The 128,772-nt window shown below is 46.8% G+C and overlaps 2 protein-coding genes and 2 long non-coding RNA genes across 5 annotated transcripts; all 4 read right to left on the bottom strand.

Moving 5' to 3' along the window:
- Positions 1-7,146: 7,146 nt before the first annotated feature.
- On the bottom strand, positions 7,147-87,388 carry LOC135570982 (uncharacterized). Of its 2 annotated transcripts, XR_010463615.1 has the most exons (5): positions 86,901-87,388; positions 28,071-28,100; positions 8,295-8,324; positions 7,731-8,063; positions 7,147-7,302 (listed from the first exon to the last, which is right to left on the bottom strand). It is a non-coding gene; the product is annotated as an uncharacterized LOC135570982 (long non-coding RNA). The 2 variants fall into 2 exon arrangements; XR_010463614.1 differs by lacking the exons at positions 28,071-28,100; positions 86,901-87,388 and adding an exon at positions 19,317-19,611.
- Positions 38,153-41,423, bottom strand: LOC135570981 (uncharacterized). Its single transcript, XR_010463613.1, has 2 exons — positions 40,654-41,423; positions 38,153-39,656 (listed from the first exon to the last, which is right to left on the bottom strand). It is a non-coding gene; the product is annotated as an uncharacterized LOC135570981 (long non-coding RNA).
- LOC135570980 (deleted in malignant brain tumors 1 protein-like) lies at positions 71,101-75,353 on the bottom strand. The gene is made up of 6 exons (XM_065016801.1): positions 75,045-75,353; positions 74,311-74,616; positions 73,907-74,185; positions 73,129-73,449; positions 72,937-73,025; positions 71,101-72,815 (listed from the first exon to the last, which is right to left on the bottom strand). The coding sequence occupies exons 1-6, from the start codon at positions 75,244-75,246 to the stop codon at positions 72,681-72,683; spliced, it is 1,332 nt and encodes a 443-aa protein (XP_064872873.1). The 5' UTR covers positions 75,247-75,353; the 3' UTR covers positions 71,101-72,680.
- Positions 87,389-112,607: 25,219 nt separating the features above from the next.
- LOC135570984 (scavenger receptor cysteine-rich type 1 protein M130-like) lies at positions 112,608-117,850 on the bottom strand. Its single transcript, XM_065016802.1, has 7 exons — positions 117,520-117,850; positions 117,311-117,393; positions 114,593-114,956; positions 114,191-114,466; positions 113,403-113,723; positions 113,211-113,299; positions 112,608-113,077 (listed from the first exon to the last, which is right to left on the bottom strand). The coding sequence occupies exons 1-7, from the start codon at positions 117,848-117,850 to the stop codon at positions 112,943-112,945; spliced, it is 1,599 nt and encodes a 532-aa protein (XP_064872874.1). The 3' UTR covers positions 112,608-112,942.
- Positions 117,851-128,772: the final 10,922 nt, after the last annotated feature.

Genomic DNA, 128,772 nt, shown 5'->3' with positions numbered 1-128,772 from the left:
GCAAAGCAGACTGACAAGTTAAACAGTCATCATGAGAGGTGCAGAGGAAGTTGTATGAATGAAGGAAATCAGTTGAATGTAATTATCGGACAGTTATCTGAAGAGGTCCATCAGCCAATACAATACCTATTTTGCCAATTGGCCGGGACCCTTTAACTGTCTACGCGGAGCCCTGCCGATCCATCACGACTGGTCTGCCGACGTACCAGTCCGAGGGGGCTTCAACAGACTCGTCCCCCCTTCTGCTCGCCCCGGCCCACTAGCTGTCTGAATCACAGGATCTACTGCTCTCCCCGGCCCACTAGCTGTCTGAATCACAGGATCTCCTGCTCTCCCCGGCCCACTAGCTGTCTGAATCACAGGATCTCCTGCTCTCCCCGGCCCACTAGCTGTCTGAACCACAGGATCTCCTGCTCGCCGAGCTCCTCACTGGTCCCTGTGATCACTCGGTTACGCCTCTCCCTAATGTCTATATGTCTTGTCCATGGTTAGTCCTGGTTACATGGCTGGTCCATGGTTACTGTCCTGGTTACATGGCTGGTCCATGGTTACTGTCCTGGTTACATGGCTGGTCCATGGTTACTGTCCTGGTTACATGGCTGGTCCATGGTTACTGTCCTGGTTACATGGCTGGTCCATGGTTACTGTCCTGGTTACATGGCTGGTCCATGGTTACTGTCCTGGTTACAAGGCTGGTCCATGGTTACTGTCCTGGTTACAAGGCTGGTCCATGGTTAGTCCTGGTTACATGGCTGGTCTATGGTTACTGTCCTGGTTACAAGGCTGGTCTATGGTTACTGTCCTGGTTACATGGCTGGTCCATGGTTACTGTCCTGGTTACATGGCTGGTCCATGGTTAGTGTCCTGGTTACAAGGCTGGTCCATGGTTACTGTCCTGGTTACATGGCTGGTCTATGGTTACTGTCCTGGTTACATGGCTGGTCCATGGTTACTGTCCTGGTTACATGGCTGGTCCATGGTTACTGTCCTGGTTACAAGGCTGGTCCATGGTTACTGTCCTGGTTACATGGCTGGTCCATGGTTACTGTCCTGGTTACAAGGCTGGTCCATGGTTACTATCCTTGTTACATGGCTGGTCCATGGTTACTGTCCTGGTTACATGGCTGGTCCATGGTTACTGTCCTGGTTACATGGCTGGTCCATGGTTACTGTCCTGGTTACAAGGCTGGTCCATGGTTACTGTCCTGGTTACAAGGCTGGTCCATGGTTACTGTCCTGGTTACAAGGCTGGTCCATGGTTACTGTCCTGGTTACAAGGATGGTCCAGGGTTAGTCCTGGTTACAAGGCTGGTCCATGGTTACTGTCCTGGTTACATGGCTGGTCCATGGTTACTGTCTGGTTACATGGCTGGTCCATGGTTACTGTCCTGGTTACATGGCTGGTCCATGGTTACTGTCCTGGTTACAAGGCTGGTCCATGGTTACTGTCCTGGTTACAAGGCTGGTCTATGGTTACTGTCCTGGTTACATGGCTGGTCCATGGTTACTGTCCTGGTTACAAGGCTGGTCCATGGTTAGTCCTGGTTACAAGGCTGGTCCATGGTTACTGTCCTGGTTACATGGCTGGTCTATGGTTACTGTCCTGGTTACTGTCCTGGTTACAAGGCTGGTCCACGGTTAGTCCTGGTTACAAGGCTGGTCCATGGTTACTGTCCTGGTTACAAGGCTGGTCCATGGTTACTGTCCTGGTTACAAGGCTGGTCCATGGTTACTGTCCTGGTTACAAGGCTGGTCCATGGTTACAATGGGGTCAAGGGTTACTGTCTGGTTACATGGCTGGTCCATGGTTACTGTCCTGGTTACATGGCTGGTCCATGACAAAACCTCTCTCATCGTCACTCAATGCCTAATTTTCCTCCACTGTTCTCACATCCTACCATACCCTTGTCTGTACATTATGCCTTGAATCTATTCTTCCGTGCCCAGAAACCTGGTCCTTTTACTCTCTGAAAGCACTAGACGACCAGTCCTTATACGCTTTAGCCGTACCCTACTCCTACTCCTCCTCTGTTCCTCTGGTGATGTAGAGGTTAATCCAGGCCCAGCAGTGCCTAGCTCCTCTCCCATTCCCCAGGCGCTCTCATCTCTTGACTTTTGTAACTGTAAAAGCCTTGGTTTCATGCATGTTAACATTAGAAGCCTCCTCCCTCAGTTTGTTTTATTCACAGCTTTAGCACACTCTGCCAACCCGGATGTTCTAGCGGTGTCTGAATCCTGGCTTAGAAAGACCACCAAAAACCCTGAAATTTCCATCCATCTATAACATTCTATCTATAACATTTTCCGACAAGATAGAACTGCCAAAGGAGGTGGAGTTGCAATCTACAGCAATCTCTGCTGCAGAGTTCTGTCTTACTATCCAGGTCCGTGCCCAAACAATTTGAGCTTCTACTTTTAAAAATCCACCATTCCAGAAACAAGTCTCTCACCGTTGACGCTTGTTACAGACCACCCTCTGCCCCCAGCTGTGCCCTGGACACCATATGTGAAATGATTGCCCCCATCTATCTTCAGAGCTCGTACTGCTAGGTGAACTAAACTAAATTGAGACATGCTTAACACCCCGGCCATCCTACAATCTAAGATAGATGCCCTCAATCTCACACAAATCATCAAGGAACCTACCAGGTACAACCCCAAATCCGTAAACACGGGCACCCTCATAGATATCATCCTAACCAACCTGCCCTCTAGATACACCTCTTCTGTCTTCAACCAAGATCTCAGCGATCACTGCCTCATTGCCTGCATCCGCAATGGATCTGCGACCAAACAACCACCCCTCATCACTGTCAAACGCTCCCTAAAACGCACGCTCCTCTGCGAGCAGGCCTTTCCAATCGACATGGCCCGGGTATCCTGGAATGACATTGACCTCATCCCGTCAGTAGAGGATGCCTGGTTATTCTTTAAAAGTGCTTTCCTCACCATCTTAAATAAGCATGCCCCGTTCAAAAAATGTAGAACCAGGAATAGATATAGTCCTTGGTTCTCTCCAGACCTGACTGCCCTTGACCAGCACAAAAACATCCTGTGGCATTCTGCATTAGCATCGAATAGCCCCCGTGATATGTAACTTTTAAGGGAAGTTAGGAACCAATAACAGGCAGTTAGGAAAGCAAAGGCTAGCTTTTTCAAACAGAAATTTGCATCCTGTACCACAAACTCAAAAACGTTCTGGGACACTGTAAAGTCCATGGAGAATAAGAGCACCTCCTACCTGCTGCCCACTGTACTAAGGCTAGGAAACACTCTCACATAGATACATGATCGATAATTGAACATTTCAATAAGATTTTTCTACGGCCGACCATGCTTTCCACCTGGCTACCCCTACCCTGGTCAACAGCCCTGCACCCCTCACAGCAACTTGCTCAAGCCTCCCCCATTTCTCCGTCATCCAAATCCAGATAGCTGATGTTCTGAAAGAGTTGCAAAACTGTACCCCTACAAATCAGCTGGGCTAGAAAATCTGTACCCCTACAAATCAGCTGGGCTAGAAAATCTGTACCCCTACAAATCAGCTGGGCTAGAAAATCTGTACCCCTACAAATCAGCTGGGCTAGAAAAGCTGTACCCCTACAAATCAGCTGGGCTAGAAAATCTGTACCCCTACAAATCAGCTGGGCTAGAAAATCTGTACCCCTACAAATCAGCTGGGCTGGAAAATCTGTACCCCTACAAATCAGCTGGGCTAGAAAATCTGTACCCCTACAAATCAGCTGGGCTAGAAAATCTGTACCCCTACAAATCAGCTGGGCTAGAAAATCTGTACCCCTACAAATCAGATGGGCTAGAAAATCTGTACCCCTACAAATCAGCTGGACTAGAAAATCTGTACCCCTACAAATCAGCTGGGCTGGAAAATCTGTACCCCTACAAATCAGCTGGGCTAGAAAATCTGTACCCCTACAAATCAGCTGGGCTAGAAAATCTGTACCCCTACAAATCAGCTGGGCTAGAAAATCTGGACACTAAAATGATCCGTTATTGTTGCAATCCTTTTACTTCTTATCATCTGAGATCCCCAAAGATTGAAAGCTGCCGCGGTCATCCCTCTCTTCAAATGGGGAGACACTCTAGACCCAAACTGTTACAGACCTATATTTATTCTACTCTGCCTTTCTAAGTTCTTCAAAAAGAACAGTCTGGTTTCCGGCGTGGTCAAAGACCTTCTCCGCTGTGCAGTCTGGTTTCCGGCGTGGTCAAAGACCTTCTCCGCTGTGCAGTCTGGTTTCCGGCGTGGTCAAAGACCTTCTCCGCTGTGCAGTCTGGATTCCGGCGTGGTCAAATACCTTCTCCGCTGTGCAGTCTGGTTTCCGGCGTGGTCAAAGACCTTCTCCGCTGTGCAGTCTGGTTTCCGGCGTAGTCAAAGACCTTCTCCGCTGTGCAGTCTGGTTTCCGGCGTAGTCAAAGACCTTCTCCGCTGTGCAGTCTGGTTTCCGGCTTGGTCAAAGACCTTCTCCGCTATGCAGTCTGGTTTCCGGCGTGGTCATAGACCTTCTCCGCTATGCAGTCTGGTTTCCGGCGTGGTCAAAGACCTTCTCCACTATGCAGTCTGGTTTCCGGCGTGGTCATAGACCTTCTCCGCTGTGCAGTCTGGTCAAAGGTGCACATCAGCCTCAAGGTCCTAAATTACATCATAACTGCCATCGACAAAAGACAATACTGTGCAGCCGTCTTCATCGACCTGACCAAGACTTTCGACTCTGTCAATCACCACATTCTTATCGGCAGACTCAACAGCCTTGGTTTCTCAAATGACTGCTTCGCCTGCTTCACCAACTACTTCTCAGACTGAGTTCAGTGTGTCAAATTGGAGGACCTGTTGTCCTGACCTCTGGCAGTCTTTATGGGGGTACCACTTATGGGGGTACCACTCTCAAGCCGACTCTCTTCTCTGCATACATCAATGATGTCGCTCTTGCTGCTGGTGATTCTCTGATCCACCTCTACGCAGACAACATCATTCTGTATACTTCTAGCCCTTCTTTGGACACTGTGTTAACTAACCTCCAGATGAGTTTAAATGCCATACAACTCTCCTTCCGTGGCCTCCAATTGCTCTTAATTGCAAGTAAAACTAAATGCTTGCTCTTCAACCGATCGGTCTGCACCTGCCCGCTCGTCCAGCATCAATACTCTGGACGGTTCTAACTTAGAATATGTGGACAACTACAAATACCTAGGTGTCTGGTTAGACTGTAAACTCTCCTTCCAGACTCACATTAAGCATCTCAAATCCAAAATAAATTCTAGAATCGGCTTCCTATTTCGCAACAAAGCATCCTTCACTCATGCTGCCAAACATACTCTTCTAAAACTGACTATCCTGCCGATCCTCGACTTCGGCGATGTCATTTAGAAAATAGCCTCCAACTATCTACTCAACAAATTGGAAGCAGTCTATCACAGTGCGATCCATTTTGTCACCAAAGCCCCATATACTACCCACTACTGCGACCTGTATGCTCTCGTTGGCTGGCCCTCGCTTCATATTCGTCGCCAAACCCACTGGCTCCAGGTCATCTATAAGTCGTTGCTAGGTAAAGCCCCGCCTTATCTCAGCTCACTGGTCACCATAGCAGCACCCACCCGTAGCACAAGCTCCAACAGGTATATTTCACTTGTCACCCCCAAAGCCACTTCCTCGTTTGGCCGCCTTTCCTTCCAGTTCTCTGCTGCCAATGACTGGAACGAAGTGCAAACATCCCTGAAGCTGGAGACTCATATCTCCTCACTAGCTTTAAGAACCAGCTGTCCGAGCAGCTCACAGATCCCTGCACCTGTACATAGCCCAACAGGAAACATCTATAATTTAGCCCATCTGTAAATATCCCATCCAACTTCCTCATCCCCATACTGTTATTTATTTATTTATTTGCTCCACCCCAGTATCTCGACACATCCGTCTTCTACACATCTATCACTCCAGTGTTTAATTAAAGTGTAATTACTTCACCACTACCGTCTATGTATTGCCTTACCTCCCTAATCTTACATCATTTGCACACACTAAATGTAGATTTTTTTCTATTGTGTTATTGACTGTATGTTTGTTTATTCCATGTGTAACTCTGTGTTGTTGTTTGTGTAGCTTTGCTTGATCTTGGCCAGGACGCAGTTGTAAATGAGAACTTGTTCTCAACTGGCCTACCTGGTTAAATAAAGGTGAAATAAGTAAATCATAAAAAAATTATATAAAATATCTTGATTTTTCCTGAGCAGATCACTGTGAGTCCAGGAAGGAGAAAAATACATTGACTAAAGCATGTGGAACTCAGCAGTGAGTTTTACAACCGAGGATAATTTTTACGTTTTACTTGTTTCTGCAGCCCGTTCTGTGAGCTTGTGTGGTCTACCACTTCATGGGTGAGCCGTTGTTGCTCCTAGACGTGCCACGTCGAAAGTCACTGAGATCTTCAGTAAGGCCATTCTACTGCCAATGTTTGTCTATGGAGATTGCATGACTGTGTGCTCAATTGTATACACCTGTCAGAAACAGGTGAGGCTGAAATAAACTAATCCACTGATGTCCACATACATTTGGCCATATAGTGTATCTTGTTATTACCTGAGCAGATCACTGTGAGTCCAGGATGGAGTTCATACGTTCTTCTACACTCCCTCAGTGAAGACTCAGACCCAGAACAGGAAAGTCTAAATGCTCTAGTGGTTATTATAGGTTGTACTGAAACAGTGGAGCCACAGCCCAGCTGTCTACACACTACTGCAGCTACATCCCTCTGGTCCCAGTCCTCAGCTCCCACAGTCCTCCACTCTCCCTGGTCGTACCACTCCACTCCACCAGCACAGCGACTGCCTCCTCCCACCAGCCTCACATCATCAGGCTCTGAGAAAAGAAAGAGAGAGACAGTAATCTTACTATTTTCTCACTAAAACACACCTATATTGTCTCTCATATTCTTCACTCTAGGTGAGAAACAATGTTGATTGAGTGACAAACTGTTTCTTACCTGAGCAGGTGAGTCCAACAGCATTACCAGGTAGGCAGGTGTTGTTTTCTCTGTCTGAGGTGTCACAGTCCAGGAGAAGGGACTCATTGCCTTTACACTGGAACTCTTTATCCCAGGTCTGACCCTCACCTTCTCCATAGAGCCCCCTGTAGAGCTGCAGGAGCCCCACAGCCAAGCTCCCCACAGACTACCTCTGCATCCTGCCGGTCAAAGTCAGCTTCACACACTGAGTCCCAGGACTGATTGGACTTCACCTCCACTCTCCCAGAGCAGAGACCAGCTCCACCCACAAGCCGCACAGACTCTGGAGAAAAAGAGTTGGTTGAACATTCAATCAGTTTTGTTGATGACACTGTCAAGGACTAAACACAAATATGTTGGATAAAAGATTGTAGTTTGCTATGTTTGATACTGTAAGAGGTAGAAATGAGTTCTTAGTCACTCAGGATCGGGTTGGGAATAATGCAGGCAGGAGACAGGAATAAGTTCACTTCACATTATAGAAAATAAACAGCTGGACATCCATCAGGCAGTTTCACTTCAGTACCATCTGAACTACAATGATCTGCCCATGAACATCTCCAATAAACCAATATGACAAACACAAATATAATGTTTAAATACATCTGACATCTCTCCCTCTATTTAAATGAAATAAAAACACATAAAACATGATACATGGTAATATTGTATAATGTATAAATAAATCTCTCAATATGACCAGTCTCTTACCTGAACAGGTCACATGATGATAATATCCACCATAACAGAAACCAGGTCCTCCTATGCCACACTGTCTAATAGAAGACTCATCTCCATAGCAACTACTATATAGTGTGACTCCTCTTCTTCCATCTTCAATCAGAGGTCCTCTAGATTCAGCTACAGGATTCCCACAGTCCAGCTCTCTACACACAACCTTGGTCTCTCTCATGTCCCACAACCACGTCTCTCTCATTATGCTCCACCAACTAGGACATATACCCAACCACTCTCCTCTGTAGAAGACTTCCACTGTCCCAGAACAGGAAGTGGTCCCATCCACCAGTCTGACTGAGTATTCAGCTGTAAACAGCAGAGAGGAAAACACAGTGGTGAGGACAGATGATGACAGTGATTCTGTTATTCTAACAGCAGTGATGCTTTGTGGTTGACAAGTATTAGTAGTTCCATAAAACACTACTTGTTATTGGGTTTTAGAATGGTTTGTATGGACACATTAATTTCTCCTTGTGGGATAATAAAGTTGACTAATATTGAACTGCTATAATCACTGTAGATTTATACTCTACCTACCTGGTGGACTGACGCTTTGAGCCTGGAGATCTGAGGAGGAAGAGAGAGACAGAGGAGAAAGAGAGAGACAGAGGAGAAAGAGAGAGACAGAGGAGAAAGAAAGAGACAGACAGAGGAGAAAGAGAGAGACAGAGACAGAGAGAAACAAAGGAGAAAGGGAGGAGTCAGTGGAAGAGAGAGACAGAGGTTAAATGAACATCAACATGACCTTTCATGATGTGATGAGGAAGACAGGCTTATCGTTGGTATGGTGCAACAAGACCCATGTGTACATACACTATATATACAAAAGTATGTGGACACCCCTTCAAATTAGTGGACTCTATTTCAGCCACACCCCTTCCTGACAGATGTATAAAATCAAGCACTCGGCCATGCAATCTCCATAGACAAACATTGACAGTAGAATTGAGTTAATGAACTCCCCCTCTCCTCTACTCTTCTCCCCTCTCTTCTCCTTTTCTCACCCTCTCCTCTTCACCCCCTCTCTCCTCCTCTTCAACCCCTCTCTCCTCCTCTTCAACCCCTCTCTTCTCCTCTTCTCCCCCTTCTCCCCCTCTCTTCTCCTCTCCTCCCCTCTCCTCTCCCCTCTCCTCTACTCTTCTCCCTTCTCTTCTCCCCCTCTCATCTTCACCACCTCTCTTCTGCCCTTCTCTCCCTCTGTTGTCCTCAACTCCCCCTCTACTCTTCTCCCCCTCTCTCCCTCTTCTCCGCAATTCTACCCCTCCCCTCTCTCTCTTCTTCTCCCGCTCTCCTCTTCCTCCCCTCCCCCTTTCCTCTTCTCCTCTCTTCGTCTCCCAGTCTCTTTTCTCCCCCTCTTCTCCTCTTCTGTCCCTCTCTATTCTCCTCTTCACCCCCTTTTCTCCTCCTCTCCTCTTCTTCTCTCTCCTCACCTCTTCACACTCTCTGTTCTCCTCTTCTCCCAATCTCTCTTCTCCTCTCCTCTCCTCCCCCTCTCCTCTTCTTCCCCTCCCCTCCACTCCCTACTTTTTCTCCCCCTTTCCTCTTCTCCCCTCTCTTCTCCTCTTCTCCCCATCTCTTCTTCTATTCTGCCTATCATCTACTCTTCTGCCCTTTTCTTCCCCCTCATCTCCCCCTCTCCTCTTCCCCTTCTCCTCTTCTGACCCTTTATTCTCCTCTTCTCCCCCTCTCTTCTCCTCTCCTCTCCTCCCCTCCCATTCTCCTCTTCTCCCCCTCTCCTCTCGTCTCCTCTTCTCCCCCTCGCTTCTCCTCTCCTCCCCTTCTCCTCTCCTCTACCCCCCCCACTTCTCCTCTCCTCCCCTTCTCCTCTTCTCCCCCTCGCTTCTCCTCTCCTCCCCTTCTCCTCTCCTCTACCCCCCCCACTTCTCCTCTCCTCCCCCTTCTCCTCTACTCCCCCTCTCTTCTCCTCTCCTCTACTCCCCCTCTCTTCTCCTCCCCCTCTCCTCTCGATTTAATTCTGTACTCCAACATCTGCCTGGTATTCAAGATAACACACAACATTGCAGCACCATATTTGTTTTCATCAACCTCAGACTTAAATATCAGTGTTCCAAGAACCTCCACCAGGGGAACTATAGACTCCTCAAATGGTCCACCACCTTCTCCCAAACTGCCTTCTCATACAAACCAATAAAGACATGGAATGGTCTCACCTCAACATGGATCTAGTCCAATCAGACGTGTCTCAACTCAACATGGATCTAGTACAATCAGACGTGCCTCACCTCAACATGGATCTAGTCCAATCAGACGTGTCTCACCTCAACATGGATCTAGTCCAATCAGATGTGTCTCACCTCAACATGGATCTAATCCAATCAGACGTGTCTCACCTCAACATGGATCTAGTCCAATCAGACGTGTCTCACCTCAACATGGATCTAGTCCAATCAGACGTGTCTCACCTCAACATGGATCTAGTCCAATCAGACGTGTCTCACCTCAACATGGATCTAATCCAATCAGACGTGTCTCACCTCAACATGGATCTAGTCCAATCAGATGTGTTCACACTGATACTGCCTGCTGCTACCTCCAGCCTCTCATATCCAGTGCGATAGAGTCAATGCAAAGGGCTTCTTCACAAAATTGGATCTCAGGAGCGCTTACAACCTGGTGCGTATCCGGGAGGGGGACGAGTGGAAGACGTCATTTAGTACCACCTCAGGGCACTATGAGTACCTTGTCATGCCGTACGGGTTGATGTCTTCCAGGCCTTTGTAGACGAGATTTTCCGGGACCTGCACGGGCAGGGTGTAGTGGTGTATATATCGACCACATTCTGATATACTCCGCTACACGCGCCAAGTGTGTGTCCCTGGTGCACAAGGTACTTGGTCGACTGTTGGAGCCTGACCTGTACGTCAAGGCTGAGAAATGTCTGTTCTTCCAACAGTCCGTCTCATTCTTAGGGTACCACATTTCCACTTCAGGGGTGGAGATGGAGAGTGACCGCATTTCCACTTCAGGGGAGGAGATGGAGAGTGACTGCATTTCCACTTCAGGGGTGGAGATGGAGAGAGACCGCATTTCCACTTCAGGGGTGGAGATGGAGAGTGACTGCATTTCCACTTCAGGGGTGGAGATGGAGAGTGACTGCATTTCCACTTCAGGGGTGGAGATTGAGAGTGACTACAGTTCAGCTGTGCGTAATTGGCCGACTCCCACCACGGTAAAGGAGGTGCAGCAGTTTCTATGGTTTGCCAACTACTACCAGAGGTTTATCCAGGGCTTTGGTCAGGTAGCCAACTACTACCGGAGGTTTATCCAGGGCTTTGGTCAGGTAGCCAACTACTACCGGAGGTTTATCCAGGGCTTTGGTCAGGTAGCCAACTACTACCGGAGGTTTATCCAGGGCTTTGGTCAGGTAGCCAACTACTACCGGAGGTTTATCCAGGGCTTTGGTCAGGTAGCCAACTACTACCGGAGGTTTATCCAGGGCTTTGGTCAGGTAGCCAACTACTACCGGAGGTTTATCCGGGGCTTTGGTCAGGTGGCGACTCCCATTACCTCACTGCTGAAGGGGGGGCCGGTGCGACTGCAGTGGACGGCTGAAGCGGACAGGGCTTTTGGTCACCTGAGGGCTCCGTTTACCTCGGCTCCCCTGCTGGCTCATCCGGATCTGGGATAGGAGCCGTGCTCCCTCAGCGCTCGGGTACGCCACTAAAGCTCCGCCCCTGTACTTTCTTTTCGAAGAAGCTCAGCCCGGCGGAGCGAAACTATGATGTGGGGGACCGGGAGCTGTTGGCTGTTGTCAAGGCTCTGAAGGCGTGGAGACATTGGCTTGAGAGGGCTAAACACCCTTTTCTCATCTGGACTGACCACCGCAATCTGGAGTACATCTGGGCAGCGAGGAGACGGAGCGGTCCATAGATCACTGATCATAGATCAGAGGAGCGGTCCATAGTTCACACGCCCGAACTTCTGACCTCTTGCCTGGTGGCACCGGTAGTGTGGGAGCTGGACGCGGACATCGAGGGGGCGTTACGTACAGAGCCCACAGTCCTTAGCCATTCCACAACGACTGTGGTCTCACCTGTCGGTGGACATCCTCACGGATCTTCCTCCCTCACGGTCCTGGTCGTTGTGGATCAGTTCTCTAAGTCCTGCCGTCTCCTTCCTTTTCCCAGTCTCCCTACGGCCCTACAGACTGAGGAGGCCCTGTTTACACACGTCTTCCGGCACTATGGGGTGCCAGAGGTTAAAGTGTCTGATCGAGGTCCCCAGTTCACGTCAAGGGTCTGGAGGGCGTTTATGGAACGTCTAGGGGGTCTCGGTCAGCCTTACCTCAGGTTTTCACCTCCGCCACTGGGTTTTCACCTCCGCCACCGCAGTGAGGCCCCGGTCTGGCTCTCGACCCGAAACCTGCCCCTCCGCCTGCCCTGCCGGAAGCTGGGCCCGCGGTTTGTGGGGCCATTCAAAGTCCTGAGGAGAGTGAACGAGGTTTGCTACAGGTTACATCTTCCTCCCGATTACCGTATTAACCCCTCGTTCCATGTGTCTCTCCTCAGGCCGGTGGTGGCTGGTCCACTCCAGGAGTCTGAGGTGCAGGTGATTCCTCCACCCCCTCTGGACATCGAGGGGAACCCGGCGTGTGCTGTTCGAGCCATAATGGACTCGAGGCATCGGGCGAAAGGCCTTCAGTACCTCGTGGAGTAGGAGGGGTACGGTCCGGAGGAGAGATGCTGGGTGCCGGTGGAGGATGTTTTGGACCCTTCGTTGCTGCGGGAGTTCCACCGTCTCCATCCGGATCGCCCTGCGCGTCAAGGGGGGGTACTGTTACAACTTCCACAGAAGTCGGTCCCGCTCCTTGTTCGGGCAGTGACGTCACCGGCCTTCTAGCCTTCGCCACCGGCCTTCTAGCCATCGCCGATCCTCTTTTCATTTTCCATTTGTTTTGTCTTTGTTTTACACGCCTGGTTCCAATGCCAAATGACATGTTCATTATTTAACCCTCTGTTTTCCCCATGGTTTTTGTGCTGGATTGTTTTATGTATGTTTGGTCTGTTACTGTGGGCTCGGTATTTACGACACGTTATTGCAATATTTGAGTAAAGTTACATGTGTTACTCATCTCTACTGTCCTGACTCCTCTGCACCAGCTACACCCAGAACATTACAATAGGACTGTGAACAAAGTAGCTGAATTGTCAAAGACTGAGGTCACCCAAAGAAAAGTAATTCAGAACTTTCTCTGGTAAAGAATTACAAATCTACCACTTTCATATAAACCCCTCGATACACAGCAGAACATCTACACTGAATCCTTCCACCAAACATCCTGATTTGTTTTAATGAACACTTTATACGACACTAAAATAACCTTCAACTACAGTATATATGAAGGGATTATTGTCATTGTTACATTATATAGGCTACAGGAATCTTCCGGGTTGGAGCGAGCGGTCCCATTCGCACTTCGGTCCGCAGGTAGTAGGTAGTATAACTTTTCATTACATTTCATTATAGTACAACGGTTTGATTTGTCTAATCTTAGCAATTTCTTCTTAGCTAGCTACATAGCCGTCTTTGTATCAAAGATAATTGCGTAATTATCGTATTTCGTCGTCCTAACGTAGTCTACACTGCTATCTGCCCAGCAGCTAGCCAGCTAGCCAGCTAGCAAACGTCCACTGTCTACCGAATAGCAGCACTGTAAAAACTATTACACTCAACTGAACGACTTGATTAGTGTAGTGTTAGCTAGCTACATAGTTGTCTTTGCTGTCTTCGTATCCAAGATAATTGTGTAGTTTAGAGTGTGTAGTCTTAGAGTGATTATCTTAATTTACCGAGGTTACCTAGCCAGCTATTTGTCGTCCTTAACGTAGGAGACACTGCTAGCTAGCCAACAGCTAGCCAACGTCTACCGAATAGAACTTCCTCACTCAACAACCCGGTCGCATTCCGCTACGCTCCACAGGTAGTATCACATTTTCATTTCATTTCATTACAGTACAACGGTTTGATTTGTTTGATCGTAGCTAGCTACATAGCTAGCTACATAGCCGTCTTTGTATCAAAGATAATTGTGTAGTCTAGAGCGATTTTCTAGGTTAGCTAGCCAGCTATTGTCGTTCTTTTAACACAACGTAACGTAATCAACACTGCTAGCTAGCCAGCTAGCCCCCGAATAGCAGCACTGTAGAAACTATCACACTCAACGGAACGACTTGATTAGTGTAGTGTCAACAACGCAGCCACTGCCAGCTAGCCTACAAAGTCAACAACGCAGCCACTGCCAGCTAGCCTACTTCAGCAGTACTGTATCATTTTAATCATTTTAGTCAATAAGATTCTTGCTACGTAAGCTTAACTTTCTGAACATTCGAGACGTGTAGTCCACTTGTCATTCCAATCTCCCTTGCATTAGCGTAGCCTCTTCTGTAGCCTGTCAACTATGTGTCTGTCTATCCCTGTTCTCTCCTCTCTGCACAGACCATACAAACGCTCCACACCGCGTGGCCGCGGCCACCCTAATCTGGTGGTCCCAGCGCGCACGACCCACGTGGAGTTCCAGGTCTCCGGTAGCCTCTGGAACTGCCGATCTGCGGCCAACAAGGCAGAGTTCATCTCAGCCTATGCCTCCCTCCAGTCCCTCGACTTCTTGGCACTGACGGAAACATGGATCACCACAGATAACACTGCTACTCCTACTGCTCTCTCTTCGTCCGCCCACGTGTTCTCGCACACCCCGAGAGCTTCTGGTCAGCGGGGTGGTGGCACCGGGATCCTCATCTCTCCCAAGTGGTCATTCTCTCTTTCTCCCCTTACCCATCTGTTTATCGCCTCCTTTGAATTCCATGCTGTCACAGTTACCAGCCCTTTCAAGCTTAACATCCTTATCATTTATCGCCCTCCAGGTTCCCTCGGAGAGTTCATCAATGAGCTTGATGCCTTGATAAGCTCCTTTCCTGAGGACGGCTCACCTCTCACAGTTCTGGGCGACTTTAACCTCCCCACGTCTACCTTTGACTCATTCCTCTCTGCCTCCTTCTTTCCACTCCTCTCCTCTTTTGACCTCACCCTCTCACCTTCCCCCCTACTCACAAGGCAGGCAATACGCTCGACCTCATCTTTACTAGATGCTGTTCTTCCACTAACCTCATTGCAACTCCCCTCCAAGTCTCCGACCACTACCTTGTATCCTTTTCCCTCTCGCTCTCATCCAACACTTCCCACACTGCCCCTACTCGGATGGTATCGCGCCGTCCCAACCTTCGCTCTCTCTCCCCGCTACTCTCTCCTCTTCCATCCTATCATCTCTTCCCTCTGCTCAAACCTTCTCCAACCTATCTCCTGATTCTGCCTCCTCAACCCTCCTCTCCTCCCTTTCTGCATCCTTTGACTCTCTATGTCCCCTATCCTCCAGGCCGGCTCGGTCCTCCCTCCCGCTCCGTGGCTCGACGACTCATTGCGAGCTCACAGAACAGGGCTCCGGGCAGCCGAGCGGAAATGGAGGAAAACTCGCCTCCCTGCGGACCTGGCATCCTTTCACTCCCTCCTCTCTACATTTTCCTTTTCTGTCTCTGCTGCTAAAGCCACTTTCTACCACTCTAAATTCCAAGCATCTGCCTCTAACCCTAGGAAGCTCTTTGCCACCTTCTCCTCCCTCCTGAATCCTCCTCCCCTCCCCCTCTCTGCAGATGACTTCGTCAACCATTTTGAAAAGAAGGTCGACGACATCCGATCCTCGTTTGCTAAGTCAAACGACACCGCTGGTTCTGCTCACACTGCCCTACCCTGTGCTCTGACCTCTTTCTCCCTCTCTCTCCAGATGAAATCTCGCGTCTTGTGACGGCCGGCCGCCCAACAACCTGCCCGCTTGACCCTATCCCCTCCTCTCTTCTCCAGACCATTTCCGGAGACCTTCTCCCTTACCTCACCTCGCTCATCATCTCATCCCTGACCGCTGGCTACGTCCCTTCCGTCTTCAAGAGAGCGAGAGTTGCACCCCTTCTGAAAAAACCTACACTCGATCCCTCCGATGTCAACAACTACAGACCAGTATCCCTTCTCTCTTTTCTCTCCAAAACTCTTGAACGTGCCGTCCTTGGCCAGCTCTCCCGCTATCTCTCTCAGAATGACCTTCTTGATCCAAATCAGTCAGGTTTCAAGACTAGTCATTCAACTGAGACTGCTCTTCTCTGTATCACGGAGGCGCTCCGCACTGCTAAGGCTAACTCTCTCTCCTCTGCTCTCATCCTTCTAGACCTATCGGCTGCCTTCGATACTGTGAACCATCAGATCCTCCTCTCCACCCTCTCCGAGTTGGGCATCTCCGGCGCGGCCCACGCTTGGATTGCGTCCTACCTGACAGGTTGCTCCTACCAGGTGGTGTGGCGAGAATCTGTCTCCTCACCACGCGCTCTCACCACTGGCGTCCCCCAGGGCTCTGTTCTAGGCCCTCTCCTATTCTCGCTATACACCAAGTCACTTGGCTCTGTCCTAACCTCACATGGTCTCTCCTATCATTGCTATGCAGACGACACACAATTAATCTTCTCCTTTCCCCCTTCTGATGACCAGGTGGCGAATCGCATCTCTGCATGTCTGGCAGACATATCAGTGTGGATGACGGATCACCACCTCAAGCTGAACCTCGGCAAGACGGAGCTGCTCTTCCTCCCGGGGAAGGACTGCCCGTTCCATGATCTCGCCATCACGGTTGACAACTCCATTGTGTCCTCCTCCCAGAGCGCTAAGAACCTTGACGTGATCCTGGACAACACCCTGTCGTTCTCAACTAACATCAAGGTGGTGGCCCGTTCCTGTAGGTTCATGCTCTACAACATCCGCAGAGTACGACCCTGCCTCACACAGGAAGCGGCGCAGGTCCTAATCCAGGCACTTGTCATCTCCCGTCTGGATTACTGCAACTCGCTGTTGGCTGGGCTCCCTGCCTGTGCCATTAAACCCCTACAACTCATCCAGAACGCCGCAGCCCGTCTGGTGTTCAACCTTCCCAAGTTCTCTCTCACGTCACCCCGCTCCTCCGCTCTCTCCACTGGCTTCCAGTTGAAGCTCGCATCCGCTACAAGACCATGGTGCTTGCCTACGGAGCTGTGAGGGGAACGGCACCTCAGTACCTCCAGGCTCTGATCAGGCCCTACACCCAAACAAGGGCACTGCGTTCATCCACCTCTGGCCTGCTCGCCTCCCTACCACTGAGGAAGTACAGTTCCCGCTCAGCCCAGTCAAAACTGTTCGCTGCTCTGGCCCCCCAATGGTGGAACAAACTCCGTCACGACGCCAGGACAGCGGAGTCAATCACCACCTTCCGGAGACACCTGAAACCCCACCTCTTTAAGGAATACCTAGGATAGGATAAAGTAATCCTTCTCACCCCCCTTAAAAGATTTAGATGCACTATTGTAAAGTGGCTGTTCCACTGGATGTCATAAGGTGAACGCACCAATTTGTAAGTCGCTCTGGATAAGAGCGTCTGCTAAATGACTTAAATGTAAATGTAAATGTAGGAAGTTATATTCTTCCATTGTAAATAACAGGTTCTCCCTCCATCTACAATCATCAGATCTGCTTGCAGATGAACAGAATGTCTTGGAAAGACAGACCTTTAGACCTCATAGTTCTGTCCAATATATTGTGGATTTTTTTCATATTTATTCTTTCCTTACAAGTTGGGATTTAAATTGATGGACACTCCATGATGTCTCAGTGAAAAATGTATTACAGAGTATCTAGCATTTCCATTACTATTTATCTAGCATACACACTCACACTCTTTCAAACATTATTATTTGGGAAAGTTATCAGGGGTAGTAACTAGCATAACTTATTTGACTATTTCTTTCACACACACCTCATTGGCTAGGTTAGCAAGCTAGCTAACTAGCCACATTTAGCACAAGCTCACGACTAAACTGACCTGGCGATCCTACTATCATGGACACTTGTCTCCAGGCAGCATGTTTGTGTTTATGTCCCTGTAGCTGTCAGCAGTTGTTTCAAAAAGACACGGTTTTGAGGAAACTGAGAAAATGATTCTCTCCTCCATGTGTCCAACCGCATACGACCACCTGCAAAAGGTACCTGCATCAGTATAGTTGCCTAGCTGTGTAAAAGGTACCTGCATCAGTATAGTTGCCTAGCTGTGTAAAAGGTACCTGCATCAGTATAGTTGCCTAGCTGTGTAAAAGGTACCTGCATCAGTATAGTTGCCTAGCTGTGTAAAAGGTACCTGCATCAGTATAGTTGCCTAGCTGTGTAAAAGGTACCTGCATCAGTATAGTTGCCTAGCTGTGTAAAAGGTACCTGCATCAGTATAGTTGCCTAGCTGTGTAAAAGGTACCTGCATCAGTATAGTTGCCTAGCTGTGTAAAATGTTACCTGCATCAGTATAGTGTGCCTAGCTGCACAAAATGTTATGCAGCTGTGAAATGCAGCTAAACCTAGGTGTGTAAATGGGATGTGTAGCAGTAAACCTAGGGTAGTTTGGGGCTGTAGAAATACAGCTAAACCTAGGGTATGGCTAAATGGGATGTGTATAAATACAGATAAACCTAGGGTATGGCTAAATGGGGTGTGTAGAAATACAGATAAACCTAGGGTATGGCTAAATGGGATGTGTAGAAATACAGATAAACCTAGGGTATGGCTAAATGGGATGTGTAGAAATACAGATAAACCTAGGGTATGGCTAAATGGGATGTGTAGAAATACAGATAAACCTAGGGTATGGCTAAATGGGATGTGTAGAAATACAGATAAACCTAGGGTATGACTAAATGGGATGTGTATAAATACAGATAAACCTAGGGTATGGCTAAATGGGATGTGTAGAAATACAGATAAACCTAGGGTATGGCTAAATGGGATGTGTAGAAATACAGATAAACCTAGGGTATGGCTAAATGGGATGTGTAGAAATACAGATAAACCTAGGGTATGGCTAAATGGGATGTCTAGAAAAACAGCTAAACTTAGGGTATGGCTAAATGGGATGTGTAGAAATACAGATAAACCTAGGGTATGGCTAAATGGTGTGTGTAGAAATACAGATAAACCTAGGGTATCGCTAAATGGGGTGTGTAGAAATACAGCTAAACCTAGGGTATGGCTAAATGGGGTGTGTAGAATCCCTCCACCAGTTGAAGCTAATTTACTATAAACTCGAAAGTAGTATTTGGAGAACAGCAAAAACTAACAGAAATGCCCCCAGACATTCACTATTTAACTGTACTAGAATGCTTAAAAGGTCGCAAAATGTTTTATATCGGTTATCGGTATGGTTTCTTTTTGGAAAGGAAAATATTGGATATCGGTATCGGCCATAAATGTACTATCGGTGCTTCCCTAATAATAAGGTTGGTAACAAGATGGAAAATCGTTGAGGAAATCTGTTGCAGCTCAAATCGACTACAACATCCACAATGCAATGCTCTCTGTGTGGGCTGGCTGGCTAGCTAAATGTATCTACACACAATAATACCAAAGACAATATCAGCATGTGAAGTAGCTAACTAGCTGTTAAATCACCTAAACAAACTGTACTATCAATTTAGGAGTCTCCAATCTCACCATGTTCAACCTGCAGATCGATGTGTCTCCCAGAGTGGAGTTTAAATCACAACGGCAGATATACTTTTGAGGAGATGGGAAACCTTGACGAACCTACGTCTTTGGCCCACGCGGTGCATTCTGGGCGACTCTGGGACAGGGATCGCTCTCCTTCACGGAGTGAATGGAGTCTACTGGGCACTAGCTCAAAAACCCAACAACGTTGACGATGTTACGTCATTGGCCCACGCGGTGCATTCTGGGCGACGTGAGATGTGAGATAATTAACTTGCTGTCTGTAGTATCGTATAGCTTTGGAATCGTGACAGAACGTACTTTTGATGAAAACAGAGTTTCTCGACATAAAGTACACTGACTTTGAGAAGGGATTACGTGATGATTGGTTTAGCAACCGCGTGACGCAGCATGACAACGTGAACGTGATTGGTCGACATTCTGCTGGGTGGGGTGTTATACACGCACGCAGATCTTTAGAAATGGGAGGATCATTTGAACATTGAAAAACGTTGCCGCCCCCCTGCTATAATCTACATGAATAATATGGAAATAATTACAGTCACGCAGGTCTTTAGAAATTGTAGGATCAATTGTAAATCGCTGCTCTGGCCCCCCAATGGTGGAACAAACTCCCTCACGACGCCAGGACAGCGGAGTCAATCACCACCTTCCGGAGACACCTGAAACCCCACCTCTTTAAGGAATACCTAGGATAGGATAAAGTAATCCTTCTCCCCCCCCCCCTTAAAAGACCTAGATGCACTATTGTAAAGTGGCTGTTCCACTGGATGTCATAAGGTGAAAGCACCAATTTGTAAGTCGCTCTGGATAAGAGCGTCTGCTAAATGACTTAAATGTAAATGTAAATGTAAAATGTCACTCATGAAAAACGTTGTTGACCCCCTGCTATAATGTATATGAAGTCACCCTTGTGGAGCGGTTCGTATAGTGGACTATGACAGTGTCATTGTCTCATGTTCTTCCCACCTACATTGTTGCTCTGCATTCAGAGATGTTCCTAATGATGTCTGCACCCAGATCATGTTGTATTTGCCTGTCTGCATTATTCTCCAGGGAAAGGAAACATTCTGTGAACACTGAAGCATTGCATCAACAAGGTGTCTCTGATAATATTGAAACATTGTATAAATGAACGATGCGGCTCGGAGAAACTGAAACATTTAGTATCAACGACAACTCTGATAATATTCACATTGCAACATAGTAGTCAACACGGAGGCAGCACGGGCCAGCTGGTCTGTCTGATATTATTGTGTTGAATACGCAGCATCTGGGTGCTCATTACATACTAAAAACAGCCCTACATCCACACTATAACTAAATCATTTAGTTGACCTTTTAATGACCTTATGCCAACAATATTGATCTGTTCATCTTTTAATTCAGAAAGATGGACAAGCAGCACTGATGGAGTGAGAGGTAGAAATGCATTATACCAGAGGTAGGTAGACTACAGGTAGGGATTAGGATGCAGACAGAGGTAGGTAGACTACAGGTAGGGATTAGGATGCAGACAGAGAAACACTGATGGAGTGAGAGGTGGAAATGCATTATACCAGAGGTAGGTAGACTACAGGTAGGGATTAGGATGCAGACAGAGCAACACTGATGGAGAGAGAGGTAGAAATGCATTATACCAGAGGTAGGTAGACTACAGGTAGGGATTAGGATGCAGACAGAGGTAGGTAGACTACAGGTAGGGATTAGGATGATCTCCACTACTCTCTCCTCTGTCCCCTCCCCTCTCTCTCCACTACTCTCTCCTCTGTCCCCTCCCCTCCTCTCTCTCTCCACTACTCTCTCCTCTGTCTCCTCCCCTCCCCTCTCTCTCCACTACTCTCTCCTCTGTCCCCTCCCCTCCAATCTCTCTCCACTACTCTCTCCTCTGTCTCCTCCCCTCCCCTCTCTCTCCACTACTCTCTCCTCTGTCCCCTCCCCTCCTCTCTCTCTCCACTACTCTCTCCTCTGTCTCCTCCCCTCCTCTCTCTCTCCACTACTCTCTCCTCTGTCCCCTCCCCTCCTCTCTCTCTCCACTACCCCCTCCTTTCTCTCTCTCGTTCTCTCTCTCTTCCTGACATATAGCATCAGGCCTGTGGAGTTTGACTCAGGTCACATCTATGACGTGACAAACTTTTAAGCAGATAAGATCAGTTAAACCCACATAACAACAGGAAACACTGACATTAGAAAAACTCCACAGGAAACTGCTGGCAGAGCAGCAAAGTTACACATATAGTGTGCTATAATATCACCTCTAACTTTCTACTGCTTGAGTTCACCTCTTATAAGGGTTTACTGGACAACTTGAATAAGGTCTGGATGTTTTATATTGAAAACAGTACAACAAAAGGAGTCTGTATTGAAAAGATGCCCACTTCCTGTTTTCAACAGCTGCTGGGTTGTTCCGTCCTGCCCTGGGGGTCTGCTGTCCTGTGGGTTGTCACTCTGGCCTTGACCTAATACACCTGAAACCAATAATGAATGTTTCACTAAGATCCTAAAGCTGAGTGGGGTTGTGTTGGGTTGGGGCTCTGCAGGGCAGTGGACACATAGGGACAGAACAGGGAGACCCAGATATACTGTGTGGATGTTAAAGAGCTCTACAGTTCTACTAGGTCATATGAGATGAATTATATGGAGGATGTAATGTAGAGTATATTGTGTGGATGTTAAACAGCTCTACAGGACTACTAGGCCATATGAGATGAATTGTGCTATTTCTGTGTTAATATATGTGCAGGTGTTTCCAAACCTTTCCCTTGGGATGAAAACAAACAAAAGGTAGGAATGAAATTGTGTTGGAGAGAGTTGAGTTATGTACCAGACTGGTGGGGGTCGGGGAGAGAGATTAGTTATGTAGTAGACTGGTGGGGGTCAGGGAGAGAGTTGAGTTATGTACTAGACTGGTGGGGGTCAGGGAGAGAGTTGAGTTATGTACTAGACTGGTAGGGGTCAGGGAGAGAGTTGAGTTATGTACTAGACTGGTGGGGGTCAGGGAGAGAGTTGAGTTATGTACTAGACTGGTGGGAGTCAGGGAGAGAGTTGAGTTATGTACTAGACTGGTAGGGGTCAGGGAGAGAGTTGAGTTATGTACTAGACTGGTGGGGGTCAGGGAGAGAGTTGAGTTATGTACTAGACTGGTGGGGGTCGGGGAGAGAGTTGAGTTATGTACTAGACTGGTTGGGGTCAGGGAGAGAGTTGAGTTATGTACTAGACTGGAGGGGGTCAGGGAGAGAGTTGAGTTATGTACTAGACTGGTGGGAGTCAGGGAGAGAGTTGAGTTATGTACTATACTGGAGGGGGTCAGGGAGAGAGTTGAGTTATGTACTAGACTGGTGGGAGACAGGGAGCGAGTTGAGTTATGTACTAGACTGGTGGGGGTCAGGGAGAGAGTTGAGTTATGTACTAGACTGGTGGGGTTCAGGGAGAGAGTTGAGTTATGCACTAGACTGGAGAGGGTCAGGGAGAGAGTTGAGTTATGTACTAGACTGGTGGGGACTGGGGAGAGTTGAGTTATGTACTATCTGCATAAACATTCTTAGAGTACAAAGAAAAAGGCCCAAATAATGTAGGACAGAATTAGACCAATATCCATCACTAATTAACATCCATCACTAATTAATACCATCACAAATTAATATCCATCACTAATTAACATCCATCACTAATTCATATCCATATGAATTATCCATGTGCATATCCATGTGCTGTTTCTGTGTTAATGTATGTGCAGGTGTTTCCAAACCTTTCCCTTGGGATGAAAACAAACAAGAGGTAGGAATGAAATGGTGTTGGAGAGAGTTGAGTTATGTACCAGACTGGTGGGGGTCAGGGAGAGAGTTGAGTTATGTACTAGACTGGTGGGGGTCAGGGAGAGAGTTTAGTTATGTACTAGACTGGTGGGGGTCAGGGAGAGAGTTGAGTTATGTACTAGACTGGAGAGGGTCAGGGAGAGAGTTGAGTTATGTACTAGACTGGAGAGGGTCAGGGAGAGAGTTGAGTTATATACTAGACTGGTGGGGGTCAGGGAGAGAGTTGAGTTATATACTAGACTGGAGAGGGTCAGGGAGAGAGTTGAGTTATGTACTAGACTGGTGGGGACTGGGGAGTGTTGAGTTATGTACTAGACTGGTGGGTACTGGAGAGAGTTGAGTTATGAACTAGACTGGTGGGAGACAGGGAGAGAGTTGAGTTATGTACTAGACTGGTGGGAGACAGGGAGAGAGTTGAGTTATGTACTAGACTGGTGGGAGACAGGGAGAGAGTTGAGTTATGTACTATACTGGAGGGGGTCAGGGAGAGAGTTGAGTTATGTACTAGACTGGTGGGAGACAGGGAGAGAGTTGAGTTATGTACTAGACTTATTGTGGTGAGGTAGAGAGTTGTGTTAGAAGTAGACTGTTGGGGGTTGGGGATAGAATGGAGTTGTGTACTAGACTAGTGGGGGACAGAGTGAGGTTTTAATTGTGTACTAGACTAGTGGGGAACAGAGTGAGGCTTTAGTTGTTTACTAGGCTAGTGGGTGACAGAGTGAGGTTTTAGTTGTGTACTAGTAATTTGGGGGTGTTAGAGAGGGTTGAGTTATGTACTAGACTGGTGGGGTTGGGGAGAGAGTTTAGTTATGTACTAGACTGGTGGGGGTCGGGGAGAGAGTTGAGTTATGTACTAGACTGGTGGGGGTCACTGAGAGTTTAGTTATGTACTAGACTGGTGGGGGTCGGGAGAGAGTTTAGTTATGTACTAGACTGGTGGGAACTGAAGAGAGTGGAGTTACGTACTAGACTGGTGGGGGTTGGGGAGAGAGTTGAGTTATGTACTAGACTGGTGGGGGTCGGGGAGAGAGTTGAGTTATGTACTAGACTGGAGGGGGTCAGGGAGAGAGTTGAGTTATGTACTAGACTTATTGTGGTTAGGTAGAGAGTTGTGTTATGAACTAGACTGTTGGGGGTTGGGGAGAGAATGGAGTTGTGTACTAGACTAGTGGGGGCCAGAGTGAGGTTTTAGTTGTGTACTAGACTAGTGGGGAACAGAGTGAGGTTTTAGTTGTTTACTAGGCTAGTGGGTGACAGAGTGAGGTTTTAGTTGTGTACTAGTAATTTGGGGGTGTTAGAGAGGGTTGAGTTATGTACTAGACTGGTGGGGGTTGGGGAGAGAGTTTAGTTATGTTGAGTTATGTACTAGACTGGTGGGGGTTGGGGAGAGAGTTGAGTTATGTAATAGACTGGTGGGGTTAGGGAGAGAGTTTAGTTATGTACTAGACTGGTGGGGACTGAAGAGAGTGGAGTTATGACCTAGACTTGTGGGGGCCCAGGGAGAGAGTTGAGTTATGACCTAGACTGGTGGGGGTCAGGGAGAGAGTTGAGTTATGTATTAGACTGGTGGGGGTCAGGGAGAGAGTTGAGTTATGTACTAGACTGGTGGGGGTCAGGGAGAGAGTTGAGTTATGTACTAGACTGGTGGGAGTCAGGGAGAGAGTTGAGTTATATACTAGACTGGTGGGGGTCAGGGAGCGAGTTGAGTTATGTATTAGACTGGTGGGAGTCAGGGAGAGTGTTGAGTTATGTACTAGACTGGTGGGGGTCAGGGAGAGAGTTGAGTTATGTAATAGACTGGTGGGATTCAGGGAGAGAGTTGAGTTATGTATTAGACTGGTGGGGGTCAGGGAGAGAGTTGAGTTATATACTAGACTGGTGGGGGTCAGGGAGAGAGTTGAGTTATGTACTAGACTGGTGGGGGTCAGGGAGAGAGTTGAGTTATGTACTAGACTGGTGGGGGTCAGGGAGAGAGTTGAGTTATATACTAGACTGGTGGGTGTCAGGGAGAGAGTTGAGTTATGTACTAGACTGGTGGGGGTCAGGGAGAGAGTTGAGTTATATACTAGACTGGTGGGGGTCAGGGAGAGAGTTGAGTTATGTACTAGACTGGTGGGGGTCAGGGAGAGAGTTGAGTTATGTACTAGACTGGTGGGGGTCAGGGAGAGAGTTGAGTTATGTATTAGACTGGTGGGGGTCAGGGAGAGAGTTGAGTTATGTATTAGACTGGTGGGGGTCAGGGAGAGAGTTGAGTTATGTATTAGACTGGTGGGAGTCAGGGAGAGAGTTGAGTTATGTATTAGACTGGTGGGGGTCAGGGAGAGAGTTGAGTTATGTACTAGACTGGTGGGGGTCAGGGAGAGAGTTGAGTTATGTACTAGACTGGTGGGGGTCGGGGAGAGAGTTGAGTTATGTACTAGACTGGTGGGGGTCAGGGAGAGAGTTGAGTTATGTACTAGACTGGTGGGGGTCAGGGAGAGAGTTGAGTTGTGTACTAGACTGGTGGGGGTCAGGGAGAGAGTTGAGTTATGTACTAGACTGGTGGGGGTCAGGGAGAGAGTTGAGTTGTGTACTAGACTGGTGGGGGTCAGGGAGAGAGTTGAGTTATGTATTAGACTGGTGGGGGTCAGGGAGAGAGTTGAGTTATGTACTAGACTGGTGGGAGTCAGGGAGAGAGTTGAGTTATGTACTAGACTGGTGGGGGTCAGGGAGAGAGTTGAGTTGTGTACTAGACTGGTGGGGGTCAGGGAGAGAGGACTGAATAGTGGAACATGCTGCTAGTCTGTATGACTTTAATCTCGTAAATTCTTTACTTCAATGACGTGAGATAAACTTCTCAGCTTCTTATCTTTGATCAGTGGTTGAACCAAGCTACCAACAGCAAACTCATCTGTTCTGAAAACCCCCACAGGAAACTGCTCACAGGGCAGCAACGTTTCATAGTGTCTGCTATAATATCACCTCTAACTTTCTACTGCCTGAGTTCACCTCTTATAAGGGTTTACTGGACAACTTGAATAAAGTCTGGATGTCTTATATTGAAAACAGTACAACAAAAGGAGTCTGTATTGAAAAGATGCCCACTTCCTGTTTTCAATAGCTGCTGGGTTGTTCAGTCCTGCCCTGGGGGTCTGCTGTCCTGTGTGTTGTCACTCTGGCCTTGACCTAATACACCTGAAACCAATAGTGAATGTGTCACTAAGATCCTAAAGCTGAGTGGGATGTGTTGGGTTGGGGTGGTGGAGGACGGGCCGACCCAGCTACACCTTACAGTATGTACAAAAGTATGTGGACACCCTTTCAAATTAGTGGATTTGGCTATTTCAGGCACACCCCTTCCTGACCTGTGACAAAAAAAATTGAGCACACTGCCATGCAATCTCCATAGACAAACAATGGCAGTACAATGGCCTTACTGAAGAACTCAGTGACAATCAACACGTCACCATCATAGTAAGCTACCTTTTCAACATGTCTGTTGGTCTAATTTCCACCCTGCTTTAGGAGGACGTCTAGGAGCAGCAGTGGCTTAGCCTCGAAGTGGTAGCTCACACAAGCTCACAGAACGGGACTGAGAGTGCTGAAGTTTGTCGCGTGTTGAAATCATCTGTCCTCGGTTGCAACACTCACTTCCGAATTCCAAACTTCCTCTGGAAGAAACTTCAGCACAAGAACTGTTCGTCTGGAGCTTCATGAAATGGGTTTCTACAGCAGAGCAGCAGCACACAAGCCTAAGATCACCATGTGCAATGCTGGAGTGGAAGCATTTTCTCTGGAGTAATAAATCACGTTTCCCCATCTGGCAGTCCGTACCACAAACCTGGGTTTGGCAGATGCCAGGAGAACGCTACCTGCCCCAAAACATAGCGCCAACTGTAAAGTTTGGTGGAGGAGGAATAATGGTCTGGGGTTGTTTTTAATGGATCGTGTTAGGCCCCTTAGTTTCATTGAAGGGAAATCTAATCGCTACAGCATACAATGACATTCTAGACTATTCTGTGCTTCCAACTTTGTGGCAACAGTTTGGGGAAGGCCCTTTCCTGTTTCAGCATGACAATGCCCCTGTACACAAAGCGAGGTCCATACAGAAATAGTTTGTTAAGATCGATGTGGAAGAACTTTACTGGCCTTCACAGAGCCCTGACCTAAACCCCATTGAATACCTTTAGGGATGAATTGAAATGCCGACTGCGAGCCAGGCCTAATCGCCCAACCTCACTAATGCTGTTGTGGCTGAATGGAAGCAAGTCCCTGCAGCAATGTTCCATCATCTAGTGGAAAGCCTTCCCAGAACAGTGGAGGCTGTTATAGCAGCAAAGGTGCACCAACTCCATATTAATGCCCATGATTTTGGAATGAGATGTTAGATGAGCAGGTGTCCACATACTTTTGGTCATGTAGTGTACATTCCCCTTCCATGCAAATGTGTAACTCTCTTTGCAGATGAGATTAAATCTAATTTAAAAAATATATTTATATAATTTTTTTAATCATTAATTTCAGAGGTCAGGGGTCAAGCTGAGCCGGACCAAGAGTGGACAAGGTTGCTGGTTATGATGACATCACTGGTGAGAAGTCAGTAAAGACAAGATATTCAGTTGGCTGCATGTTAGTCTGTCAGCCCTATCTCTGTTGACATCTCACTTTCTCTCCACGCCTTCTCTCTCTCTCTCTGTTCCTCTCTCTCTCTTCCTGACAGATAGCATCAGACCTGTTGCCTTGGTAACAGACCTCTATCATCTACACCCCCCCTTCTCCTACTCTAACATCAGACCAATATAATATATAATATGTCAAGTATAAGTAGTTCCATAAAACACTTCTTGTTATTGGTTTTTAGAATGGTTTGTATGGACACAGGACTTTCTTCATGTGGTATAATAAAGTTTACTAATATTGAACTGTAGATGTATACTCTACCTACCTGGTGGACTGACGCTTTGAGCCTGGAGGTCTGAGGAGAAAGAGAGAGACAGAGGAGAAATGGAGAGAGAGACAGAGAGATATAGGAGAAAGAGAGAGACAGAGGAGAAAGGGAGAGAGAGACAGAGAGATAGAGAGAAAGGGAGGAGTCAGAGGAAGAGAGAGGCAGAGGTTAAATCAACATAACATGACCTTTCATGATATGATGGGGATGAAAGTGGTATGGTGCAACAACACCCATGTGTAAACACATTCGCCATCTCTCCCCTACCCTCCTCTCTCCTCCACCCTCCTCTCTCCCTTACCCTCCTCTCTCCTCCACCCTCCTCTCTCCCCTACCATCTTCTCTCCTCCGCAAATCTCTCTATCCCCTCCCTGCCATCATCTCTACTCTACCCTTCTCTCTCCTATCCTCCACTCTCCCCTTCCCTCCTTTCTCCCCTCCCCTTCTCTCTACCCTACCCTCCTCTCTCCTCTACCCTTCTCTCATATCTACCCTCCTCTCTCACCTATCTTGCTCTATGCCCTCCTTTCCCATCACCCCTCCCTTTCTCTCTCCCCTCGCTTTCTCTCTCCCCAACCCTCCTCTCTCCCTACCCTCTCTCTCTCTCCTCCTCCTCAAATATCTCTCCCCACCCCTCCTCTCATCTCTCTCTCATTCTCTCTCTCTTCGTGACGTATAGTGTTGGACCTGTTGATCTTGACTTAGCTAATAGACCTCTAGCATCTACACCCCTCCCTTCTCCTACTCTAACATAACACCAATATAATATATAATACATAATATATACTCTCATTCATTTACATAGAGACAGATACAATCAATCATTAACACACTGAATATACAACAGTCAGATGCATGACACCATCACAACTTAACTGACATTAGTGCCTGTCCCCAGATGTACAGTTAGACTACAGTAAAGTACATTTACAGGTGATCACATCATTGTCCTGCTTTGAGACTCATTTTTACTGTCTGCTTCCATGTTATTTTACTAACCCTGCAAATTATAATATATCTTATAATATCAAATCATATCTGTCACAAGTGTATATCAAGATAACAAAATCTTACCTGTGCTCCACAACAGGGTCATCAGTATCAGTGCAGGTATCATGTCTGTCTCTAACTGGGGCTCCATGTCTCTAACTGGGGCTCCACAGTCTACTGTCATAAAGAGTGGACTGAAGAGTGGAAAATACTGCTAGGCTATATGACTTCTCTCTCATTACGTCCTAACGTCAATGATGTGAGATTAACTTCTTAGCAACTTATCTATGATCAGTGGTTGAACACACGACAGCAAACTGATATGTAAAAAAAAACTCCACAGGAAACTGCTGACAGAGCAGCAACGTTACACATAGTGTCCTATAATATCACCTCTAACTTTCTACTGCTTGAGTTCACCTCTTATAGAATATTGGCTTAATGTTCCAGCACCTAAATATAAACAGTACCAGCACCCAAAATGAGTACTGATGAGGTCTCATGTTAGAGCAGGAGAAGGGGGGATGTGGTGTAGAAGCTAGAGGTCTGTTACCCAAGTCAACTCAACAGGCCTGATGCTATATGTCAGGGTCAGGCTGGGCCAAGAGAGGAAAAGGTTACTGGTTATGATGACATCACTGGTGAGAAGTCAGTGATACAAATATATTCATTTGATTTAAATGTTTGTCTCTCTCTCTCTCCTCCCCTGTCTTCTTCTACCAACCCAGTCTGTTAGTAAGAACAATCTCTCTCTCCCTTCTCCCCTGTCTCCTCCTCAGGCTGTCAGTGAGTAAGAACTATCTCTCTCTCTCTCTCTCCTCCCCTGTCTCCTCCTCAGTCAGTCAGTGAGTAAGAACTGTCTCTCTCTCCTATCTCTCTCTCTCCCTCCTCCCCTGTCTCCTCCTCAGGCTGTCTGTTAGTAAGAACTATCTCTCTCTCCCTCCTCCCCTGTCTCCTCCTCAGTCTGTCAGTGAGTAAATCTCTCTCTCTCTCCCTCCTCCCCTGTCTCCTCCTCAGTCTGTCAGTGAGTAAGAACTATCTCTCTCTCCCTTCTCCCCTGTCTCCTCCTACCAACCCTCTCTCAGTAAGAACTATCTCTCTCTCCTATCTCTCTCTCTCTCCCTCCTCCCCTGTCTCCTCCTCAGGCTGTCAGTGAGTAAGAACTATCTCTCTCCTATCTCTCTCTCTCTCACTCCTCCCCCCTGTCACCTCCTCAGGCTGTCAGTGAGTAAGAACTATCTCTCTCTCCCTTCTCCCCTGTCTCCTCCTACCAACCCTCTCTCAGTAAGAACTATCTCTCTCCTATCTCTCTCTCTCTCTCTCCCTCCTCCCCTGTCTCCTCCTCAGTCTGTCAGTGAGTAAGAACTATCTCTCTCTCTCCCTCCTCCCCTGTCTCCTCCTCAGTCTGTCAGTGAGTAAGAACTACCTCTCTCCTATCTCTCTCTCTCTCCCTCCTCCCCTGTCTCCTCCTCAGTCTGTCAGTGAGTAAGAACTATCTCTCTCTCCTATCTCTCTCTTTCTCTCTCTCTCCCTCCTCCCCTGTCTCCTCCTCAGGCTGCCAGTGAGTAAGAACTATCTCTCTCCCCCAGCCTTGTGGTTGATTAAAAAAAATGTGCACACCTCCATGCAATCTCCATAGACAAACATTGTCAGTACAATGGCCTTACTGAGGAACTCAGTGACAATCAACACGTCACCATCAGTGTAAGCTACCTTTCCAACAAGTCTGTTGGTCTAATTTCCACCCTGCTTTAGCTGCCCCGGTCAACTGTAAGTGCTGTTATTGTGACGTGGAAACGTCTAGGAGCAGCAGTGGCTTAGCCTCAAAGTGGTAGCTCACACAAGCTCACAGAACGGGACCGCGAGTGCTGAAGTTCGTCGCGTGTAAAAATCATCTGTCCTCGGTTGCAACACTCACTTCCGAATTCCCAACTTCGTCTGGAAGAAACTTCAGCACAAGAACTGTTCGTCTGGAGCTTCATGAAATGGGTTTCCACAGCAGAGCAGCAGCACACAAGCCTAAGATCACCATGTGCAATGCCAAGCGTCTGCTGGAGTGGAAACACTTTCTCTGGAGTGATGAATCACGTTTCACCATCTGGCAGTCCGAACCAAAAACCTAGGTTTGGCAGATGCCAGGAGAACGCTACCTGCCCCAAAGCATAGTGCCAACTGTAAAGTTTGGTGGAGGAGGAATAATGGTCTGGGGTTGTTTTTAACGGATCGGGTTAGGCCCCTTAGTTTCATTGAAGGGAAATCTAATCGCTACAGCATACAATGACATTCTAGACCATTCTGTGCTTCCAACTTTGTGGCAACAGTTTGGGGAAGGCCCTTTCCTGTTTCAGCATGACAATGCCCCTGTGCACAAAGCGAGGTCCATACAGAAATAGTTTGTTGAGATCGATGTGGAAGAACTTTACTGGCCTTCACAGAGCCCTGACCTCAACCCCATTGAATACCTTTAGGGATGAACTGAAACGCCGACTGCGAGCCAGGCCTAATCGCCCAACCTCACTAATGCTGTTGTGGCTGAATGGAAGTATGTCCCCGCAGCAATGTTCCAACATCTAGTGGAAAACCTTCCCAGAAGAGTGGAGGCTGTTATAGCAGCAATGTTCCAACATCTAGTGGAAAGCCTTCCCAGAAGAGTGGAGGCTGTTATAGCAGCAATGTTCAAACATCTAGTGGAAAACCTTCCCAGAAGAGTGAAGGCTGTTATAGCAGCAATGTTCCAACATCTAGTGGAAAGCCTTCCCAGACGAGTGGAGGCTGTTATAGCAGCAATGTTCCAACATCTAGTGGAAAGTCTTCCCAGAAGACTGGAGGCTGTTATAGCAGCAAAGGGGGGACCAACTCCATATTAATACCTATGATTTTGGAATGAGATGTTAGATGAGCAGGTTAGATGAGCAGGTGTCCACACACTTTTGGTCATGTAGTGTACATTCCCCTTCCATGCAAATGTGTAACTCTCTTTGCAGATGAGATTAAATCTAATTGAAAAAAAATATATATATATATCATTTTTTAAATTATTAATTTCAGAGGTCAGGGTCAAGATGAGCCGGACCAAGAGTGGAAAAGGTTGCTGGTTATGATGACATCACTGGTGAGAAGTCAGTAAAGACAAGATATTCAGTTGACTGCGTGTTAGTCTGTCAGCCCTATCTCTGTTGACATCTCACTTTCTCTCCACGCCTTCTCTCTCTCTCTCTCTGTTCCTCTCTCTCTCTTCCTGACAGATAGCATCAGACTGGTTGCCTTGGTAACAGACCTCTATCATCTACACCCCCCTTCTCCTACTCTAACATCAGACCAATATAATATATAATATGTCAAGTATAAGTAGTTCCATAAAACACTACTTGTTATTGGGGTTTAGAATGGTTTGTATGGACACATGACTTTCTTCATGTGGTATAATAAAGGTGACAAATATTGAACTGCTATAATCACTGTAGATTTATACTCTACCTACCTGGTGGACTGACACTTTGAGCCTGGAGATCTGAGGAGAAAGAGAGAGACAGAGGAGAAAGGGAGAGAGAGAGAGAGAGAGAGAGAGAGAGAGAGAGAGAGAAAGGGAGGAGTCAGAGGAAGAGAGAGGCAGAGGTTATATCAACATAACATGACCTTTCATGATATGATGGGGATGACAGTGGTATGGTGCAACAACACCCATGTGTAAACACATTTGCCATCTCTCATCCACCCTCCTCTCTCCCCTACCCTCCTCTCTCCCCTACCCTCTTCTCTCCTCCGCAAATCTCTCTATCCCCTCCCTCCCATCATCTATACTCTACCCTTCTCTCTCCTATCCTCCACTCTCCCCTTCCTTCCCTCCTTTCTCCCCTCCCCTTCTCTCTACCCTACCCTATATCCCCTACCCTCCTCTCTCCTCTACCCTTCTCTCATATCTACCCTCCTCTCTCCTCTACCCTTCCCTCTTTTCTCCTTCTCAAATCTCTCTCCCCTTCCCTCCTTTCTCCCCTCCCCTTCTCTCTACCCTACCCTCTATCCCCTACCCTCCTCTCTCCTCTACCCTTGTCTCATATCTACCCTCCTCTCTCCTCTACCATTCCCTCTTTTCTCCTTCTCAAATCTCTCTCCCCTACCCTCCTCTCTCCCTACCCTCTCTCTCTCCTCCTCCTCAAATCTCTATCCCCAACCCTCCCCCTCCCTACCCTCTCTCTCTCCTCCTCCTCCTCCTCTTCAAATCTCGCTCCCCAACCCTCCTCTCTCCCTACCCTCCTCTCTCCCTACCCTCTCTCTCTCTCCCCAAACCTCCTCTCTCCCAACCCTCCTCCCTCTCCCTACCCTCTCTCTCTCCTCCTCCTCAAATCTCTATCCCCAACCCTCCTCTCTTCTCATCTCTCTCTCTCTCTCTCTCTCTCTCTCCCCTCCCTTTCTCTCTCCCCTCCCTTCCTCTCTCCCCAACCCTCCTCTCTCTCTCCCCTCCCTTTCTCTCTCCCTACCCTCTCTCTCTCTCCTCCTCCTCAAATCTCTCTCCCCACCCCTCCTCTCTTCTCATCTCTCTCTCTCTCTCATTCTCTCTCTCTTCGTGACGTATAGTGTTGGACCTGTTGATCTTGACTCAGCTCATAGACCTCTAGCATCTACACCCCTCCCTTCTCCTACTCTAACATAACACCAATCTAATATATAATACATAATATATACTCTCATTCATTTACATAGAGACAGATACAATCAATGATTGACACACTGAATATACAACAGTCAGATGCAGGACACCATCACAACTTAACTGACATTAGTGCCTGTCCCCAGATGGACAGTTAGACTACAGTAAAGTACATTTACAGGTGATCACATCATTGTCCTGCTTTGAGACACATTTTTACTGTCTGCTTCCAGTTGTATGTTATTTTACTAACCCTGCAAATTATAATATATCTTACAATATCAAATCATATCTCAGTAACTGTCACAAGTGTATATCACTATAACAGCATCCTACCTGTGCTCCACAACAGGGTCATCAGTACCACTGCAGGTATCATGTCTGTCTCTAACTGTGGCTCCACTGACATACACAAGTCACTGTCATGTAGAGAGGACTGAAGACTGGAACGTGCTGCTCAGCTATATGACTTCTATGTCATTAGTTCATTACGTCTTTGATGTGAGATAAACTTCTTAGCAACTTATCTTAGATCAGTGGTTGGACACACTACAGCAAACTGAAAACTTCCACAGGAAACTGCTGACAGAGCAGCAACATTTCACATAGTGTCCTATAATATCACCTCTAACTTTCTACTGCTTGAGTTCAACTCTTATAGAATATTGGCTTAATGTTCCAGCACCTAAATATAAACAGTACCAGCACCCAAAATGAGTACTGATGAGGTATCATGTTAGAGCAGGAGAAGGGGTGATGTGGTGTAGAAGCTAGAGGTCTGTTACCCAAGTCAACTCAACAGGCCTGATGCTATATGTCAGGGTCAGGCTGGACCAAGAGAGGAAAAGGTTACTGGTTATGATAACATCACTGGTGAGAAGTCAGTGACAAAAAAGATCAAGAGGAGACGAGAGAAGAGGAGAGGAGGGAGAAGAGGAGAGGAGAGGAGAAGAGAGGGGGAGAAGAGGAGAGGGAGAGGGGGAGAAGAGGAGAGGGAGAGGGGGAAGGGTATAGGGAGAGGTGAGAAGAGGAGAGGGAGAGGGGAGAAGAGGAGAGGAAGAGGGGGAGAAGAGGTGAGGGAGAGGGGAGAAGGGTATAGGGAGAGGTGAGAAGAGGAGAGGGAGAGGGGAGAAGAGGATAGGGAGAGGGGGAGAAGAGGGGAGGGAGAGGGGGAAGGGTATAGGGAGAGGTGTGAAGAGGAGAGGGAGAGGGGAGAAGAGGAGAGGGAGAGGGGGAGAAGAGGAGAGGGAGAGGTGAGAAGAGGAGAGGGAGAGGGAGAGAAGAGGAGAGGGAGAGGGGGAGAAGAGGAGAGGGAGAGGGGGAAGGGTATAGGGAGAGGTGAGAAGAGGAGAGGGAGAGGGGAGAAGAGGAGAGGTAGAGGGGGAGAAGAGGAGAGGGAGAGGGGGAAGGGTATAGGGAGAGGTGAGAAGAGGAGAGGGAGAGGGGAGAAGAGGAGAGGGAGAGGGGGAGAAGAGGAGAGGGAGAGGTGCGAAGAGGAGAGGGAGAGGGGAGAAGAGGAGAGGGAGAGGGGGAGAAGAGGAGAGGGAGAGGGGGAAGGGTATAGGGAGAGGTGAGAAGAGGAGAGGGAGAGGGGAGAAGAGGAGAGGGAGAGGGGAGAAGGGGAGAGGGAGAGGGGGAAGAGGAGAGGGAGAGGGGAGAAGGGTATAGGGAGAGGTGAGAAGATGAGAGGGAGAGGGGAGAAGGGGAGAGGGAGAGGGGGAAGAGGAGAGGGAGAGGGGGGAAGAGGAGAGGGAGAGGGGGGAGAAGAGGAGAGGGAGAGGGGGGAGAAGAGGAGAGGGAGAGGGGGGAGAAGGGGAGAGGAGGTACTGTTTGTCACACCGTTCCACTCAGAGGACTCAACCTTTTGTTATCAAGTGGGGTTTTCCACCATATTTAGTAAACCATAAATATCATCAGCTGATGTCTCAAAGTGCTGTACAGAAACCCAGCCTACAACCCCAAACAGCAAGCAATGCTAGTGGCCATAAGAGGAACTGTCCTGTCAGTGTGTTTTTACTGCTGGCTCAAAACAACACATGACCTGCATACAGGATATGATTCATGTGTGAGTACTAAAAGCATATGAATATAGTATATTATAGTATATTTATTATATATGTGGGTCTGATAAGTAAACACTCTTAATGTTTGCTGGTTTATCACTCAGAAGAACAATGTGTCAGGACATACGCCAGAGATGAGAAGCAGGTACGTGGAATCAACATTTAATCAGGAACAGACAAAGACAAGAACAGCGTCAGCACACGGGTACAAAACCACAAACCACAATTAATGCTGAAGCAGAGAACAGATGGGGGAACCAGACAGATGTAGGGAAGGTAATGACAGAGGTGACTGAGTCCAGGTCCAATAACCGTTGATGCGCGTGACGGGGGAGCAGGTGTGTGTAATGATGGTGCAGGATGGAGAGTAATGCTGTTGAGCCTGGGGCCTTCGGGCTCCAGAGAGGGGGGGGGGGAGCAGGTGTGTGTAATGATGGTGCAGGATGGAGAGTAATGCTGGGGAGCCTGGGGCCTTCGGGCTCCAGGGAGGGGAGGGGGCAGGTGTGTGTAATGATGGTGCAGGATGGAGAGTAATGCTGTTGAGCCTGGGGCCTTCGGGCTCCAGAGAGGGGGAGAACAGGTGTGTGTAATGATGGTGCAGGATGGAGAGTAATGCTGGGGAGCCTGGGGCCTTCGGGCTCCAGGGAGGGGGAGCAGGTGTGTGTAATGATGGTGCAGGATGGAGAGTAATGCTGGTGAGCCTGGGGCCTTCGGGCTCCAGGGGGGGTTGCAGGTGTGTGTAATGATGGTGAGCCTGGGGCCTTCGGGCTCCAGGGAGGGGGAGTGGGGGGAGCAGGTGTGTGTAATGATGGTGAGCCTGGGGCCTTTGGGCTCCAGGGGGAGGAGTGGGGGGAGCAGGTGTGTGTAATGATGGTGCAGGATGGAGAGTAATGCTGGTGAGCCTGGCGCCTTCGGGCTCCAGGGAGGGGGGAGCAGGTGTGTGTAATGATGGTGATCCTGGTGCCTTCGGGCTCCGGGGGGGGTGGAGTGGGGGGAACAGGTGTGTGTAATGATGGTGAGCCTGGCGCCTTCGGGCTCCAGGGAGGGAGGGAGTGGGGGGGGAGCAGGTGTGTGTAATAATGGTGAGCCTGGCGCCTTCGGGCTCCAGGGGGGGAACAGAAAGCATAGTGCCAACTGTAAAGTTTGGTGGAGGAGGAATAATGGTCTGGGGTTGTTTTTAATGGATCGTGTTAGGCCCCTTAGTTTCATTGAAGGGAAATCTAATCGCTACAGCATACAATGACATTCTAGACTATTCTGTGCTTCCAACTTTGTGGCAACAGTTTGGGGAAGGTCCTTCCCTGTTTCAGCATGACAATGCCCCTGTACACAAAGCGAGGTCCATACAGAAATAGTTTGTTGAGATCGATGTGGAAGAACTTTACTGGCCTTCACAGAGCCCTGACCTAAACCCCATTGAATACCTTTAGGGATGAATTGAAATGCCGACTGAGCCAGGCCTAATCACCCAACCTCACTAATGCTGTTGTGGCTGAATGGAAGCAATCCCTGCAGCAATGTTCCATCATCTAGTGGAAAGCCTTCCCAGAAGAGTGGAGGCTGTTATAGCAGTGATGTACCAACATCTAGTGGAAAGCCTTCCCAGAAGAGTGGAGGCTGTTATAGCAGTGATGCTGTCTGGTCCAGGAGAATATCACCTGTGATGCTGTCTGGTCCAGGAGAATATCACCTGTGATGCTGTCTGGTCCAGGAGAATATCGCCTGTGATGCTGTCTGGTCCAGGAGAATACCACCTGTGATGCTGTCTGGTCCAGGAGAATATCACCTGTGATGCTGTCTGGTCCAGGAGAATATCACCTGTGATGCTGTCTGGTCCAGGAGAATATCGCCTGTGATGCTGTCTGGTCCAGGAGAATATCACCTGAGATGCTGTCTGGTCCAGGAGAATATCACCTCTCACAATATTGGGACGGCAGGGTAGTGGTTAGAATGTTATGTAAGGATCAGACTGTATAGGCTATATTACATGTATATAGTGTATTATTGGGGCAGCAGGGTAGTGGTTAGAATGTTATGTAAGGATCAGACTGTATAGGCTATATTACATGTATTTAGTGTATTATTGGGGCAGCAGGGTAGCCTAGTGGTTAGAATGTTATGTAAGGATCAGACTGTATAGGCTATATTACATGTATTTAGTGTATTATTGGGGCAGCAGGGTAGTGGTTAGAATGTTATGTAAGGGTCAGACTATATAGGCTATATTACATGTATTTAGTGTACAGTGGGGCAAAAAAGTATTTAGTCAGCCACCAATTGTGCAAGTTCTCCCACTTAAAAAGATGAGAGAGGCCTGTAATTTTCATCATAGGTCCACTTCAACTATGACAGACAAAATGAGAAAAAAATCCAGAAAATCACATTGTAGGATTTTTAATGAATTTATTTGCAAATTATGGTGGAAAATAAGTATTAAGTATAAGTAATAAGTATCACTGGTTAACGGACAAATCAGGTTGTAGGTGCTGTTGAAACTAACACAACTAAAAAAACACATGGAAATGGGAGATATATTTTACCTCCCTGGTTAGAGGACAACCTGCAGAAGACAGTCAGCTACATTTTGGAGAGATGCATTTACATTTAGAGGTCGTTAAACAAAGGAACGCAACACTTATTTTTCATCACTCATCGATATCATGTTGAAATCAATTGCGTGAGAGTCTGGAGATGAGTTTGTCCCGTTAAAACTAACAGCTCAAACACCACATGGAATCTGGGAATAATGTGTACATCAATTGGTTAGAGGACAACTTGTAGAAAACATCTAGCATCATTTTGATTCAAGTGGGTCACCAATGCTGTAAGTGTAACACAGCTCTTTTTGTGTTAGTCACTTTCTGTTATATCATATAAATATCACTCTTTACATTCAGAGCCTGGATTTCCCCCCTGAGGCTAATATCCATATCATGCAGAAATCAATTGAACAGGGAGCAAACGTTTAGTGTTCAACATTGTGACATCATTAAAATACTCCTACTACAATGTTTAAACATTCTACATTGTGACATCATTAAAATACTCCTTCTACAATGTTAAAACAGTCTACATTGTGACATCATTAAAATATTCCTTCTACAATGTTAAAACATTCTACATTGTGACATCATTAAAATACTCCTTCTACAATGTTAAAACATTCTACATTGTGACATCATTAAAATACTCCTACTACAATGTTTAAACATTCTACATGGTGACATTAATTCATTGATATCATGAAACAACTCCTTCATTAATGTATTTTCTGATGTTTGATCAGAGATCTTTCATCAGAGTATCTCTTGTCACATTGATCACAGCTATGAGATTTATCTCCTGTGTGTGTTCTCTGGTGTATAATCAGATGACTAGATGAAGTAAAACTCTTCCCACATTGATCACAGCTATAAGATTTCTCTCCTGTGTGTGTTCTCTGGTGTGATACCAGGTTGCTTGACTGAGTAAAACTCTTCCCACATTGATAACAGCTGTAAGGTTTCTCTCCTGTGTGTGTTCTCTGGTGTGATACCAGGTTGCTTGACTGAGTAAAACTCTTCCCACATTGATCACAGCTGTAAGGTTTCTCTCCTGTGTGTGTTCTCTGGTGAGATAACAGGCTGCTTGACTGAGTAAAACTCTTCCCACATTGATCACAGCTATAAGGTTTCTCTCCAGTGTGAATTCTCATGTGTACTTTTAGTTAATTTAATCTTAAGTAACTCTTCCCACAGTCAGAGCAGCAGTGAGATTTCTTCCCTGTTGGTCTCCACTGGTGTTTCTTGAGGTGTTCTGATCGGGAGGGACTCTTCTCAGCCTCGTCAGCTTCATGATGTTGTTGAGGCTCCCCAGAGGATCCACGATAGTCACGTCTCTCTCCTGTGTGAACAACAAAGTCAGACAGATGGTTAAAGGCCCACAACAGCAGAAATCCACTGTAAAAGGTGATGCCAACAGTGTAGCCATGATGTTGTACAACAATTGATGTCTGTAATGAATATTACAATTATTTGACAATTGTCTTAAGACAGTCAAGTGAGCAACAATAGTCATATTTTGTCTTGTTTTCACATTAGTAGTAACATCAATGATTGTCGGCTAGAAATAAGTTATTACAGTTGCTGAACCCCTAAGCAGTGTGCCAGACAACCTTTGGTCACCAATATAGGCCCCTTTCTGTGTTTGCTAAAATAGGCGCTCGAGGGCAATGCACGCGGAATTTGGTTGCAGAAACTCCTCCATGCTAATGTGGAAACCGCTAGTCATACGAATAACATAGACCTACTGTAGGACCCATAACTTCATCTAACAACAACATAGACCTACTGTAGGACCCATAACGTCACCTAACAACAACATAGACCTACTGTAGGACCCATAACTTCACCTAACAACATAGACCTACTGTAGGACCCATAACGTCACCTAACAACTAATATCCATATCATGCAGAAATCAATTGAACAGGGAGCAAACGTTTAGTGTTCTACATTGTGACATCATTAAAATACTCCTACTACAATGTTTAAACATTCTACATTGTGACATCATTAAAATACTCCTTCTACAATGTTAAAACATTCTACATTGTGACATCATTAAAATACTCCTACAATGTGACAACATTCTACATTGTGACATCATTAAAATACTCCTTCTACAATGTTAAAACATTCTACATTGTGACATCATTAAAATACTCCTACTACAATGTTAAAACATTCTACATTGTGAGCTCATGAGGTTTGTGTTATATTCTTCAAGAATCAATGGCTATAAATAATATAAATGTAGCAATTACATATTTCCCCTTTAACACCACACATCAGTTCAACAACTGCAGAGTTTGTGCCTCTGTTTTTAAGACAGTACTTACTAGTGTTAATCACGGCCCGGTTTCTCAAAACCATCTTACGGCTGAGTTCACCGTCAGAACCATAGGATGCCTTAAGATGCGTTGGGGAAACCGGGCCCAGATATCCAGTTTCCTCTTCTTCGTCCTCCTCCTCCTTTTTCGATGTGACAGTCATCTCCCCTTCCCCCTCTTTCACTCCAAAACTGCATCCTCCTCTCTCTCCGCTTCCTCTTCTTTTACTGTAACATCCTCCTCCTCTTTCACTCCGAACGAGTCTTCCTTTTCTTTCACTGAAACGTCTTTCTCTTCTTCTTTCACGGTAACAGCCTCACCCTCTACTTGTTTTTGTATTGTAACATCCTTCTCTTCCTCCTCCTCTTTCAGGAGAGCTTCTTTCTCCGTCCAGAAGACCTCCTCTTCTTTAGCAGGAGGAGAGTAGCTTAGTGAACTCATGGTCGGAGATGTTCGCTAGCTAGCATTAGCAACTAGCCTAGTTCTAAGCTAATTTAGCAAACCAGCTAGCTGACAAACAACGTAAATATATAATTAAATGGGCCAACACGTACATACGACAGAAGTGTGGTTAATACACAGCGACTAATATACACCAAAACAGTGTAAAGAGAGTGAATGTTGTAGCTATGTTTGCTATAAAGCTACCGAGGTGTCTAACTGTTGTTGTTGAAGGAGCGTCCCGTCCACTAGATTATACGTCACACTGGCAGCGTCGCCTGAACGTAAAAGACGCACATCGCCATCTGCTGACTGGAGGGGCAACGCAGTTGAGGAACCAAAAGTTTATTTTTAATTTATTTCATTAAAGTTGATTATCATATTAAGTCGTTCAAAGAGAAGCATGTGTTGATTGATTCATTTATAATGAGTGACAATTTAAAACAAACGTTAGACCCACTACATATTTACATTGATCCATAGTTCTGACATGGATCATTTTGACCCCAGATGCATATCTTTTATCACAGCCAAAATGTGGTTCATTCAATTCATCCTATGTTTCATGACTTTGTCAATCAACTTGTTCTTAATACATCTAAATCATGGTTTAGTGTTTCTGTATCAATATGGACTTTTAACAAATTCAAATCCTTTGGAGTCATTTTGACACCAGCCAAAAGCACCTTTGATAAATAGGACATTTATTTCAAATTAAAATCACATTTTATTTGTCACATACACGTGTTTAGCAAATGTTATTGCAGGTGTAGCAAAATGCTTGTGTTTCTAGCTCCGACAGTGCAGTAATATCTAACAAGTAATATCTAATAATTTCACAACATATACCCAATACACACACATCTAAGTATTTGAAGACATGATCCATCCCACCAGAGGGTGGAGGGACACCTGTATCAGTGGTTTTGACCAGATAGACACCTGCAGACACACAGTATAGTGCCTCCCATGTTCTCTCCTAAGATTGGACTTTCTATACCACGTATCACCTGACTGTGTACAAAACTGCCAATGATAGAAACCTCTTCCAGTGGTATACAGTGTATTCATTAAGTATTCAGACCCCTTCACTTATTCCACATTTAGTTACGTTACAGCTTCATTCTAAAATTGAATATGTTTTTCCCCTCATCAACCTACACACAATACCCCATAATAACAAACCAATAACAGATTTGACATTTTTCCAAATGTATTTACTTAAGTATTCAGACCCTTTGCTATGAGACTCGAAAATGAGCTCAGACATCCTGATTCCATTGATCATCCTTGAGATGTTTCTACAACTTGATTGGAGTCCACCTGTGGTAAATTCAATTCATTAGACATGATTTAGAAAGGAACACACCTGTCTATATAAGGTCCCACAGTTCACAGTGCATGTCAGAGCAAAAACCAAGCCATGAGGTCAAAGGAATTGTCCGTAGAGCTCGAAGACAGGATTTTGGAGTGAATGAAGGAGAGATAACTGTCATATTGAAGGAGGAGGAGAGGGAAGAAGAGGAGGAGACAGAAGATCTGAGACAGGATTGTGTCGAGGCACAGATCTGTGGAAAGGTACCAAAAATGTCTGTAGCATTGACGTTCCCCATGAACACAATGGCCGCCATCATTCTTAAATGGAAGAAGTTTGGAACCACCAATACTCTTTCTAGAGCTGGCCACCCGGACAAACTGAGACATCGGGGGAGAAGGGCCTTGGCCAGGGAGGTGAATCAATGATTAAATTGTCAACATTTATTTCAATGGACAAATCTGTGAACTGTTCTGTGAAAGGTGTTGGCTAGAGATGACTTGCAGGAGCTTGCAGGGATTTGTAGTCTTGCATGTTGTCTACTTTGATGCTAATTAGCATTTTCAAATCTGAGAGTAAAGAGAGACAAATATATTGATAAAAGTATTTGTATTTATTATGGATCCCCATTAGTTCCTGCCAAGGCAGCAGCTACTCTTCCTGGGGTTTATTATAGATCCCCATTAGTTCCTGCCAAGGCAGCAGCTACTCTTCCTGGGGTTTATTATGGATCCACATTAGTTCCTGCCAAGGCAGCAGCTACTCTTCCTGGGGGTTTATTATGGATCCACATTAGTTCCTGCCAAGGCAGCAGCTACTCTTCCTGGGGTTTATTATGGATCCACATTAGTTCCTGCCAAGGCAGCAGCTACTCTTCCTGGGGGTTTATTATGGATCCCCATTAGTTCCTGCCAAGGCAGCAGCTACTCTTCCTGAGGTTTATTATAGATCCCCATTAGTTCCTGCCAAGGCAGCAGCTACTCTTCCTGGGGTTTATTATGGATCCCCATTAGTTCCTGCCAAGGCAGCAGCTACTCTTCCTGGGGTTTATTATGGATCCACATTAGTTCCTGCCAAGGCAGCAGCTACTCTTCCTGGGGTTTATTATGGATCCCCATTAGATCCTGCCAAGGCAGCAGCTACTCTTCCTGGGGTCCAGCTAAAATAAAGGCAGTTATACCATTTTAAAAACATGACAATAAATTCACAACACACTGTGTCCTCAGTCACCTTGTCCCAGAGAGGTTTACATGGTTATCAAAACATCACACCAGGGTGAGTCTAAACAAAACACAGCCCTGTGGGGAAAATGAATGGAACCATCTCCCTGTTTGACCTCTAGTTGTTATGGATATTATGACTCTACAGAGACACACAGTGGACGTGTCAAAATATGTTCCATTGATAAATCACACTTTATTTAACCTCAATGTCATCTTGTGTTTACATGGCATTGTAGATTCTAGCTGTATATAGGATGTATTCTGGATGTTTTCATTGTGTTTTCAACCCTTTCAGACAATGGATTAATCACAATTAAAAATAGTGCACTAACATTACACAAAGTGAACTCAAGTCTGACAGCCCAAACAAACACACACATTCTCAGTCAAAAACACAAGTCAGAACAGAGCCTCTCGATTCTCTCATGTGTTTTCAGGTTCTCTGACTGGGAAAATGTCTTTCCACAATGAGAGCAGTGGTATGTCTTCTCCTCCTGTGTATTTGTATGTATTCCTTCATGCTCTTTCAGGAACCTTAACCGGGTAAATCTCTCTCCACACTGGGAGCAGCGGTACATCTTCTTACCTGTGTGTGTCCTCTCATGCTTGTTCAGGTTTCCTACCTGGCCAAAACTCTATCCACAATGGGAACATTGGAAAAGCTTTTCCCCTGTGTGTCCCCTCTCATGCGTTTGCAGGCTCCCTAACTGGGTAAACGTCATTCCACATTGGGAACAGTGGTAAGGCTTCTCTCCAGTGTGTATTCTCTTATGTGTTCTCAGGCTCCTTAACTGGGTAAACGACATTCCACATTGGGAACAGTGGTAAGGCTTCTCTCCAGTGTGTATTCTCTTATGTGTTCTCAGGCTCCCTAACTGGGTAAACGACATTCCACATTGGGTACAGTGGTAAGGCTTCTCTCCAGTGTGTATTCTCTTATGTGTTCTCAGGCTCCCTAACTGAGTAAAACTCTTTCCAAACTGGGAGCAGTGATGTCGTCCTGCTGGTTTGGACGTCTCGGGTCTGGTTTCCCTGAAGGACTCTTCCTGCTGTCAGAAGGAGAGTCTGGTCTCTCTCCTGTCAAAGACAAACAGATGATTTAATTAAACAGAGACCTGAATGAAACCTCCACACGATAAAACTTCCTATGATGTATAATCTAGACTAGATCCCTCAATCAGCTGAAGTCAGTTTTCACAAGTGTTATTAAAGCCACTACAAAATGCAGGTCTCTGTGTGGTTCTTAGTCAGAGAGGCCTATAGAATGGTCTAGAACAGGGGTGTCAAAGTCAAATGGACGGAGGGCCAAATAAAAAAATCAGCTACAAGACGAGGGCCGGACTGTTCGAATGTTCATTGAAAAATTTTTAAATGACGCATATAGTCTAGTGAACCTAATTGAACCTACTGAAAACCTAACAAATATATTACAATATGATCAGATAAATAAAGCAATATTTTCTTATGGCTCTGTCAGTAATCTTTAATTTTCAACAGACACAAAAGACAAATTTCCTTTATATAAATATCCCCATAACATGAACATTAAATGAAAGAAACCGGTATTCAAGACACCATCAGTAGACTATATTTTCTATTTTAGCAAAAGTGGGCTAAATTTACTTCAAAGAAAAAACAATAATAGCAATTTTCTATCATCCACTCAACTGAAATATTTTTAAAATATAATTGGATTGAAATACAAAAAAATAAAGTGCAAAAATCTATTAATCAAAAACAACACTTTGTTTAAGGAGAAGTAACATGCAGTGAAAACAAATATTAAATTTTAACTTTTAAACTTGAACTGAGTAAAAACTCTAAATATGTGATTGCACAGTAATGTTCACTTGTTTGAGGTTGAGGGTGATACTTGGTGGTGTCCCATCTTTTCCACAAGTTCATCAATGTTCGGGGTAAGGCTCTGAGCTGAAGAAATCCTCAGAATTGAGTGGAGGTGTTCAGCAGTAAGTCGACTTCTGTGTGATGTTTTGTTCAGGTTCATCAAAGAAAACAGTTGTTCACACAGGTATGTGCTGCCAAACATAGACAACGTTTGAGCAGCCTGGATGCGCAGCTGGGGCATTGTGCCGGGAGGAAACGGGCGAACTCCGCAGCACCCACTGCCGCATATTTTGCCCTCAGTGCATCATTGCATTGGAGGTCAATCAACTCCATTTGGAGGTTTGGTGGTGAGCTTTCCACGTCAACAGCAAATGGGTTACCGAGCAGTTCCAACCTGCTTTTTGTGCTTCAAAGTCAGCAAATCGGCGTCGAAAGTCAGTGGCAAGCATACCTATTTTATCAGCCAACTGTGTGCTCGGGAACGCACTGGTAGAGAGCTTCTCTTTCATGGTCTGGCAGCTGGGAAAGTGGCTCAAATTTTCTTTCCGCATCTGCGTCTCCCACAGAGTCAGTTTGGTTTTAAATGCCTTCACTGTACTGTACATATCAGAGATGACACGATCCCGACCCTGCAGCTGCAAGTTTATTGCATTCAGATGACTCGTAATGTCACACAGAAAAGCCATTTCACACAGAAACATTTCGTCTCGGAGTTGTGTTGTGTCTTTCCCTTTGCTGTCCAAGAACAGACAAATCTCCTCACGAAGCTCGAAACATCTTTGAAGCACCTTTCCCTGGCTTAGCCATCGCACCTCTGTGTGATAAGGCAAATCACCATGCTCCGTTTCTAACTCCGTCAGAAATGCCTTGAACTGGCGGTGATTCAAACCTTTGGCTCTGATAAAGTTAACTGTGCGCGTGATGATGCTCATTACATGCTCCATTTTCAAGGCTTTACCGCACAACGCTTCCTGGTGTATGATACAATGATAAGCTGTCAGCTCACCTGTCGCGTTTTCCTCTTGCATCTTTTCCCGTATCTTCGCCACCAGTCCGCTCCTGTGTCCACACATCGCAGGTGCTCCGTCGGTTGTCAAACCCACGAGTTTTTCCCAAGGCAGCTCCATCTCATTTACACATCTTGACACCTCTTCATACAAATCATGCCCCGTAGTTGTGCCATGCATAGGACGTAAAGCCAAAAACTCCTCTGTCACGCTTAGGTTGGAGTCCACTCCGCGGATGAAAATTGACAACTGGGCAATGTCAGAAATGTCGGTGCTCTCATCCACAGCCAAGGAATATGCAATAAAATATTTTCCCTTTTTCACAAGCTGCTCTTTTAGATTGATGGACAACTGGTCTACTCTCTCGGCAATGGTGTTTCTGCTCAGACTCACATTTAAAAAGAGTTGCCTTTTTCTGGGCAAACTTCGTCACAAACTTTAATCATGCAGTTTTTGATGAAATCCCCCTCCGTAAATGGCCGGGCTGATTTAGCGATCTCTTCTGCCAAAATAAAACTGGCCTTGACAGCAGCCTGGCCTTGTGATTTGGCTTTTTTGAACAGAGCCTGTCGAGATTTGAGGCCTCGTTTTAATTCCTCTGCCTTTTGTAGCCTTTGTTCCATGTCCATATTCTTGTTTTTGTCCGCGTGTTTCGTTTCATAATGTCGTCTCAGATTATACTCTTTCAGTACCGCCACACTTTCTCCACACAGAAGACACACAGGTTTTCCAGCTACCTTCGTGAACATATACTCCGACTCCCACCTTGTTTGAAACCCCCGGTTCTCAGTATCCACCTTCCGTTTTGCCATTTTTGATGGGTATCTGAAAGTTAATTTTACTGTGATGCTGACGACTGCTGTGCCAATAAATATTGAAATGAAGCAGCCTACTGCTCGGTGCGTCACCTTTGCATTGTGGGAAATGTAGTATTGGTGCGTGTAAAAGATCTGCGGGCTGCCGGCTTGCTGCGGGCCGGTTCTAATAATAAATCAAGATCATCCCAGGGGCCGTAAAAAACCTTCTTGCGGGCCGGATGTGGCCCGCGGGCCTTGACTCTGACATATTTGTATGTATTCCTTCATGCTCTTTCAGGAACCTTAACCGGGTAAATCTCTCTCCACACTGGGAGCAGCGGTACATCTTCTTACCTGTGTGTGTCCTCTCATGCTTGTTCAGGTTTCCTACCTGGCCAAAACTCTATCCACAATGGGAACATTGGAAAAGCTTTTCCCCTGTGTGTCCCCTCTCATGTGTTTGCAGGCTCCCTAACTGGGTAAACGTCATTCCACATTGGGAACAGTGGTAAGGCTTCTCTCCAGTGTGTATTCTCTTATGTGTTCTCAGGCTCCCTAACTGGGTAAACGCCATTCCACATTGGGAACAGTGGTAAGGCTTCTCTCCAGTGTGTATTCTCTTATGTGTTCTCAGGCTCCCTAACTGGGTAAACGACATTCCACATTGGGTACAGTGGTAAGGCTTCTCTCCAGTGTGTATTCTCTTATGTGTTCTCAGGCTCCCTAACTGAGTAAAACTCTTTCCAAACTGGGAGCAGTGATGTCGTCCTGCTGGTTTGGACGTCTCGGGGTCTGGTTTCCCTGAAGGACTCTTCCTGCTGTCAGAAGGAGAGTCTGGTCTCTCTCCTGTCAAAGACAAACAGATGATTTAATTAAACAGAGACCTGAATGAAACCTCCACACGATAAAACTTCCTATGATGTATAATCTAGACTAGATCCCTCAATCAGCTGAAGTCAGTTTTCACAAGTGTTATTAAAGCCACTACAAAATGCAGGTCTCTGTGTGGTTCTTAGTCAGAGAGGCCTATAGAATGGTCTAGAATGTCATTGTATGTTGTAGCGTTTACACCAGTCCAGCCTACGCTTGACACTCTAGCAATGATAAAGTACCCTATGATAACGCGGAAATTAAATAAACGATTTGGTATCATTTTTATTATGGAAGATTGAATAGGTGTGCTTCAAACGGTTTGCTTGTAATGATTTGTAGCCATCGTCTCGACTACCTCTGCATGAGAGTCCATTCAACTCAGTTTCCCTACCTGAAAAAACACCATTCCGTAAAGTGTTTTCACGCACGCAAATTCAGGAAGAAACCGAAGAGCAGATGGCCTGACCGCGTTTTGCGGTTTTGCGACTGTCGGCTCACTTGACCGCAGTCAACGGTGGGCTGTAAATCGCCTCCAGTTTAGTACAGTGGAATTGCAGTATTGAATGAAGTCAAGTCCATTCCGTGAGACATTTAAGTTGTGATTTTGGGTGCAAATCCATTGTTAACGTTTTGTTGTTGGGCAGCTTCTTGATGGTATTCACATCTTACAGTGTAGCTTTATCAATTCCTACATTAAAAAACGGCATTTAAGCTCAGAACTAGAGTAGAATGCCGTTTTAAAACCACGTATCAGTTCAACAACTATTTTCAAGACAGGACTTACTGGTGTTACTCAGATCTTCTGTCTCCTCCTCTTCTTCCCTCTCCTCCTCCTTCAATATGACAGTTATCTCTCCTTCATTCACTCCGAAAAAAGTATAATCGTTTTCTTCCTCTTCTTTCTGTGTAACAGCCTCACCCTCTACTTCTTCGTTTACTGTGACATCCTCCTCTTCATTCTCCTCTTTCACGACAACGTTCAGCCAAATACCTTCTTTCTCCTTCCAGCAGACCTCTTTTTTAGCAGGAGGGCAGCAGCTTGCTGAGCTCATGGTCGGGGATGTTAGCCAGCTAACCTAGCTAGTTAGCGACTAGCCTAGTGATAGGCTCATTTATCAAACCAGGTACCGTTACCTGACTAAACGGAAATATGACATGAAATGGGGAAACTAGTTAAAAGACAGAATTATGTTCCAAATACAGAAGTAAATATAGACCGAAGCAGTCTGAACAGCTTGAACGTTTCCGCTAGGAAGCTACCGAGGTGGCTGACGAGATGTTGTTGAAGAAGCGTCCCGTCCACTACATTATACGTCACTCTGATAGCATCGCCTGAAAAACGCATATCGCCATCTGTTGACTGGAGTGGTTAACGCAGATAAATGTTTATTTTATTTCCAGACAAAAAGTGCATTTTTACATTTCTTTCATTAAATAATAATATAATAGTCAGACAACTGCAGATTTGTAATAAGTATGAATTTAAAACATACTTCCACATTCTACCAACCTAACAGATGTTTCTACTACAGTGAATATTAACCAATGAGGAGGGTCTTTCCACATTCTACCAACCCAACAGATGTTTCTACTGCAGTGAATATTAACCAATGAGGTGGGTCTTTCCACATTCTACCAACACAACAGATGTTTCTACTACAGTGAATATTAACCAATGAGGTGGGTCTTTCCACATTCTACCAACCCAACAAATGTTTATACTATGAACACTTTCAGGTTAATTGAAGTTAAATTCCCAAAAAGCCTAAACAGGTTTGGTCATTATCAGGTATTGGAGCGTTGAAAGATGATGCACAACAACGGTTTCTTCCACGAAACCACGACTTCAATAACCACCGCGGTCAAAATAACTGTCAAGTTATTCTCCATCGAAACGACTACCGCTACAATCGACCTGTTCGCAACACATGGGTGTTGGATCTAACCTCATTGATCTATCAGTAAGCTATGTTTACATGGGTATTGGATCTAACCTCATTGATCTGTCAGTAAGCTATGTTTACATGGGTATTGGATCTAACCTCATTGATCTGTCAGTAAGCTATGTTTACATGGGTATTGGGATCTAACCTCATTGATCTGTCAGTAAGCTATGTTTACATGGGTATTGGATCTAACCTCATTGATCTGTCAGTAAGCTATGTTTAGCTATGTTTACATGGGTATTGGATCTAACCTCATTGATCTGTCAGTAAGCTATGTTTACATGGGTATTGGATCTAACCTCATTGATATGTCAGTAAGCTATGTTTATATGGGTATTGGATCTAACCTCATTGATCTGTCAGTAAGCTATGTTTACATGGGTATTGGATCTAACCTCATTGATCTGTCAGTAAGCTATGTTTACATGGGTATTGGATCTAACCTCATTGATCTGCCAGTAAGCTATGTTTACATGGGTATTGGATCTAACCTCATTGATCTATCAGTAAGCTATGTTTACATGGGTATTGGGATCTGACCTCATTGATCTATCAGTAAGCTATGTTTACATGGGTATTGGGATCTAACCTCATTGATCTATCAGTAAGCTATGTTTACATGGGTATTGGATCTAACCTCATTGATCTATCAGTAAGCTATGTTTACATGGGTATTGGATCTAACCTCATTGATCTATCAGTAAGCTATGTTTAGCTATGTTTACATGGGTATTGGGATCTCAGCTATAGTATATTCCAGCATAGAGTTTGGAGTGTGACTGTTTGAGGTTGTGGACAGGTGTATTTTATACTGATAACAAGTTTAAACAGGTGCCATTAATATAGGTAACGAGTGGAGGACAGAGGAGCCTCTTAAAGCACAATTGGTGGAAGTTTTTTGCCCCACTGTATATATATATCATACACACACATTTTTGTAATAATGACAATTGCAACAATACTGAATGAACAATGAACACTTTTATTTTAACTTAATATTATACACAAATACACACACACACACACACACACACACACACACACACACACACACACACACACACACACACACACACACACACCTCTGAAGTGACAATGATACTGAAGTCTGCTTAGGAGACAAATACTCTCAACTGTTTGAATAAAAATAGAGTTTAAGTTACCTGTGATGAATGTTGAAAACAAAAACTATAATTTCTATATGCAGGAAATCCTATTTTAATAATGGACATGGTAAGAATTGACTACCAAAGTGCGAGTCATAATTCCCATGACACCTTCAAGCAAAATCTGAAAAGCGGTTCCTTCATTTATTCCATAGGATATTTTTAGATTCACTTAAAATAAGGTCTGTGTTGAGTGTAGGCTTACACCACCTTGCCAATTGTATAACTGTGTAGATATCCATAGGACAAGGTAACTCTGATCAATATTGGCTAAATATAAGCAAAGATCATTTATGAAAATATGTTGACAAACGTTACCTTATCCTAGTGAGATTTACACGGGTATCAAAACGCAGAGGCGGTTTAAGCCTGAACCCTAACCTGCACCCTAACCTGCACCCTAACCTGCACCTTAACCTGCACCCTAACCTACACCCTAACCTGCACCCTAACCTGCACCCTAACCTACACCCTAACCTGCACCCCAACCTGCACGAAACACAGACCTTATCTGAAGTAGATCAAGACATTCTCTATGGAAGACATGAACAGTAAAATAACGAAGGAATCCCTTTCAAATTCAGCCGCAAGTTATTACAGGAATTATAACGCGTCAACTATTTCTCTCTAAACCATATACCTTTGACTAATCCGGAAACTATCAACTCGAAAACAAGACGTTTGTTCCGTTCCGTATTTTATCTAACGGGTCCATGAGTCTAAATATTCCTGTTACATTGTACAACCTTCAATGTTATGTCATAATTACGTAAAATTCTGGCAAATTAGTTTGCAAAGAGCCAGGCAGCCCAAACTGTTGCATGTACCCTGACTCTGCGTGCAATGAACGCAAGAGAAATGACACAATTTCACCTGGTTAATATTGCCTGCTAACCTGGATTTCTTTTAGCTAAATATGCAGGTTTAAAAATATATACTTGTGTATTGATTTGAAGAAAGGCATTGATGTTTATGGTGAAGTAACATTGGAGCAATGACAGTCATTGATTGATTGTTTTTTGTAAGATAAGTGTAATGCAGCTAGAAACTTACGTAGTTTACTGCATTCGCGTAACAGACAGACTCCTCCTGGAGTGCAATGTAATCAGGTGGTTGGAGCGCTGGACTAGTTAACTGTAAGGTTGCAAGTTGGAACTCCCTCGCTGACAAGGTTAAAAATCTGTCATTCTGCGTTCCTAGGCCGTCATTGAAAATAAGAATGTGTTCTTAACTGACTTGCCTGGTTAAATAAATATTATATAAAGGCGGAAAGAAAATATAATAATAATAATAATAAAAAATGAAAATAAAAAATAATATATCAAATCATCGGCAAATTGGCGAGCAACCCCTTGTTTTGTCTGATCCGTTTCCAACCCCTTGTTTTGTCTGATCCGTTTCCAACCCCTTGTTTTGTCTGATCCGTTTCCAACCCCTTGTTTTGTCTGATCCGTTTCCAAAAAGTCACGTAGCATATATATTAGAGAAGGGTCTATCTGGGGGCCACGGCATGTAGTGATTTTCGTGTAGTTATGTTTTACTAAACACCTGGTATCACACATGCCCTGTTCCAGTGTAACTAGATCTCCAATTTGAGACCATTGTCGTAAACATTGAAGCTTTGTATCGATTTTTAAACACCCCCAGACAATTTATATAAACATGCCATGATTTGAACATACAGCAAAACAAGCCTGTTTTGGGGCTGCATAGATCCATAAATTGGACAGTCACAGTGATGTATCACAAATGCTCTGTTCCAGTGTGACAACCTATAATTTGAGAGCATTTTGGCAAAGTTTTGAGTTTTTTTCGATTTTTAAAACACCCCCAGACATTTACACCCTCTTCCCCAGAATTTCAAGGGCAAGCGAGAGCTCACCGGACGCCGCCGGAACCGCGATGCTTTCCAAGGCTTGGGCCCCTCTCTCGGGGCGAACCCATTCCAGGGCTTGGGCCCCTCTCTCGGGGCGAACCCATTCCAGGGCTTTGGCCCCTCTCTCGGGGCGAACCCATTCCAGGGCTTTGGCTCCTCTCTCGGGGCGAACCCATTCCAGGGCTTTGGCTCCTCTCTCGGGGCGAACCCATTCCAGGGCTTTGGCTCCTCTCTCGGGGCGAACCCATTCCAGGGCTTGGGCTCCTCTCTCGGGACGAACCCATCCCAGGGCTTTGGTTCCTCTCTCGGGGCGAACCCATTCCAGGGCTTGGGCCCCTCTCTCGGGGCGAACCCATTCCAGGGCTTGGGCCCCTCTCTCGGGGCGAACCCATTCCAGGGCTTGGGCCCCTCTCTCGGGGCGAACCCATTCCAGGGCTTGGGCCCCTCTCTCGGGGCGAACCCATTCCAGGGCTTGGGCCCCTCTCTCGGGGCGAACCCATTCCAGGGCTTGGGCCCCTCTCTCGGGGCGAACCCATTCCAGGGCGCCCATCTCCGCCACTCCGGATTTGGGGATCTGAACCCTTTCGATCGGCTCACATGCCACAGGCCCATATGCTCACATGCCACAGGCCCATATGCTCACATGCCACAGGCCCATATGCTCACATGCCACAGGCCCAAAGCCCATAGCCCATAGCCCTGCCCTGGTACTTTCATAGGCTTTCAGGGCTTTACACATGACATATTATGTCGTATATCAGGTATAACGAAAATGTACTTTATTTAGTCACATAACTACAGCTGTAAATACTACTGAATAAAGGCTTCTGCTATTGAATAAATTAAATGATTTATAACACCTGGAGGAACCTTAAATTGTCCCTGCATTTTTTGATCCCCTTCAGAACATTTATGAGAGTTTGAGATAGTGACCTTTGGAGAGAGTTTTTCCAAACTGCCAACCTTTTGTTTTCAAATGGAATTAATGCAAATACAACTTGTGAGAAAACCCCCACTCAGAGGTGTGATATTCCCTCCCTTCACCAAACAATTTGCCCTGAATAGAATATTTAAATGTGTAAAGGGGTTGGGCCGATCTGATTGTAAATATAAAGACCTATCCAGAGTCTGAACTCATTCACTACAGAACGTCATACTGCGAGACACTTAGAAGGAGCTGGAGTTGGATTATTGCCTTTTCCCCATATTCTGAAAACATTTCATTGAGAATTGACTTCCTTCTCCTTGGAGCAAGATGGCATCTGCAACTGCTACTGGTTCAAAGTAAGTTCTCTCTAAATGAAGGGAATAGCACACCTCTCAGTGGGGGTTTTATACTCTCATTTGGCTCTTTCTCTTAAATCAGACCATAAATGAATTGCTTTCTATCATGTTTCACAGAGGGTTAGAGGGTGAGAGTGTGCAGAATGTTTTTGAAATCACTTGGCAACTCTTTATTTCTGCGTCATGAGGGTTGAAAAATGATGGTCTGTGATTGTTAGCTGGCGTGCTGTCCTCAGATAATAGCATTGTTTGCTTTCACTGTAAAGCATTTTTGAAATCTGACATGCTGGCTGGATTCACAACAAGTGTCGCTTTAATTTGGTGTATTGAATGTGTGAATTTCATGAAGTTAAATTTTTACAGTAATTTATTTGAATTTGGCATTCTGCATTTTCACTGGATGTTGGCCAGGTGGGACGCGTCCCACATATCCCAGAGAGGGTTTAAGTAATAACTTCATTACATGTACTTATTGTGCATTCACTGTCTTACAGAAAACAAAGAAGGATCCCTATTGTGTGCAGAGTGTGCATGAAGAACCAGGAAAACATATCTATACATCTCCACAGAGTGTGCATGAAGAACCAGGAAAACATAATCTATACATCTCCACAGAGTGTGCATGAAGAACCAGGAAAACATATCTATACATCTCCACAGAGTGTGCATGAAGAACCAGGAAAACATATCTATACATCTCCACAGAGTGTGCATGAAGAACCAGGAAAACATATCTATACATCTCCACAGAGTGTGCATGAAGAACCAGGAAAACATATCTATACATCTCCACAGAGTGTGCATGAAGAACTAGAAAAACATCATCTATACATCTCCGCAGAATGTGCATGAAGAACCAGGAAAACATATCTATACATCTCCGCAGAGTGTGCATGAAGAACCAGGAAAACATATCTATACATCTCCACAGAGTGTGCATGAAGAACCAGGAAAACATATCTATACATCTCCACAGAGTGTGCATGAAGAACCAGGAAAACATATCTATACATCTCCACAGAGTGTGCATGAAGAACCAGGAAAACATAATCTATACATCTCCACAGAGTGTGCATGCAGAACCAGGAAAACATCATCTATACATCTCCACAGAAGTTAATCCTTGGTCAGATGAGAAATAAGCACTTCCTATAATCGAGTACACAGCTGGAAGTTTTGAGAGAGAGAAAATGGACCATTTCAAAACGTGCTGCTATTGAATACAGATTGCCCCGTGATCAATTTGATTGATTATTAACGTTTACTAATACCTAAAGTTGGATTACAAAAGTAGTTTGAAGTGTTTTGTCAAAGTTTATAGGCAACTTTTTTAATTTAAAAAAATGACGTTGCGTTTTGGAACGGTGCTTTTTCATGGATCAGACGGGCTTCATAAATGGACATTTTGGGTATACAATGACGGATTTAATCGAAAAAAAAGACCCAATTGTGATGTTTATGGGACATATAGGAGTGCCAACAAAGAAGCTCGTCAAAGGTAATGAATGTTTTATATTTTATTTCTGTGTTTTGTGTAGCGCCGGCTACGCTAATTATTCTGTTTACGTCCCCTTTGGGTATTTCGGGGGTTGCATGCTATCAGATAATAGCTTCTCATGCTTTCGCCGAAAAGCATTTTAAAAATCTGACATGTTGGCTAGATTCACAACGAGTGTAGCTTTAATTGAGTACCCTGCATGTGTGTTTTAATGAAAGTTTGAGTTGTATCGAGTACTATTAGTAGTCACTCTGAAATTTCCGCTGATGTTGATCCCTGTACAGGGACAGCAGCCGTAAGAAGTTTTTAACAAGTAGTACGTATAAGTATATAAGCAAACATGGATGTATTTTATTCATTCTAATCTGCATACCAGATATTTTCCAGACCATTGAACCAGTCATGTGACACCACACTGAGAAAGGGGATGCAAAGCAGTGGTTTATACCAAAAGCCCCTCTGGATTGTGATCTGCTGGCTGGATTTGGGAAATATCTCCGCGACGACAACAACATTCCCCATTTCAAACAGGAGGTATGTACAGAGATTTTACTTTCATTTAACTGTTTACATATATTAATGAGAATTAATAGATTTTAAAGTAGTTATTAACTATGTAATTAATATTATTTTCATGTTTCATGCCGAGAGAGACAGAGAGGATCTATTACATGAACTTGTGTTCATCTGTGATGGCTGAGAGGGATTTGGGTCACAGGTGCTGTTTTGAGGGGTTAACCTGTTAGTACTCTAGGGGCAGAATTTCATTTTTGGATAAAAAGACGTGCCCGTTTTAAGCGCAATATTTTGTCACGAAAAGATGCTCGAATATGCTTGGAATTGATAGTTTTGGAAAGAAGACAGTCTTACGTTTCCAGAACTGCAAAGATTTTCACTGTGAGTCCCTTAGAACAAATGCTTCGGGCAAAACCAAGATGTATGACCGACCAGGAAATGCACAGGATTTCTGAGGCTACGTTTTCCATGATCGCCTTATATGGCTGTGAATGCGACAGGAATGAACGGACTCTTTATCTTGTTTCCCCAAGGTCTCTGCAGCATTGTGACGTATTTGTAGGCATATCATTGGAAGATTGACCATAAGAGACTACAATTGCCAAGTGTTCCTCTTGGTGTCTGCGTGGCATTTGGTGCGCAAAACTCAGCTCCCAGTATTTTTCCATTCGAATCTCAGAACAAACCAGGCTACAAGGACGGTGCTTTCAATGGAGAGATATATGACAAACCACCTTCAGGATTGATTCAAACAACGTTTTCCATGTTTCAGTCGATATTATGGAGTTAATTCGGAAAAAGTTCGACATGTAGGTGACTGAATTTTCGGTTAGTTTCGGTAGCCAAATGCATAGTAACAAAAGGGAACGATGTGTCCTACACAAGAATCTTTCAGGAAAAACTGGACATCTGCTATGTAACTGAGAGTCTCCTCATTGAAACATCTGAAGTTCTTCAAAGGTAAATTATTTTATTTGATTCCTTGGCTGGTTTTTGTGAATATGTTGCGTGCTAAATGCTAACGCTAAATGCTAAGCTAGCTATCACCACTCTTACACAAATTATTGATTTTCTCTGGTTCTAAAGCATATTTTGAAAATCTGAGACGACAGGATTGTTAAGAAAAGGATAAGCTTGAGAGCAGGCATATTTATTTAATTTCATTTGCGATTTTTAGAAATCGCTAACGTTGCGTTATGGTAATGAGCTTGAGGCTGTAGTAACGATACCGCATGCGGGATGGGGCGGACTATGAGGCTAAAAAGGTCACATAGCTTGAGAGAGAGAGGATCTATTTCATAAAGTTATCACAGATGCACACTATGTAAAACACATTATATTAATAATTCCCTAAAAATTGGATGTCATTATCACATAACTGTTGCAATACAAAACTTTGAAACATTGTTAAATATTTGTTACTTTGGTTTTGAGTGAAATGTTATACATATTGAAAGAGAATGTGCAATATTACACAATTAAATAATAGATAATCTCACACACACAAACGTGGCTTCATCGTTGTTCACAGTTTATTATCGTAGTTTCTCACCATTTTTAATTATAGCTTATAGTCATAGTTTGAACATAGTTGGCCATAGTTTCCAATCATAGTTTCTAATCATAGTTTCCAATCATAGTTTCCAATCATAGTTTCTAATCATAGTTTCCAATCATAGTTTCTAATCATAGTTTCTAATCATAGTTTCTAATCATAGTTGATAAATGTACTTTCTAATTGTATTTTCTAGTCTGAGAAGTTTTGGTAGAATAATATAGTCAAATACAACCTAACAGGCCAGAAGCAATTGTTTGTCCCTGTAGTTTTGAATTTTTCCCTGTCAGAAAATTGTTGAGAGGCTAAGAGAGAATGACATTTGGCGGTGATCTTCCCAGGATGTCAACATTCCGTTATCTTCTGTTGGAGAGGGGAGGTTCCATTCAGGATGTCAACATTCCGTTATCTTCTGTTGGAGAGGGGAGGTTCCATTCAGGATGTCAACATTCCGTTATCTTCTGTTGGAGAGGGGAGGTTCCATTCAGGATGTCAACATTCCGTTATCTTCTGTTGGAGAGGGGAGGTTCCATTCAGGATGTCAACATTCCGTTATCTTCCGTTGGAGAGGGGAGGTTCCATTCAGGATGTCAACATTCCGTTATCTTCCGTTGGAGAGGGGAGGTTCCATTCAGGATGTCAACATTCCGTTATCTTCTGTTGGAGAGGGGAGGTTCCATTCAGGATGTCAACATTCCGTTATCTTCCGTTGGAGAGGGGAGGTTCCATTCAGGATGTCAACATTCCGTTATCTTCTGTTGGAGAGGGGTGGTTCCATTCAGGATGTCAACATTCCGTTATCTTCTGTTGGAGAGGGGTGGTTCCATTCAGTGAGCTGGAGCCTTTGATTGGCCCTGCCTCTGGGAGACTGTCAGATATGGTCAAAATATCTGTAAGATATACCTGTCAAATATTTTAGCTACATACTTCTATTTGGAGAGTTTTTTTTTTTACCATTCAGGGATCTACTATCAAACAGTCATGAAATCATAAATAAATGAATGTGTACACTACAGTATGTGAATTTGATGGACTTTCTAACTTTAAAGGGCCAAGGACCAAAGTACAAATGAAGTCCCTGCTCAGCCCTGGTCCTTTCATTCTGTAAATTCTGGTCCCTCTCTAGGTTTCTTCTTAGGTTTCTGGCCTTTCTAGGGAGTTTTTCCTAGCCACCGTGCTTCTACACCTGCATTGCTTGCTGTTTGGGGTTTTAGGCTGGGTTACTGCACAGCACTTTGAGATATCAGCTGATGTACGAAGGACTTTATAAATACATTTGATTTGAATCAATGCATTGTCTGTTGTCTTTTTTCATAGCCTGAGAGAGAGAGAGAGAGAGAGAGAGAGAGAGAGAGAGAGAGAGAGAGAGAGAGAGAGAGAGAGAAACAGAGAGAAACCCTACTACACTAACTGATACATGAAGATGTTTGGTACCAGAGGTAGATACTGTGAGAAACCCTACTACACTAACTGATACATGTAGATGTTTGGTACCAGAGGTAGATACTGCTTGGTGATGTACTTTAACTGGTGTGAGGTAGTCTGTCCAAGAGGGGAATCACACAGACTGATCTCAGTTAATTCATACTGTATGTTGTAGTCTGTCTAATAATTAAATCACACAAGACTGACAGCCTGTAATTTTATTAAAAGCATTCAGTTGATTACATGGCAGTTTAGAGAGCAACATCATAACACTAACCTACATCATAATCAATATCATAACATTTATAATCAATAACATCATTATCTCTATACTACTAACAACATAACACTAATCTACATCATAATCAATATCATAACGTTTATAATCAATAACATCATGAGAGGTAAACAACAACAAACCCCTTTATTAAAAAATGTTTCAAAAAACAAAGAATGAACAGATGATTATAATAATACCTGGACTAATAATGGAAACACTTCAAGATAAAGAATCTAAGAGACACTAAATAAGATAAAGAATCTAAGAGACACTAAATAAGATAAAGAATCTAAGAGACACTAAATAAGATAAAGAATCTAAGAGACACTAAATAAGATAAAGAATCTAAGAGACACTAAATAAGATAAAGAATCTAAGAGACACTAAATAAGACAAAGAATCTAAGAGACACTAAATAAGATAAAGAATCTAAGAGACACTAAATAAGACAAAGAATCTAAGAGACACTAAATAAGATAAAGATTCTAAGAGACACTAAATAAGATAAAGAATCTAAGAGACACTAAATAAGATAAAGAATCTAAGAGACACTAAATAAGATAAAGAATCTAAGAGACACTAAATAAGATAAAGAATCTAAGAGACACTAAATAAGATAAAGAATCTAAGAGACACTAAATAAGATAAAGAATCTAAGAGACACTAAATAAGATAAAGAATCTAAGAGACACTAAATAAGATAAAGAATCTAAGAGACACTAAATAAGACAAAAAAATAAAGATAAGAAGCAATACTGGAACATGAAACAGACGTAATTGAGCTACTCTCTTAAAATAATTAAAAGCCGATTGTTACCGAATTCCCATGTTCCCCCAAACCCCATGTTCCCCCAAAACCCATGTTCCCCCAAACCCCATGTTCCCCCAAGTTACCCAAAACCCCATGTTCCCCAAAACCACATGTTACCCAAAACCCCATGTTACCCAAAACCACATGTTACCCAAAACCACATGTTACCCCAAACCACATGTTACCCCAAACCCCATGGTGGTTGCAATCACTCCTTTTAGATTTCTTCCAAGGTTCTAGAAAGATAAACTAATTCTGAACTTGTTATTAAAATTAGAACCACTTCAGGTTTGTCACCACATTTAAACACCAGTAAACAACAGAACGTATGGTGCTAGAATGGAGAGGAGATCAGTAAACAACAGAATGTATGGTGCTAGAATGGAGAGGAGATCAGTAAACAACAGAACGTATGGTGCTAGAATGGAGAGGAGATCAGTAAACAACAGAACGTATGGTGCTAGAATGGAGAGGAGATCAGTAAACAACAGAATGTATGGTGCTAGAATGGAGAGGAGATCAGTAAACAACAGAACGTATGGTGCTAGAATGGAGAGGAGATCAGTAAACAACAGAACGTATGATGTTTGAATGGAGAGGAGATCAGTAAACAACAGAACGTATGGTGCTAGAATGGAGAGGAGATCAGTAAACAACAGAACGTATGGTGCTAGAATGGAGAGGAGATCAGTAAACAACAGAACGTATGGTGCTAGAATGGAGAGGAGGTCAATAAACAACAGAACGTGTGGTGCTAGAATGGAGAGGAGATCAGTAAACAACAGAACGTGTGGTGCTAGAATGGAGAGGAGATCAGTAAACAGCAGAACGTATGGTGCTAGAATGGAGAGGAGATCAGTAAACAACAGAACGTATGGTGCTAGAATGGAGAGGAGATCAGTAAACAACAGAACGTGTGGTGCTAGAATGGAGAGGAGATCAGTAAACAGCAGAACGTATGGTGCTAGAATGGAGAGGAGATCAGTAAACAACAGAACGTATGGTGCTAGAATGGAGAGGAGATCAGTAAACAACAGAATGTATGCTGCTAGAATGGAGAGGAGGTCAATAAACAACAGAACGTGTGGTGCTAGAATGGAGAGGAGATCAGTAAACAACAGAACGTATGGTGCTAGAATGGAGAGGAGATCAGTAAACAACAGAACGTGTGGTGCTAGAATGGAGAGGAGATCAGTAAACAACAGAACGTATGGTGCTAGAATGGAGAGGAGATCAGTAAACAACAGAACGTATGGTGCTAGAATGGAGAGGAGATCAGTAAACAACAGAACGTATGGTGCTAGAATGGAGAGGAGATCAGTAAACAACAGAACGTATGGTGCTAGAATGGAGAGGAGGTCAATAAACAACAGAACGTGTGGTGCTAGAATGGAGAGGAGATCAGTAAACAACAGAACGTGTGGTGCTAGAATGGAGAGGAGATCAGTAAACAACAGAACGTATGGTGCTAGAATGGAGAGGAGATCAGTAAACAACAGAACGTATGGTGCTAGAATGGAGAGGAGGTCAGTAAACAACAGAATGTATGGTGCTAGAATGGAGAGGAGATCAGTAAACAACAGAACGTATGGTGCTAGAATGGAGAGGAGATCAGTAAACAACAGAACGTATGGTGCTAGAATGGAGAGGAGGTCAGTAAACAACAGAATGTATGGTGCTAGAATGGAGAGGAGATCAGTAAACAACAGAACGTATGGTGCTAGAATGGAGAGGAGATCAGTAAACAACAGAACGTATGGTGCTAGAATGGAGAGGAGATCAGTAAACAACAAATGTATGGTGCTAGAATGGAGAGGAGATCAGTAAACAACAGAACGTATGGTGCTAGAATGGAGAGGAGATCAGTAAACAACAGAACGTATGGTGCTAGAATGGAGAGGAGATCAGTAAACAACAGAACGTATGGTGCTAGAATGGAGAGGAGATCAGTAAACAACATATTTCGATTCTCTTCACTAGACAGCACATTTGACTCATGTTGGTTCCATGTAGAACCCTCTGTTAAATGGAACCCCAAAGGGTTCTACCTGGAACTAAAAGGGTTCTTCAAAGGGTTCTCCTATGGGGACAGTGGAAGAATCCTTCTAGGTTCTAGATAGCACCTTTTATTTAAGAGTGTAAGCCTATATTCAAATCCCCGAGCTGACAAGGTAAACATCTGTTGTTCTGCCCCTGAACAAGGCAGTTAACCCACTGTTCCTAGACCGTCATTGAAAATGAGAATTTGTTCTTAACTGACTTGTTAAATAAAGGTTAAAACATAAATAAAACAACTAGACAGTTACAGTACATTTGACATTAAAGTCAAATCCTAATTGTATATGTACTTATCTATATAGACACACTTCCCAGATTTGATAGAAAAAAAACTTGCTACAAAGACTATTTTCCTGACTGTCTCTACTGATGGCCTCTAACAGCAGAATAAAATAAGTGGGATATTTAAACAGCACTGAAACAGAGTAGGTTGCTAGTTGACGATGTGTTGTAAATTGTTTCAATGCTGCCGTCTACAGATCTTCTAATGCATGGGTGTCAAACTCTGGCCCGTGGGCCAAATTTGGCCCGCGGGGTAATTATATTTGGCCCGCGAGACAATACCAAATTACTACTAGAGCTGGCCCGCCGGTATTATACAGCGCATTCACCACTAATACTACGAATCCCATAATGCTCTGCTGTTTTCGCGCGCCAATCAGGATAGGACCCAGAAACGCTCTCTCCTCTGTGACAGTAGTCATAGCAACATAGACGCTACAACTGTCAGTGAGCTAACCCTTCCCAAAAATGGCGAAAAGAAAGGCAGAAAACAGGAGCTTTCTGGACAAGTGGGAGGCAGAATATCTGTTTACATATGTAAAAGACAAACCTGTTTGTCTTGTTTGTGGAGTCAACGTGGCTGTAAGTAAGGAGTACAACATTAGACGACACTATGAAACGAAACACCATGACAAATACAAGGACCTGGACATGACTCAAAGGAGCCAGAAAGTAGAGGAGATGAAAAGAAGTTTGGTTTCACAACAGAATATGTTTAAAAAAGCCACATCACAAAGCGAGGCTGCTGTAAAGGCTAGTTATATAGTGGCAGCAGAGATCGCAAAATCAGCCCGGCCCTTTAATGAGGGAGAGTTCATGAAAAAGTGCATGATGAAGGTTTGTGACCTCGTATGCCCAGATAAAAAACAAGCATTTTCAAACGTGAGCCTGAGCAGGAACACAGTAGCTGATCGCACATGTGATCTTGCCACCAATCTGTATGACCAGCTGATGGAAAAGGGAAAAGATTTTGTTGCGTTCTCCTCGCTGTGGATGAGAGCTGCGACGCATCTGATACTGCTCAGCTGTCAGTCTTCATCCGTGGAGTGGACTCAAATCTGTGTGTTACGGAGGAGCTATTAGGATTCAAATCAATGCATGGCACAACCACAGGAAAGGAAATCTTTGAGGAGGTTTCCAAATGTGTAACTGAAATAAAGCTGCCGTGGGATAAACTCGTTGGATTAACGACAGATGGTGCGCCAGCGATGTGCGGTAAAAAGAGTGGACTGGTGGGCATGGTTCGGGAGAAGATGCGGGAAGAGAACTGTGCAGGTGAGCTAACTGTTTACCACTGCATCATACATCAGGAAGCACTGTGTGCCAAAGCCCTAAAGATGGAACATGTTATGACCACAGTAACACAGGTAGTTAACTTTATAAGAGCCAAAGGTCTAAATCACCGCCAGTTTAAATCTTTTCTGGAGGAGTGTGGTTCGGAATACGCAGACGTGCCGTATCACACAGAGGTGAGATGGCTAAGCAGAGGAAAAGTACTGAACAGATGTTTCGAGCTGCGTGAGGAAATATGTCAATTCCTGGAAACCAAAGGGAAGGATACAGCAGAGCTCTGGGAGCAAAAGTTCCTGTGTGAGCTGGCCTTTCTCTGTGACATCTCGAGCCATCTCGATGCGCTGAACCTGCAGCTTCAGGGGCGGGGGCGCATCATCACAGACATGTATGCTGCAGTGAGGGCCTTCAAAACTAAACTGTGCCTGTGGGAGAATCAGATGCTGCAAGGAAACCCTTGCCATTTTCCCTGCTGCCAATCCATAAAAGCGCAGATCTCTACCGCCGTGTTCCCATGCGCACAGTTTGCTGAAAAACTCAGTGTTCTCGCCGCTGAGTTTAGCCGGCGATTTGCCGACTTCGATGCCCAGAAATGCAAGTTTGAACTGCTTAGTAATCCCTTCGCAGTTGATGTGGAAAATGCACCAACCAACATCCAAATGGAGCTGATTGAACTCCAGTGCAACGACACGCTGAAGTCAAAGTATGATGCTGTGGGCTCCGCACAGTTTCCACGGTTCATCCCTGACACAATGCCTCAGCTCCGCACCCAAGCTGCTCAGATGCTCTCCATGTTCGGCAGCACTTATCTATGCGAGCAACTTTTCTCCTCGATGAAGATGACCAAAACAACTCACAGGAGACGTCTGACTGATGAACATCTTCGCTCGATACTGAGGATTTCTTCAGATCAGAGCTTGAGCCCAGACATTGATGAACTAGCATCCAAGAAGAGATGCCAGGTATCTGGCTTGGGCAGATCAGATTAGACCAGTGTGCAATAATTAACGTTTTCTTTATGCACTTTTTCTTGCTACAAGGCATGGGCTTGAATGGTTGATTGATTTATTATCATTTTATTTGTCAAATTATTAGCCAGTGGAAAAAGTTTATTTTGGTATTTAAATCAGAAGGCTGCAAATAGAAAAGAGGCATACAATTTTTATTTAAATTTTATTTATTTAATAAATGAATGCCATTGATGTGTTTTTTCATTTGAAATTCGATTTTGCATGTCTCCACTATTAAATTATATATTGTATGGTAATAAGCGATGCTTGTTCCATATTCAATGTTAAAGCAAAACTTGTTTGGGTCCATATTAAAAGGTTAATTTGTTCAATGTTGGCCCGTGACTTTGTTCAGGTTTTACATTTTGGCCCACTGGGTATTTGAGTTTGACACCCCTGTTCTAATGTATTGTAATACCACATGTACCAATACAGTAGAATAGACAGTGACACTGTGTAATGATACAATGACCCTCCATCCAATGTTCTGCTGCTGTTGTGCAACATTGTGACGCCACTGACATGTTTACAGGTTGCCATGCCGACGAAAGAGAAGGCGTTTTCATTCTGTAACAAGGCCTTCACTTCAGTCTGGATGGCTGGTTGACTGCAGACAGGTTACACAGTATCAGTGGAGGTGTTAGGCTGTTTCTGCTCTCCTCCCAACTACTAATGGAATTGTCCTGCCAATGCAACGTATGAAAATGTATCCAGTCACTACTGTAAGTCTCTCTGGATAAGAGCGTCTGCTAAATGACTCACATGTTCAATGTAATGTTCAGTTTGACAATATCAATGGAATAGACCAAAGCAGAGCCATGTATTTAGATATGAACAGATTTCTCGATTGAGGATCATGTCAGTTTTTAGCTACGTTATTAGCTGTTTTGCTCACCAAAGGCGTAACAAAGTGAAACTGTTGATGTCAAAGCCTCAGTTCCGGGAGAGTCGTGGGTGAAACCATTCACCTCAGGAAAAGGGGTGATATAAATAACGTTTCCTTTCATTATGTGTTACTGAATTCATTAAAATATTTGCTGCCATTGTAGTAATGTTGGTAATACGAGAGATCTTCGGACCTACCATTTTTGTATAATTTTCTTTGAAAGAACAACTAGTAGGTTTTGAGTGCTTCTCCCCTATTTGGGAAGTTGGTCTGCCCGCTCCTCAGTCTGACAGATATTCTGAGAGCAGGTTCGAGTCCTCTTCCTCTGTACATAAAAACTGTTTCAAACTGTATAACACAATAGTGCTTTTGGAAAACTGGTTCATATATCCTAAAGTCAATAGCGAATGTGGCTCTGTAGATATTTATTTAGCCGTTCATGAATTGAAGACCTACTTCAGCCAGTTAACCAAGTTGTTGCTGTCTTAGCTAGCCGTGTTAATGACGAGCTAACGAGCACCGTTGGTCTCTGCACTACAATGTCACGCTAGTTATTACCAGCAGGTGATTTACTAGCAGGGGACTTATTGAAATATTAAGTGAATGTTTATTTTCTTACTACCTTAAAAGGTTTATATAAAAGGGTTGTACTTGTGCTCTGTATTTATGGATTAATATCACTTCACATTGAGGGTTTGTATCAATAACGTTACTGTTGTTCCATCTAACAGATATCTTGTGTCCTACCTAACCATGTATCACTACTGTTGTTCCTATCTAACAGATATCTTGTGTCCTACCTAACCATGTGTCACTACTGTTGTTCCTATCTAACAGATCTCTTGTGTCCTACCTAACCATGTATCACTACTGTTGTTCCTATCTAACAGATCTCTTGTGTCCTACCTAACCATGTATCACTACTGTTGTTCCTATCTAACAGATATCTTGTGTCCTACCTAACCATGTGTCACTACTATTGTTCCTATCTAACAGATGTCTTGTGTCCTACCTAACCATGTATCACTACTGTTGTTCCTATCTAACAGATATCTTGTGTCCTACCTAACCATGTATCACTACTGTTGTTCCTATCTAACAGATATCTTGTGTCCTACCTAACCATGTGTCACTACTGTTGTTCCTATCTAACAGATATCTTGTGTCCTACCTAACCATGTATCACTACTGTTGTTCCTATCTAACAGATATCTTGTGTCCTACCTAACCATGTATCACTACTGTTGTTCCTATCTAACAGATATCTTGTGTCCTACCTAACCATGTATCACTACTGTTGTTCCTGTCTAACCATGTATCACTACTGTTGTTCCTATCTAACAGATGTCTTGTGTCCTACCTAACCATGTATCACTACTGTTGCTCCTATAACAGATATCTTGTGTCCTACCTAACCATGTATCACTACTGTTGCTCCTATAACAGATATCTTGTGTCCTACCTAACTATGTGTCACTACTGTTGTTCCTATCTAACAGATATCTTGTATCCTACCTAACCATGTATCACTACTGTTGCTCCTATCTAACAGATATCTTGTATCCTACCTAACCATGTATCACTACTGTTGTTCCTATCTAACAGATATTTTGTGTTACAATAGTGCTATAAACACTGCTAATACAACAATAGTGCTAGCTGTCTGTACTATATAAACACTGTTAATACAACAATAGTGCTAGGTGTCTGTACTATATAAACACTGTTAATCCAACAATAGTGCTAAGTGTCTGTACTATATAAACACTGCTAATACAACAATAGTGCTAGGTGTCTGTACTATATAACCACTGCTAATACAACAATAGTGCTAGGTGTCTGTACTATATAACCACTGCTAATCCAACAATAGTGCTAGGTGTCTGTACTATATAACCACTGCTAATACAACAATAGTGCTAGGTGTCTGTACTATATAACCACTGCTAATCCAACAATAGTGCTAAGTGTCTGTACTATATAAACACTGCTAATACAACAATAGTGCTAGGTGTCTGTACTATATAACCACTGCTAATCCAACAATAGTGCTAGGTGTCTGTACTATATAACCACTGCTAATCCAACAATAGTACTAGGTGTCTGTACTATATAAACACTGCTAATCCAACAATAGTGCTAAGTGTCTGTACTATATAAACACTGTTAATCCAACAATAGTGCTAGGTGTCTGTACTATATAAACACTGTTAATCCAACAATAGTGCTAAGTGTCTGTACTATATAAACACTGTTAATCCAACAATAGTGCTAGGTGTCTGTACTATATAAACACTGCTAATACAACAATAGTGCTAGGTGTCTGTACTATATAAACACTGCTAATACAACAATAGTGCTAGGTGTCTACTATATAACCACTGCTAATCCAACAATAGTGCTAGGTGTCTGTACTATATAAACACTGTTAATACAACAATAGTGTAGGTGTCTGTACTATATAAACACTGCTAATAAAACAATAGTGCTAGGTGTCTGTACTATATAAACACTGCTAATCCAACAATAGTGCTAGGTGCCTGTACTACAGGTTCACACTTGAATTGAAGGGGAACTACTCTCAAATCTACATTTCTTAGATTTTTCCCAAAACTCAAACGTGGTCTCCTGATGTGGTTTAAGCATTGTTATAAACTCCTATCCTATTTCTATTTTTTATTTAAGTTATAGAACAATTGTATTGTTTTTCTGTTTAAAGTCTGACTTTGAGAATGAAAACCTGAAATATAAATGAGATCAATTCTGAAACCTGTTTCTTCGTCAGTTTCTCTGTTTCAATAATAGTATTACTATTATCCTACTGAACAGTACAGCTTGGGTTGGTCTACTATTATCCTACTGAACAGTACTGCTTTGGTTAGTCTACTATTATCCTACTGAACAGTACAGCTTGGGTGGGTCTACTATTATCCTACTGAACAGTACAGCTTGGGTTGGTCTACTATTATCCTACTGAACAGTACAGCTTGGTCTACTATTATCCTACTGAACAGGACAGCTTGGGTTGGTCTACTATTATCCTACTGAACAGTACAGCTTGGTCTACTATTATCCTACTGAACAGTACAGCTTGGGTTGGTCTACTATTATCCTACTGAACAGTTCAGCTTGGGTTGGTCTACTATTATCCTACTGAACAGTACAGCTTGGTTTGGTCTACTATTATCCTACTGAACAGGACAGCTTGGGTTGGTCTACTATTATCCTACTGAACAGGACAGCTTGGGTTGGTCTACTATTATCCTACTGAACAGTACAGCTTGGGTTGGTCTACTATTATCCTACTGAACAGTACAGCTTGGGTTGGTCTACTATTATCCTACTGAACAGTACAGCTTGGGTTGGTCTATTATTATCCTACTGAACAGTACAGCTTGGGTTGGTCTACTATTATCCTACTGAACAGTACAGCTTGGGTTGGTCTACTATTATCCTACTGAACAGTACAGCTTGGTTTGGTCTACTATTATCCTACTGAACAGTACAGCTTGGGTTGGTCTACTATTATCCTACTGAACAGTACAGCTTGGGTTTGTCTGACTGTGAAAGACCAATATGGGATTCATCATTTAGGTCATTCAGAGTGTATCACTGTTTCTCGTGCTTTTCACACAGGGTGCCTTTCCTTCTCTGGGCAGTTTGGAAAATGTTTTACTAAATTAGAGTACTGAATACCAACTTCTCCAGGCACCACGACACCACTGACCTACACAATATCACTTAACATACCAGTATTCAGTTTGGAAACTGTCAAAAGAAATGCTGGTATAAATTATACAATATTAAAATATGTCAAATTATCCATTTATTTGTTTCAAAAGTGGTTGCACTGCTGTGAAAAATAGTTGTATTGAACTACAGTGCTAAAATAATAGATATTCTCAAAATTGTGCTCGTCTTTGCAGGGGAACTCTTATTTAGAAGAAAATAATCTACTGTTGTGCTGCCAGCATATTATCCTGCTGCCAGCAGAACGGTAATATAAGAGTTCAACCTCAAATATTTGTACGGTGTGCTGCGAGGTACAAACTGCAGAGATCTCTAAAGACAGCGAGATCAATAAGAGGTTATTTCCACCAGGGGGCGACAAACGCCAGTTAATATTCCAGAATAGAGCACCATGGAATTAATGACAAGGGTCACAGTGGCAGAATACCTGACCACTATGACTGACCCATTTCTTAAGGAAAGCATTGACTATGAACAGACACAGTGAGCATAGCCTTGCTATTGAGAAAGGCTGCCGTAGGCAGAACTCAAATCAAATTGTATTAGTTACGAGCCCCTAAGGATAAGAATATGAAATTAAAGTTACTAGTAATTAAAGAGCAGCAGTAAAATAACAATAGCAGGACTATATACAGGTCAGTACCTGGCTCTCCAGAGAAGACAGGCTATGTGCACACAGCCCACAAAATGAGGTGGAAACTGAGATGCACTTCCTAACGTCCTGCCAAATGTATGACCAGTTAATTCATACTGTATGTTGTAGTCTGTCCAAGAGGGGAATCACACAGACTGATCTCGGTTCATTCATACTGTATGTTGTAGTCTGTCTAATAATTAAATCACACAGACTGATCTCAGTTCATTCATACTGTATGTTGTAGTCTGTCCAAGAGGGGAATCACACAGACTGATCTCAGTTAATTCATACTGTATGTTGTAGTCTGTCCAAGAGGGGAATCACACAGACTGATCTCAGTTAATTCATACTGTATGTTGTAGTCTGTCCAAGAGGGGAATCACACAGACTGATCTCAGTTAATTCATACTGTATGTTGTAGTCTGTCCAAGAGGGGAATCACACAGACTGATCTCAGTTAATTCATACTGTATGTTGTAGTCTGTCCAAGAGGGGAATCACACAGACTGATCTCAGTTAATTCATACTGTATGTTGTAGTCTGTCCAAGAGGGGAATCACACAGACTGATCTCAGTTAATTCATACTGTATGTTGTAGTCTGTCCAAGAGGGGAATCACACAGACTGATCTCAGTTAATTCATACTGTATGTTGTAGTCTGTCTAATAATTAAATCACACAAGACTGACAGCCTGTAATTTTATTAAAAGCATTCAGTTGATTACATGGCAGTTTAGAGAGCAACATCATAACACTAATCTACATCATAATCAATATCATAACATTTATAATCAATAACATCATTATCTCTATACTACTAACAACATAACACTAATCTACATCATAATCAATATAACATTTATAATCAATAACATCATTATCTCTATACTACTAACAACATAACACTAATCTACATCATAATCAATATCATAACGTTTATAATCAATAACATCATTATCTCTATACTACTAACATCATAACACTAATCTACATCATAATCAATATCATAACGTTTATAATCAATAACATCATTATCTCTATACTACTAACAACATAACACTAATCTACATCATAATCAATATCATAACGTTTATAATCAATAACATCATTATCTCTATACTACTAACAACATAACACTAATCTACATCATAATCAATATCATAACATTTATAATCAATAACATCATGAGAGGTAAACAACAACAAACCCCTTTATTAAAAAATGTTTCAAAATACAAAGAATGAACAGATGATTATAATAATACCTGGACTAATAATGGAAACACTTCAAGATAAAGAATCTAAGAGACACTAAATAAGATAAAGAATCTAAGAGACATTAAATAAGATAAAGAATCTAAGAGACACTAAATAAGATAAAGACATGAAGACAAAAGCAAAAATCAATACATTCTGGACACAAAACAGACGTAATTGAGATCTCTTAAAATAATTAAAGCCACATGTTACCCAGAACCCCATGTTACCCAAACCCCATGTTACCCAAACCCCATGTTACCCCCATGTTACCCAAACCCCATGTTACCCAAACCCCATGTTACCCCCATGTTACCCAAACCCCATGTTACCCCCATGTTACCCAAACCCCATGTTACCCCCATGTTACCCAAACCCCATGTTACCAAAACCCCCATGTTACCCAAAACCCCATGTTACCAAAACCCCATGTTACCCAAAACCCCATGTTACCCAAACCCCATGTTACCCAAACCCCATGTTACCCAAACCCCATGTTACCCAAACCCCATGTTACCCAAAACCCCATGTTACCAAAACCCCATGTTACCCAAAACCCCATGTTACCCCAAAACCCCATGTTACCCAAAACCCCATGTTACCCAAAACCCCATGTTACCCAAAACCCCATGTTACCCCAAAACCCCATGTTACCAAAACCCCATGTTACCCAAAACCCCATGTTACCCCAAAACCCCATGTTACCAAAACCCCATGTTACCAAAACCCCATGTTACCCCAAAACCCCATGTTACCAAAACCCCATGTTACCCAAAACCCCATGTTTCTCTGGTGGTAAAAACCAAACTAAATGAATAATGGTGGTTGCAGTCACTCCTTTTAGATTTCTTCCAAGGTTCTAGAAAGATAAACTAATTCTGAACTTGTTATTAAAATTAGAACCACTTCAGGTTCATCACCACATTTTAAACACCAGTCCACTGCTGACCATCGACTTAAAACACAAAACGGACCTTTGATCAGCATGTAGGGTCAGTTCATTCTACTCCTACTCCGTCCCCTGGGCTGCTCTCTCCTCTCCCGGTCCAGCTTCAGCTCTGGAGCTCAGAGAGACCATCTCCATGGCATTGACATAAAGATCCATGCTGCTCACCCTGTTCACTCTCTTCTGCCTCCTGGTGGGCTAGGGAGACACAGCACCAACAGTCAGACATTTACTCTCTAGTATCTCCATTCTCTCTCCCTCCCCCTCACCCTCTCCCTCTAGTTTAAATGACTTGTAACGTCTGAGTAAATGTCTTTACCTTGTAGTACAGGTAGGAGGTGGTGATTGTTGTCAGTAGGATCAGCAGCACTACAACGTGTCTGATGATGAAGGCTGGCAGAGGAGAGGCTGCAAACAGAAACACCTTTGATGAGGGGACTGATCATCATCACATAGATCTGTGGGAAATCTGTCAATGACAAAGTTATAAGTCTGGTTCATGTTCAGTTACCTGTGATGGTGAGGGAGAGGAGCTCACTCTCAGAGGAGAAGTTATGAGAGAAAACATCATTCTCATAAACACAGCTGTAGTTCCCTTGGTGGGAGTCATCTGCAGCAGGGAAGAGGAAGGCAGCAGAGTGATTGACAGCTGGCTGGGTCTGGGTTCTGTTGGAGCCGGTGAACGTGAGGAGGAAGGAGCCTCCTGGGTACTGTGGCTGAGTGGAGCAGGTGATGGTGAAGTTGTAGCCCCTGAACATCTCGGGCCCCTGGTGGCCCCTGAAGACCCCTCCCATTGGGTCAGTCAGGAAGATATCAGGCTGGACCAGGAGATCTGTAACAATAAAAGAGAACAAGAAAAACCTCTTCAACTAGTTTCCTATAGATATGACAATAACATCAGCATGTAACAGTGCCAGCCACCCTCCCTCACAGGGCAACATGAGTAGTGGGCCTACAGTCACTGAGACAACATATGTTGATATCAGGCTGAAGCAGGACATCTGGAACAAGAGGAGAGAAAAAGAAAACGTAGCTCCTCAACTACTTTCCTCATTTAGATGTGACAATAACATGACATGTGACAGTGGTAGTGAGTAGAGACGTTCACTGAGATAACACTCAAATACAAAAGCATTCTGGGATATTTAAGTTGTATTTGATTTCTACTTGACTGAGTGATCTATTTAGTAAAGCAGACTGACAAGTGAAACAGTCATCATGAGAGGTGCAGAGGAAGTTGTATGAATGAAGGAAATCAGTTGAATATAATTATAGTATGTTGTTATTACCTGAGCAGATCACTGTGAGTCCAGGAAGGAGATAATAACTTCTGGAACATTCCCTCAGTGAAGATTCATCCCCATCACAGAAAACTCCAAACCCTCTAGTGGTGTCTCCACGTAGTGCTGAAACAGTGGAGCCACAACCCATCTGTCTACACACTACTGCAGCTACATCCTCCTGGTCCCTGTCATCAGCTCCCACAATCCTCCACTCTCCCTGGTAGTACCACTCCACTCCACCAGCACAGCGACTGCCTCCTCCCACCAGCCTCACATCATCAGGCTCTGAGAAAAGAAAAGAGAGAGACAGTAATCTTACTATTTTCTCACTAAAACACACCTATATTGTCTCTCATATTCTTCACTCCAGATGAGAAACAATGTTTATTGAGTGACAAACTGTTTCTTACCTGAGCAGGTGAGTCCAACAGCATTACCAGGTAGGCAGGTGTTGTTCTCTCTGTCTGAGGTGTCACAGTCCAGGAGAAGGGACTCATTGCCTTTACACTGGAACTCTTTATCCCAGGTCTGACCCCCACCTCCTCCATAGAGCCCCCCCTGTAGAGCTGCAGGAGCCCCACAGCCAACATCCCTACAGACTACCTCTGCATCCTGCCGGTCAAAGTCAGCTTCACACACTGAGGCCCAGGACTGATTGGACTTCACCTCCACTCTCCCAGAGCAGAGACCAGCTCCACCCACAAGCCGCACAGACTCTGGAGAAAAAGAGTTGGTTGAACATTCAATCAGTTTTGTTGATGACACTGTCGAGGACTGAACACAAATATGTTGGATAAAAGATAGTAGTTTGCTATGTTTGATACTGTAAGAGGTAGAAATGGGTTCTTAGTCACTCAGGATCGGGTTGGGAATAATGCAGGCAGGAGACAGGAATAAGTTCACTTCACTTTATAGAAAATAAACAGCTGGACATCCATCAGGCAGCTTCACTTCAGTACCATCTGAACTACAATGATCTGCCCATGAACATCTCCCATAAACCAATATGACAAACACAAATATAATGTTTAAATACATCTGACATCTCTCCCTCTATTTAAATTAAATAAAAACACATAAAACATGATACATGGTAATATTGTATAATGTATAAATAAATCTCTCAATAAGACCAGTCTCTTACCTGAACAGGTCACATGATGATAATATCCACCAATACAGAAACCAGGTCCTCCTTTGATGTTACACTGTCTAATAGAAGACTCATGTCCACTACATCTCAATAGTCTGACTCCTCCTCTTCCATCTTCAATCATAGGTCCTCTAGATTCAGATACAGGATTCCCACAGTCCATCTCTCTACACACAACCTTAACCTCTTTCATTATGCTCCACCACCCAGAACATACACCTGACCACTCTCCTTCATAGAAGACTTCCACTGTCCCAGAACAGGAAGTGGTCCCATTCACCAGTCTGACTGAGTATTCAGCTGTAAACAGCAGAGAGGAAAACACAGTGGTGAGGACAGATGATGACAGTGATTCTGTTATTCTAACAGCAGTGATGCTTTGTGGTTGACAAGTATTAATAGTTCCATAAAACACTACTTGTTATTGGGGTTTAGAATGGTTTGTATGGACACATGAATTTCTCCATGTGGGATAATAAAGTTGACTAATATTGAACTGCTATAATCACTGTAGATTTATACTCTACCTACCTGGTGGACTGACACTTTGAGCCTGGAGATCTGAGGAGAAAGAGAGAGACAGAGACAGAGGAGAAAGGGAGGAATCAGAGGAAGAGAGAGACAGAGGTTAAATGAACATCAACATGACCTTTCATGATGTGATGGGGAAGACAGGCTTATCGTTGGTATGGTGCAACAACGTGTACATACACTATATATACAAAAGTATGTGGACACCCCTTCAAATTAGTGGATTCTATTTCAGCCACACCCCTTCCTGACAGATGTATAAAATCAAACACTCAGCCATGCAATCTTGAGTTAATGAACTCCCCCTCTCCTCTCCTCTTCACCCCCTCTCTTCTCCTCTTCAACCCCTCTTTTCTCCTCTTCTCCCCCTTCTCTTCTCCTCTTCTCCCCCTCCTCTCCTCTTCACCCACCCCCTCTTCTTCCCCCTTCCCCCTCTCCTCTTCTCCCCCTTTCTTCTCCTCTCCTCCCCTCGCCCCTCTCCTCCCCTCTCCTCCCACCTCTACTCTTCTCCCCCTCTCTTCTCCTCTCCTCTCCTCCCAACTCTACTCTTCTCCCCCTCTCTCCTCCTCTTCTCCCCTCTCCTCTTCGCCCCCTCTCTCCTCCTCTTCAACCCCTCTCCCCCTCTTCTCCCCTCTCCTCTCCGCCCCCTCTCTCCTCCTCTTCAACCCCTCTCTCCTCCTCTTCTCCCCCTCTCTTCTACTCTCCTCTCCTCTCCACTCCTTGCCCCTCTCCTACCCTCTCCTCCCACCTCTACTCTTCTCCCCCTCTCCTCTCCTCTTCAACCCCTCTTCTCCTCTTCTCCCCCTCTCTTCTCCTCTCCTACCCTCTCCTCCCACCTCTACTCCCTTCTCCCCTCTTCTCCTCATTCTCCTACCTCTCTTCTCCCCCTCTTCTCCTCTCCCCTCTCCTCCACTCTCCTCCCACCTCTACTACTCTCCCTCTCTTCTCCTCTTCTCCCCCTTCTCCCCACTCTTCTCCCCCTCCTCTTCTCCTCTCCTCGCCCCTCTCCTACCCTCTCCTCCCACCTCTATTCTTCTCCCTTCTCCCCCTCTCCTCGCCCCTCTCCTCCCCTCTCCTCCCTCCTCTTCTCCTCTCCTCGCCCCTCTCCTACCCTCTCCTCCCACCTCTATTCTTCTCCCTTCTCCCCCTCTCCTCGCCCCTCTCCTCCCCTCTCCTCCCTCCTTTACTACTCTCCCTCTCCTCTCCTACCCTCTCCTCCCTCTCCTCCCACCTCTATTCTTCTCCCTTCTCTTCTCCCCCTCTCCTCTCCTCTTCAACCCCTCTCTTCTCGTCTCCTACCCTCTCCTCCCACCTCTACTCTTCTCCCCTCCTCTTCTCCTTTTCTCCCCCTCTCCTCTCCTCTTCAACCCCTCTCTTCTCCTCTCCCCCTCTCTACTCCTCTCCTCTCCTTCTCTTCACCCACCCCTCTTCTCCCCACTCTCCTCTTCACCCACCCACTCTCTCCCCCCTCTCCACTTCACCCACCCCTCTTCTCCCCCTCTCCACTTCACCCACCCCCTCTTCTCCCCCTCTCCACTTCACCCACCCCTCTTCTCCCCCTCTACTCTTCTCCCCTCTCTCTTCATCTTCTCCCCCTCTCCTCTTCTCCCCCTTCTCCCTATCCTCTTCTCCCCCTTTCTCTTCATCTTCTCCCCCTCTCCTCTTCTCCCCCTTCTCCACCCTCCTCCGTTTTACCACCTCTCTTCTCCTCAACTCCCCCCGCTTCTCTCCTCTCTTCTCCTCTTCTCCCCAATTCTACCCCTCCCTTCTCCCCTTCTCACCCCTCTGCTCTTCTCCCCCTCTCCATTTCTCCTCCCTGCTCCCACTCTCTTCTCCCCTCCCCCTCTCCTCTTCTCCACCTCTCTTCTTCTCTTCTCCACCTCTCTTCCCCCTCCCCTTTCCTCTTCTCCCCCTCTCCTCTCCTCTTCTCCACCTCTCTTCCCCCTCCCCTCTCCTCTTCTCCCCCTCTCCTCTTCTCTTCTCCACCTCTTCCCCCTCACCTCTTCTCACCCCTCTGCTCTCCCCATCTCTTCTCCTCCCCCTCTCCTCTCCTCTTCTCCCACCTCTCTTCTCCTCTTCCTCTCCACCTTCTCCCCCTCTCTTCTCCTCCCCTTCTCTTCTCTTCTCCACCTCCTCTCCCCCTTACCCTCTTCTCTCTCTCGTCTTCTCCCCTCCCCTCTCTTCTAGTCTTCTCACCTCCCTCTCTTCTCCCCCTCTACTCTTCTCCCCCTCTACTCTTCTTCCCCTGCCCTCTTCTCCCCCTCTACTCTTCTTCCCCTGCCCTCTTCTCCCCCTCTCCTCTTCTCCCCCTCTACTCTTCTCCCCTCCCCCTCTCTACTCTTCTCCCCCTCTACTCTTCTCACCTCCCCTCTCTTCTCCTCTTCTCCCCCTCTACTCTTCTCACCTCCCCTCTTCTCCTCTTCTCCCCTCTACTCTTCTCCCCTCTCCTCTCCTCTTCTCCCTCTCTGTTCTCCTCTTCTCCCTCTCTGTTCTCCTCTTCTCCCTCTCTGTTCTCCCCCTCTCTTCTCCCCTCTCTTCTCCTATTCTGCCCCTATCCCCCCTTATCTCCCCCTCTCCTCTTCTCCCCCTTTCCTCGTCACCCCTCTCTCCTCTCCTCTTCTCCCCTCTACTCTTCTCCCCTCTCCTCTCCTCCCTCTCTGTTCTCCTCTTCTCCCCCTCTCTTCTCCCCCTCTCTTCTCCCCCTCTCTTCTCCTATTCTGCCCCTATCCCCCCCCTTATCTCCCCTCTCCTCTTCTCCCCCTTTCCTCGTCACCCCCTCTCTCCTCTCTTCTCCTCTCCTCTCCTCTTCTCCTCCCCTTCTCCTCTCCTCTACTCCCCCTTCTCCTCTCCTCTACTCCCCCCACTTCTCCTCTCCTCCCCCTCTCCTCTCCTCTACTCCCCCTCTCCTCTCCTCTCCATTTCATTCTGTACTCCAACATCTGCATGGTATTCAAGATAACACACAACATTTCAGCACCAAATTTGTTTTCATCAACCTCAGACTTAAATATCAGTGTTCCAAGAACCTCCACCAGGGGAACTGTAGACTCCTCAAACGGTCCACCACCTTCTCCCAAACTGCCTTCTCACACAAACCAATAAAGACATGGAATGGCCTCACCTCAACATGGATCTAGTCCAATCAGACGTGCCTCACCTCAACATGGATCTAGTCCAATCAGACGTGCCTCACCTCAACATGGATCTAGTCCAATCAAACGTGTCTCACCTCAACATGGATCTAGTCCAATCAGACGCGTCTCACCTCAACATGGATCTAGTCCAATCAGACGTGTCTCACCTCAACATGGATCTAGTCCAATCAAACGTGTCTCACCTCAACATGGATCTAGTCCAATCAGACGTGTCTCACCTCAACATGGATCTAGTCCAATCAGACGTCTCTCACCTCAACATGGATCTAGTCCAATCAGATGTGTTCACACTGATATTGATCTAATAGGCAACAGTGATTTTTTTAATGACACAGAATAAACACTAAAAAGCGCATTACATTTAAATAGCTGTAATAACTTAGCTCTGTACACTATTCTGATTAGATGCTATTTAATGCTGAGTTTGGACACAGGTTTCTATAGGAACACTAAGACACCTGGACCACATATTGAGATGTGCCTTTAGTTAAGTAAATCAGTTGTTACATAAGGTGACAGTTGTAGGTGTCACGACTTCCGCCGAAGTCGGTCCCTGTCCTTGTTCTGGCGGTGAAGAAGGATGGCGGTCTGCGCCCTGCATTGACTATCAAGGTATCAACCAAATCACTGTGAGGTACAGCTACCTGCTGCCTCTCATATCCAGTGCGATAGAGTCAATGCACAGGGCTTCTTCACAAAATTGGATCTCAGGAGCGCTTACAACCTGGTGCGTATCCGGGAGGGGGACGAGTGGAAGACGTCATTTAGTACCACCTCAGGGCACTATGAGTACCTTGTCATGCCGTACGGGTTGATGTCTTCCAGGCCTTTGTAGACGAGATTTTCCGGGATTTTCTTTGGTCAGGTAGCCAACTACTACCGGAGGTTTATCTGGGGCTTTGGTCAGGTAGCCAACTACTACCGGAGGTTTATCGGGGGCTTTGGTCAGGTAGCGACTCCCATTACCTCACTGCTGAAGGGGGGGCCGGTGCGACTGCAGTGGACGGCTGAGGCGGACAGGGCTTTTGGTCACCTGAGGGCTCTGTTTACCTCGGCTCCCCTGCTGGGATCTGGGTGAGGAGCCGTGCTCTCTCAGCGCTCGGGTACGCCACTAAAGGTCTACCCCTGTGCTTTCTTTTCGAAGAAGCTCAGCCCGGCGGAGCGAAACTAAGATGTGGGGGACCGGGAGACTGAACCCTCGCCAGGCAAGGTGAAGACTGAACCCTCGCCAGGCAAGGTGGGGACTGAACCCTCGCCAGGCAAGGTGGGGACTGAACCCTCGCCAGGCAAGGTGGAGACTGAACCCTCGCCAGGCAAGGTGGAGACTGAACCCTCGCCAGGCAAGGTGGGTACTGAACCCTCGCCAGGCAAGGTGGAGACTGAACCCTCGCCAGGCAAGGTGGAGACTGAACCCTCGCCAGGCAAGGTGGAGACTGAACCCTCGCCAGGCAAGGTGGAGACTGAACCCTCGCCAGGCAAGGTGGAGACTGAACCCTCGCCAGGCAAGGTGGGGACTGAACCCTCGCCAGGCAAGGTGGAGACTGAACCCTCGCCAGGCAAGGTGGAGACTGAACCCTCGCCAGGCAAGGTGGAGACTGAACCCTCGCCAGGCAAGGTGGAGACTGAACCCTCGCCAGGCAAGGTGGAGACTGAACCCTCGCCAGGCAAGGTGGAGACTGAACCCTCGCCAGGCAAGGTGGAGACTGAACCCTCGCCAGGCAAGGTGGAGACTGAACCCTCGCCAGGCAAGGTGGAGACTGAACCCTCGCCAGGCAAGGTGGAGACTGAACCCTCGCCAGGCAAGGTGGGCCATGTTGTTTTTTACCCTTTTTGTTTTCACTGTCCTACAGACCAGTTTCCCAGAACGCTAAGGCAGACGCACTGTCCTACAGACCAGGTTCCCAGAACGCTAAGGCAGACGCACTGTCCTACAGACCAGGTTCCCAGAACGCTAAGGCAGACGCACTGTCCTACAGACCAGGTTCCCAGAACGCTAAGGCAGACACACTGTCCTACAGACCAGGTTCCCAGAACGCTAAGGCAGACGCACTGTCCTACAGACCAGGTTCCCAGAACGCTAAGGCAGACACACTGTCCTACAGACCAGGTTCCCAGAACGCTAAGGCAGACACACTGTCCTACAGACCAGGTTCCCAGAACGCTAAGGCAGACACACTGTCCTACAGACCAGGTTCCCAGAACGCTAAGGCAGACACACTGTCCCGGATGTATGACACAGAGGAGCGGTCCATAGACATTTACATTTAAGTCATTTAGCAGACGCTCTTATCCAGAGCGACTTACAAATTGGTGCTTTCACCTTATGACATCCAGTGGAACAGCCACTTTACAATAGTGCATCTAGGTCTTTTAAGGGGGGGAGAAGGATTACTTTATCCTATCCTAGGTATTCCTTAAAGAGGTGGGGTTTCAGGTGTCTCCGGAAGGTGGTGATTGACTCCGCTGTCCTGGCGTCGTGAGGGAGTTTGTTCCACCATTGGGGGCCAGAGCAGCGAACAGTTTTGACTGGGCTGAGCGGGAACTGTACTTCCTCAGTGGTAGGGAGGCGAGCAGGCCAGAGGTGGATGAACGCAGTGCCCTTGTTTGGGTGTAGGGCCTGATCAGAGCCTGGAGGTAGTGAGGTGCCGTTCCCCTCACAGCTCCGTAGGCAAGCACCATGGTCTTGTAGCGGATGCGAGCTTCAACTGGAAGCCAGTGGAGAGAGCGGAGGAGCGGGGTGACGTGAGAGAACTTGGGAAGGTTGAACACCAGACGGGCTGCGGCGTTCTGGATGAGTTGTAGGGGTTTAATGGCACAGGCAGGGAGCCCAGCCAACAGCGAGTTGCAGTAATCCAGACGGGAGATGACAAGTGCCTGGATTAGGACCTGCGCCGCTTCCTGTGTGAGGCAGGGTCGTACTCTGCGGATGTTGTAGAGCATGAACCTACAGGAACGGGCCACCGCCTTGATGTTATTTGAGAACGACAGGGTGTTGTCCAGGATCACGCCAAGGTTCTTAGCGCTCTGGGACGAGGACACAATGGAGTTGTCAACCGTGATGGCGAGATCATGGAACGGGCAGTCCTTCCCCGGGAGGAAGAGCAGCTCCGTCTTGCCGAGGTTCAGCTTGAGGTGATGATCCGTCATCCACACTGATATGTCTGCCAGACATGCAGAGATGCGATTCGCCACCTGGTCGTCAGAAGGGGGAAAGGAGAAGATTAATTGTGTGTCGTCTGCATAGCAATGATAGGAGAGACCATGTGAGGTTATGACAGAGCCAAGTGACTTGGTGTATAGCGAGAATAGGAGAGGGCCTAGAACAGAGCCCTGGGGGACACCAGTGGTGAGAGCACGTGGTGAGGAGACGGATTCTCGCCACGACACCTGGTAGGAGCGACCTGTCAGGTAGGACGCAATCCAAGCGTGGGCCGCGCCGGAGATGCCCAACTCGGAGAGGGTGGAGAGGAGGATCTGATGGTTCACAGTATCGAAGGCAGCCGATAGGTCTAGAAGGATGAGAGCAGAGGAGAGAGAGTTAGCTTTAGCAGTGCGGAGCGCCTCCGTGATACAGAGAAGAGCAGTCTCAGTTGAATGACTAGTCTTGAAACCTGACTGATTTGGATCAAGAAGGTCATTCTGAGAGAGATAGCGGGAGAGCTGGCCAAGGACGGCACGTTCAAGGGTTTTGGAGAGAAAAGAAAGAAGGGATACTGGTCTGTAGTTGTTGACATCGGAGGGATCGAGTGTAGGTTTTTTCAGAAGGGGTGCAACTCCCATAGATCACACTCCCGAACTTCCGGCCTCTTGCCTGGTGGCACCGGTAGTGTGGGAGCTGGACGCGGACATCGAGCGGCGTTACGTACAGAGCCCACTCCCCTCCACCTGCCCAGAGGGACGTTACAGCCCTTACCTTCCACAATGACCTTGGTTGCACCTTTCTGTGGACTTCCTCAAGGATCTTCCTCCCTCACGATCCTGGTCATTGTGGATCTGTTCTCTAAGTCCTGCGGTCTCCTTCCTTTGCCCGATCTCCCTACGGCCCTACAGACTGAGGAGGCCATGTTTACACATGTCTTATAGGCACTATGGGGTGCCAGAGGATAGAGTGTCTGATCGAGGTCCCCAGTTCACGTCAAGGGTCTGGAGGGCGTTCATGGAACGTCTGGGTCTCGGTCAGCCTTACCTCTGGTTTTCACCTCCGCCATCGGGTTTTCACCGGTCTGGCACTCGACCCGAAACCTGCCCCTCCGCCTGCCCTGCCGGAAGCTGGGCCCGCGGTTCAAAGTCCTGAGGAGACTGAACGAGGTTTGCTTCAGGTTACAGCTTCCCCCCGATTACCGTATTAACCCCTCGTTCCATGTGTCTCTCCTCAGGCCGGTGGTGGCTGGTCCACTCCAGGAGTCTGAGGTGCAGGTGGTTCCTCCACCCCCTCTGGACATCCAGGGGGCCCCGGTTTATGCTTTTCGAGCCATACTGGACTCGAGGCGTCGGGCGAAAATCCTTCAGTACCTTGTGGAGTGGGAGGGGTACGGTCCGGAGGAGAGATGCTGGGTGCCGGTGGAAGACGTTTTGGACCCTCCGTTGCTGCGGGAGTACCACCATCTCCATCCGGATCGCCCTGCGTGTCAAGGGGGGGTACTGTTACAACTTCCACAGAAGTCGGTCCCGCTCCTTGTTCGGGCAGCGACGTCACCGGCCTTCTAGCCTTCGCCACCGGCCTTCTAGCCATCGCCACCGGCCTTCTAGCCATCGCCACCGGCCTTCTAGCCATCGCCACCGGCCTTCTAGCCATCGCCACCGGCCTTCTAGCCTTCGCCACTGTCCTTTTGGCCTTCGCCACCGGCCTTCTAGCCATCGCCACCGGCCTTGTAGCCATCGCCACCGGCCTTGTAGCCATCGCCACCGGCCTTGTAGCCATCGCTGATCCATTTTTCATTTTCCATTTGTTTTGTCTTTGTTTTACACGCCTGGTTCCAATTCCAAATGACATGTTCATTATTTAACCCTCTGTTTTCCCCATGGTTTTTGTGCGTGATTGTTTTATGTATGTTTGGTCTGTTACTGTGGGCTCGGTATTTACGACACGTTATTGGAATATTTGAGTAACGTTACATGTGTTACTCATCTCTACTTTCCTGACTCCTCTGCACCAGCTACCCAGACCATTACAGTAGGACTGTTAACAAAGTAGCTGAATTGTCAAAGACTGAGGTCACCCAAAGAAAAGTAATTCAGAACTTTCTCTGGTAAAGAATTACAAATCTACCACTTTCATATAAACCCCTCGATACACAGCAGAACATCTACACTGAATCCTTCCACCAAACATCCTGATCTGTTTTAATGAACACTTTTTATGACACTAAAATAACCTTCAACTACAGTATATATGAAGGGATGATTGTCATTGTTACATTATATAGGCTACAGGAAGTTATATTCTTCCATTTTAAATAACAGGTTCTCCCTCCATCTACAATCATCAGATCTGCTTGCAGATGAACAGAATGTCTTGGAAAGACAGACCTTTAGACCTCATAGTTCTGTCCAATATATTGTGGATTTTTTTCATATTTATTCTTTCCTTACAAGTTGGGATTTAAATTGATGGACACGCCATGATGTCTCAGTGAAAAATGTATAACGTAGTATCTACCATTTCCATTACTATTTATCTAGCATACACACTCACACTCTTTCAAACATTATTATTTGGGAAAGTTATCAGGGGTAGTAACTAGCATAACTTATTTGACTATTTCTTTCACACACAGCTCATTGGCTAGGTTAGCAAGCTAGCTAACTAGCCACATTTAGCACAAGCTCACGACTAAACTGACCTGGCGATCCTACTATCATGGACACTTGTCTCCAGGCAGCATGTTTGTGTTTATGTCCCTGTAGCTGTCAGCAGTTGTTTCAAAAAGACACGGTTTTGAGGAAACTGAGGAAATGATTCTCTCCTCCATGTGTCCAACCGCATACGACCACCTGCAAAAGGAACCTGCATCAGTATAGTTGCCTAGCTGTGTAAAAGGTACCTGCATCAGTATAGTTGCCTAGCTGTGTAAAAGGTGCCTGCATCAGTATAGTTGTCTAGCTGTGTAAAAGGTACCTGCATCAGTATAGTTGCCTAGCTGTGTAAAAGGTGCCTGCATCAGTATAGTTGTCTAGCTGTGTAAAAGGTACCTGCATCAGTATAGTTGCCTAGCTGTGTAAAAGGTACCTGCATCAGTATAGTTGCCTAGCTGTGTAAAAGGTACCTGCATCAGTATAGTTGCCTAGCTGTGTAAAAGGTACCTGCATCAGTATAGTTGTCTAGCTGTGTAAAAGGTACCTGCATCAGTATAGTTGCCTAGCTGTGTAAAAGGTACCTGCATCAGTATAGTTGCCTAGCTGTGTAAAAGGTGCCTGCATCAGTATAGTTGTCTAGCTGTGTAAAAGGTACCTGCATCAGTATAGTTGCCTAGCTGTGTAAAAGGTACCTGCATCAGTATAGTTGCCTAGCTGTGTAAAAGGTACCTGCATCAGTATAGTTGCCTAGCTGTGTAAAAGGTACCTGCATCAGTATAGTTGTCTAGCTGTGTAAAAGGTACCTGCATCAGTATAGTTGCCTAGCTGTGTAAAAGGTACCTGCATCAGTATAGTTGCCTAGCTGTGCAAAAGGTACCTGCATCAGTATAGTTTCCTAGCTGTGTAAAAGGTACCTGCATCAGTATAGTTGCCTAGCTGTGTAAAAGGTACCTGCATCAGTATAGTTGCCTAGCTGTGTAAAAGGTACCTGCATCAGTATAGTTGCCTAGCTGTGTAAAAGGTACCTGCATCAGTATAGTTGCCTAGCTGTGTAAAAGGTACCTGCATCAGTATAGTTGCCTTGCTGTGTAAAAGGTACCTGCATCAGTATAGTTGCCTAGCTGTGTAAAAGGTACCTGCATCAGTATAGTTACCTAGCTGTGTAAAAGGTACCTGCATCAGTATAGTTGCCTTGCTGTGTAAAAGGTACCTGCATCAGTATAGTTGCCTAGCTGTGTAAAAGGAACCTGCATCAGTATAGTTGCCTAGCTGTGTAAAAGGTACCTGCATCAGTATAGTTACCTAGCTGTGTAAAAGGTACCTGCATCAGTATAGTTGCCTAGCTGTGTAAAAGGTACCTGCATCAGTATAGTTACCTAGCTGTGTAAAAGGTACCTGCATCAGTATAGTTGCCTAGCTGTGTAAAAGGTACCTGCATCAGTATAGTTGCCTAGCTGTGTAAAAGGTACCTGCATCAGTATAGTTGCCTAGCTGTGTAAAAGGTACCTGCATCAGTATAGTTGCCTAGCTGTGTAAAAGGTACCTGCATCAGTATAGTTACCTAGCTGTGTAAAAGGGACCTGCATCAGTATAGTTGCCTAGCTGTGTTAAAGGTACCTGCATCAGTATAGTTGTCTAGCTGTGTAAAATGTTATGCAGCTGTGATGCAGTCGGTGTGTTTGAAGCGTTAGGAAGTAGTTTGGGGCTGTAGAAATACAGATAAACCTAGGGTATGGCTAAATGGGGTGTGTAGAAATACAGATAAACCTAGGGTATGGCTAAATGGGATGTGTAGAAATACAGATAAACCTAGGGTATGGCTAAATGGGGTGTGTAGAAATACAGATAAACCTAGGGTATGGCTAAATGGGGTGTGCAGAAATACAGATAAACCTAGGGTATGGCTAAATGGGGTGTGTCGAATCCCTCCACCAGTTGAAGCTAATTTACTATAAACTCGAAAGTAGTATTTGGAGAACAGCAAAAACTAACAGAAATGCCCCCAGACATTCACTATTTAACTGTACTAGAATGCTTAAAAGGTCGCAAAATGTTTTATATCGGTTATCGGTATGGTTTCTTTTTGGAAAGGAAAATATTGGATATCGGTATCGGCCATAAATGTACTATCGGTGCTTCCCTAATAATAAGGTTGGTAACAAGATGGAAAATCGTTGAGGAAATCTGTTGCAGCTCAAATCGACTACAACATCCACAATGCAATGCTCTCTGTGTGGGCTGGCTGGCTAGCTAAATGTATCTACACACAATAATACCAAAGACAATATCAGCATGTGAAGTAGCTAACTAGCTGTTAAATCACCTAAACAAACTGTACTATCAATTTAGGAGTCTCCAATCTCACCATGTTCAACCTGCAGATCGATGTGTCTCCCAGAGTGGAGTTTAAATCACAACGGCAGATATACTTTTGAGGAGATGGGAAACCTTGACGAACCTACGTCTTTGGCCCACGCGGTGCATTCTGGGCGACTCTGGGACAGGGATCGCTCTCCTTCACGGAGTGAATGGAGTCTACTGGGCACTAGCTCAAAAACCCAACAACGTTGACGATGTTACGTCATTGGCCAACGCGGTGCATTCTGGTCGACGTGAGATGTGAGATAATTAACTTGCTGTCTGTAGTATCGTATAGCTTTGGAATCGTGGCAGAACGTACTTTTGATGAAAACAGAGTTTCTCGACATAAAGTACACTGACTTTGAGAAGGGATTACGTGATGATTGGTTTAGCAACCGCGTGACGCAGCATGACAACGTGAACGTGATTGGTCGACAGTCTGCTGGGTGGGGTGTTATACAGGCACGCAGATCTTTAGAAATGTGAGGATCATTTGAACATTGAAAAACGTTGCCGCCCCCTGCTATAATCTACATGAATAATATGGAAATAATTACAGTCACGCAGATCTTTAGAAATTGTAGGATCAATTGTAAATCGCTGCTCTGGCCCCCCAATGGTGGAACAAACTCCCTCACGACGCCAGGACAGCGGAGTCAATCACCACCTTCCGGAGACACCTGAAACCCCACCTCTTTAAGGAATACCTAGGATAGGATAAAGTAATCCTTCTCCCCCTCCCCCCCCCCCCTTAAAAGACCTAGATGCACTATTGTAAAGTGGCTGTTCCACTGGATGTCATAAGGTGAAAGCACCAATTTGTAAGTCGCTCTGGATAAGAGCGTCTGCTAAATGACTTAAATGTAAATGTAAAATGTCACTCATGAAAAACGTTGTCGACCCCCTGCTATAATGTATATGAAGTCACCCTTGTGGAGCGGTTCGTATAGTGGACTATGACAGTGTCATTGTCTCATGTTCTTCCCACCTACATTGTTGCTCTGCATTCAGAGATGTTCCTAATGATGTCTGCACCCAGATCATGTTGTATTTGCCTGTCTGCATTACTCTCCAGGGAAAGGAAACATTCTGTGAACACTGAAACATTGCATCAACAAGGTGTCTCTGATAATATTGAAACATTGTATAAATGAACAATGCGGCTCGGAGAAACTGAAACATTTAGTATCAACAAGACAACTCTGATAATATTCACATTGCAACATAGTAGTCAACACGGAGGCAGCACGGGCCAGCTGGTCTGTCTGATATTATTGTGTTGAATACGCAGCATCTGGGTGCTCATTACATACTAAAAACAGCCCTACATCCACACTATAACTAAATCATTTAGTTGACCTTTTAATGACCTTATGCCAACAATATTGATCTGTTCATCTTTTAATTCAGAAAGATGGACAAGCAGCACTGATGGAGAGATGTGGAAATGCATTATACCAGAGGTAGGTAGACTACAGGTAGGGATGAGGATGCAGACAGAGGTAGGTAGACTACAGGTAGGGATGAGGATGCAGACAGAGCAACACTGATGGAGTGAGAGGTAGAAATGCATTATACCAGATGTAGGTAGACTACAGGTAGGGATTAGGATGCAGACAGAGGTAGGTAGACTACAGGTAGGGATTAGGATGCAGACAGAGGTAGGTAGACTACAGGTAGGGATGAGGATGCAGACAGAGCAACACTGATGGAGTGAGAGGTAGAAATGCATTATACCAGATGTAGGTAGACTACAGGTAGGGATTAGGATGCAGACAGAGGTAGGTAGACTACAGGTAGGGATTAGGATGCAGACAGAGCAACACTGATGGAGTGAGAGGTAGAAATGCATTATACCAGAGGTAGGTAGACTACAGGTAGGGATTAGGATGCAGACAGAGGTAGGTAGACTACAGGTAGGGATTAGGATGCAGACAGAGCAACACTGATGGAGTGAGAGGTAGAAATGCATTATACCAGAGGTAGGTAGACTACAGGTAGGGATTAGGATGCAGACAGAGGTAGGTAGACTACAGGTAGGGATTAGGATGCAGACAGAGCAACACTGATGGAGTGAGAGGTGGAAATGCATTATACCAGAGGTAGGTAGACTACAGGTAGGGATTAGGATGCAGACAGAGAAACACTGATGGAGAGAGAGGTAGAAATGCATTATACCAGAGGTAGGTAGACTACAGGTAGGGATTAGGATGCAGACAGAGGTAGGTAGACTACAGGTAGGGATTAGGATGATCTCCACTACTTTCTCCTCTGTCCCCTCCCCCTCTCTCTCTCCACTACTCTCTCCTCTGTCCCCTCCCCCTCTCTCTCTCCACTACTCTCACCTCTGTCCCCTCCCCCTCTCTCTCTCCACTACTCTCTCCTCTGTCCCCTCCCCTCCTCTCTCTCTCCACTACTCTCTCCTCTGTCTCCTCCCCTCCCTCTCTCCACTACTCTCTCCTCTGTCTCCTCCCCTCCCTCTCTCTCCACTACTCTCTCCTCTGTCTCCTCCCCTCCTCTCTCTCTCCACTACTCTCTCCTCTGTCCCCTCCCCTCCTCTCTCTCTCCACTACCCCCTCCTTTCTCTCTCTCGTTCTCTCTCTCTTCCTGACATATAGCATCAGGCCTGTGGAGTTTGACTCAGGTCACATCTATGACGTGACAAACTTTTAAGCAGATAAGATCAGTTAAACCCACCTACATACAGGAAACACTGACATTAGAAAAACTCCACAGGAAACTGCTGGCAGAGCAGCAAAGTTACACATATAGTGTCTGCTATAATATCAAGTCTAACTTTCTACTGCTTCAGTTCACCTCTTATAAGGGTTTACTGGACAACTTGAATAAGGTCTGGATGTTTTATATTGAAAACAGTACAACTAAAGGAGTCTGTATTGAAAAGATGCCCACTTCCTGTTTTCAATAGCTGCTGGGTTGTTCCATCCTGCCTTGGGGGTCTGCTGTCCTGTGTGTTGTCACTCTGGCCTTGACCTAATACACCTGAAACCAATAGTGAATGTTTCACTAAGATCCTAAAGCTGAGTGGGATGTGTTGGGTTGGGGCTCTGCAGGGCAGTGGACATATAGGGACAGAACAGGGAGACCCAGATATACTGTGTGGATGTTAAAGAGCTCTACAGTTCTACTAGGTCATATGAGATGAATTATATGGAGGATGTAATGTAGAGTATATTGTGTGGATGTTAAACAGCTCTACAGTTCTACTAGGTCATATGAGATGAATTGTGCTGTTTCTGTGTTAATATATGTGCAGGTGTTTCCAAACCTTTCCCTTGGGATGAAAACAAACAAGAGGTAGGAATGAAATGGTGTTGGAGAGAGTTGAGTTATGTACCAGACTGGTGGGGGTCAGGGAGAGAGTTTAGTTATGTACTAGACTGGTGGGGGTCAGGGAGAGAGTTGAGTTATGTACTAGACTGGTGGGGGTCGGGGAGAGAGATTAGTTATGTAGTAGACTGGTGGGGGTCGGGGAGAGAGATTAGTTATGTAGTAGACTGGTGGGGGTCAGGGAGAGAGTTGAGTTATGTACTAGACTGGTGGGGGTCAGGGAGAGAGTTGAGTTATGTACCAGACTGGTGGGGGTCAGGGAGAGAGTTGAGTTATGTACTAGACTGGTGGGGGTCGGGGAGAGAGATTAGTTATGTAGTAGACTGGTGGGGGTCAGGGAGAGAGTTGAGTTATGTACTAGACTGGTGGGGGTCAGGGAGAGACTTGAGTTATGTACTAGACTGGTGGAGGTCAGGGAGAGAGTTGAGTTATGTACTAGACTGGTGGGGGTCGGGAGAGAGTTGAGTTATGTACTAGACTGGTGGGGGTCAGGGAGAGAGTTGAGTTGTGTACTAGACTGGTGGGGGTCAGGGAGAGAGTTGAGTTGTGTACTAGACTGGTGGGGGTCAGGGAGAGAGTTGATATCCATCACTAATTAATATCCATCACTAGTTAATATCCATCACTAATTAACATCCATCACTAATTAATATCCATCACTAATTAACATCCATCACTAATTAACATCCATCACTAATTAATATCCATCACTAATTAATATCAATCACTAATGAATATCCATCAATAATTAACATCCATCACTAATTATATCCATCACTAATTAATATCAATCACTAATTAACATCCATCACTAATTAATATCCATCACTAATTAACATCCATCACTAATTAACATCCATCACTAATTAACATCCATCACTAATTAATATCCATCACTAATTAATATCCATCACTAATTAACATCCATCACTAATTAATATCCATCACTAATTAATATCCATCACTAATTAATATCCATCACTAATTAATATCCATCACTAATTAACATCCATCACTAATTAATATCCATCACTAATTAATATCCATCACTAATTAACATCCATCACTAATTAATATCCATCACTAATTAATATCAATCACTAATGAATATCCATCAATAATTAACATCCATCACTAATTATATCCATCACTAATTAATATCAATCACTAATTAATATCATTCACTAATTAGTATCCATCACGAATTAATATCAATCACTAATTAATATCCATCACTAATTAATATCCATCACTAATTAATATCAATCACTAATTAATATCCATCACTAATTAATATCCATCACTAATTAATATCCATCACTAATTAACATCCATCACTAATTAATATCCATCAACAAGTCTTCAATGTCTATAACCACATAAAAACAAGAGACCAGCACTGAAATACCAAGAGATGAACAAAGAGAAAAGTCTCTTCATCCAGCTGGTCCTGAAGCTTAGTTCACAAACCACTACTAACCCAACAAAGCCTCAGGACAGAACTCAGACAGTCTGGTCCAAACAAATTATAACCAAACATACATAAACGATGGCAAACTATCTGACCACCGTGAATGAGAAAAAACGGAGAGAAAAAATGGACAATTTACAGACTCAGTGAGCATAGCCTTGCTATTGAGAGAGGTAGGCAGAGAGAAGACAGGCTATGTGCCCACTGCCCACAAAATGAGTTGGATACTGAGCTGTACTTCCTAACCTCCTGCCAAATGTACAACGATATAAGAGACACATATTTCCCTCAGATTACAAAGACCCCAAAATATAATATTGTTATCTGTTAGGTGAAATACCACAGTGTGTAATCATGTCAGCAGAATGTGTGACCTGTTGTGATGAGAACAGGGTAACCAGTGGAGAACAAACACCACAGTAAATAAAACCTAGGACTAGATTTATCACTTTAGTTCATTTCCCTTGACATTTGTACTTCTACTTTTTGTACACACAGCTCACGCTCTCCTACACACACCAGCTGACTGAGAGGACCTTAGTGGAGCCAGCTGGTTAGTGGAGCCAGCTGGTTGAGCAGGCCCTAGTGGAGCAGGCTGGTTGAGAGGGCCCTAGTGGAGCAGGCTGGTTGAGAGGGCCCTAGTGGAGCTAGTTGGTTGAGAGGGCCTTCGTGGAGCCAGCTGGCTGAGAGGGCCCTAGTGGAGCCAGATGGTTGAGAGGGCACCAGTGGAGCAAGCTGGCTGAGAGGGCCCTAGTGGAGCCAGATGTTTGAAAGGGCCCTAGTGGAGCCAGCTGGTTGAGAGGGCCCTAGTGGAGCCAGCTGGCTGAGAGGGCCCTAGTGGATCCGGATGACTGAGAGGGCCTTGGTGGAGCCGGCTGGTTGAGAGGGCCTTAGTGGAGCCGGCTGGCTGAGAGAGCAATAGTGGAGCCAGATGGTTGAAAGGACCCTAGTGGAGCCAGGTGGTTGAGAGGGCCCTAGTGGAGCCAGATGGTTGAGGGGTCCTTAGTGGAGCCAGCTGGTTGAGAGGGCCCTAGTGGAGTCGGTTGGTTCAGAGGGCCCTAGTGGAGCCAGCTGACTGAGAGGGCCCTTGTAATGTTTCCAGCTGGTTGAGAGGGCCCTATAGGAGCCAGCTGGTTGAGAGGGCCATAGTGGAGCCAGCTTGGTAAGAGGGCCCGATAGGAGCCAGCTGGTTGAGAGGGCCCTAGTGGAGTCGACTGGTTTAGAGGGCCCTAGTGGAGCCAGCTGGTTGAGAGGGCCTTAGTGGAGCCGGCTGACTGAGAGGGCCTTAGTGGAGCCGGCTGGCTGAGAGGGCAATAGTGGAGCCAGATGGTTGAGAGGGCCCTAGTGGAGCCAGCTTTCTGAGAGGGCAATAGTGGAGCCAGATGGTTGAAAGGGCCCTAGTGGAGCCAGGTGGTTGAGAGGGCCCTAGTGGAGCCAGATGGTTGAGGGGTCCTTAGTGGAGCCAGCTGGTTGAGAGGGCCCTAGTGGAGTCGGTTGGTTCAGAGGGCCCTAGAGGAGCCAGCTGACTGAGAGGGCCCTTGTAATGTTTCCAGCTGGTTGAGAGGGCCCTATAGGAGCCAGCTGGTTGAGAGGGCCATAGTGGAGCCAGCTTGGTAAGAGGGCCCGATAGGAGCCAGCTGGTTGAGAGGGCCCTAGTGGAGTCGACTGGTTTAGAGGGCCCTAGTGGAGCCAGCTGGCTGAGAGTGCCTTAGTGGAGCCGGCTGGCTGAGAGGGCCCTAGTGGAGCCGGCTGGCTGAGAGGGCCCTAGTGGGGCCAGCTGGTTGAGAGGGACCGATAGGAGCCAGCTGGTTGAGAGGGCCCCAGTGGAGCCAGCTGGTTGAGAGGGCATGATTGGAGCCAGCTGGTTGAGAGGGCCCTAGTGGAGTCGGTTGGTTCAGAGGGCCCTAGTGGAGCCAGCTGGCTGAGAGGGCCCTAGTGGATCCGGATGACTGAGAGGGCCTTAGTGGAGCCAGCTGGTTGAGAGGGCCTTAGTGGAGCCAGCTGGCTGAGAGGGCAATAGTGGAGTCAGATGGTTGAAAGGGCCCTAGTGGAGCCAGGTGTTTGAGAGGGCCCTAGTGTAGCCAGCTGGCTGAGAGGGCCCTGGTGGAGCCAGATGGTTGAGGGGTCCTTAGTGGAGCCCGCTGGTTGAGAGGGCCCTAGTGGAGTCGACTGGTTTAGAGGGCCCTAGTGGAGCCAGCTAGCTGAGAGTGCCTTAGTGGAGCCGGCTGGCTGAGAGGGCCCTAGTGGAGCCAGCTGGCTAAGAGGGCCCTTGTGGATCCAGCTGGTTGAGAGGGCCCTAGTGGAGTCGACTGGTTTAGAGGGCCCTAATGGAGCCGGCTGGCTGAGAGGGCCCTAGTGTAGCCGGCTGGCTGAGAGGGCCCCAGTGGATCCGGCTGGCTGAGAGGGCCCTAGTGGAGCCAGCTGTTTGAGAGGGTCCTATAGGAGCCAGCTGGTTGAGAGGGCCCTAGTGGAGCCAGCTGGTTGAGAGGGCCCGAGTGGAGCCAGCTGGTTGAAAGGGCCCTAGTGGAGTCGGTTGGTTCAGAGGGCCCTAGTGGAGCCAGCTGACTGAGAGGGCCCTTGTAATGTTTCCAGCTGGTTGAGAGGGCCCTATAGGAGCCAGCTGGTTGAGAGGGCCCTAGTGGAGCCAGCTTGGTAAGAGGGCCCGATAGGAGCCAGCTGGTTGAGAGGGCCCTAGTGTAGCCGGCTGGCTGAGAGGGCCCTAGTGGAGCCATCTGGCTGAGAGGGCCCTAGTGGAGCCAGCTGGCTGAGAGGGCACTAGTGGAGCCAGCTGGCTGAGAGGTTCTTAGTGGAGGCATCTGTTTGAGAGGGCCCTATTGGAGCTGGCTTGTTGAGAGGGCCTTAGTGGAGTCGGCTGACTGAGAGGGCCTTAGTGGAGCCGGCTGGTTGAGAGGGCCTTAGTGGAGCCGGCTGACTGAGAGGGCCCTAGTGGAGCCAGCTGGTTGAGAGGGCCCTATTGGAGCCAGCTGGTTGAGAGGGCCCTAGTGGAGCCAGCTGGTTGAGAGGGCCCGATAGGAGCCAGCTGGTTGAGAGGGCCCTAGTGGAGTCGACTGGTTGAGAGGGCCCTAGTGGAGCCAGCTGGCTGAGAGGGCCTTAGTGGAGCCGGCTGGCTGAGAGGGCCCTAGTGGAGCCAGCTGGCTGAGAAGGCCCTAGTGGAGCCGGCTGGCTGAGAGGGCCCTAGTGGAGCCAGCTGGCTGAGAGGGCACTAGTGGAGCCGGCTGGCTGAGAGGACACTAGTGGAGCCGGCTGGCTGAGAGGGCACTAGTGGAGCCGGCTGGCTGAGAGGGCCCTAGTGGAGCCAGCTGGCTAAGAGGGCCCTATAGGAGCCAGCTGGTTGAGAGGGCCCTATAGGAGCCTGCTGGTTGAGAGGGCCCTAGTGGAGCCAGCTGGTTGAGAGGGCCCGATAGGAGACAGCTGTTTGAGAGGGCCCTATTGGAGCTGGCTTGTTGAGAGGGCCTTAGTGGAACCGGCTGACTGAGAGGGCCTTAGTCGAGCCGGCTGGTTGAGAGGGCCCTAGTGGAGCCAGCTGGCTAAGAGGGCCCTAGTGGATCCAGCTGGTTGAGAGGGCCCTATAGGAGCCAGCTGGTTGAGAGGGCCCTAGTGGAGCCAGCTGGTTGAGAGGGCCCGAGTGGAGCCGTCTGGCTGAGAGGGCCCTGGTGGAGCCAGATGGTTGAGGGGTCCTTAGTGGAGCCCGCTGGTTGAGAGGGCCCTAGTGGAGTCGACTGGTTTAGAGGGCCCTAGTGGAGCCAGCTAACTGAGAGTGCCTTAGTGGAGCCGGCTGGCTGAGAGGGCCCTAGTGGAGCCAGCTGGCTAAGAGGGCCCTTGTGGATCCAGCTGGTTGAGAGGGCCCTAGTGGAGTCGACTGGTTTAGAGGGCCCTAATGGAGCCGGCTGGCTGAGAGGGCCCTAGTGTAGCCGGCTGGCTGAGAGGGCCCTAGTGGAGCCGTCTGGCTGAGAGGGCCCTAGTGGAGCCAGCTGGCTGAGAGGGCACTAGTGGATCCGGCTGGCTGAGAGGGCCCTTGTGGATCCAGCTGGTTGAGAGGGCCCTAGTGGAGTCGACTGGTTTAGAGGGCCCTAATGGAGCCGGCTGGCTGAGAGGGCCCTAGTGTAGCCGGCTGGCTGAGAGGGCCCTAGTGGAGCAGTCTGGCTGAGAGGGCCCTAGTGGAGCCAGCTGGCTGAGAGGGCACTAGTGGATCCGGCTGGCTGAGAGGGCCCTAGTGGAGCCAGCTGTTTGAGAGGGTCCTATAGGAGCCAGCTGGTTGAGAGGGCCCTAGTGGAGCCAGCTGGTTGAGAGGGCCCGATTGGAGCCAGCTGGTTGAAAGGGCCCTAGTGGAGTCGGTTGGTTCAGAGGGCCCTAGTGGAGCCAGCTGACTGAGAGGGCCCTTGTAATGTTTCCAGCTGGTTGAGAGGGCCCTATAGGAGCCAGCTGGTTGAGAGGGCCCTAGTGGAGCCAGCTTGGTAAGAGGGCCCGATAGGAGCCAGCTGGTTGAGAGGGCCCTAGTGTAGCCGGGTGGCTGAGAGGGCCCTAGTGGAGCCATCTGGCTGAGAGGGCCCTAGTGGAGCCAGCTGGCTGAGAGGGCACTAGTGGAGCCAGCTGGCTGAGAGGTTCTTAGTGGAGGCATCTGTTTGAGAGGGCCCTATTGGAGCCGGCTGGCTGAGAGGGCACTAGTGGAGCCGGCTGGCTGAGAGGGCACTAGTGGAGCCGGCTGGCTGAGAGGGCCCTAGTGGAGCCAGCTGGCTAAGAGGGCCCTATAGGAGCCAGCTGGTTGAGAGGGCCCTATAGGAGCCTGCTGGTTGAGAGGGCCCTAGTGGAGCCAGCTGGTTGAGAGGGCCCGATAGGAGACAGCTGTTTGAGAGGGCCCTATTGGAGCTGGCTTGTTGAGAGGGCCTTAGTGGAACCGGCTGACTGAGAGGGCCTTAGTCGAGCCAGCTGGTTGAGAGGGCCCTAGTGGAGCCAGCTGGTTGAGAGGGCCCGAGTGGAGCCGTCTGGCTGAGAGGGCACTAGTGGAGCCGGCTGGTTGAGAGGGCCCTAGTGGAGCCAGCTGGTTGAGAGGGCCCTAGTGGAGCCAGCTGGCTAAGAGGGCCCTAGTGGATCCAGCTGGTTGAGAGGGCCCTATAGGAGCCAGCTGGTTGAGAGGGCCCTAGTGGAGCCAGCTGGTTGAGAGGGCCCTAGTGGAGCCGGCTGGTTGAGAGGGCCCTAGTGGAGCCAGCTGGCTAAGAGGGCCCTAGTGGATCCAGCTGGTTGAGAGGGCCCTATAGGAGCCAGCTGGTTGAGAAGGTCTAAGTGTTGCCCTTCCTTGACACTTTCTCTCTCCGCCACAAATATCCCCTCCCCTTCTCTCTCCCCTCCCTTTCTCTCTCATTCTCTCTCCTCCACAAATATCCCCTCCCCTTCTCTCTCCTCTCCCTTTCTCTCTCATTCTCTCTCCTCCACAAATCTCTCTCCACTCCACCTCTCCACCCTCCCCTTCTCTCTCCACTCCCCTTTTCTCTCCCCTACCCTCCTCTGTCCCCTCCACTTCTCTCTCCTCTGCTCACCCCATTCCTCCCCTCTCCTCTCTCTCGCGCATGTTCTCTCTCGTTCTCTCTCTCTCTCTCATAGTGTTGGACCTGTTGATCTTGACTCAGCTCATAGACCTCTATCATCTCCACCCCTCCCTTCTCCTACTCTAACATAACACCAATCTAATATATAATACATCATATATACTCTCATTCATTTACATAGAGACAGATACAATCAATCATTGACACACTGAATATACAACAGTCAGATGCAGGACACCATCACAACTTAACTGACATTAGTGCCTGTCCCCAGATGGATAGTTAGACTACAGTAAAGTACATTTACAGGTGATCACATCATTGTCCTGCTTTGAGACACATTTTTACTGTCTGCTTCCAGTTGCATGTTATTTTACTAACCCTGCAAATTATAATATATCTTACAATATCAAATCATATCTCAGTAACTGTCACAAGTGTATATCAGTGTAGCAAAATCCTACCTGTGCTCCACAACAGGGTCATCAGTACCACTGCAGGTATCATATCTGTCTCTAACTGGGGCTCCACAGTCTGCTGTCATAAAGAGTGGACTGAAGAGTGTAAAATACTGCTAGGCTATATGACTTCTCTCTCATTACGTCCTAACGTCAATGATGTGAGATTAACTTCTTAGCAACTTATCTTGGATCAGTGGTTTAACACACTACAGCAAACTAACTTGCCTCTACCTGGGACGCTTGCGTCCCAACTAGAGCTCTGGAAATGCAAATGTGCTACGCTAAATGCTAATAGTATTAGTTAAAACTCAAAAGTTCATTAAAATACACATGCAGGGTATCAAATTAAAGCTACACTCGTTGTGAATCCAGGCAACAAGTCAGATTTTTAAAATGCTTTTCGGCGACAGCATGAGAAGCTATTATCTGATAGCATGCACCAATACACTACAACAGAAAAGCACAGCAGGGGACGTAAACAAAATAATTAGCATTTCGGCGTTACAAAAACCGCACAATAAAATAGAAAACAGTCATTACCTTTCACCATCTTCTTTGTTGGCACTCCCAGATGTCCCATAAACACTATTGGGTCTTTATTTCGATTAAATCGGGCCATATAAAGCCAAGATATCGTTATATGTAGACTGTGTGATAAACAAAAAAAACAGCGATTTCACAACGTAACGTCATTTTTTAAAATTCAAAAAGTAGACGATAAACTTTCACAAAACACTTCGAAATACGTTTGTAATGCTACTTTAGGTATTAGTAAACGTTAATAAGCGATAAAAATCATCCGTAGGCGATGTACATATCATTAGCTGTCGTCTTGGAAAAAATTTCAGGAGAGAGCTCTTCCGGAATGATCTGGGCGGAGACCGGAGGTAAGCGGTGCCCCTCTTTCGGTTCAACCAAGAATCAAAGATGATTAAATTCACAAGATACTCGACAACATGGGGATGCTGTGGGAGTTGAATGCTCGGTCTTATCTAATTCGGCTCACTGTTAACAATTGCGGTAGTGGCGCAAGGATATTTATTTCCATTTTCTGTGATCAGGTTTTCCTGCGCTTTCCGATGTAACGCACGTTATGTAATAGCCACAGTCGTGATTTAACCAGTTTTAAAAACGTCCGAGGGTTTCCTATACACACATTCTAACCATATGAACGTACTATATTCCTGGCATGAGTAGCAGGGCGCTGAAATGTTGCGCGATTTTTAACAAAATGTTCAAAAAAGTAGAGGGTCGACTGAAGAGGTTAAAAAAAACTCCACAGGAAACTGCTGACAGAGCAGCAACATTTCACATAGTGTCCTATAATATCACCTCTAACTTTCTACTGCTTGAGTTCACCTCTTATAGAATATTGGCTTAATGTTCCAGCACCTCAATATAAACAGTACCAGCACCCAAAATGAGTACTGATGAGGTCTCATGTTAGAGCAGGAGAAGGGGGGATGTGGTGTAGAAGCTAGAGGTCTGTTACCCAAGTCAACTCAACAGGCCTGATGCTATATGTCAGGGTCAGGCTGGGCTGGACCAAGAGAGGAACAGGTTACTGGTTATGATGACATCACTGGTGAGAAGTCAGTGGTAAAAAGATGAAGAGGAGAGGAGAGGAGAGGATGGAGAAGAGGGAGAGGGGAGAAGAGGAGAGGGAGAGGGGAGAAGAGGAGAGTGAGAGGGGGGAGAAGAGGAGAGAAGAGGAGAGGGAGAGGGCGGAAGAGGAGAGGGGGAGAAGAGGAGAGGGAGAGGGGAGAAGAGGAGAGGGAGAGGGGAGAAGAGGAGAGAAGAGGAGAGGAGAGGGAGAGGGGAGAAGAGGAGAGGGAGAGGGAGAAGAGGAGAGGGGGAGAAGAGGAGAGGGAGAGGGGAGAGGAGGAGAAGGGGGAGAAGAGGAGAGAAGAGGAGAGGAGGAGAGGAGAGGAGAGGGAGGAGTAGAGGAGAGGGGGAGAAGAGGAGAGAAGAGGAGAGGAGAGGGAGAGGGGAGAAGAGGAGAGGGGGAGAAGAGGAGAGGGAGAGTGGAGAAGAGGAGAGGGAGAGGGGAGAAGAGGAGAGGGAGAGGGGAGAAGAGGAGAGGGAGAGGGGAGAAGAGGAGAGTGGGGAGAAGAGGAGAGGGGGAGAAGAGGAGAGGGGGAGAAGAGGAGAGGGGGAGAAGAGGAGAGGGGGAGAAGAGGAGAGGGAGGGGGAGAAGAGGAGAGGGAGAGGGGAGAAGAGGAGAGGGGAGAGAAGAGGAGAGGGAGAGGGGAGAAGAGGAGAGGGAGAGGGGAGAAGAGGAGAGGGAGAGGGGAGAAGAGAGGGGAGAGGGGAGAAGAGGAGAGGGAGAGGGGAGAAGAGGAGAGGGGGGAGAAGAGGAGAGGGAGAGGGGAGAAGAGGAGAGGGGGGAGAAGAGGAGAGGGAGAGGGGAGAAGAGGAGAGGGGGAGAAGAGGAGAGGGAGAGGGGAGAAGAGGAGAGGGCGGAGAAGAGGAGAGGGAGAGGGGAGAAGAGGAGAGGGGGAGAGGAGGAGAGGGAGAGGGAGAGGGGAGAAGAGGAGAAGGAGAGGAGAGGAGAGGGAGAGGGGAGAAGAGGAGAGGGAGAGTGGGGAGAAGAGGAGAGGGAGAGGGGAGAAGAGGAGAGGGGGAGAAGAGGAGAGGGAGAGGGGAGAAGAGGAGAGGGAGAGGGGGAGAAGAGGAGAGGGAGAGGGGGAGAAAGGGAGAGGGGGAGGAGGGAGAAGAGGAGAGGGAGAGGGGGAGAAGAGGAGAGGGAGAAGAGGAGAGGGGAGAAGAGGAGAGGGAGAGGGGAGAAGAGGAGAGGGAGAGGGGAGAAGAGGAGAGGGAGAGGGGAGAAGAGGAGAGGGGGAGAAGAGGAGAGGGAGAGGGGAGAAGAGGAGAGGGAGAGGGGGAGAAGAGGAGAGGGAGAGGGGGAGAAGAGGAGAGGGGGAGAAGAGGAGAGGGGGAGAAGAGGAGAGGGGGAGAAGAGGAGAGGGGAGAGGAGAGGAGAGGGAGAGGGGAGAAGAGGAGAGGGAGAGGGGGAGAAGAGGAGAGGGGGAGAAGAGGAGAGAAGAGGAGAGGGGAGAAGAGGAGAGGGGGGAGAAGAGGAGAGGGAGAGGGGAGAAGAGGAGAGGGAGAGAGGGGAGAAGAGGAGGTACTGTTTGTCACACCGTTCCACTCAGAGGACTCTACCTTTTGGTATCAAATGGGAGTTTCCTCCATATTTAGTAAACCAGTAATTTCAGTGAAGGGAAGTGAACAAGTGCACACTTTAGGAGAAAGGAGATATAATTGGGACAATCGTTCTTTCTAGTCTACAGTCCTGCGTCAGTGACACCAGATTACCACCTAGTGGCCGTAAGAGGAACTGTCCTGTCAGTGTGTTTTTACTGCTGGCTCAAAACAACACATGACCTGCAAACAGGATATGATTCATGTGTGAGTACTAAAAGCATATGAATATAGTATATTATAGTATATTTATTATATATGTGGGTCTGATAAGTAAACACTCTTAATGTTTGCTGTTTTATCACTCAGAAGAACAATGTGTCAGGACATACGCCAGAGATGAGAAGCAGGTACGTGGAATCAACATTTAATCAGGAACAGACAAAGACAAGAACAGCGTCAGCACACGGGTACAAAACCACAAACCACAATTAATGCTGAAGCAGAGAACAGATGGGGGAACCAGACAGATGTAGGGAAGGTAATGACAGAGGTGACTGAGTCCAGGTCCAATAATCGTTGATGCGCGTGACGGGGGGAGCAGGTGTGTGTAATGATGGTGCAGGATGGAGAGTAATGCTGGGGAGCCTGGGACCTTCGGGCTACAGGGAGGGGGGGGGGGAGTGGGGGGAGCATGTGTGTGTAATGATGGTGCAGGATGGAGAGTAATGCTGGTGAGCCTGGGGCCTTCGGGCTCCATGGAGGGGGTGAGCAGGTGTGTGTAATGATGGTGCAGGATGGAGAGTAATGCTGGTGAGCCTGGGGCCTTCGGGCTCCAGGGAGGGGAAGGGGGTGAGCAGGTGTGTGTAATGATGGTGAGCCTGGGGCCTTTGGGCTCCAGGGGGGAGTGGGGGGAGCAGGTGTGTGTAATGATGGTGAGCCTGGCGCCTTCGGGCTCCAGGGAGGGGGAGTGGGGGGAGCAGGTGTGTGTAATGATGGTGAGCCTGGCGCCTTCGGGCTCGGGGGGGGGGGGGGGGGGGACATAAAGCATAGTGCCAACTGTAAAGTTTGGTGGAGGAGGAATAATGGTCTGGGGTTGTTTTTAATGGATCGGGTTAGGCCCCTTAGTTTCATTGAAGGGAAATCTAATCGCTACAGCATACAATGACATTCTAGACTATTCTGTGCTTCCAACTTTGTGGCAACAGTTTGGGGAAGGCCCTTTCCTGTTTCAGCATGACAATGCCCCTGTGCACAAAGCAAGGTCTATACAGAAATAGTTTGTTGAGATCGATGTGGAAGAACTTTACTGGCCTTCACAGAGCCCTGACCTAAACCCCATTGAATACCTTTAGGGATGAATTGAAACATTGACTGAGCCAGGCCTAATCGCCCAACCTCACTAATGCTGTTGTGGCTGAATGGAAGCAAGTCCCCGCAGCAATGTTCCATCATCTAGTGGAAAGCCTTCCCAGAAGAGTGGAGGCTGTTATAGCAGCAATGTTCCAACATCTAGAGGAAATCCTTCCCAGAACAGTGGAGGCTGTTATAGCAGCAATGTTCCATCATCTAGTGGAAAGCCTTCCCAGAAGACTGGAGGCTGTTATAGCAGCAATGTTCCATCATCTAGTGGAAAGCCTTCCCAGAAGAGTGGAGGCTGTTATAGCAGCAATGTTCCAACATCTAGTGGAAAGCCTTCCCAGAAGACTGGAGGCTCTTATTGCAGCAATGTTCCAACATCTAGTGGAAAGCCTTCCCAGAAGACTGGAGGCTGTTATAGCAGCAATGTTCCAACATCTAGTGGAAAGCCTTCCCAGAAGACTGGAGGCTGTTATAGCAGCAATGTTCCATCATCTAGTGGAATGTCTTCGCAGAACAGTGGAGGCTGTTATAGCAGCAAAGGGGGGGAACAACTCCATATTAATGCCCATGATTTTGGAATGAGATGTTAGATGAGCAGGTGTCCACATACTTTTGGTCATGTAGTGTACATTCCCCTTCCATGCAAATGTGTAACTCTCTTTGCAGATGAGATTAAATCTAATTTTAAAAAATTTAAATCATTTTATAAATCATTAATATCAGAGGTCAGGGGTCAAGCTGAGCCGGACCAAGAGTGGAAAAAGTTACTGGTTATGATGACATCACTGGTGAGAAGTCAGTAAAGACAAGATATTCAGTTGGCTGCATGTTAGTCTGTCAGCCCTATCTCTGTTGACATCTCACTTTCTCTCCACGCCTTCTCTCTCTGTTCCTCTCTCTCTCTTCCTGACAGATAGCATCAGACCTGTTGCCTTGGTAACAGACCTCTATCATCTACACCCCCCTTCTCCTACTCTAACATCAGACCAATATAATATATAATATGTCAAGTATAAGTAGTTCCATAAAACACTACTTGTTATTGGGGTTTAGAATGGTTTGTATGGACACATGAATTTCTCCATGTGGGATAATAAAGTTGACTAATATTGAACTGCTATAATCACTGTAGATTTATACTCTACCTACCTGGTGGACTGACGCTTTGAGCCTGGAGATCTGAGGAGAAAGAGAGAGACAGAGGAGAAAGGGAGAGAGAGAAAGAGAGATAGATAGAGAGAAAGGGAGGAGTCAGAGGAAGAGAGAGGCAGAGGTTAAATCAACATAACATGACCTTTCATGATATGATGGGGATGACAGTGGTATGGTGCAACAACAACCATGTGTAAACACATTCGCCATCTCTCCTCCACCCTCCTCTCTCCTCCATCCTCCTCTCTCCCCTACCCTCTTCTCTCCTCCGCAAATCTCTCTATCCCCACCCCTCCCATCGTCTCTACTCTACCCTTCTCTCTCCTACCCTCCACTCTCCCCTTCCCTCTGTTCTCCCTCCCCTTCTCTCTACCCTACCCTCTCTTCCCTACCCTCCACTCTCACCTATCTTGCTCTATTCCCTCCTTTCCCATCGCCCCTCCCTTTCTCTCTCCCCTCCCTTTCTCTCTCCCTACCCTCTCTTTCTCTCTCCCCTCCCTTTCTCTCTCCCCAACCCTCCTCTCTCCATACCCTCTCTCTCTCCTCCTCCTCACATCTCTCTCCCCACCCCTCCTCTCTTCTCATCTCTCTCTCTCTCTAGTTCTCTCTCTCTTCGTGACGTATAGTGTTGAACCTGTTGATCTTGACTCAGCTCATAGACCTCTATCATCTACACCCTCCCTTCTCCTACTCTAACATAACACCAATATAATATATAATACATCATATATACTCTCATTCATTTACATAGAGACAGATACAATCAATCATTGACACACTGAATATACAACAGTCAGATGCATGACACCATCACAACTTAACTGACAGTGCCTGTCCCCAGATGGACAGTTAGACTACAGTAAAGTACATTTACAGGTGATCACATCATTGTCCTGCTTTGAGACACATTTTTACTGTCTGCTTCCAGTTGTATGTTATTTTACTAACCCTGCAAATTATAAAATATCTTACAATATCAAAACATATCTCAGTAACTGTCACAAGTGTATAGCAGTATAAGAGCATCCTACCTGTGCTCCACAACAGGGTCATCAGTACCACTGCAGGTATCATGTCTGTCTCTAACTGGGGCTCCACTGACATACACAAGTCACTGTCATGTAGAGAGGACTGAAGACTGGAACGTGCTGCTCAGCTATATGACTTCTATGTCATTCGTTCGTTAGGTCTTTGATGTGAGATAAACTTCTTAGCAACTTATCTTGGATCAGTGGTTGAACACACTACAGCAAACTGAAAAACTCCACAGGAAACTGCTGACAGAGCAGCAACATTTCACATAGTGTCCTATAATATCACCTCTAACTTTCTACTGCTTGAGTTCAACTCTTATAGAATATTGGCTTAATGTTCCAGCACCTAAATAGAAACAGTACCAGCACCCAAAATGAGTACTGATGAGGTCTCATGTTAGAGCAGGAGAAGGGGGGTGTGGTGTAGAAGCTAGAGGTCTGTTACCCAAGTCAACTCAACAGGCCTGATGCTATATGTCAGGGTCAGGCTGGGCCAAGAGAGGAACAGGTTACTGGTTATGATGACATCACTGGTGAGAAGACAGTGATAAAATATATATTCTCTCTCTCCCCCTCCTCCCTCTCTACCCTACTTCCCTACCCCTACCCCTCTCTGTCTCCCTCCCATCCTTTAATTTATATTAAATAAAGTAAGGGGGGGTAGAAGAAGGGTAAAGGGGGAGAAGAGGAGAGGAGAGGGAGGAGAAGAGGAGAGGGGGAGAAGAGGAGAGGAGATGGAGGAGAAGAGGAGAGGGGGAGATGAGGAGAGGAGAGGGAGGAGAAGAGGAGAGGAGGGGGAGAAGAGGAGAGGAGAGGGGGCAGAAAAGGAGAGGAGAGGGGGAGAAGAGGAGAGGAGAGGGAGGGGGAGATGAGGAGAGGAGAGGGGGAGAAGAGGAGAGGAGAGAAGGGAGAAGAGGAGAGGTGAGAGAAGGGGAGAGGAGAGGAGAGGAGAGAAGGGAGAAGAGGAGAGGAGAGGGGAGAAGAGGAGAGGAGAGAAGGGAGAAGAGGAGAGGAGAGAAGGGAGAAGAGGAGAGGGGGAGAAGAGGAGAGGGGGAGGGGGAGATGAGGAGAGGAGAGGGGGAGAAGAGGAGAGGGGGAGATGAGGAGAGGGGGAGATGAGGAGAGGAGAGGGAGGAGAAGAGGAGAGGAGGGGGAGAAGAGGAGAGGGGGCAGAAAAGGAGAGGAGATGGGGGAGAAGAGGAGAGGGGGAGGGAGGGGGAGATGAGGAGAGGAGAGGGGGAGAAGAGGAGAGGAGAGAAGGGAGAAGAGGAGAGGTGAGAGAAGGGGAGAGAGGGAGAGAGAGAAGGGAGAAGAGGAGAGGAGAGGGGGAGAAGAGGAGAGAAGGGAGAAGAGGAGAGGAGAGAGGGAGAAGAGGAGAGGAGAGAAGGGAGAGAAGAGGAGAGGGGGAGAAGAGGAGAGGGAGATGAGATGAGGAGAGGGGAGAAGGGAGAAGGGGAGAGAGGATAGGAGAGAAGGGAGAGGAGAGGAGGGAGAAGAGGAGAGAAGGGAGAAGAGGAGAGGAGAGAAGGGAGAAGAGGAGAGGGGGGAGAAGAGGAGAGGGGGAGAAGAGGAGAGGACGGGGGGGGGGGGAGAGGGGGAGAAGAGGAGGGCCTGCCTTCCTGCAGTATATAGACAAAATCAACAAAAGTATGTGGACACCTGTTCGTCAAACATCTCAATCCAAAATCATGGGCATTTGCATGGATTTAGTACCCCCATTGCTGCCATAACAGCCTCCACTCTTCTGGGAAGGCTTTCCTCTAGATGTTGGAACATTGCTGCGAGGACTTGCTTCCATTCCAAGAGCATTAGTGAGGTCGGGCGATGAGGCCTGTCAGTCAGCGTTCCAATTCATCCCAAAGGTGTTTGACGTTTTTAATGTCAGGGCTTTGTGAAGTTCTTCCACACCAATCTCAACTAACCATTCATGTATTGAACTAGCTTTGTGTACAGGGGCGTTGTCATGCTGAAACAGGAAAGTTACTGAGATCTTCATTAAGGCCATTCTACTGCCAATGTTTGTCTATGGAGATTGCATGACTGTGGGCTTAAATTTAAACACCTGTCGGCAACTGGTGTGGCTGAAATGGCCCAATCTACTAATTTGAAGGGGTGTCCACATGCTATTGTATATATAGTGTATTCACCCAGCTGTCTGGTCCAGGAGAATATCACCTGTGATGCTGTCTGGTCCAGGAGAATATCACCTGTGATGCTGTCTGGTCCAGGAGAATATCGCCTGTGATGCTGTCTGGTCCAGGAGAATATCACCTGTGATGCTGTCTGATCCAGGAGTATATCACCTGTGATGCTGTCTGGTCCAGGAGAATATCACCTGTGATGCTGTCTGGTCCAGGAGAATATCACCTGTGATGCTGTCTGATCCAGGAGTATATCACCTGTGATGCTGTCTGGTCCAGGAGAATATCACCTGTGATGCTGTCTGGTCCAGGAGAATATCACCTGTGATGCTGTCTGGTCCAGGATAATATCACCTGTGATGCTGTCTGGTCCAGGAGAATATCACCTGTGATGCTGTCTGGTCCAGGAGAATATCACCTGTGATGCTGTCTGGTCCAGGATAATATCACCTGTGATGCTGTCTGGTCCAGGATAATATCACCTGTGATGCTGTCTGGTCCAGGAGAATATCACCTCTCACAATATTGTGGAGTGATGATGTTTTGTAAGGATCAGACTGTATAGGCTATATTACATGTATATAGTGTATTATTGGGGCAGCAGCCTAGTGGTTAGAATGTTATGTAAGGATCAGACTGTATAGGCTATATTACATGTATATAGTGTAGTATTGGGGCAGCAGAGTAGCCTAGGGGTTAGAATGTTATATCAGGATCAGACTGTATAAAAGCCAAGTACTAAGAATGAAGAGTCAGTTCTTCCATGGAATTGTTCAGCTTTGTTACTGTTTGTAATAAAGTCTAGTTGAATTCACAGGTTCTGGTTTTGGTGAAATAATTGATTCAATATTTTCCACAACAGTCAATGTGTCAAAACTGTAAGAACATTGAAAGTAAGTTGTTTTCAAGTCTTTATTAACAACAACCTGAAAATAAATATTTAAAACCTTCAACTAAAACCAAACGTATATTGGACGTTGGGTATAGTCATCTTTTCAACGTCTTTTCAATGACATTTAGCTTGGTGGTTCAGCCCAATGTCAAAACACAGCTTTAATGTGTCCAAATCAATAACCAATATGCAGAAACCATTTGTGATATTGAAAACCTAAACATAAAATGTACCATCTGCACAAACATCTGCAACAATAATCATATTACTTAAACAAGCACCTTTTAAAATGCAGGAGCACCAGAAACACTGTTGTTTTGACAAGTAGCAATAAATCACTGATATCAATTAGGGGGAAATCAGGTTGTTGGTGCTGTTGAAACTAACACAACTAAACAAACACATGGAAATGGGAGATATATTTTACCTCCCTGGTTAGAGGACAACCTGCAGAAGACAGTCAGCTACATTTTGGAGAGATGCATTTACATTTAGAGGTCGTTAAACAAAGGAACGCAACACTTATTTTCCATCCCTCATCGATATCATGTTGAAATCATTTGTGTGAGAGTCTGGAGATGAGGTTGTCCTGTTAAAACTAACAGCTCAAAAATCACATGGAATCTGGGAATAATGTGTACATCACTGGTTCGAGGACAACTTGTAGAAAACAGGGGGCAAACGTTTAGTGTTCTACATTGTGACATCATTAAAATACTCCTTCTACAATGTTAAAACATTCTACATTGTGACATCATTAAAATACTCCTTCTACAATGTTAAACATTCTACATTGTGACATCATTAAAATACTCCTACTACAATGTTTAAACATTCTACATTGTGACATCATTAAAATACTCCTTCTACAATGTTTAAACATTCTACATTGTGACATAATTTCATTAATATCATGAAACAACTCCTTCATGTATGTATTTTCTGTTGTAGAGTGTTACGAATCCCTTTTGGCCCGACAGTCTAGGGGGGGATGGTAATGAGACCCGTAACATAACTCATGCAAATTATTATTGTGACAAAGTAAAAGTGTGCACGAAATAACCACGACAACAGAAATCTACCGTCAAACTCTAGGTTTATTTATAAACACACGGTAATGGGGGGAGCAGGAAAAGGGGCTGAGCTGGACCCAAGAAAAGAAACAATAAGTATTCAAAAACACCCCTAAGCTAGACTAGCCTACTTTAACAACAGCTAACTAACTAACCAAAAATACAGTGGGTGGTCCGCCCAGTTCTAACTAGTGTATTTAACAAAGTTCACCTACGGGTAGTGTATGCCCATGGGCGACTTGCCTTGGTTTCCCCCTTTTCCCACCAGCAACAAACAAACACCATAACCAAAAACAATACTCACAGGTGATGACAAAGTGCTATGAGGTGCTTAAACAAAAGAGAGGTTAAGACACAAAGCGAGAGTGAAACACAGAGACCTACAGACATGGCATTTACAGAGAGATTGAGCTAGAGATTGCTCTAGAACAAACAAATGATGGGGTTTTTAAACCATGGGGAAGGAACTGTGATAGGGTAGGAAATAGGAGGAGGTGTGTCTTCTGATTGATGATTGATTGTTGACTGATTGGGGAGTGATGATTTTCACCTGTGAGGGGAGAATGAGAGAAAAGAAACACACACAGGATACACACACACACAGGATAACTGTATCCGTAACATAGAGTTTTGTTCCATCTAGCCATCTGACTATACACCAGAGAACACACACAGGAGAGAAATCTTGTAGCTGTCCATATTGATACAGATACACTAAACCATGATTTAGATGTATTTAGATGTATTACTGTTTTGTTGACTTTGAGTGTGAGGTTATTTTCCTGACACCACACTCCGAGGGCCCTCACCTCCTCCCTGTAGGCCGTCTCGTCGTTGTTGGTAAATCAAGCCTACCACTGTAGTGTCGTCCGCAAACTTGATGATTGAGTTGGAGGCGTGCGTGGCCACGTAGTCGTGGGTGAACAGGGAGTACAGGAGAGGGCTCCGAACGCACCCTTTTGGGGCCCCAGTGTTGAGGATCAGCGGGGTGGAGATGTTGTTACCTACCCTCTAGGGTGTCAGGTAGGGTGGAGGTGATATGGTCCTTGACTAGTCTCTCAAAGCACTTCATGATGACGGAAGTGAGTGCTACAGGGCGGTAGTCATTTAGCTCAGTTATCTTAGCTTTCTTGGGAACAGGGACAATGGTGGCCCTCTTGAAGCATGTGGGAACAGCAGACTGGGATAAGAATTGATTGAATATGTCCTACTGAACAGTACAGCTTGGGTTGGTCTACTATTATCCTACTGAACAGTACAGCTTGGGTTGGTCTACTATTATCCTACTGAACAGTACAGCTTGGGTTGGTCTACTATTATCCTACTGAACAGTACAGCTTGGGGTGGTCTACTATTATCCTACTGAACAGTACAGCTTGGGTTGGTCTACTATTATCCTACTGAACAGTACAGCTTGGGTTGGTCTCTTATGCTACTGAACAGTACAGCTTGGGTTGGTCTACTATTATTCTACTGAACAGTACAGCTTGGGTTGGTCTACTATTATATTACTGAACAGTACAGCTTGGGTTGGTCTACTATTATCCTACTGAACAGCACAGCTTGGGTTGGTCTACTATTATATTACTGAACAGCACAGCTTGGGTTGGTCTACTATTATCCTACTGAACAGTACAGCTTGGGTTGGTCTACTATTATCCTACTGAACAGCACAGCTTGGGTTGGTCTACTATTATCCTACTGAACAGTACAGCTTGGGTTGGTCTACTATTATATTACTGAACAGTACAGCTTGGGTTGGTCTACTATTATCCTACTGAACAGTACAGCTTGGGTTGGTCTACTATTATCCTACTGAACAGTACAGCTTGGGTGGGTCTACTATTATCCTACTGAACAGTACAGCTTGGGTGGGTCTACTATTATCCTACTGAACAGTACAGCTTGGGTGGGTCTACTATTATCCTACTGAACAGTACAGCTTGGGTTGGTCTACTATTATCCTACTGAACAGTACAGCTTGGGTGGGTCTACTATTATCCTACTGAACAGTACAGTTTGGGTTGGTCTGACTGTGAAAGACCAATATGGGATTCATCATTTAGGTCATTCAGAGTGTATCACTGTTTCTCGTGCTTTTCACACAGGTTGCCTTTCCTTCTCTGGGCCGTTTGGAAAATGTTTTACTAAATTAGAGTACTGAATACCAACTTCTCCAGGCACCACGACACCACTGACCTACATAACAGCTTTCAACATACCAGTATTCAGTTTGGAAACTGTCAAAAGAAATGCTGGTATAAATTATACAATATTAAAATATGTCAAATTATCCATTTATTTGTTTCAAAAGTGGTTGCACTGCTGTGAAAAACAGTTGTATTGAACTACAGTGCTAAAATAATAGATATTCTCAAAATTGTGCTCGTCTTTGCAGGAGAACTCTTATTTAGAAGAAAATAATCTACTGTTGTGCTGCCAGCATATTATCCTGCTGCCAGCAGAACGGTAATATAAGAGTTCAACCTCAAATATTTGTACGGTGTGCTGCGAGGTACAAACTGCAGAGATCTCTAAAGACAGCGAGATCAATAAGAGGTTATGTCCACCAGGGGGCGACAAACGCCAGTTAATATTCCAGAATAGAGCACCACAGAATTAATGACAAGGGTCACAGTGGCAGAATACCTGACCACTATGACTGACCCATTTCTTAAGGAAAGCATTGACTATGAACAGACACAGTGAGCATAGCCTTGCTATTGAGAAAGGCTGCCGTAGGCAGAACTCAAATCAAATTGTATTAGTTACGAGCCCCTAAGGATAAGAATATGAAATTAAAGTTACTAGTAATTAAAGAGCAGCAGTAAAATAACAATAGCAGGACTATATACAGGTCAGTACCTGGCTCTCCAGAGAAGACAGGCTATGTGCACACAGCCCAGAAAATGAGGTGGAAACTGAGATGCACTTCCTAACCTCCTGCCAAATGTATGACCAGTTAATTCATACTGTATGTTGTAGTCTGTCCAAGAGGGGAATCACACAGACTGATCTCAGTTAATTCATACTGTATGTTGTAGTCTGTCTAAGAGGGGAATCACACAGACTGATCTCAGTTAATTCATACTATATGTTGTAGTCTGTCCAAGAGGGGAATCACACAGACTGATCTCAGTTAATTCATACTATATGTTGTAGTCTGTCCAAGAGGGGAATCACACAGACTGATCTCAGTTAATTCATACTGTATGTTGTAGTCTGTCCAAGAGGGGAATCACACAGACTGATCTCAGTTAATTCATACTGTATGTTGTAGTCTGTCCAAGAGGGGAATCACACAGACTGATCTCAGTTAATTCATACTGTATGTTGTAGTCTGTCCAAGAGGGGAATCACACAGACTGATCTCAGTTAATTCATACTGTATGTTGTAGTCTGTCCAAGAGGGGAATCACACAGACTGATCTCAGTTAATTCATACTGTATGTTGTAGTCTGTCCAAGAGGGGAATCACACAGACTGATCTCAGTTCATTCATACTGTATGTTGTAGTCTGTCTAATAATTAAATCACACAAGACTGACAGCCTGTAATTGTATTAAAAGCATTCAGTTGATTACATGGCAGTTTAGAGAGCAACATCATAACACTAATCTACCTCATAATCAATATCATAACATTTATAATCAATAACATCATTATCTATATACTACTAACAACATAACACTAAACTACATCATAATCAATATCATAACATTTATAATCAATAACATCATTATCTCTATACTACTAACAACATAACACTAATCTACGTCATAATCAATATTATAACATTTATAATCAATAACATCATTATCTCTATACTACTAACAACATAACACTAATCTACGTCATAATCAATATCATAACGTTTATAATCAATAACATCATTATCTCTATACTACTAACAACATCACACTAATCTACATCATAATCAATATCATAACATTTATAATCAATAACATCATTGTCCATGTTACCAAAACCCCAAGAACCCCATGTTACCCAGAACCCCATGTTACCCAGAACCCCATGTTACCCAAAACCCCATGTTACCCAGAACCCCATGTTACCCAGAACCCCATGTTACCCAGAACCCCATGTTACCCAAAACCCCATGTTACCCCAAAACCCCATGTTACCCAAAACCCCATGTTACCCTGAACCCCATGTTACCCTGGTGGTAAAAACCAAACTAAATGAATAATGGTGGTTGCAGTCACTCCTTTTAGATTTCTTCCAAGGTTCCAGAAAGATAAACTAATTCTGAACTTGTTATTAAAATTAGAACCACTTCAGGTTTGTCACCACATTTTAAACACCAGTACACAGCTGACCATCGACTTAAAACACAAAACTGACCTAAGATCAGCATGTAGGGTCAGCTTCATTCTACTCCTACTCCGTCCCCTGGGCTGCTCTCTCCTCTCCCGGTCCAGCTTCAGCTCTGGAGCTCAGAGAGACCATCTCCATGTCATTGACATAAAGATCCATTCTGCTCACCCTGTTCACTCTCTTCTGCCTCCTGGTGGGCTAGGGAGACACAGCACCAACAGTCAGACATTTACTCTCTAGTATCTCCATTCTCTCTCCCTCCCTCTCCCCCTCACCCTCCCCCTCACCCTCTAGTTTAAATGACTTGTAACGTCTGAGTAAATGTCTTTACCTTGTAGTACAGGTAGGAGGTGGTGATGGCTGTCAGTAGGATCAGCAGCACTACAACGTGTCTGATGATGAAGGCTGGCAGAGGAGAGGCTGCAAACAGAAACACCTTTGATGAGGGGACTGATCATCATCACATAGATCTGTGGGAAATCTGTCAATGACAAAGTTATAAGTCTGGTTCATGTTCAGTTACCTGTGATGGCGAGGGAGAGGAGCTCACTCTCAGAGGAGAAGTTATGAGAGAAAACATAATTGTCATAAACACATCTGTAGTTCCCTTGGTGGGAGTCATCTGCAGCAGGGAAGAGGAAGGCAGCAGAGTGATTGACAGCTGGCTGGATCTGGGTTCTGTTGGAGCCGGTGAACGTGAGGAGGAAGGAGCCTCCTGGGTACTGTGGCTGAGTGGAGCAGGTGATGGTGAAGTTGTAGCCCCTGAACATCTCGGGCCCCTGGTGGCCCCTGAAGACCCCTCCCATTGGGTCAGTCAGGAAGATATCAGGCTGGACCAGGAGATCTGTAACAATAAAAGAGAACAAGAAAAACCTCTTCAACTAGTTTCCTATAGATATGACAATAACATCAGCATGTAACAGTGCCAGCCACCCTCCCTCACAGGGCAACATGAGTAGTGGGCCTACAGTCACTGAGACAACATATGTTGATATCAGGCTGATATCAGGCTGAAGCAGGACATCTGGAACAAGAGGAGAGAAAAAGAAAACGTAGCTCCTCAACTACTTTCCTCATTTAGATGTGACAATAACATGACATGTGACAGTGGTAGTGAGTAGAGACGTTCACTGAGGTAACACTCAAATACAAAGCATTCTGGGATATTTAAGTTGCATTTGATTCCTACTTGACTGAGTGATCTATTTTGCAAAGCAGATTTACAAGTTAAACAGTCATCATGAGAGGTGCAGAGGAAGTTGTATGAATGAAGGAAATCAGTTGAATATAATTATAATATGTTGTTATGACCTGAGCAGATCACTGTGAGTTCAGGAGGGAGATAATACATTCTTCTACACTCCCTCAGTGAAGGCTCAGACCCAGAACAGATAACTCTAAACCCTCTAGTGGTGTTTCCAGGAAGTACTGAAACAGTGGAACCACAACCCAGCTGTCTACACACTACTGCAGCTACATCCTCCTGCTCCCAGTCAGCTCCCACAGTCCTCCACTCTCCCTGGTCGTACCACTCCACTCCACCAGCACAGCGACTGCCTCCTCCCACCAGCCTCACATCATCAGGCTCTGAGAAAAGAAAAGAGAGAGACAGTAATCTTACTATTTTCTCACTAAAACACACCTATATTGTCTCTCATATTCTTCACTCCAGGTGAGAAAAAAATGTTGATTGAGTGACAAACTGTTTCTTACCTGAGCAGGTGAGTCCAACAGCATTACCAGGTAGGCAGGTGTTGTTTTTTCTGTCTGAGGTGTCACAGTCCAGGAGAAGGGACTCTTTGCCTTTACACTGGAACTCTTTATCCCAGGTCTGACCCCCACCTTCTCCATAGAGCCCCCCCTGTAGAGCTGCAGGAGCCCCACAGCCAAACTCCCTACAGACTACCTCTGCATCCTGCCGGTCAAAGTCAGCTTCACACACTGAGGCCCAGGACTGATTGGACTTCACCTCCACTCTCCCAGAGCAGAGACCAGCTCCATCCACAAGCCGCACAGACTCTGGATAAAAAGAGTTGGTTGAACATTCAATCAGTTTTGTTGATGACACTGTCGAGGACTAAACACAAATATGTTGGATAAAAGATTGTAGTTTGCTATGTTTGATACTGTAAGAGGTAGAAATGGGTTCTTAGTCACTCAGGATCGGGTTGGGAATAATGCAGGCAGGAGACAGGAATAAGTTCACTTCACTGTTTACACACAGCTTAACTACAAGGTCTGATTCATTATGTCACGGTCAGGATTGGCTGGGCCAATAGTGGAAAAGGTTACTGGTTATAATGACATCACTGGTGAGAACTCAGTGATAAAAATATATTCTCTCTCTCATCTCTCTGTCTTCCTCTCCTCCTCCCTCATTCTCTTTGTGACAGTGGTATTGAGTAGAGACATTCACTGAGATAACACTCAAATGCAAATGATTCTGGGATATTTAAATTGCATTTCATTTCTACTTGACTATGATCTATTTAGTAAAGCAGACTGACAATGGTGAACAGTCATCATGAGAGTTTGTGCAGAGGAAGTTGTATGAATGAAGGAAATCAGTTGAATATAATTATAATATGCCCTTGTTTGACCTGAGCAGATCACCTGAGTTCAGGAGGGAGATAATACATTCTTCTACACTCCAACTCAGTGAAGGCTCAGACCCAGAACAGATAACTCTAAACCCTCTAGTGGTGTTTCCAGAGTACTGAAACAGTGGAACCACAACCCAGCTGTCTACACACTACTGCAGCTAATCCTCCTGCTCCCAGTCAGCTCCCACAGTCCTCCACTCTCCCTGGTCGACCACTCCACTCCACCAGCCAGCGACTGCCTTCCTCCCACCAGCCTCACATCATCAGGCTCTGAGAAAAGAAAAGAGAGAGACAGTAATCTTACTATTTTCTCACTAAAACACACCTATATTGTCTCACGCATATTCTTCACTCCAGGTGAGAAAAATGTTGATTGAGTGACAAACTGTTTCCCCTGAGCAGGTGAGTCCAACAGCATTACCAGGTAGGCAGGTGTTGTTTTTTCTGTCTGAGATGTGTCACAGTCCAGGAGAAGGGACTCTTGCCTTTACACTGGAACTCTTTATCCCAGGTCTGACCCCACCTTCTCCATAGAGCCCCCTGAAGAGCTGGGGCCCAGTGGTGAGCACAAACTCCCTACAGACTACCTCTGCATCCTGCCGGTCAAAGTCAGCTTCACACACTGAGGCCCAGGACTGATTGATGACTTCACCTCCACTCTCCCAGAGCAGAGACCAGCTCCATCCACAAGCCGCACAGACTCTGGATAAAAAGAGTTGGTTGAACATTCAATCAGTTTTGTTGATGACACTGTCGAGAGACTAAACACAAATATGTTGGATAAAAGATTGTAGTTTGCTATGTTTGATACTGTAAGAGGTAGAAATGGGTTCTTTCACTCGGGATAGTGTTGGGAATAATGCAGGCAGGAGACAGGAATAAGTTCACTTCACTGTTTACACACAGCTTAACTACAAGGTCTGATTCATTATGTCACGGTCAGGATTGGCTGGGCCAATAGTGGAAAAGGTTACTGGTTATAATGACATCACTGGTGAGAACTCAGTGATAAAAATATATTCTCTCTCTCATCTCTCTGTCTTCCTCTCCTCCTCCCTCATTCTCTTTGTGACAGTGGTATTGAGTAGAGACATTCACTGAGATAACACTCAAATGCAAATGCATTCTGGGATATTTAAGTTGCATTTCATTTCTACTTGACTGAGTGATCTATTTAGTAAAGCAGACTGACAATCTAAACAGTCATCATGAGAGGTGCAGAGGAAGTTGTATGAATGAAGGAAATCAGTTGAATATAATTATAATATGTTGATATTTCCTGATCAGATCACTGTGAGTCCAGGAAGGAGATATAATACATGGACAAAAGTATGTGGAACTCAGCAGTGAGTTTTACAACAGAGGATTATTTTTACGCTCTACGTGGTTCAGCCCTCGACTGTCTGTTCTGTGAGCTTGTGTTGTCTACCACTTCACTGCTGAGCCATTGTTGCTCCTAGATGTGCCACGTTGAAATTCACAGAGACCTTCAGAAAGGACATTTTACTGTCGATTTTTGTCTATGGAGATTGCATGGCAATGTGCTCAATTTTAAACACCTGTCAGGAACAGGTGTGGCTGAAATAGCCGAATCCACTAATGTCCACATACTTTTGGCCATATAGTGTATCTTGTTATTACCTGAGCAGATCACTGTGAGTCCAGGAGAGAGATCATAACTTCTGGAACACTCCCTCAGTGAAGACTCAGACCCAGAACAGGAAAGTCTAAACGCTCTAGTGGTGTCTCCAAGTAGTACTGAAACAGTGGAGCCACAACCCAGCTGTCTACACACAACTGCAGCTGCATCCCAGTCTTCAGCTCCCACAGTCCTCCACTCTCCCTGGTTGTACCACTCCACTCCACCAGCACAGCGACTGCCTCCTCCCACCAGCCTCACATCATCAGGCTCTGAGAAAAGGAAAGAGAGAGATAGTAATCTTACTATTTTCTCACTAAAAACACACCTATATTGTCTCTCATATTCTTCACTCCAGGTGAGAATCAATGTTGATTGAGTGACAAACTGTTTCTCACCTGAGCAGGTGAGTCCAACAGCATTACCAGGTAGGCAGGTGTTGTTCTCTCTGTCTGAGGTGTCACAGTCCAGGAGAAGGGACTCTTTGCCTTTACACTGGAACTCTTTATCCCAGGTCTGACCCCCACCTTCTCCATAGAGCCCCCCCTGTAGAGCTACAGGAGCCCCACAGCCAACATCCCTACAGACTACCTCTGCATCCTGCCGGTCAAAGTCAGCTTCACACACTGAGGCCCAGGACTGATAGGACTTCACCTCCACTCTCCCAGAGCAGAGACCAGCTCCATCCACAAGCCGCACAGACTCTGGAGAAAAGAGTTGGTTGAACATTCAATCAGTTTTGTTGATGACACTGTCAAGGACTAAACACAAATATGTTGGATAAAAGATTGTAGTTTGCTATGTTTGATACTGTAAGAGGTAGAAATGGGTTCTTAGTCACTCAGGATCGGGTTGGGAATAATGCAGGCAGGAGACAGGAATAAGTTCACTTCACTTTATAGAAAATAAACAGCTGGGCATCCATCAGGCAGCTTCACTTCAGTACCATCTGAACTACAATGATCTGCCCATGAACATCTCCCATAAACCAATATGACAAACACAAATATAATGTTTAAATACATCTGACATCTCTCCCTCTATTTAAATGAAATAAAAACACAAAGATGATACATGGTAATATTGTATAATGTATAAAATTAATCTCTCAATATGACCAGTCTCTTACCTGAACAGGTCACATGATGATAAGTTCTACCATTACAGCCACCAGGTCCTCCTCTTACAATGTCACACTGTCTAACAGAAGACTCATTTCCATAGCAACCACCTAGTATGACTCTTTGTTTTCCATCTTCAATCAGAGGTCCAATAGATTCAGCTACAGGATTCCCACAGTCCAGCTCTCTACACACAAACCTGACCTCTTTCATTATGCTCCACCAACTAGTACAAAGACCTAACCACTCTCCTTCATAGAAGACTTCCACTGTCCCAGAACAGGAAGTGGTTCCATTCACCAGTCTGACTGAGAGTTCAGCTGTAAACAGCAGAGAGGAAAACACAGTGGTGAGGACAGATGATGACAGTGATTCTGTTATTCTAACAGCAGTGATGCTTTGTGGTTGACAAGTATTAGTAGTTCCATAAAACACTACTTGTTATTGGGGTTTAGAATGGTTTGTATGGACACATGAATTTCTCCATGTGGGATAATAAAGTTGACTAATATTGAACTGCTTCTACACCTGCATTGTTTGCTGTTTGGGGTTTTAGGCTGGGTTTCTGTACAGCACTTTGAGATATCAGCTCATGTACGAAGGGCTATATAAATACATTTGATTTGATTTGATATAAACTGCTAGAATCACTGTAGATTTATACTCTACCTACCTGGTGGACTGACGCTTTGAGCCTGGAGATCTGAGGAGAAAGAGAGAGAAAGAGACAGAGAGATAGAGAGAAACAAAGGAGAAAGGGAGGAGTCTGAGGAAGAGAGAGACAGAGGTTAAATTAATATCAACATGACCTTTCATGATGTGATGGGGAAGACAGGCTTATCGTTGGTATGGTGCAACAACACCCATGTGTACATACACTATATATACAAAAGTATGTGGACACCACTTCAAATTAGTGGATTCTATTTCAGCCACACCCCTTCCCCACCCCTTCCCTTTGTTAAAAACATCCTAAAGATTGATTCTATACATCGTTTGACATGTTTCTACGAACTGTAATATAACTGTTTGTCTGAACCTTCGCCTGGACCTGGAGTTTTGATTTGTTTACCAAACACGCTACCAAAAGCAGGTATTTGGACATAAATGATGAACTTTATCGAACAAAACAAACATTTATTGTGGAACTGGGATTCCCGGGAGTGCATTCTGATGAAGATCATCAAAGGTAAGTGAATATTTATAATGCTATTTCTGACTTCTGTTGACTCCACAACATGGCGGGTATCTGTATGGCTTGTTTTTGTGTCTGTGCGCCATACTCAGATTATTGCATGGTGTGCTTTTCCATAAAGTGTTTTTGAAATCTGACACAGCGGTTGCATTAAGGAGAAGTGGATCTATAATTCCACGCATAACACTTGTATATTTTATCAATGTTTATTATGAGTGTTACACTGTTACACCTTACACTGACTCTAACCGGTGCCCCCACACACTGACTCTAACCGGTGCCCCGACACTGACTCTAACCGGTCCCCCACACACTGACTATAACCGGTGCCCCCACACACTGACTCTAACCGGTGCCCCCATACACTGACTCTAACCGGTGCCCCCTTACACTGACTCTAACCGGTGCGCCCACACACTGACTCTAACCGGTGCGCCCACACACTGACTCTAACCGGTGCCCCCATACACTGACTCTAACCGGTGCCCCCATACACTGACTCTAACCGGTGCCCCCACACTGACTCTAACCGGTGCCCACACACTGACTCTAACCAGTGCCCCCACAACTTGACTCTAACCGGTGCCCCCCACACTGACTCTAACCGGTGCCCCCACACACTGACTCTAACCGGTGCCCCCACACACTGACTCTAACCGGTGCCCCCTCACAATGACTCTGTACCGACAACCCCACACACTGACTCTAACCGGTGCCCCCCACACACTGACTCTAACCGGTGCCCCCACACACTGACTCTAAGCCCCCACACACTGGTTCTAACCGTTTACCCCACACTGACTCTAACCGGTGCCCCCACACTGACTCTAACCGTGCCCCCACACACTGACTCTAACCAGGTGCCCCACACACTGACTCTAACCAGTGCCCCATACACTGACTCTAACCGGTGCCCCACACACTGACTCTAACCGGTGCCCCCACACACTGACTCTAACCGGTGCCCCCACACACTGACTCTAACCGGTGCCCCCACACACTGACTCTAACCGGTGCCCCCACACACTGACTCTAACCGGTGCCCCCACACTGACTCTAACCGGTGCCCCCACACTGACTCTAACCGGTGCCCCCACACACTGACTCTAACCGGTGCCCCCACACACTGACTCTAACCGGTGCCCCCACACTGACTCTAACCGGTGCCCCCACACACTGACTCTTGAAATCCGGTGCCCCCACACACTGACGGTGCCCCCACACTGACTCTAACCGGTGCCCACACATTGACTCTAACCAGTGCCCCCACACACTGACTCTAACCGGTGCCCGCACACACCGACTCTAACCAGTGCCCCCACACACTGACTCTAACCGGTGCCCCCACACACTGACTCTAACCGGTGCCCCCTCACACTGACTCTGTACTGACACCCCCACACACTGACTCTAACCGGTGCCCCCCACACACTGACTCTAACCGGTGCCCCCCACACACTGACTCTAACCGGTGCCCCCACACACTGACTCTAACCGTTGCCCCCACACACTGACTCTAACCGGTGCCCCCACACTGACTCTAACCGGTGCCCCCACACTGACTCTAACCGGTGCCCCCACACTGACTCTAACCAGTGCCCCCACACACTGACTCTAACCGGTGCCCCCACACACTGACTCTAACCGGTGCCCCAACACACTGACTCTAACCGGTGCCCCTCACACTGACTCTAACCGGTGCCCCCCCACTGACTCTATCCGGTGCCCCCACACACTGACTCTAACAGGTGCCCCCACACACTGACTCTAACCGGTGCCCGCACACACCGACTCTAACCAGTGCCCCCACACACTGACTCTAACCGGTGCCCCCACACACTGACTCTAACCGGTGCCCCCACACACTGACTCTAACCGGTGCCCCCACAACTGACTCTAACCGGTGCCCCCACACACTGACTCTAACCGGTGCCCCCACACACTGACTCTAACCGGTGCCCCCACACTGACTCTAACCGGTGCCCCCACACACTGACTCTAACCGGTGCCCCACACTGACTCTAACCGGTGCCCACACTGACTCTAACCGGTGCCCCCACACACTGACTCTAACCGTGCCCCCACACTGACTCTGTACTGACACCCCCCACACACTGACTCTAACCGGTGCCCCCCACACACTGACTCTAACCGGTGCCCCCACACACTGACTCTAACCGGTGCCCCCACACACTGACTCTAACCGTTGCCCCCACACACCTGACTCTAACCGGTGCCCCCACACTGACTCTAACCGGTGCCCCCACACTGACTCTAACCGGTGCCCCCACACTGACTCTAACCGGTGCCCCCACACACTGACTCCCCCACCGGTGCCCCCACACTGACTCTAACCGGTGCCCCCACACACTGACTCTAACCAGGTGCCCCCACACACTGACTCTAACCGGTGCCCCCTCACACTGACTCACTAACCGACCCCCCCCACACACTGACTCTAACCGGTGCCCCCACACACTGACTCTAACCGGTGCCCCCACACACTGACTCTAACCGGTGCCCCCACACACTGACTCTAACCGGTGCCCCCACACACTGACTCTAACCGGTGCCCCCACACACTGACTCTAACCAGTGCCCCCACACACTGACTCTAACCGGTGCCCCCACACTGACTCTAACCGGTGCCCCCACACACTGACTCTAACCGGTGCCCCCACACACTGACTCTAACCGGTGCCCACACACTGACTCTGTACCGACACCCCCACACACTGACTCTAACCGGTGCCCCCACACACTGACTCTAACCGGTGCCCCCACACACTGACTCTAACCGGTGCCCCCACACACTGACTCTAACCGGTGCCCCCACACTGACTCTAACCGGTGCCCCCACACTGACTCTAACCGGTGCCCCCACACACTGACTCTAACCGGTGCCCCCTATCCGGTGCCCCCACACTGACTCTAACCGGTGCCCCCACACTGACTCTAACCGGTGCCCCACACTGACTCTAACCGGTGCCCCCACACTGACTCTAACCGGTGCCCCCACACTGACTCTAACCGGTGCCCCCCACACACTGACTCTAACCGGTGCCCCCCACACACTGACTCTAACCGGTGCCCCCACACACTGACTCTAACCGGTGCCCCCACACACTGACTCTAACCGTGCCCCCACACACTGACTCTAACCGGTGCCCCCACACTGACTCTAACCGGTGCCCCCACACTGACTCTAACCGGTGCCCCCACACTGACTCTAACCGGTGCCCCCACACACTGACTCTAACCGGTGCCCCCACACTGACTCTAACCGGTGCCCCCACACACTGACTCTAACCGTGCCCCCACACTGACTCTAACCGGTGCCCCCACACTGACTCTAACCGGTGCCCCCCACACACTGACTCTAACCGGTGCCCCCACACACTGACTCTAACCGGTGCCCCCACACACTGACTCTAACCGGTGCCCCCACACACTGACTCTAACCGGTGCCCCCACACACTGACTCTAACCGGTGCCCCCCCACACTGACTCTAACCGGTGCCCCCACACACTGACTCTAACCGGTGCCCCCACACACTGACTCTAACCGGTGCCCCACACTGACTCTAACCGGTGCCCCCACACTGACTCTAACCGTGCCCCCACACTGACTCTAACCGGTAACCGCCCCCACACACTGACTCTAACCGTGCCCCCACACACTGACTCTAACCGGTGCCCCCACACACTGACTCTAACCGGTGCCCCCACACACTGACTCTAACCGGTGCCCCCACACTGACTCTAACCGGTGCCCCCACACTGACTCTAACCGTGCCCCCACACACTGACTCTAACCGGTGCCCCCACACACTGACTCTAACCGGTGCCCCCACACTGACTCTAACCGGTGCCCCCACTGACTCTAACCGGTGCCCCCACACTGACTCTAACCGGTGCCCCCACACTGACTCTAACCGGTGCCCCCACACACTGACTCTAACCGGTGCCCCCACACACTGACTCTAACCGGTGCCCCCACACACTGACTCTAACCGGTGCCCCCACACACTGACTCTAACCGGTGCCCCCACACTGACTCTAACCGGTGCCCCCACACTGACTCTAACCGGTGCCCCCACACTGACTCTAACCGGTGCCCCCACACTGACTCTAACCGGTGCCCCCACACACTGACTCTAACCGGTGCCCCCACACACTGACTCTAACCGGTGCCCCACACTGACTCTAACCGGTGCCCCCACACTGACTCTAACCGGTGCCCCCACACTGACTCTAACCGGTGCCCCCCACACTGACTCTAACCGGTGCCCCCACACACTGACTCTAACCGGTGCCCCCACACACTGACTCTAACCGGTGCCCCCACACTGACTCTAACCGGTGCCCCCACACACTGACTCTAACCGGTGCCCCCACACACACTGACTCTAACCGGTGCCCCCACACTGACTCTAACCGGTGCCCCCACACACTGACTCTAACCGGTGCCCCCACACTGACTCTAACCGGTGCCCCCACACTGACTCTAACTCACTGACTCTAACCGGTGCCCCCACACTGACTCTAACCGGTGCCCCCACACACTGACTCTAACCGGTGCCCCCACACACTGACTCTAACCGGTGCCCCCACACACTGACTCTAACCGGTGCCCCCACACTGACTCTAACCGGTGCCCCCACACTGACTCTAACCGGTGCCCCCACACACTGACTCTAACCGGTGCCCCCACACTGACTCTAACCGGTGCCCCCACACACTGACTCTAACCGGTGCCCCCACACACTGACTCTAACCGGTGCCCCCACACACTGACTCTAACCGGTGCCCCCACACTGACTCTAACCGGTGCCCCCACACTGACTCTAACTGCCCCTACACTGACTCTAACCGGTGCCCCCACACTGACTCTAACCGGTGCCCCCACACTGACTCTAACCGGTGCCCCCACACTGACTCTAACCGGTGCCCCCACACACTGACTCTAACCGGTGCCCCCACACTGACTCTAACCGGTGCCCCCACACACTGACTCTAACCGGTGCCCCCACACTGACTCTAACCGGTGCCCCCACACACTGACTCTAACCGGTGCCCCCACACACTGACTCTAACCGGTGCCCCCACACTGACTCTAACCGGTGCCCCCACACTGACTCTAACCGGTGCCCCCACACACTGACTCTAACCGGTGCCCCCACACACTGACTCTAACCGGTGCCCCCACACTGACTCTAACCGGTGCCCCCACACACTGACTCTAACCGGTGCCCCCACACTGACTCTAACCGGTGCCCCCACACACTGACTCTAACCGGTGCCCCCACACTGACTCTAACCGGTGCCCCCACACTGACTCTAACCGGTGCCCCCACACACTGACTCTAACCGGTGCCCCCACACTGACTCTAACCGACTCTAACCGTGCCCCCACACACTGACTCTAACCGGTGCCCCCACACACTGACTCTAACCGGTGCCCCCACACTGACTCTAACCGGTGCCCCCACACTGACTCTAACCGGTGCCCCCACACTGACTCTAACCGTGCCCCCACACACTGACTCTAACCGGTGCCCCCACACTGACTCTAACCGGTGCCCCCACACTGACTCTAACCGGTGCCCCCACACACTGACTCTAACCGGTGCCCCCACACACTGACTCTAACCGGTGCCCCCACACTGACTCTAACCGGTGCCCCCACACACTGACTCTAACCGGTGCCCCCACACACTGACTCTAACCGGTGCCCCCACACTGACTCTAACCGGTGCCCCCACACACTGACTCTAACCGGTGCCCCCACACACTGACTCTAACCGGTGCCCCCACACTGACTCTAACCGTGCCCCCACACACTGACTCTAACCGGTGCCCCCACACTGACTCTAACCGGTGCCCCCACACACTGACTCTAACCGGTGCCCCCCCCACTGACTCTAACCGGTGCCCCCACACTGACTCTAACCGGTGCCCCCACACACTGACTCTAACCGGTGCCCCCACACACTGACTCTAACCGGTGCCCCCACACACTGACTCTAACCGGTGCCCCCACACACTGACTCTAACCGGTGCCCCCACACTGACTCTAACCGGTGCCCCCACACACTGACTCTAACCGGTGCCCCCACACTGACTCTAACCGGTGCCCCCACACTGACTCTAACCGGTGCCCCCACACTGACTCTAACCGGTGCCCCCACACACTGACTCTAACCGGTGCCCCCACACTGACTCTAACCGGTGCCCCCACACTGACTCTAACCGGTGCCCCCCACACACTGACTCTAACCGGTGCCCCCACACTGACTCTAACCGGTGCCCCCACACTGACTCTAACCGGTGCCCCCCCCACACACTGACTCTAACCGACTCTAACCCCCCACACTGACTCTAACCGGTGCCCCCACACTGACTCTAACCGGTGCCCCCACACTGACTCTAACCGTGCCCCCACACTGACTCTAACCGGTGCCCCCACACTGACTCTAACCGGTGCCCCCACACTGACTCTAACCGGTGCCCCCACACACTGACTCTAACCGGTGCCCCCACACTGACTCTAACCGGTGCCCCCACACACTGACTCTAACCGGTGCCCCCACACTGACTCTAACCGGTGCCCCCACACACTGACTCTAACCGGTGCCCCCACACTGACTCTAACCGGTGCCCCCACACACTGACTCTAACCGGTGCCCCCACACACTGACTCTAACCGGTGCCCCCACACTGACTCTAACCGGTGCCCCCACACTGACTCTAACCGGTGCCCCCACACTGACTCTAACCGGTGCCCCCACACACTGACTCTAACCGGTGCCCCCACACACTGACTCTAACCGGTGCCCCCACACACTGACTCTAACCGGTGCCCCCACACACTGACTCTAACCGTGCCCCCACACTGACTCTAACCGGTGCCCCCACACTGACTCTAACCGGTGCCCCCACACTGACTCTAACCGGTGCCCCCACACACTGACTCTAACCGGTGCCCCCACACACTGACTCTAACCGGTGCCCCCACACTGACTCTAACCGGTGCCCCCACACTGACTCTAACCGGTGCCCCCACACTGACTCTAACCGGTGCCCCCACACTGACTCTAACCGGTGCCCCCACACACTGACTCTAACCGGTGCCCCCACTGACTCTACTGACTCTAACCGGTGCCCCCACACTGACTCTAACCGGTGCCCCCACACTGACTCTAACCGGTGCCCCCACACTGACTCTAACCGGTGCCCCCACACTGACTCCCCCACACTGACTCTAACCGGTGCCCCCACACTGACTCTAACCGGTGCCCCCACACACTGACTCTAACCGGTGCCCCCACACTGACTCTAACCGGTGCCCCCACACACTGACTCTAACCGGTGCCCCCACACACTGACTCTAACCGGTGCCCCCACACACTGACTCTAACCGGTGCCCCCACACACTGACTCTAACCGGTGCCCCCACACACTGACTCTAACCGGTGCCCCCACACTGACTCTAACCGGTGCCCCCACACTGACTCTAACCGTGCCCCCACACTGACTCTAACCGGTGCCCCCACACTGACTCTAACCGGTGCCCCCACACTGACTCTAACCGGTGCCCCCACACTGACTCTAACCGGTGCCCCCACACACTGACTCTAACCGGTGCCCCCACTGACTCTAACCGGTGCCCCCACACACTGACTCTAACCGGTGCCCCCACACACTGACTCTAACCGGTGCCCCCACACTGACTCTAACCGGTGCCCCCACACTGACTCTAACCGGTGCCCCCACACACTGACTCTAACCGGTGCCCCCACACTGACTCTAACCGGTGCCCCCACACTGACTCTAACCGGTGCCCCACACTGACTCTAACCGGTGCCCCCACACTGACTCTAACCGGTGCCCCCACACTGACTCTAACCGGTGCCCCCACACTGACTCTAACCGGTGCCCCCACACTGACTCTAACCGGTGCCCCCACACACTGACTCTAACCGGTGCCCCCACACTGACTCTAACCGGTGCCCCCACACACTGACTCTAACCGGTGCCCCCACACTGACTCTAACCGGTGCCCCCACACACTGACTCTAACCGGTGCCCCCTCTAACACACTGACTCTAACCGGTGCCCCCACACTGACTCTAACCGGTGCCCCCACACTGACTCTAACCGGTGCCCCCACACACTGACTCTAACCGGTGCCCCCACACACTGACTCTAACCGGTGCCCCCACACTGACTCTAACCGGTGCCCCCCACACACTGACTCTAACCGGTGCCCCCACACTGACTCTAACCGGTGCCCCCACACTGACTCTAACCGGTGCCCCCACACACTGACTCTAACCGGTGCCCCCACACTGACTCTAACCGGTGCCCCCACACTGACTCTAACCGGTGCCCCCACACACTGACTCTAACCGGTGCCCCCACACACTGACTCTAACCGGTGCCCCCACACTGACTCTGCCCCCACACTGACTCTAACCGGTGCCCCCACACACTGACTCTAACCGGTGCCCCCACACTGACTCTAACCGGTGCCCCCACACTGACTCTAACCGGTGCCCCCACACACTGACTCTAACCGGTGCCCCCACACTGACTCTAACCGGTGCCCCCACACTGACTCTAACCGGTGCCCCCACACACTGACTCTAACCGGTGCCCCCACACTGACTCTAACCGGTGCCCCCACACTGACTCTAACCGGTGCCCCCACACTGACTCTAACCGGTGCCCCACACTGACTCTAACCGGTGCCCCCACACACTGACTCTAACCGGTGCCCCCACACACTGACTCTAACCGGTGCCCCCACACACTGACTCTAACCGGTGCCCCCACACACTGACTCTAACCGGTGCCCCCACACTGACTCTAACCGGTGCCCCCACACTGACTCTAACCGGTGCCCCCACACACTGACTCTAACCGGTGCCCCCACACTGACTCTAACCGGTGCCCCCACACTGACTCTAACCGGTGCCCCCCACACTGACTCTAACCGGTGCCCCCACACTGACTCTAACCGGTGCCCCCACACTGACTCTAACCGTGCCCCCACTGACTCTAACCGGTGCCCCCACACACTGACTCTAACCGGTGCCCCCACACACTGACTCTAACCGGTGCCCCCACACTGACTCTAACCGGTGCCCCCACACACTGACTCTAACCGGTGCCCCCACACTGACTCTAACCGGTGCCCCCCACACACTGACTCTAACCGGTGCCCCCACACTGACTCTAACCTGACTCTAACCGTGCCCCCACACTGACTCTAACCGGTGCCCCCACACTGACTCTAACCGGTGCCCCCCACACTGACTCTAACCGGTGCC

Source organism: Oncorhynchus nerka, unplaced genomic scaffold (genome assembly GCF_034236695.1).
Source record: "Oncorhynchus nerka isolate Pitt River unplaced genomic scaffold, Oner_Uvic_2.0 unplaced_scaffold_865, whole genome shotgun sequence".
In the NCBI taxonomy this organism is placed as follows: Eukaryota; Metazoa; Chordata; class Actinopteri; order Salmoniformes; family Salmonidae; genus Oncorhynchus; species Oncorhynchus nerka.
Note: the sequence above shows the minus strand (reverse complement) of the source record. Positions and strands in the feature narration are given on the sequence as shown.

Bases quoted from the DNA above. Each gene is read 5' to 3' on its own strand.
- LOC135570980 (XM_065016801.1), bottom strand. From the start codon at position 75,246: ATGAAAGAGGTTAAGGTTGTGTGTAGAGAGATGGACTGTGGGAATCCT. The intron at 73,026-73,128 runs GTAACTGAACAT...TTCTGTTTGCAG, and splicing joins CCTCTCCCTCACCATCACAG to CCTCTCCTCTGCCAGCCTTC. The intron at 72,816-72,936 runs GTAAAGACATTT...GTGTCTCCCTAG, and splicing joins CCTCCTACCTGTACTACAAG to CCCACCAGGAGGCAGAAGAG.
- LOC135570984 (XM_065016802.1), bottom strand. From the start codon at position 117,850: ATGTTCAACCAACTCTTTTCTCCAGAGTCTGTGCGGCTTGTGGATGGA. The intron at 117,394-117,519 runs GTGAGAAACAGT...TCCTTTTCTCAG, and splicing joins TGTTGGACTCACCTGCTCAG to AGCCTGATGATGTGAGGCTG. The intron at 113,724-114,190 runs GTCATAACAACA...TTATTGTTACAG, and splicing joins ACTCACAGTGATCTGCTCAG to ATCTCCTGGTCCAGCCTGAT.